Below are 144,179 nucleotides of genomic sequence, written 5' to 3' on the forward strand. Positions count from 1 at the left end.
AATAGCACACCAACCATATATCTTACAACCCTAGATGTATAATCCTGACCTTAAGCCTAGTATGGAACCTGTCTCCTTCACTAGGTGGAATAAAACAGGTGACCGATCCACCAGAATCAGCGACTTTGTTGGCGACAACAGAGTAATGTCATTAGCAGAAATCCAAAAAAAAATAGACTCCAACACAATCATAGATAAACCTCTCTCCAAATTGTACAAATTGCTAATTGCGGCTACCCCACAAAATAAAAAACCCTATTGTACAGCATGGGAGAAAGAACTAAACACATAAATCACACCCAGCTTATGGGATAGGATTTTCAAACTAGTCCATAAAGCATCAAGAGCAACAAGAACAAGGGAGGCAATGTATAAATTGGTCACTAGATGGCACTACACGCCAGCTTAATTACATAAAATGTATACTAATAGCTTCAATCTTTGTTGGCGCTGCAACCAACACGAGGGGACACACACCCACATATGATTAACCTGCCCAAAACGTAAACAGTATTGGAACAAGATAATAGAAACAATAAATGAGGTACCACAATTCTCTATCAAGATAGACAGCACTGCTATAATATTGTTACATGCAACACCAGAGAGAAACACTAACATTACTGATCCACTCACTATACATCTGCTAAAAGCCGCAAAGTCGCTGATTCTCCAAAAATGGAAATCACCTACCCCCCCCCCCACCTATAACGAGTGGTTAGCCAAGGTAGAAGATATAAGAAAACTCAAGGAGACATCTTTCTTAATACAAAACAATAGCCTGTATTATAGAAACATATGGTCACCTTGGACAGGTTACTTACAGAAGTTAAGCCATTAAGGGCACGCATAACAATTGGTTACTAGCACAACTTCACAATAATTTCTCCCCCACACCAAACGTAGACAAAAGTATACTATGAATAGTTCTAATAAGCCCACTGAAAAAAGAAATATTTGTAAGACTGCCCCCCCCCTTTCCTTCTGTATCCTCTTCCCCATTTATTGAAAATCAAAATAAAGAAAAAAGAAAGGCCAAAACGTCTGGACATTCTCCTTTAAGCCTGGTATCTGCTTGCTTGTACTACAGCTTACATTGTGCATAATTGGGTGGTATGTATTGATTTGTATTGCGTTTGTAATATTGTACAGAAGTGTAATATTTTTCCATATTTCTTATCAAGAGATTTGATTTGATAATACCATGTGTAAACTATTTCTTTTTGAGTGCAAGCCCAGTCTTTCCAGTCTTTGATATTCAGAATGCTTGCGACCTGGTGTATTTTGGACAAGGGGTCTTTCTGTAATTTGGATCATCATACACCATGTGTCAAACCCATCCTTAAAAAGGCTACGCTGGACCCATCCTGCCTTTCTAACTACCGTCCCGTCTCTCTCCTGCCTCAACCCTCTTAACTCCTGAAATGTCTTGTCTTTTCTTGTGTCGCTAACTTCCTCTGCACCCATAATCTGCTGGACCCTATGCAGTCTGGTTTTCGGCCTGCGCACTCCACCTTTCCTCTGCTTTTGATACTGTCGACCATTTTGCCCTTATGCAAATTCTCCATTCTCTGGTTATCCGGGATCAGGCAGCATCCTGGTTCTCTTCCTATCTCTCTAACCACTCCTTCTCAGTTGCTCTTGCTAACAAATCCTCTATTCCGGTTCCACTTAGTGTGGGGGTGCCTCAGGGCTCTTGGTCCTTTGCTGTTCTTCCTGTACACTCTCTCTTTAGGAGACCTTATTTCTTCTTTTGGTCTTAAATATCGCATATGCAGATGACATCCAGATATATTTAGACACCCCTGCACTAACCACTGATGTTCAAACCCAGATTGCTAACTGCCTCCTGGATGAACTGACGCCAGCTCAAACTTAACCTAGCTAAAACAGAGCTCATGGTCTTCCCGCCCTCCTCCTCCTTTCACCATTACTATTGATGGCATGACCATCAACCCTGTAAATTCTGCACGCTGCCTTGGGGTTATCTTTGACCAGTCCCTCTCCCTCTCTAACCATATTAATAACACTGCCAAAACCTGCCGTTTTTTCCTCCGCAATATTGATAGGTACACCCCTTTCTTTCACAAGTAACAGCTAAAACACTAATACATGCACTTATCCTTTCCCACTTAGATTACTGCAATCTCCTACTAACCGGCCTCCCAGACTCCCACCTCTCTCCCCTACAATCAATTTTAAACTCTGCTGCCAGGATCCTCCTGCTCTCTCCTAAGAGGGAACCTGTTCAGCCTCAATTATAGGATAGCTTACAAAATCCTTCTGCTAACATTCAAAGCCCTTCACTCCTCTGCTCCTCACTACATTTCTTCCCTGGTCTCCCTTCATGTTCATGGTCGTCTCCTCCGCTCCTCTCAGAGCCTCCATCTTTTTACACCATCCACACCCACTGCGCTCTCTCGTCTTAAACCTTTCCATCTTGCTGCTCCTTACCTCTGGAACTCTATCCCTGAATCTCTCCGTAGGGAAAACTCGCCTACTCTCTTTAAGAAAAAGCTCAGCGGTTACCTTCTGGAGCACTAAAACATTATTTTGCCCAGTCCTGCTCTTAAGTGCAAATGCCCATACCTGGTGCACTCTTACCTTCCAGTTTGTGCCTGTATGTAACCCAACCACTTAGATTGTAAGCTCTACGGGGCAGGGACCTCCTTCCTACTGTGTCTCATACTACATGGCACTTACAATAAATATATATATATATTTTTATTGTATTTATTTATTATATCACTTGTCCTCCCTGTGTGTAATTTTGTATTCTGTGAGATTGAACAGCGCTGCGTACCCTTGTGGCGCTTTATAAATAAAGTTATACATACATATGTTAAGTCTACTAAAAAAATCATTTCACCATTAAATAAAACCAATAGGATTGTTTTGTCTCCAATAAGGATTAATTATATCTTTGCTAGGATCGGGTTCAAGGTACTGTTTTATTACTACAGAGAAAAAGGAAATAATTTAAAAAAATGTATTCTATGGAAGATGACCTTCCCGTAATTTCAAGATTTCTGGATAATAGATCCCTGACCTGTAGGCATGGGACACAGATAACATTAATAACAGCCCTGTCACATAAGTATGGAATCTTTTTTCTCAAATATCACCTATTATTGTGTTATTTATAGTGCAACACATTTTTATAATTTAAACTCTCTACTTAAACAGCCCCCTCAGTTAAACAATTATAACTAGCTAATTTGGGGAAGGGCACTTTAAGCAATGTATCTGTTTTTAATAATGACACAAAACTATATAGGCCAATTAATTCCGTCCAGGATGTGGCATCCTTGTATGGAGATCTGGACAAATTGGTAGATTGGGCATCTAAGTGGCAGGTGAAACTGAGGTCTGATAAATGTAAGGCTATACACTCAAGATATATGATATATGTTCCGAATTACAGAAAGGCCATCTCCCATAGACTCCATTTTAAACAAATAATTCAATTTTTAGAAATTATTTCCTTTTTCTCTGTATCCAGAAGACCCCAGGTCCTGAGCATTCTAGATAACAGATCCCATACCTGGATGGATGAGTGCAGAGGACCTCTTGTTGCTGTCCATATGTATTTTGTGCTGACAGCCTCATTGCTTTTCTTTCCTTTTTTTTGCTATATATATTTATATATATATATTTTTTTTTTTACCACTTATGAGCCAGCAGTTGCTTTCACAGTGATTACAAAGATCAATAGTCTATTTTGTAATTTTTTATTAAGGTAACAATTTTAATTTTGTTAGATATTAATAACTACATGTACTAAGGCACTTAAAAAAGTGTGCACAGCATGGGAATATATAATACAGGAAGGAGTGTGGGAAATAAATTTGCTTGTACAATACAGTATAACATAAAATAGTAATTAGGCAATAATGCATAATATATACATATAAAAATCATAATACATTTTTAGAGTACACAATTGAAAACACATACAGTATACATATTATACAGTATACCTTAATATAGTACAGTATGCTTAAACAGTTGATTCTAATTATTTTATGTATTCGACCAGTGTACATATCAATTTATTTACAATTCACGTACAATACTCGCACATACGGAATAAAATCACAACTGCTAGATATATTCTCATCACAATTATAAAATATACATTATGCATCCAGCAGAAAACATTTTCTCAGTTACATCCCTGTATACATGGTTTAAGGCAAAAAAGTCAATGTATAGAAGAGTTTTAGCTTATAATTATGCCCAACCATCAAAGGTTCAAAATATGGCCTATGTATGCAATTTCTATACTATACAACATGAAAGCACAGCTTGCTATGTACACAGAATGTAGCTGAAGCCAGCTGCATGATTGACAGCTGCTACATTTATTCAAGAGACAGAACCAGCAGTGCAGAAAGACATAAAATGTAACGCTTTCAATGGCAAATTAATTTACAAATAATTTTAAAACCACTAACCATTGTATTTTGGAATGTTGCTTAGACTAACATTTTCTTTCAATGAAGACCCAATTTTTTTTTTTAAATTTTTTGGGGTTTAAATCCACTAACGAAAACTATGTATTACTTTAATTTACAGAATAACAGAAAAGTTATAGGTAAAAGATGTCTAAAAGCTGAAATAATAGAGAAACATCATCACATGTGTCAGTTAACATTTAAAGCAAACATTTGAAAGAAGTAGGATTTAGTCTGGTTATACTGGAGTGCTTTAATCAATATTTATACCTATTTCTTCAGCTGGCTGGCTGAATGCATGCATGTCACGTGTTGTATTTCAGCCGCAGGCTGTTTAGGCCTGAAGCAAGTTTTTATGTATTATCACCTCTGTATTCCTCTGTATACCATTGTTTTCCTTTAGCCATGTAAAGCACATAAATATAAGTGTGAGGCAGCTCTTTCAGTGGAAAGCAACTTTACATACTCTGCTGAACAAAGAACTATAAAATATCCCATCTGGTAAATTTGAGCTTGAGCTCCAAAAACCCAAGACTTATTTTACACAACTGTCCCAGTCTGATATTTCTTACTTATGTGGCATATTAGGCCCAATAGTTATAGTTCAGTGTGTGCAGTTTGATCCCTGTTTTTTTAACGCTATTTTGAAGGCTACAAGAATGTGGACATTTCCTTTCTGGTGACACTTCTACCCGAACAGCTTATAGATGCGCCCACTGAGCCAAACACATGATTAGGAATATTAATACCGGTATGGGACCTGTTTTCAGCAAATATGTAAGTACATGAAAATGCACAAATAAAAGGTAGAAAGCTAAAATAATGTTCAACAGCAAAGGTTATATACAATATATATGCATATTTTATGCAGTATCTGCAAGCTGGACATTTCTGAGTTGGGAGACTCCAACCTCAAGTAACAATTGCACTTCACATATCAATACTGGCATTAAAGAGAAAAATATACATCCCTTTAGCAGATATAAACTTATTGATTTTTTACAAAAACATACCAGATTCCAGATACTGAAGGAATCATGATAATTCCAACGAGCTTTTTCCCAAGATCCCTTATGATAAGAGTGCTTGCCAAAGTGGGTAGTGTACAGATTCTTTGGAAAGCAGAGCGACTTCAAGAAAACACCATTTAACTGGTGAGGGTGAGGTTGCATTACAGTATAACTCTGGGGGGGGGGGACTGTGGCAAAAAAAAAAAAAGGTTAAAACAGATGCACAGGGCAAATAGTCTGCATTGTCTCCTTTAATGTACTGACATTTTTTTAAAAATTAAATATTACTATTATATGATCATATACTAGGAAGCATATTTCTTTTATAAAATAAGACCCCTATAGCAGAGAGGAATGTGTACACTGAAATCATATATATTCCCCAGGACTACTGGATCTGTAGATATTTAGCTATGGCTAAAGATCCAATAAATCTTGAGATCAGTAAATATAGAGTCTTGAGCTCAGAATAAAAATTTTTAAGTGGAATGTAAATTTAAACAACCAGACACAAAATCTAAAATTATGGATAATATTAAGGGCCCCCATTAGCCTGGATCAAAGCCCTACTTAAGCCTTTAATAAAGAAAGTGTTTTGCTGGCTAGCCCAAAACACGGAGGTTTACCACTACCTGTGATGTCAGTGCTCCCCTATTGCTCCTTCTGCCATCACTCATCAGATGTGGGCATGGCAATCCCAAGTATATACATGTCACCAGAGCAGCAGATATTTAAATAATGATGGCTTGCTTATGACGGCTTATGTATCTAACATGTAATAATATTCAAATAATATTCAAAGATTTATAGTGATATAAAATGTTAAATGATTTATAAATCTGCTGCAACATTCCCTGGCCACTCTTACTATATAGTAGATAGTGATGTGGTGGCATTGTCAAGGAAAAAGGCTCCTGCCAAACATGGCAGATTTTCAGTCTGCAGATAAACACAGCCCAAGAATCAGCCCCTATGTTCCTAAAAGTTTATTGATGTGTCAACACATTGAGCCCCATAGTAACTGCTACTCAGAACTTGCAGCTAGCAACAATAACTAACAGTGCATAATGCTATATGGATATGAAGGACAGAGTGCAAAGCTGCAGGTAACTGTGAATATAGTTCAAATGGGATACTTAACACTTTAAAACTAAGAATATATACATTTCTGATAACATATCTCCCAACTAAAGACCAAAAGGGATTTACAGAAAACAATGGGATTTTGTTTTTATTACAGCCTGATCTGCACAGGTATGGGTGTGGTCTAATTTTATGGTTTGAAATGTTGGTACGCAATTGCAGAATAAAGCACAGTTAAGGTTAATCCCAGTATATATTAATATAAATGTAACTACCCTAAATTAATGGTAACACACTAATAGTGCAATTCATTTACATTCTGAATAAAAAAAAAAAAAAACCCTAGTATGTCAAACAAATATGGGAAAGCTAGTTTGCAGTCACATTCTTGCTCATTTGTATATATATATATATATATATATATATGTATATATATATATATATATATATATATATATATGCTTCATTATGCACCACTTAACCAATTACTGTATTTTATAGTATTTTATATTACTGTATTTTATGTGTGTTTGGCAAATAAAAGAACAGCTTACTTCAACGTAGCAATGAATTAAAGCTCACACACTTCTGGCTTTGTAAAAAACACATTTACCCAGTGGCATACATTTATAGGGCTGAGCCCCCCACAACGTATCTACAACACACTGTTTGCTCTGGGAAGTCAGTTTGCTCTAAGACTCAAAACATTAGGCTTTAAAAGCACCTAAGCCATAATAAAGACTTTAACATTTCAATAATTACCAATTTGTAATACTTATTTTTATTTTTTAAAGATCCACTACTGTTTGGGCGCATGCTTACAACTATTATGGCAGCCACGCTTTAACTGATGTAAGATACTGGGAAATACTGTTCATTGGCCGGCTATCAGAATGCTTCTGTCTTATGGGCAACATTTGACTATATGGTTTAAAAAAAAAACAAAAAAAAAAAAACATGAAAGATAAAAGTTTTTTTTTACTGAAGAATACCTAAACAATACTAATTTCACCAATGGTTTGACATAAATGATTTGCCTTTAACCAATTAGTGGTTGGTTAATAACAATTAAAATGAACTAAATAAGTGCTAGTTATTGTTTATTTTATTGTTGGACACTATTTGTTCCCATATCACAGCCTGCAATAAATTTTGAAACAATATATTAGTATGCGTATAAAAGAAATGTAATGTGACTTTAAAGCACCCAGCCAAGTAGACTCAAGAGAATATTGCATACTTTCATAACAAGATTTAGAAACCGGCATGCAAGCAGTATTCTTAAAATAACATAAAAGCGTGAGCTTTTTTCAATCAATTTATGATCAATTTAATAACTCTCAGTCAGGTTAAGGACTGTATACCTTCCTAAAAGGCATCTTCCGATGTTACATAAAAAACTGATCAGATTGTCAAGCATTTCCTGAAATCAATTTCAAAGAACAATAACCAAGTTTTACCAACATTCACCATTTTGAAGTTACTTGATACAAGTCACTATCAATATTGTTAGCATATTTTATCATGTGGATGGCTACAAGGCAACACTCTTTGCACCTCATAAGCTTTACACTTTAAAACATTTCCAACTTGATCTTAATTAAGGCCATAAGTCCTTGCTTAGGCACATATAAAGGGCTACCAGAGAATTGTAACTAAGGATTCTGGGTGCAGTCCTTTAAATGTTGAAGGCTTTTTAGACAATTACCATTTATAGAAAACTATTGCATTTTAAATTTGTTCAGTGGAAAACAATGCATTATAATGTACAGTCTACTTCTGAAAACAAACTGGTTTTAAGTTGGCCAAATGTTATTCACTTTCTGCTTCCTTAAATCAGCTGATTGTATGGAAAGACGCAAAATTGTTAGCAGGAATATAACACAGTATAGGCATACAATTGCAAGTCTATTTATAAGAAGGCTGGACAATACCAAAACTATGTAATCTTCTTATGGCAGCCATAGGGTCAGAAAGGGTAGGCAATGACATTCCATACTGAAGCTAGCAATGTTCTTGTAAAACTGGGCTGAATATTTTATAAGGCTTTCATAAAAATAGATTTGTCCTTATGATACATGATTGTCAGTTTAAGTTTTCCTTCATTCAAGCTTTCACGGAAATAACCATACAGAGCCATTCTGTGGTACGAAGAGGTTTTCCTACATCTCATCCTATATTATAAGAAAAGGCCCAGTGTTCAAAAGTTTGTGTCCATTGAATCCAGTGCAAAGTTGTATTTTGAAGTAGAATGTCCAAAGGATAATAAATTATATTCAGTGAAGATGGAACCATTATGGGCGATGAAATCTAAAGTGAAGAACAGGATGCAAATCTTGATTATTGTGTAAAGCACTAATGTTGCAGTCACTTATTAGGTTCTAACAGTGCCAAATCAAACTGATACAATATTATTGTCTACAAGAATTTGTACATTGTGCTTTATGTGTCAGGATAACCTGTGCAGTCACAATGTTTCAAAATGTGATACTATGGATTAAATAGCAAACAAGATTAAAATAAATTGTGACTGTAATAATCACAGCTTCCGCTTGCATGTAGCTACACAGAGTGGAGTGGAAGCAGAGATTTTCCTGAAAATGCCTGCTTCCCTGTTTTTGGGCTGATCTCTGCTTCCGCTCTGCTCTGTGTAGCTACACACAGGGAGAAGCTGTGATTGTCAATACAGAGCTATACAGAGAGGCAGAAAGGAGCAGATATGCTTCTCCCAGCCTGCAGAAAAAAACTGTCTGAGAGCAGTGTAAATCTGCCTTTTAATATCAAAGAACAATTAGGTATGCGGGAAAGTTTAACAATTAGGTTAGTAGAGTCTGTGGATGTTGCAAGATTTGGATTTGTTTAGGTATAACTTATTCTCTGTAAATCACTTTGGTGCAATAACAGTATGAAGGAGTGGTTAACTGGGGTAGTCATTAGAATTCCACGATAGGTGGAATGAAGTTTTTTTTTTTAATTAAATCATGTGAAAAACTTTTTCCATAAATAAATAAATTAACTTCCCTGTTGTAATGTGAGTAAAGAAACTGACCTTGTAAACTGTCGACTTTCTTCATGCACTTCCATCTCTGTACTTTTAAACTCATTAAGTTCTTTGCGTATTGCAGCCTATATAGAAAGAAGGTATAAAAAGTCATAAAAGGACACATAAGGATTTAACCTGTTATGGGCAAAGATTATTTTCTATTTTATTTCAATGTAATGTCATCCTAGGACGAATACTGAGCCACCACTCTGTACAGGACTATTGTATGTGCAGCCACATAAACAGATATAAGCTGTAAATGAGATAACTTGTAAAACGAATTTTACCATTAAAGGTTAAACACAAACCTATAAATACTAGTTGTGGAATTCCCTCCCCGAATCAGTCGTGCTGGCTGATACATTATATAACTTTAAGAAGGGGCTGGATGGATTCTTAGCAAGTGAGGGAATACAGCGTTATGGGAGATAGCTCTTGGTACAAGTTGATCCAGGGACTGGTCCGATTGCCATCTTGGAGTCAGGAAGGAATTTTTTCCCCTCTGCGGCAAATTAGAGAGGCTTCAGATGGGGTTCTTTGCCTTCCTCTGGATCAACTAGTAGTAGCAACTAGTAGCAGGTTATATATAGGCATTATGGTTGAACGTGATGGACGTATGTCTTTTTTCAACCCAACTTACTATGTTACAGATTATGTCAAAATATGTTGTGTTGGTCAGCACAAATATAGTTTTTATTTTAATTTTCAAAGGAAAATTTTAAGCACACAGAATCTTGTTATAGGAAGGAACAATATAGCCCCAGGCTCCCACCTTTTTATGAGAGTCTAAAAACTAAATCATTCCATACTATTATTACTATTATTGTTGTCATCTAGGAAACATGAGTTTTGTATAGACTGGTGCTACTTTCTTCATTGTGTATTCTGTAGCACAATAAATCTATTAAAAAAAAATTCATTTCCACTCACCCTTCCCAATAAATGAAAAAGAATAAAGCATTCCCTATTTTTCTCAGTATACAAATGCCAGTACTCAAACAAAAAGAGTGGATAGTGATGGTTTCTTTTTGAACTGTGTCCTTCTCCAAAGTCAATTTCTCAACTAAGTTAATGTGATACTGACATCATATAAAAGGCTTGCCCCTTTTTTGCCCTACTTAGATGCCTTTTTGCTTCAGGCCGAGAAAAGCAAATCTGCTTCCCTACGCTGGTCTGTGCACCTGCACTGAAAACTACAATATCCGCCTGAGTGCAGGCACACAGAGCAGAATGTAGGTTGGTCCAAAAATGCAGATTTCACATTTTTCAGGCTGACCTACACTCCCCTTAGGTGGATACTGTAGTTTTCAGTACAGACAGACAGAGCAGTGTAAGGAAGTGGATCTACTTCTCTTAGCTCAAAGGAAAAACATAGGGCTGAGAGAAGCAGAGCATCCGCTCCATGTGCCAAGGCCCTAAATGTTCACAATGGATATAACAAAAAGAAATGAAATGAAGGGATGATATTCTGTCAGGATAAAAGATTTGTTTCTCTCTGCCTAAAGGAAAAACGCAGAGCTGAGAGAAGTGGAGCATACACTCCGTGTGCCCAGGCCCTAAGGCTAGTGCCACACGAGGCTGATTCTCAGTCTGTAAAAAAAACGCAGGCCAACAATCAACCCCTACGCTGTCACCAGCTTTAATAAGCTGCACCCGGAAGCATGGTCTCCGCTTGGGTGCAGGCAGATGCAGCTGATATTGGCTGAAAATGCTAAATCTCTAGTTTTCAGTACAGACACACAGAGCAGTGTAGGGAAGCAGATCCACTTCTCTCATCCAGAAGGAAAAAAAACGCATACTCTCTGTGCCCAGGCTCTCATGGTAGGCTCTTTATAGGTAAAAATATAGTAACATCCTCTGCCCCTTTCCACTGCCAGCAGCTCTAGTTCTGTAAGAGAACACCAGATCTGCCACCAATTACCTATGGCTTTTAAAACAATGGCCCCTTCCTAATTCTGGCATAGAGCTTATGAACAGCATTCCTCTCCCCACTGATTCAGGGAAGAGGAGGAGCAGGGCTGCCCCAGAGGAAGCCCAAAGAATAACTGGGTACAGATAGGGGGCTCTGTTTATTGGCATAGGGCAGCCATGATGAGTTTATATTACCTTGGTTTCTCTTAAAGGACATGCAAAGCATACATCTGCCTACAATGTATATCAGTTAGGCACGTCTCTCCCACCCAAACAGCATCATTTGTACTGCATATATCCCCTCAGTTTGCTAGCACCATCACATTTTACTAAATATAAAACCATTCCATCAGATGTTGAACAAGAACATTTATGGGAATACTTTATCTTTAACATAGGTTGGCTAATCTATAAAGATGTTTTTGTCATACATAATACTGTGCCCTCTCCTACACCACTTGTAACAAATATCCAATGTCACTCCCTTTGCAGAATTCTCAAATCTCAATTTGAGAATTTTGCAAAGGGAGCAACACTGGAATTTTGAATGTGGCACAAAGTATGTGTGACACCAGGCACATGAAACATGAAAATTTTCCACCGTGCAGCTCTCTTTAACCCTTTGTTATCCTAATTTACATGTGTAAAGGATTCGGTTCGATATTCAGCCAAATCTTTGGCAAAGGATTCGGAGTTCAGATGAATCCGAAAAAAGTAGATTTGGTGCATCCCTACTAGTTATTAATGATTTTAATTACTAGTTATTAACAGTTAGGTACATCCTTGCCTTGTCAGCAGGGGTTAACCGGGCCCAGGGTTTATCAGCCCGGCGGTCATAGTCCAGAGAGTCAGTAACCTCTACATATTCATTGAAGCTCAAGATTCGTCTGGCCTGCAGTTCAGCAACTGAGGGCCTTAGGCTGAGCTGCAGAGGGAGACAAGTCATTAGAACAAACATAGAAATCTGATTCAAGCAAAGTTAGAGAGAAAGGACATGGAAGCATACAGTATTTGTTTTTAACAAAATTGGTTTGATAGCATTTTTTTTGTGATAACTCCACCTATTAACCACATACTCAGAAATTCTCATTTGCTTTAACAGGAGCAAGTTTTTAAATATTTTGATGCCACATATTTCTCCAAGAACTTGATTTTTAAAATAGTTACCATACTTGTTGTGTGACATAATACACTGTACAATACAAAGGAGTCTTATTCTGTGATTTTGCTGCTTTTATAATATTATAAACAGAACATATCAATTTTAAATGTATTTTTTCCTGAATAAATCATTTAGGGCACAGCTGATTGAATCCAAATAATATAACAAATCTAATTGTGCTGTTCTGTAGTGCTCTGCTAAGGATTACTCAGCCAAAGGCAGCAATATGACAGTTCCTGCTCATATACAGTACAAATACAAAGTTACAGTGAAGACTAGTCTTAGCTATGCCCTCGTACTTTGGGCCCTATTTCTTTATAGATGGCAGCTCCAGTACCATCATATGAATGTGTTAGCAACTGCCCACATACACAAGCGATGTCACGCAATTTGGAGTAAACTGATCGAAACTCAAAGCCAACTGTATCTAGGGTGATTTTGCATCTATGCACAATATGATGAAAATGCATTTAGTTACCAACGTAAGTATTTAGCAATGGACCGAGGGGACAATTAATTATAATTAAATTCCCTGTAGAAAGAAAAAATAAAATAATTTATACCTTTCTTGTAAGTCTTCGTTTCAGTTCTTTTCTTGCCTCCTGCTCTTCTTCTTCATTTTTTTCTAATCATAAACAAAAATATTAATCCTACTAGCATGATCCATGTTTTACTCCCTACCATTATTTACCAGTGCATGAAATAAAATAGCTAGTTGACATCTAGTTACTGTCATGCTTTGTGCGTCTAGTAAGAAACTGAATCCGAAAATCAAACTGTGGACAACTATCTCTGACAATTTTCTATTTCTGAATATGCAGCCCCTCCTTGTTCCTGTAAAGCACTAAATAGGTAAGCATAGGGGTGGCATCTGGTGCAGAGTGCACTATAACACTGGCACTGAACACACAACATTGGTTTGTTTCCCAGCTATGCAGTCTCATGAGGGCTCCACTGTAACTAACAAGAAATGAACAAAACAATTACAAAAGAGAAAAAATTACAAAAAACAACAACAAATATATAAAAGCACAATTTGCTTTTTCAGGGAGAAAGCATTCATTTAGTACTGGAGCAAGGGTGATAGGGATATTATAGATGCCAGGTGACAAAAAATTATTGAATATATATAGTATAGTACCTGTGGAAGTGGGATGAAATCTGCAGCAATAGTTCAGAGTTGGTGAGGTGCTTAGGTAAAGTTTACAGCCTGCAGATCCTTCTTATCAGTCTTTTTCTGCAGTGCCTTTTGTTTGTAATATCTCACCATCCCTGTCTGCATCTGTGTCTTGTTTGGTCAATTTTACTGTCTGTCAAAAGAGCTGTGCTCTGATTGGAGAAGCCCAAGAAGAAAGATCCAATCAGAGCACAACTGATTACAACAGAACCGGAGCTTGCAGGAATGCAAGAATATTTCCAGGGCAGTGCAGTTTTATTTTTAAGGTGCCAAGCAGGTTTGGGCGTAGCCTCCCCTAGCCTTATTGAAATTCAGCCTTTGTATTTGAACTGTGCTGGCCACATCAGCACAATGTTTAGTATTCATTGTGGGATGTCCGATAGGTAATTTTATGTAAATGCTAAACATTACTGCACCAACAGATTCTGGGGACTCACTAAATGCATTCACTTTAGCCAAATCACTTGTTTACGCCTATTTATGTCCAAATAGTTAAGAACACTGTCCAATATATTAGTCAACAATTTGCTACAAACTGTAAATGAAAGCAGAATATTTCCTATGTTCTCTAAAGGCTTCTATTTAAAAAATATTTGTTTCTAATATTTTCAAGTGTACTCACGCTTTAGAATGTTTCTTTGTTCCAGCTCTTCTGTTGTGGGCCTCTGGCTGAGTCTCCTGTTTTTAAGAAAAAAAATAAAAATAAATAAATAAATAATAATAATTTGCTCAATTATTATGTATTCTTTAGTTTTACTTTATTACACTCTTAAAGGGTAAATTCACCTCTATAATAACGTTGCAGGACCGATTTAATAAAGTTTGAATTTGTTAATCCTGATGGATTCCTATCAGTTTGATCAGTTTTCCATTTTCCCTGACTGTCAGGAAAATTTTCTTCAGTTAAAGTATTAGAGTTACATAGTAAATTAGGCTGAAAAAAGACGTCCAAGTTCAACCTTAATGCCTATATATAACCTGACTAACTGATCGAAATGTATCTGCTTCACAACTTCACAGCTCTCACAGTAAAAAACCCTTTCCGAATATTTAAACAGAACCTCCTTTCTTCTAATTCTTCTGTCAGTTAAAAGTTGGACACATTTATTAAAAGACATTCATTTGTCAGTTCCTTTAAAAGTGTTTGACTGCTTTAAACAGCTAGATACATTTATTTTCAGCTTTTAGTACTCAGCACTGATCTAATTTAGACAATTATTTTCCATGATGAATGATTCGCTCAAGGGAGCAAAATAAAAATTGTTAAATCTGAAATGATCCATATTCAATGTTTCATTAGGAGTTAAATATCTTAATCACTTAGAAAAATTACTGATCATTAAAAATAATAAATTAGTTCCTTGACATGATATATATTTTAAGCAATCAGTCTCCACTATATATTTTACATAGCTGGTGAATTATTGGCTTTCTTATTCTGTTTTTCTATAGCATGCAGTTTAAAATGTCCGTGGTTAACCCAAGCAACAAAAAAAAAAAAAAAATGACTATGAGGCTTCAATTTTATTTCTATTCTTGTGTATTTAATTCAATTTAGCATGGGAGATGAAGCCATTTCAGATTTTTTTTTTTTTAAAGTTTTTATTTATGCATTTTTCAATTTAACATAAAAGTAAAAGACAGCAAAAAATAAAGTAAAGAAGGGAGAGAGTAGAGAGAAGTAGGAAGGAAGAGGAAAAGAAACAGGCTGTAGAGCTGGGGAGATTGGAACCAGTTTGTTTTCGTTGTTATGGTATGCTGTCCATTAAGTTTTCTGGGGTTTCATGGAAGGTCATTCAGGGGCCCCATATTGCATAAAAATTTTTAGGACAACCCCGTGCAAGGTAGGTCAGTTTCTGGTTGGTAAGAGTGTTGTTGACTAGAGTTCTCCAGAACGGGAGGGTTGGGGAGGCTAAGGATTTACACTGTAGAAGAATGGCTTTTTTGACATAGTAGAGAAGCTGGAGTCTGGAGTGATGTTTAAGTCCCAGGTCCTCGGCCACTCCTAGTAGGCAAACAATTGCTGACAGAATCCGGGCAAAGCTTAAGGCATCAGAGATATAGTTGACGATTTCCTTCCAAAAGACCTGCACAGCTGGACAGTTCCAGAACACATGCATATGTGAGCCAGTTTCTCGGTCACATTTCATACAGGTATCTAGGGTGTGAGGAAACATCTTGGAAAGCCTGTGTGGCGTAAGGTATACCCAGTTTAGGAACTTCATTTGTATATACCCGTCCACTAATGATATTGTCAGGTCTGGAATTTGCTTTAAAGCATCTACCCACATTTCTTCAGTTAAGCTAGGGATGTCACGCATCTATTTCTCACATACTTTGGCCAAGGGGTCTGGGTTGGCCTGCCATATGATGATGTAATTCCAGGATAGGGGCTTGGTGAGGTTTTCCCTGTGTATGTATTTTTCCTGGGTGGTTTCTTTCAATTCTACCGGTCTGGTGGGAAATTGGGAGTGAAAAGCGTGTCTGAGTTGAAGGTAATTAAAGTGCATTTTTTGCAGGATTTGGTGACTTTCTCTAAGTGCTTGGAATTGTTTGATGTCTCCATTTGCTAGTATGTCTTGCAGGTGTTTAACCCCATAGGAAGCCCATTGGGTGATGTAGGGTAGTGAGGTAAAGTTGGGTAAGAAACAGTTGCCCCATAGTGGTGTCCAACGTGACCACACTTGTTGTGGGCCTTGGATGTGTTTGAGGGCCTTTTGAAAAGCAGTAATAACTGTGTGCATAGGGGTGGTGGTTGTGTAGTGTTGTGCGTTTCCTCTAAATGGTAGGTTTGCTAGAGCTTCGAGTGAACCCAAGATATTGGCTTTGAGTAGTGTGGATGTGTTATCCCAGGTAGTATAGTCTCATGTTGGGTAGGGCCAGGCCTCCCTGGGTGACAGGGGCTTGCAGGGTTTTTAAGCTTATGTGAGGGTGTTCTCCTGCCCATAGGAACCTTACGATCAGGGAGTCAATGCGTTTAAACCATTTGGCACGAGGAGGTACTGGCGAGTTATGAGATATATAAGAATTTTGAAATACCATTTTTAGTAGGTTAATTCTGCCCGGCAGGGTAAGGGTTAGCTGTGCCCATGTATCTATTTTGTTGGATAGGTTTTGGACTATAAGGGTCAGGTTTTCTACTTCAAATTTGGTATGCTACTTGTTAATGACCACCCCCAGGTATTGAAATGATTGTACCACTTGTAATTGTCCAATCTGCTTTACTTGGGGTGGGGAAGTGGATCTATTGGAAAGATTAGTGATTTTGTTTGGTTCATTCGTAGTCCTGAGTAGGTACCAAAAATCTGCTATTTCAGATTTTTCATAAATATAAAACACATTTTGTTGTTTTTTCACAAAAATCCAAATTTTAATAAACATGCACCTAAGTGTCTTATTGATAGATTATAAATAAAACGATGATGTTATACAGAGCGGAGCTCTTGGGCAGGGTAGAAAACCCAGCATTATTAAATGAGAATTATATGAATTTTCACTTGTTTAATGTTTTATTTTTCAGAGTAAAATAAAAAAAAAAGATTTGTGAGCATATATAAAATAAAATGCAATGAACAGAGTACCTCACTAGTTTTGTTCCAATCTGTTGCCACAGCTCCTGCCTCTCCTCTTCAGAGTTTCGTGGCAAAATGTTCTTTTCTTCCAGATCCTTTTTAGACGGCCTGTTTCCAAGTTTGATAGCAAGTGTATCTCTACGACGAATTTTACTTGCTAAAGTACCTGCAAAAAACAGCGGATTTCTAGGATCAAACTAATAGGACAACCTACGTACAAAACTTTCTTCAGTAATAGAGTAATTATGGAGCATAATGCTTCTCACTGGTGCTATCCTAGTGGTATTCCAAATGTCACAATCTGCTGTAGACGGCTTACTACTGACAAGGATGGGCTGTTATAGATCCTCTATTTCTATCAAAAGTTTTTCCTTTAATGGAAGTTTTGTATAAGGTAGTTGACAAATACTAGTTAAATAATGTTTGTTAAAAAAGGAAAGAAAGTCAAACTCTTAAATATTAAGCAGCATAAAGAATATTCCAATGTTAGGTCTACACACATGAACATTAATTGGTCTCATCTAAGTAAAAAAGATTAATGCATTACATTCATCTTTGTGCTGTACAAAAATGAGACAAAGATAAATCATTTCAGAACTTTTTCCACCTTTAATGTGGAAAAACTATAAACTGTACCAGTCAATTGAAAAACAAATTGAAATCTTTTAGGTGGAGGGAAGAAAACCAAAAAAACTAAAATAATAAGGTTGCGTAAGTGTGCACACCCTTAAACTAATACTTTGTTGAAGCACCTTTTGATTTTATTACAGCACTCAGTCTTTTTGGGTATGAGTATCAGCATGGCACATTTTGACTTTGCAAGATTTGCCCACTCTTCTTTGCAGAAACACTCCAAATCTGTCAGATTCCGAGGGCATCTACTGTGCACAGCCCTCTTCAGATCATTCCACAGATCGGATTCAGGTTTGGGCTCTGGCTGGGCCATTCCAAAACTTTAAAGGAGACATATTGGATAAATGGGAAAAATGCTAATTTTGTAGGCAATTATGAATAATATACGGTGCTGGTTTCACTTTGTGCTAAAAATTAACCCTATCTGTAACAATGGCCCCTTTATTGGAGCTCCCTATAGATTGTATCACTTCTCCGTCCAGTGTAAAATGGAGTGGGCGTGTCCTAACGGTCCCTGCCAGAAGCACAGTAGGAGGGGGGATAGCCAATCACAGCCCTGCACTCACACAAGCAAAGACAGGCTTCAGTTCCCTATCAGGTCAGCCTAGCTGTTGATTGGTTCCTATCCTACAGTGCAGTGTACGGAGGGCCGCCAGCTCATCCAGAGAATTCAGCCAGCAGGAAGTGGAACAGATGGGCGGGGCTAGTGGGCTTTTTGTGGAATTTCTCAATAAATCAGTCTGAAACACAACATTTTTAAGCACAATCGTTCTATATCTAGAGGAGTATAATTCACTGGTACATTCTTAATTTTTATAGGATATGTCTCCTTTAATCTTCTTCCGTTGAAGCCATTCCTTTGTTGATTTGGATGTATGCTTTGGGTCGTTGTCATGTTGAAAGATGAAGTTCCTCCTCATGTTCAGCTTTCTAGCAGAAGCCTGAAGGTTTTGTGCCAATATTGACTGATATTTGGAACTGTTCATAATTCCCTCTATCTTACCTAAGGCCCCAGTTCCAGCTGAAGAAAAACAACCCCAAAGCATCATGCTGCCACCACCATGCTTCACTGTGGGTATGGTGTTCTTTTGGTGATGTGCAGTACTGTTTTTGCACCAAACATATTTTTTGGAATTATGGCCAAAAAGTACAACCTTGGTTTCATCAGACCATAACACCTTTTCCCACATGCTTTTGGGAGACTTCAGATGTGTTTTTGCAAAATGTAGCCTGGCTTGGATGTTTTTCTTCGTAAGAAAAGGCTTTCATTTTGCCACTCTACCCCATAGCCCGGACATATGAAGAATACGGGAGATTGTTGTCACATGTACCACACAGCCAGTACTTGCCAGATATTCCTGCAGCTCCTTTAATGTTGCTATATGCCTCTTGGTAGCCTCCCTGACCAGTTTTTCTTCTCGTCTTTTCATCAATTTTGGAGGGACGTCCAGTTCTTGGTAATGTCACTGTTGTGCCATATTTTCTCCACTTGATGATGACTGTCACTGTGTTCCATGGTATATCTAATGCCTTGGAAATTCTTTTGTACCCTACTCCTGACTGATATCTTTTAACAATGAGATCCCTCTGATACTTTGGAAGCTCTCTGTGGACCATGGCTTTTGCTGTGGGATGCGACTAAAAAAATGTCAGGAAAGACCAACTACAGCAGCTGAACTTTATTTGGGGTTAATGAGAGGCACTTTAAATGAGGGAAAATAAGTATTAAACTCATCAACATTTTTCTCAGTAAATAGATTTCTAATAAGGCTATTGACATGAAATTTACACCAGATGTTGCTAATAACCAAAGTTAGCCACACACTCACAAAAACCAAAACAATCAAAACAAATAAATCCATAAATTAAGTTATGTGTAGTAAAGTGCAATAACACGGGAATAAGTATTGAACATGCTTACCGAAATGTATTTAGTAAGTAAGTTGAAAAAAGACATACGTCCATCACGTTCAACCATAATGCCTATATATAACCTGCCTAACTACTAGTTGATCCAGAGGAAGGCAAAAAACCCCACCTGAAGCCTCTCTAATTTGCCGCAGAGGGGAAAAAATTCCTTCCTGACTCCAAGATGGCAATCGGACCAGTTCCTGGATCAACTTGTACTAAGAGCTATCTCCCATAACCCTGTATTCCCTCACTTGCTAATAATCCATCCAGCCCCTTCTAAAAGCTATTTAATGTATCAGCCAGTACAACTGATTCGGGGAGGGAATTCCTCACAGTAAAAAATCCTTTCCGAATATTTAAACAGAACCTCCCTTCTTCTAAACGGAGTGGGTGCCCTCGTGTCCGTTGGAAGGACCTACTGGTAAATAAAACATTAGAAAGGTTATTATATGATCCCCTTATATATTTATACATAGTTATCATGTCACCCCTTAAGCACCTCTTCTCCAGCGTAAACAGACCCAACTTGGCCAGTCTTTCTTCATAACTGAGACTTTCCATACCCTTAACCAGTTGCCCTTCTCTGGACCCTTTCTAACTCAATCATGTCCCGTTTGAGCACTGGAGACCAGAACTGAACAGCATATTCTAGATGGGGCCTTACCAGCACTCTGTAAAGGGGAAGAATAACCCCCTCCTTCTGTGAATCTATACCCATTTTAATACAGGTCAAAACCTTGTTTGCCCTTGCAGCTGCTGCCTGGCATTGCTTGCTACAGCCAAGTTTATTATCTACAAGGACTCCAAGGTCCTTCTCCATTATGTATTTGCCTAGTGCAGTCCCATTAAGGGTATACGGGGCTTGCATATTTTTACATCCCAGGTGCATGACCTTACATTTATCCACATTAAATCTTATCTGCCACTTAGCCGCCCAGATTGCCAGTTGGCCAAGATCCTGCTGCAAGGATGCCACATCCTGGATAGAATTGACTGGTCTGCAGAGTTTTGTATCATCTGCAAACACTGATACATTACTTATAATACCCTCCCCTAAGTCATTAATGAACAAGTTAAACAAAGTGGACCCAGTACAGAACCCTGAGGGACCCCACTGAGAACCTTACTCCAAGTAGAGAATGTACCATTAACAACCACCCTCTGTACCCGATCCTGTAGCCAGTTTTCAATCCATGTGCAAATGACTTCACTAAGACAAATAGACCTTAGTTTAGAAAGCAGTCGTTTGTGGGGAATGGTATCAAATGCTTTGGCAAAATCCAAATAGATTATATCTACTGCATCCCCACTGTCCAGCTTCTTACTTACCTCATCATAAAAAGCAATTAAATTGGTCTGACATGACCTGTCCTTCATAAAGCCATGCTGATTACTGCTCATAATGCCATTCTCCAGTACATAATTAGTGGTGCTTGCAAAGCATCACTACTGTTATCTCACAGGCTTATTATTATTATTCTTCCATACAAAAGTTCGGCACGGAACTTGTCCCGCACCGTTTGTCATAGACCCATGAGTGAGGTGTCAAATCGTGCGGCCTATTCGGGAATGGGGTGCTATGTCTTTTCTAAGGGGTTGGCGGTTAATTGCCCCCCGCAGGGGGCAATTAACAGGGCCAAAAATCCCATTGACTTAACATTGAGGCCAACTTTGACGGATTGTAGCGCAGATAGGGAATTTTTTAGAAATGTGAAATTTACCACATTTGAAGAGGTTTGCAACCTGTGTCAGAAGATACCCCACACAAGGGTATAAGTTTTACCCCCGGGGCAAGAGAGGTCCCCAAATTTGCCCCATTGACTTATAATGGGGATTTTGGCAAATAACTAGTTTGTTGTAGACCCATGAATGAGGTGTCAAACCGTGCGGCCTATTCGGGAATGGGGTGCTATGCCTTTTCTGAGGGGTTGGAGGTTAATTGCCCCAGCAGGGGGCAATTAACCACCGTTTGTCGTAGACCCATGGATGAGGTGTCAAACCGTGCGGCTTATTCGGGAATGGGGTGCTATGCCTTTTCTGAGGGGTGGGCAGTTAATTGCCCCAGCAGGGGGCAATTAACGACCGTTTGTCGTAGACCCATGAATGAGGTGTCAACCATGCGGCTTATTCGGGATTGGGGTGCTATGCCTTTTCTGAGGGGTTGGAGGTTAATTGCCCCAGCAGGGGGCAATTAACCACCGTTTGTCATAGACCCATGAATGAGGTGTCAAACCGTGCGGCTTATTCGGGAATGGGGTGCTATGACTTTTCTGAGGGGTGGGCGGTTAAATGCCCCAGAAGGGGCAATTGTCACAGAGAACTGAAGGAAACATTGTAATATTGGGGCACGAGTTTTGCCACGGCAAGCACCACTCACATTTTCTTCAGGAAATGTACCTCTCTAGTTTTGTATGTGATCCCTTAACAAGCTTTCAAATAACTTGCCCACCACGGATGTCAAACTTACAGGCCTATAATTGCCAGGCTGAGATCTTACTCCCTTTTTAAATATAGGAATGACATTCGCCTTCTTCCAATCCCTAGGTACAATACCTGATGAAAGAGAGTCTGAAAATATCAGAAACAAGGGCCACTGTAATTCTGACCCTAGCTCTCTCAGTACCCTAGAGTGTATTCCATCTGGCCCAGGTGCCTTGTTTACATTTATCTTGTGTAACCCTTTAAGCACCATATCCTGTGTCAACCACTGTGTAGTTGGAGCTGAGGCAACAGTGCAGCTATTGGGTGGGACTTGGCACTCTGGCTCCTCTACTGTATACACAGAAGAAAAGAACTGGTTATGCACATCTGCCTTTTCTGTATCCGCTGTAACCATATTGTTACTATAACTCAATGGGGCCACACCCTCAACCTGCATCTTTTTACTATTAATATACTTAAAAAACTTTTTGGGGTTAGTCTTTGCCTCTGCCGCGATGCGCTCCTCATTTTCCATCTTTACCTTCCGGATTGCTGTTTTACAACACTTGTTATAGTGTTTATATTCATTAAACACAGCTACTGTCCCCTCTGACTTATATTTCTTAAAAGCTTTCCTTTTTTTTCCTATTAACTTCTTTACCTCAGTGTTAAGCCACATAAGAATCACCCTAACACTTTTTCTTATTAATGAAATAAATTGAGAACAGTAATGATTTAATATCATTTTAAATGACAACCATTTCTGCTCTGTGTTTTTTCTAATACTAGAATAATCGTAGAAAAGCCTTTGTTGTTAAACACAGCTTCAAGGCGCCTCCTGTATGGAGAAACCAGTCACATGCATTGCTCAGGTGTGCTTTTGGCCCAATTATCCACACAAACTGTCTTCAAATTTTAAAGGTTCTGGACGCCTCTTCTATGAAGTCTGATCTTCAGTTCATTCCATAAATTTTCACCTGGTCGTGAAATGACATTCTTTCGGTGCTCACTGGGACATTCAGAAGCTTAGAAATACGTCTGTAATCAATGCCATCATTATGTTTTGCAACAATAAGGTTGCGAAGGTCTTGAGAGAGCTCTTTGCTTTTACCTATCATGAAATCCTTCATGTGGACTAAAGCAGCTGAAATAAATTTGTACATATAGGGGCAAGATTGTTTTATATATATACTGACCGATTTCAGCAGGTTTCTTGGCTTTCCATGCCTTTTTGAACCTCCTTTTCTTCATGTGTTCAATACTTATTCCCTGTGTCATTCCACTTTACACACATAACTTAATGTATGGGCTTATTAGTTTTGATTTCTTTATGTGTGGATTACTTGGGTTGTTACCGACAATACTTATTCAATACTTATAATGAATAATGTACCCCCCTATAGTCACAAAGGGGTTCCGTGACCATATAAAAGCACAAGGCTGTATGTTGAGTGCTTTTATACAGGTCATAGAATGCTGAGGTGACTTCTAATATCCTCATATTTTGCAACAGGGAGTACTTGAAAGTTATTTTAATTGATGTTCGATAAGACTTTCTCTGTCTTGTCAAGGGAGCTCTCTTGACAAAGGCGTTTGACCCGAAACGTTGGGGTATTCTCTCATCCAGAGTATCTACCTTCATATATTGTTTTTCAGTTATTACACTGGGGTATGTATTAATTTGCTCTTTGATGGATATACAATGTTTAAAGTTTGATACTTTTTTCTGTATCATATTTAAATGAATAAAATGTTTTTTTTAATTATAAATACCTCCCTGGGGAAGTTTTTTCTGGTGTGCAAGGTTTTTTGTGGGGTTTTGTGGATGTATATAGTCCTCTTATGGGGGGATTATTAAAACCCTAGCACCTGGATACTTTATACTTTATTGTTTTTTTGTATATATATTTTTTTTGGCAAGGATATTCTAGCCAGGAGTGCCCTCCATTTCTCTTAATTATAATACCATAGCAGTACCTGGGCGTATGCTAGAAATGCACATGCACTTGTGTTTATTTGCAAAAATATTCTGTAGTGATAATATATCTCAGCTCTTTACTTCTGTCAGTACTTTTCATAAATCATTCTGTATAAAATAACTAAATACATTATGAAATAATAAAATACAGAATTTCTTTGTTTTAAAATCATCTTTTTAGACAGCAACCTGACTTTCAAATGTGTAACTTAAAAGGAATAAGTGCTTGCCCAAAGTATGAGTCTACTTGGTGTTTTAGTTGTAATCAGCATGTCTTACGGCTACTGTGTATATGCATATTTGGTCAATTGTTTGGCTACAATTGGTGTGCATGTTTTGTGCGCCATGTACTATATTGCAATGCCCATTTGCTTGTTTAATTATTACTACCGCATAATAATGAAGCATTTAAATCACATTCCCTTTTCATTGTTGGGATAAATAATCATTAGCTTACTCTCAGAGCTGTCATCGTCATCATCATCGTCCGTGTAGAGGATGGGCCCATCGGAGTCAGAGTCACTAGTCTGGCTCTCCTTGCCTTCACTGTCACCATCAGGATTGATAACAGTGTTAGAAGCGTCATCTATCGTATCCTGGCTTAGCAAGCTGGAGCTATCCTCTTGGCCTTCCAAAGGCTGAGACCTACGGTAAAAAGTAAATACATGGTGTCAGATTCATGCCCTATATTAAGTCACAAGTGGCCTACATTAAGCTTTTGAAGAAGATATATAAAGCCTATATAAAGCCTGTGTGGTACATGGCCTATTTTTACAAAATATTAAAATTATATAAGGTATGAAAATAAGACAATGAGAGATATTTCCAATTAAAGTGAAACCTTAATTTAATATAACCCAATTTTATGTTTTTTCTTATTTTACATTATAAATAAAGCAATTCCCCAATTTTACATTTTCCCAGACTTTACACCATTTGTTTCTGGTCCCCCCAAAAAAACATAAAATGGGGGTTTAAAGGAGAAGGAAAGTGATTTTGGCATTTTACTGCCAATAGATTTACCACATTAGTGCAAGCTAGAACGCAATGTTTATACGACAGAAAGCTTTACCACACCTTAGTAAACAGCACTAGAATGTCCCTTCATTTGTTTAAGATAGCAGCTGCCATTTCAGCTGGGTCTCTGTAGCATCCTGCTGCAGCCCTAGCCGTTGGTAGCATAGATCACACATTCTGATGGGTGGGAGAGTGAATAATTATGGGAAAGGGAAGCAGGAGAAGGGAGAGAAGAGAGAGCTGTGCAAACTCCGCCTTGGGAATTAAGGATTTTTCTGAGAGAGGAAGTCAGATACCAAAGTACATGTATACACAAAAGAAGACAAGAAATCCTGTGTTTCTTTTTAGAGGACTCTATGTCCTCTATGCAGCTTTTCTGTGAGTACTTATAGCTGTATTTACATAGACCTTTCTGATAAAGCTTACTTAGTTTTTACCTTTCCTTCTTTAACTGTAGATATATTGTTCAATCAATAGGACAAATGCATTTTTCTTTGTAGCTTGAAAATGCAACACCTTGTAAAATTCTGCCCCTTTTTCTTTTTTGTAACTTACATTTTTTATTGTTGTTTTTATGCATGATAGTTGTAACAGGCATTCAATAAGTCAATAGTGATAATGTAACAGTACATTTATGCTAATCAAATAAGTTGACCGTATCTCAGAGTACAGAACAGGCCTGTTGATTAACAGTTATCGTAGATCATTAATAGTGGATAATAAAATTAACAGTTGCAATTAGGAAAAAAAAGGAATTTAATTCTGCCCCTTTTTCATCTTCATATATTATAGTCTATTTTTGTGGATAGAAGTAAGACCACAAATGAATTTCAGAAGCAAACCTTTAAGATATGATATATTAATTCCACATGGAACTTTTAAATAGCAAAGATTAGAGAAAATGGAAGACAACTCACTTAGAACTCAGTTTATTTTAAATTCTTTTGTTGGGTTTGCTTTAGTTAAATATTATCTTCTATCCCAGGCTTCTGCCTCAGAATTTGGTTAGACAGCATATCTAGTTATCATTGTAATACCTCATAAAATTGGATGGGACCATGTTTCCAGTACAATTTGGTCTGTTTTGGCTTCTTAGATGGCTGTTATGTAATATATCATGGCTTAATGATTGCCAAAAGCAAAACAAACTTCTTAATGCAATATAAAATAAAAATTTTATTCTGGGTTGAGTTAAGCGGGATTGATCTTCGGAAAATAATGTAATTTTATAGAAAACTGGCAAAAGGTAACAGAGATTAAAAGACCCAAATATTTATACTTGATAAAGTACAGAACAAGAAAAGTATAGTAAAGAACAAGAATAAGAGTTTTCTCAACCTTCAGTAGCATCTTCACTTCACTTTCAGTATGATAAGAGAACATGCACTTGTTTTTACAGACAGTCCACGCACACACAGTCCACGCACACACAGTCCACAAGTTTACTAGACTACTTTATTATTTAATAGGACACGTTATTTCAAAGCTCATGGACAACCTTTATATTTTGATTACAGTACACACAATAGAATTCTCTGCCTGTCTTCATATCCTGAAATATGACGTCATTACCTGAATTCATTTTCTTCACTATCACTTGATATGCCCACAGTCTGTGGACTGGTTTTGCCCTCTTTTACAGTTAGCTCACTTATATCACAGATTATGACTGGCTGGTTGAAACTGCGGTCTTCCTGCTCTGGATTTGTTATGCTGCATGACACCATCACTTCATGTTTCAAAGCAGGAGATGTGGAATGTGGGCTTGTGTTTTCTTCGGATAATACTGTTTTTTTCTGGTTAACATCCGGCATTTCAGAGTCCAAGTGTTGAGATGACTGGTCTGTCCTTTCTGGGTTTTTTTGGCCTATAGATTGTGCTTTTGAGGATGTGGGTTGAGACCCTCCTTCTGTTGACACGGAGTTAGTTTTACTGGTTACTTTTTTGGCTCTGTGTGTCCCAGTTTTACTCTGCACTTGCTCCTTAGGTTTCAGTTGGGATAAGGAAGATGCTGTAGTTAAGGAAGAAGACTTGGTGGCAGCTGTTTTTTTGCTGTTTGTAGAAACAACTAAAGCAAGCCAAGAAGATGACAATATGTTTAATGAAAGTCAATTGCTTCACAAGAAAGACAACTTTTTTCACTATTTTAAAGACCCTAGGCAACTTAAATATTATGGGGCTGTAGACTACAGTAAATGTTGTGCTTACTGTCTTGTTGTATGCAGTAGATAAATGGTGTTAATTGAAGGACACCATAAGGGAAAAAAAAATTGACATATGTCTGATGTTTGCAAAAGACTACCTTTATGTTCCACAATGCTTTGGGAACAATATTCTATGGACAGATGAGACAAATAAAAAAAACATTGCATACATATATACACCAAACTGATAAAGCATGGTGGAGGAGGTATTATGGCTTGGGGTTTCTTTTTTTATCTCAAGTCCTGGACAGCTTGTTTTGCCATGGGTGACAATATGCCCTGTGTACCATTGTTCTGAGGAGGAATGTTCTAAACTTCCTCCTAAACATTGTTAAAGTTTGGTTAGCAGTATGGGTAATAATGCAGAAAGCCAGATAATACCAAAGAGTTCATAAAGTTTTTCTTGCATTGGTGCCTTTGTTGAAATGCTAATATACCACTGTGCTGCATTACCTTGAACTTTGTGCAAAAAAATTATGTTTTTAAAATTAAAGGGAGTGTGGTTATATGGAGACAATATATTTTTCAAAAATAATTGCCCAGTATATGTAAGAAAAAGTTAATGTATGAAATGCCTACACTGACATAGCAGTTAGTGAAGATCTAGTGAAAAGTCTATCAACATCTTTCAGCTGTCCTAAACAAATCTATATCAAGTTGTATATTCTAACTCCTAATATGAATTTTACAATAAGCTGTTACTTTTTATGTAAGTCACTCACCAGTGTCTTGGGTGCCAGGTCGGCTCGCTGTCTTGGGTGGTGGGGCCGAAAGTTGTTTAGTTATGCCCTTGGCTGTTTTTTTCTGGGGCAGATCATCTTTCTTCTGGCTTGGACTGTGAGCCGTACTTTTGGAAGATGCAGCTGTTTTTCTAGCTTTGAGCTCTGCTGATCCAGTTGTTTTATCATTGTGCTCTGTGGAGGAGTTAGTTGAAAAGGAGGTCTAGTTAGCACAATAAGAATTCCATATTAAGAGAGTTATTTGCTGCAGATGGGAACACAATACACATTCCTAGGGGTGCAAAACACAAGCATGCAACACTGCAGGCAACATCAGCGTAAAGCTACTTACCAAAGCTACGGGAAGTTGTTCGATTAGATGGCTTAGGAAGAACTGCCGGTGGCTGTTTATTAGATGCCGCTACAGTATGTTTTGCAGCTACATCAACTTTCTTATGGCTGCTAACAGCTGCTACAGTTTTAGGAGGAAAGTTAGGTTTTTTTTGTTTAGGCTGAGATGGAGCAGTGGTTGGCAGCATCTCTAGGCTGTTGTGAGGCCTCTCTATAAGGGAGAGAAGTTGACAGAGAGCCCTGATAACAAACGCATCCCACAAAGAACTAAACAGTGCAATCTGAGAGCAAATTAACTTTTTCAAAAGACAAATAAATGAACATACACAGAAAAATAAACAGAGTAATGGAGAATTTGGTAAAAGATATTCTTAACTAACAAGAAAATAATGGCTAATTTGATTGAATGACAGTTTAGTATCTATTCTTGTTTAATTCCCAAAATAGCTACTTCTCTAAATTCCCAAAATAAACTTTTCAATTTGTTTGGTATAGGAATATAACCTTTTATTATAATCTACCCTGTTCCATCTTAAGTAGAACTGAAACCTCCAACCCTACCATTTAATTACCTGAACCCCCAACACCATATTTGCTTGCATCACATATGCATAGTTTTAGGCTTCCTGGTAACAACTACTTACAAGAGAAAAAAATTAAAATACTCGATTGCCTATGAATTAATCGCCTTTTTGATGGAACCCTTAAAACAGATCTGGTGCAACCAATTGTTTTTTCAAAAGTAACATAGATACTTGGATGACATTAACCCATGTGCCATTAAAGTGTCACACCATCTAGAAACACTGTACACATGTTACTAAAAAGGCCAGTTAGCAAACATATTAGAAACCAAGAAATCAGTGTTTGAAACCAAGGAAAAAAACATAAGATAAAGTACTGTAGAAACATCAGGGTAGTGTTATAAAAACAATTATAAAACAACATTGTTAAATCCATTATTTAAAGAATAAGTAAACATTTTTTTAATCTCTAAAATTACTCTGTACACCCCCAGAATAACATACCTTTCTCCCTGCATCCAAATGTATTTTGTTTCTCTGTTATAAGTAGCTGAACTGTATCTCTTTCACTGACTTCCTTGTTTAGTGTGAAGCCCCTCCTCCTTTAGCTTTATAAGCATTCTTTCTCTCTCTGACAATGATGACCTCAAAGAGGTGCCTATTGAACATGTCTGACTGATTTTAATTGTAGCAGAAGCAGTGAGCATGCCCAGTGAGTAACTTTTTGAGATCTTTATAGGGAAAGGAAGGAGGGCTTAGAATAAATAAGGGAGCGGAGCTTCACACTAGACAAGGAAGTCAGTAAAAGAGATACGGTGCAGCTGAATGTAATAGAGAAAAATAAAAATCTGGGAGCAAGGACAAAGGCATGTTGTTTTGGGGGCTGTTAAGAGTAATTTTATGGGTTTTCAAAATAAAAGGTCTACTCATCTCTTAAATAATGAAAAAATATAGCACAGCTACTTTAGTTGCAGACAGCCGTTCTCTAAAGCTGAGTGACTGTGTCTCAGTGACCAGGTAAAGACAGCATTAGCCAGAGAAGCAAACAAAAGGCTAGTGGTAACTCTGAAGAAGTAGGAGACAGTGGAGCTGGGAGAAATTGTCCATGGGACAATGCCCCAAAAAGCTGGGACATTAATGTACACTTTGAGCTTGCCAAATGGCATGTTGGAGACACAGCAAACTTGAGAAAATAACTATCTGTTCTAATAAGACCAGAACTTTACTTTCTGGCCTACAAGGTTATGTAATAAAAGGTACAAAGTTTGCAACAGGTCATAGCAACCGATCAGCAGGTAACAATTACAACATACATACATGCAACATACTTTGCAACGCTATACAATTTCTCTTTGCTATTTTATTATATGTTGTTGTCAAAATTATGTAGTCAGTCTGTCAACCGCACTTTTTTTTTTTTTTTTTAGAACAGAAATCACTGGACATAAATTCAGGGCTCCAACCGCTCTATTCAGGTATACCTGAATCAGAACCAGTACTAATAAAACTCAAAATGAAAGCTCCTATAAGCTTCGATTTCCTTTCGTGTTGGTCATATTTTACCTGTAGGTTCTTGTGTTTTTTCTTCTAATAAAGGTGATTTCAAGGCTACTGTCCCATTTTCAGCTGCTGTTTTTTTTTCTCTAGGGGGTTCCTCACTGATTGGCACAGTGTGACCATTGGACGCTCCCACATTGACAGGAACATCGCTATCTAAAGAAGAAGTGTAGCATGTCATGCCATAGACAGAAATATATTCTCAAGTGTTATCTTCACTTGCAACATATACACTTGTATCAAGTCCTCACTGTTATTTGTCAGGGTGGACTGGTGGGGGGGGGGGGGGGTTTGGGGTTGTGGTGTTATCAACAGTAACTAACAAGAAAAAATGTTTAACAATATTCAAAAGGTATTGCTTCTATTTTTGCATGTTGTCGAAGAACAATTCAAAAACAACTTTTTACCACCAGCACTATAACTCACCAAAAAACTCACTTAGCTCACCAAAATCTGTATATTCAGTATTTTTAGATAGTTAGCCAGTCTAATTTTGCACACTGAAAAAAACATGTTTGGCAATGTGTATTTCCCAACAAGACTAAAAATGACCGTTGTGAGTTGTAGTCCAACAGTACACATCTATAACAGTAAGGTCTGCCTTATATACTAAACCACAACCTTCCTTTTTTTCTGTGTTGATGACCTTATTTAACCTGTCCTTGCACAGCGCTTCTTTGTCAAATAGGGGAGCCACAAGAAGGTTCAGGTACATCTGAGCACAAGATATTTAATTTATAGTTATTTGTTTATTTATTTGTTATTGGTACGCCCGTGGCTCTTCTCCTTGACTGGCTTTATAAGTTCTAGAGGAGTAAGACATTATAAACCCAAGAGTGCTCTTGTAAATTCAAGCTACTGAACTATAGCTCACAGAATTCTTGTCTTCAGCCTTTATGAAAAGCCTGTTTAAATGTATGGACATACATTTACTTACTAAATCTGAAACTTTTTGTGACATATTTCTTCTGCCAAGTATTTTCTATAAATCAGCTTAATCCTACAGTGCTTCTAAAGCCCAAGGATCTGGTGAAATTGAAAGCCAATATGTTCTGATGTCAAACACATCTAATCCCCTTTCATTCCTTGCTTGGGTGACTTAAAGGAACAGTAACACTAAAAAATGAAAGAGCTTTAAAGTTATAAAAATATAATACACTGTTGCCCTGCACTGGTAAAACTGGTGTGTTTGCTACAGTAACACTACTATAATTTATATAATAAGCTGCTTTGTAGCCATGGGGGCAGCCATTCAAGCTGGAAAAAAGGAGAAAAGGCACAGGTTACATAGCAGATAACAGATAAGCTCTGTAGAATACAATAGTGTTTTATCTGCTATCTACTATGTGCCTGTGCCTTTTCTCCTTTGAATGGCTGCCTCCATAGCAGCTTATTTATATAAATTATAGTAGACTTTCTAAAGTAAACACACAACTTTTACCAGTGCAGGGCAGCAGCACATTATTTGAGTTACTTTTATACACTTTCATTTTTTGGTGTTACTGTTCCTTTAAGGAGCTTTGCAAGTCAACATTTTTACCAAATTCACAAAATTTACCAAATAGGGCAATGGCACACACATTCTTTGTATACAATCTTCACCCTCACAACTCTCTAAACCATCTGTGATTTTTGTTGATTGGACATGCAGGTTGTGGAATGGGAGATATAATAATATGGTTGGCATTAAAGGAACAGTAACACTAAAAAATAAAAGAGCTTTAATGTAATAAAAATATAATGTACAGTTGCACTGCACTGGTAAAACTGGTGCGTTTGCTACAGTAACACTACTATAATTTATATAATAAGCTGCTGTGTAGCCATGGGGGCAGCCATTCAAGCTGGAAAAAAGGCTAAAAGGCACAGGTTACATAGCAGATAACAGATAAGTTCTGTAGAATACAATAGTGTTTTATCTGTTATCTGCTATGTGCTGTGCCTTTTCTCCTTTGAATGGCTGCCCCCATGGCTACACAGCAGCTTATTTATATAAATTATAGTAGACTTTCTGAAGTAAACACACAACTTTTACCAGTGCAGGGCAGCAGTACATTATATTTTAGTTAGTTTTATACACTTTCATTTTTTGGTGTTACTGTTCCTTTAAGAAATTTTAGTTCCAACTGCATACACTGTCAACATACCATATGTTTGCGTTTGTTTTACTTTTGGCTTTTGACATGAGCTTTATTCCTGGATTTTGTAGGAAGGTGCCTATACCTTGACACCCCCAGACTGGGATCTCTATATTTTTCCATGCTGTATAAGACAACACTGAAGGATGTTAGGCGTGTAGTAGCATTTACCTTAAGCCAGTATGTCCTCAATATTTAGGGGCCAATTATATTTCTCAGGCAAAGACAAGACTTCATACAACCTAAGAAAGGTTGTGCACATACCGCCTTATAATAAACAAGACCACTTCCTGAAGACCCATTAATTCTGTCTTTTCTGAGGTTCTTCAACTTCTGTGACCTGTCAGCAAGTGGTAAATCCATCCATTGTGGGAAGTTTGATGTTAACAGCTCAAACTGGACTTGGTGTGGACCTGGACAGTAGAATAGTTCTGGGAGTCTGAGCCTGAAAGAACTGGTGATAGAATGTGTCTTCTCACTTACCCTTCCTTCCATATGGTTAAACGCTTAATAAGCATTGAATATACTGATGACACCAAATATTGTGTTACAGAAATGTCTAGACAAGAGACCTGCACCGGAGTTTCAGCTATTTATCTATGTCAGGCTTTACTAGGAACACTACCTTGATCTGGTATCTCCTTTAGGACTCCTCTTCGTATTAGCTCTTCTCGACTCTGTCTCATAGATATCTTTCTTTCTAAAACTAAGCAAGAAAAAGAACAAGGCAATTAAAAGAGAGAAAATAGAAAAGACAGTGAAAAGACAGTGAATGTGCTTAAGTAGACTAGAATCAGAGCTCCAGATTACCAAATGACCCAATTATCTTTAGAACCCCATAACCACCAATGCATCCCCCGCCAGTCTGTTCGGTTGAATTGTATGCAGTGTGCCAATTGAAGCAGAGGAATCCTTAAGGTAATGGTAGCTCCAGAGAACCTTGTCAAAAGGAAATAGCACCTAAAGAATCAAGTGCAGGAAATGATACCATCCAGACTTGGAAGTGCAACTCTCTCTCGTGGCCACAATTGTGCTGGAAATATGGGGGAAAACACAAGCATTCTGGGAAGATAAATGGCATTTTACATTTTATATGTCACTGCAATTGCAGTTGTAAATGACCCATCAAGTTTTTTTGATATAGGTCCAAAAATAAAGTTTGCACTGTGAACAAATATTAAAGGAGAAGGAAAGGTAAAAACTAAGTAAGCTTCATCAGAAAGGCCTATTTAAAAACAGCCATAAACACTCACAGAAATGCTGCACTGAGTCCTCTGTGAAAAGATTTGTTGTCTCTGTTTTCCTGTGCCAGAGACACGCAGCTCTCTTCTCTCTCCTAATCCCCTCTCCCTCAAGAATGCTAATAACTCCCTCCTCCCCCCCCTTGGGAATGTGGATCTGAGCCAATCAGCAGGAAGCTTCCTTGTAGTCTTACAAACTGCACATGTACACAGGTCTTGGTCTCCGTGCAGCAGTGAGGCATTATTTTTTTCCTATGGGGCTTCTAATCATCTGAACGGGAGAAATATGGGGAGACTTAAGGGCACTATTGAGAGAACTGAAGGTATGCCTGCAGCTTGAGATTAACTCTTTATTAGCCTTTTAGCCTTTCCTTCTCCTTTAAGGAGCACATCAGCATAAAAGGACTAGTGCACATTAGTTTTGTTACAAAAAAAAAAAAAAAAAAACATTTTGGCAAGCAGTCATGATACTACTAGTAAAAGGTTCCATTCAAGTCTTTATACACAACAGTGGGTGAAATGTTGTGATTAACACTGAAGGATGAAAGCTACAGCTAGTTACATCCTCTGATAAAATCAGAGCTGTCCCACTCCTGTAGCAGAATAAAAGTGTTTCTAGGAGCTGCATCAAAATTCTGCGTGCTAAGATTATTTTTCTGAACAAAATTGTTGCTACAGTGAATTAGCAATCTATTAGCCCTAGTCCTCCCTCTTCAGTCAACCTCACCATAACCTTACTTCTTGTTCTGTTTGGTTACGCCAGTTTACAAACCTTTTAAAAAAAATTGCTGTAGTCAGTCCTCAGTCCAGAGATTAATATTCGCTCACTAGAAGTAGGGGGGGGTTCCCTCAAAAACAGGTTAACAAATGGTTCTAGAAGTTAAGAGTTGATGAACTATGGAATGTTAAGAGACAAATGTGCTGGCATTAGTTAAAAATGTCAGCTATTTTAGCCATTCCTTTGCTTGTTTAGTTCTGTTGTATTTGTATTGCCAGGCTTTTTACTGTCACTGATTAGTGCTCAGAGCTGTAAATAAACTGGCCCACAAGACCAGACTATGTGACATTTACAGTACTGCAGTAAAGTGAAAACAGCTGTTTATGCTTACCTTCTTTCATTAACATGGTAATATTGCTTGAAAAAAGGACATATCCATCGAGTTGAACCTTTTATGTCTCACTGAAACCTACCAAACTGCATAACATTTCTATAAAGGACTGTTTTACATATTGGTGCACTAAAAAAAATATTCTCAAAGGTATCCCAAGCTGTAACAACCATTTCTGTATAGCACACAGATATTGGACCTATTATCCATTCCATATCTGTAACTTCTGTAACTGTGTTTTCTGGTTAAGGGATCTTCATGTAATATGGAGCATTATAGCTTATGTAGTGATTCCCAACCAGTGGGTCATGAGCAACATGCTGCTCCCGGTGGCCTCAAAACAGGTGCTTATTTTTGAATTACTGGCTTGGAGGTAAGTTTTGGTTGCATTAAAACCAATGGCTACCAATTAGCAAAGGACAGCCCATATTTGGAACCCCAGGAACCTTTTTTATGCTTTTGTTGCTCCAGAACTTATTTTACATTTGAATGTGGCTCATGGGTAATAAAAAATAAAAATTAGGGACTTCTGCCTTAAGGATACTAAAAAATAAAAACGAACAATATGAATTGTTTTGCCATCAATGTATTTATACTAGCTTGGTTACCATCAAATACAAAGCAATAACTTTGCATTACAAAGAAAAAGTAAATCAGTCAGAACCAAAGAATTGTTTGTAGCAATAGGATATAGGGATGATAAGGCTTAAGATATTTTTAAATAAATAACTATCTTTCCAATTGCATATATGAGGCCTGCAGGACAATTTCGATGAACAAGTTGTAGTCCCACTGGATTCACCTTAGTCTATGAAGGCCAATATAAGACTTTCCAACATGCCTGACATGGATAAAGTTTGGTATCAGCAGGCTGCAATACATAAACTAAAAAACAAATGATATGTACCGCATCCACAAATAAAAAACACCAAACTCAAATTCATGGTCCACAATGAAAGCGTAAACTATTGGAGAATTTGGGCTTACCTACATTAACAAGGACCACCCCAAAACCATTGACATGTTGCAATAGGTAGAAAAGAACAGATAAGATAGCAAAGTGAAAGAATAGAATGGAACTACGTGACTCTACAGTAACAGATGTAAGCTGTTGTCAATACATGCTTTTTATTGCTATATTCAGTTTATTACCCCTCCCCCTTTTCCTTTCTGTACCCCACCAATACTTGAAAGCAAAAATAAAGAATATATTAAAAACAAAAAAAACCACCAAACTCACAAGTCATTTTTAAAAGGAAGCAAAGTGTTTTACTGTAGATTAAAAAATAATGGTCATCTTTAAAAAAAAAAAAAAAAAAAGCAAAACACCATTGCCACTCAGTTCCTCCCCTCCACTAATGTTTTATTTTTAATTTAGATTCCTTTAGGATATTAGTTAGAGCTACAGCACAGAGATAAATTCCTGACTTCTAGACTGCTTGCCCTGTGAATTTGAAATTACTTGCATGACAAATCCAAGGAGTTTATTTGGATGTCACTTTCAAGGTATCCAAGGTTGAATCATGAAAAACACCCACTCATGGCCCTGCAGCCAACCACTGGTTTAATAACACAGATATGGAATTAACCCTTTTACTGCCAACAACGTACGGGGCAACGATCGTCGCAGGGCCGACCCCCAAGCAGAACCAGCAGACGCAATTGCATCACGTCTGCTGCTTTGTCTTCAGTTCCTGCTTACCCCCTAAGCGCTGACCCACGGATGAGGACTGCAGCAGGAGGACCATGACTGCGATCCCTGCTTCAGGACAGGTAAGGTGGGGGTTTTTTTTGCACTTACACTCACTTACATACATTTACACACACAGAAGAAAATTTAGCAGTTTTTTTTTTTTGCACACTAATATACACACTTACACAACTGTCACACACCTTTTACACATGTACACACATCTATACACACTTATGTGCTATCTTCATTTTGGTGTCAGTACATACCACAGACTTTGGTATATCTATGCATATTGGGCATCAAACTGTTCAGTAGACCTTAGGTGTTTCTATTTGGGGTGATTTGCCTCTGTATGCAAGAAATTGTGCGAGATAAATGTGTACTTTCCAAAAATATATGGCTTTCTGGGGTGAGTGTACTTTTTTTTGTAGCATTATCCCACATAAAGGATGTAAATGTGTTGATTTAGCTGGAGCTGAAATGACAGATTATATGGGGGTATGTTCCCACTGGGGCCCTTACATGCCACATATTTGGGTAAACCTATACATATTGGGTATCAAACTGTTCAGTGGACCCCTGGTATTTTAAAATTTATGGTGTTTTATCTTGGTACCTAATGCTATGTGGGAGATAAGATGCTGCAAAGTGAAAGCTTTGAGGGGATTTTTGGAAATGTCATCAAAATTGTTATATTTAGAAAAGCTTTGCGGCTTGGTACTTTGTAGTAGAAAGACATAGGTTCGGGGGAATGTGTACTTTCCAAAAATATATGACTTGCTGGGGTGAGCGTACTTTATACTAGCTTTATCCCACATATAATTATGTAAATGTGTTGATTTTTCTGGAGCTGAAATGACAGAAATGATAGATCATATGGGGGTATGTTCACTTTGGGGCCCCTACATGCCACATACTTAGGTAAACCTACATATTGGGCATCAAACTGTTTAGTGGACCCCTGGCGTTCATATTTAGGGTGTTTTATTTGGTTACTTTATGACCTGTAGGAGATAAGATACTATAGACTGGAAGCTTTGAAGCAATTTTTTTTTATATTTCACAAATTGATAAAAACCAATATCTTTAGGAAAGCATTGCGACTTGATAGTTTGGAGTAGACAGACAATTCTGCCTACTCTGGATTCCCCAGAATCTGTTCCTTCCAGAAATGTACAATGTTCTGGGATAAACCTTCTGTTAGTGGAATTTTTGGCCTTGAAATCTAAAGTATGCAGCTTTCTGAAGCATTGCTTTGGAAATTTGGTAGTGTACTGCTGGGAGTTTTTGACATATACAGGTCCTTTTCAAAAAATTAGCATATTGTGATAAAGTTCATTATTTTCTGTAATGTACTGATAAACATTAGACTTTCATATATTTTAGATTCATTACACACAACTGAAGTAGTTCAAGCCTTTTCTTGTTTTAATATTGATGATTGTGGCATACAGCTCATGAAAACCCAAAATTCCTATCTCAAAAAATTAGCATATCATGAAAAGGTTCTCTAAACGAGCTATTAACCTAATCATCTGAATCAACAAATTAACTCTAAAAACCTGCAAAAGATTCCTGAGGCTTTTAAAAACTCCCAGCCTGGTTCATTACTCAAAACCGCAATCATGGGTAAGACTGCCGACCTGACTGCTGTCCAGAAGGCCATCATTGACACCCTCAAGCAAGAGGGTAAGACACAGAAAGAAATTTCTGAACAAATAGGCTGTTCCCAGAGTGCTGTATCAAGGCACCTCAGTGGGAAGTCTGTGGGAAGGAAAAAGTGTGGCAGAAAACGCTGCACAACGAGAAGAGGTGACTGGGCCCTGAGGAAGATTGTGGAGAAGGACCGATTCCTGACCTTGGGGGACCTGCGGAAGCAGTGGACTGAGTCTGGAGTAGAAACATCCAGAGCCACCGTGTACAGGCGCGTGCAGGAAATGGGCTACAGGTGCCGCATTCCCCAGGTCAAGCCACTTTTGAACCAGAAACAGCGGCAGAAGCGCCTGACCTGGGCTACAGAGAAGCAGCACTGGACTGTTGCTCAGTGGTCCAAAGTATGTCATTCGGAAATCAAGGTGCCAGAGTCTGGAGGAAGACTGGGGAGAGGGAAATACCAAAATGCCTGAAGTCCAGTGTCAAGTACCCACAGTCAGTGATGGTCTGGGGTGCCATGTCAGCTGCTGGTGTTGGTCCACTGTGTTTTATCAAGGGCAGGGTCAATGCAGCTAGCTATCAGGAGATTTTGGAGCACTTCATGCTTCCATCTGCTGAAAAGCTTTATGGAGATGAAGATTTCATTTTTCAGCACGACCTGGCACCTGCTCACAGTGCCAAAACCACTGGTAAATGGTTTACTGCCCATGGTATTACTGTGCTCAATTGGCCTGCCAACTCTCCTGACCTGAACCCCATAGAGAATCTGTGGGATATTGTGAAGAGAAAGTTGAGAGACACAAGACCCAACACTCTGGATGAGCTTAAGGCCGCTATTGAAGCATCCTGGGCCTCCATAACACCTGAGCAGTGCCACAGGCTGATTGCCTCCATGCCACGCCACATTGAAGCAGTCATTTCTGCAAAAGGATTCCCGACCAAGTATTGAATGCATAACTGAACATAATTATTTGAAGGTTGACTTTTTTTGTATTAAAAACACTTTTCTTTTATTGGGCGGATGAAATATGCTAATTTTTTGAGATAGGAATTTTGGGTTTTCATGAGCTGTATGCCACAATCATCAATATTAAAACAAGAAAAGGCTTGAACTACTTCAGTTGTGTGTAATGAATCTAAAATATATGAAAGTCTAATGTTTATCAGTACATTACAGAAAATAATGAACTTTATCACAATATGCTAATTTTTTGAAAAGGACCTGTACAAGTGAGACATCTTCATAAAACTATATATATTTGGTATTGGCGCATTGAGGAGACATGGGACTTTCCAAATGAGTTGTATTTCCGTGCATAAAATAATTTTTGTTTCTGGTATGTGTGTTAATATTATGGAAACATTTAGAAGCCTATATCTTGTTACAGAATTGGAATTACACCAAAATTCATATTTTGAAAGCTTAGGTTGTAAACTAAAAGTTCCCCACGAGGAAAGGCCCCTAAAGTGAAACAGTGCAAAATGTTCAAAAACTGTCTGGCAGCAGAAGTTCCGCTTTGACCAAAACGGCTGGCAGTGAAAGGGTTTAAGGAGAACTAGTTCAACTGAGAATCAGCAACCCATAAATAATGCATAAACAGTTAGGGTAGCTGACACTCTTGGCCTTCAAAAATCTGTTGAGCTGAAGCATGCCTAGCAGTATAAAACAGTATATAACTGCTAATATCTCAGTTAAAAAGATTAAATGAATTTATATTGGAAAAGTGCTCAGAGAAGCACTCAGTTCAAAACAATGTATTTCTTGTCTAGGTTCCCTTTAAATCAACAAATAATGTATATCAGTGCAGTGCAACTGGCGGCCTGCGACCCCCTCTGTGTGGCCCCCCACCTGTTTGGCTGCTTTGATGGCTTACCTTTGAGTAAGATTTAAATGGTATCAGTACTGAGATTAACTTGCCCCCTGCATGGTTCACACCTCAAATTCAGGCTGTAATCCCCCTGTATTGTTTAAAAATGTGATCCACTGTGTTGTTCACACCTTTTAATCCCTACATTGTTCACCCCCTGCACTGTTCACACCTCAGGCTCAGGCTGTAATCACCCACATTGTTCAATTGTTCACACCTGTAGGGGCAGTAGAAACCCATAAATAAACCCTGCACACTATAAAAAGAACATATGATGTGGTTCTGCAATTAGAAAGTTTTTAATATATAGATATTGTGCAGACTGTAGGAGCAGTGCCATCATTGTGTCAATGTATGCTGCTTTTGTGTGCCATACTCTGCCTACCCTATGCTGCCTGTGTGTGCGCCATACACACATTCAACATAGGGTAGGCAGAGTATGGCACACAGGCAGGGTACAGTGACACAATGCTGGCACTGCTCTTACAGTCAGTATAGCACACAGGCAGCTTAGGGAAGGCAGAGTATGGCACACACAGGCTAGGTAGGAAAGGCAGAGTATGGCAAGTTTTTGCAGTACTTCCACCACTAATATGGGTATGGTCATGTGATAACATGGGTGTGGTGTCAAGTGGGTGTGGTTTAAAAAAAGGGAGTGGTCAAAACTGGCTTCCATTATCGGCCCTCCACCATGTAGACCGGAAAAATTCCGGCCCTCTGTACCATAGAAGTCGGACAGCACTGATGTATATCATATTACAGGTATAGGATCAGTTATCTGGAAACACATTTTCCAGAAAGGTTCAAATTACAGCAAGGCCATCTCCCATAGACTCCATTTTAATTAAAAAAAAATATTTTTTTTAAAAATGATATGAATAAGTGCCTTGTACTTGAGCCCAGCTGAGATATAATCTTATTGGAGGCAAAACAGTCCTATTGGGTCTATTCAATGTTCAAATAATGTTCACATATTTTTTTGGTAGACAATGTAAGGTGATCAAAATTATAGAAAGACTTCTTCCAGAAAACCCCATGTCCCAAGCATTCTGGATAATAGATCCCATACCTGTACTATAATCTATAGTGTTGGCTTTGGGGGCATCTTTTGAATTCTTTTACAGATATAAAAAAAAAAAGCTGAAAATGTTTAGGTGGCAAACTTTTTATGGTTTGGGAAAAAAACACTATAGTGGAAATACACATATTAGTAAATATTTCCCTTCTACTTCTTTTGCCTGAAGCCACATCTGTGGCTCCCTCACTGAATACCTGACATGTTATAACTGTAATGAGAAGTAGTGCGAGATTAAAAGATACAAAAGATACAACTGCAGCAGTGTTTAAATATAGGACTATCTAATGACATATATAAAACAGTGTTTTGCATATGGACTGTTTTATGTGATATTTTTGTAGAGACCAGCAATTTTCAGTGGTATTATTTTTCTTTACATTCAGAGGCATCACTAGATTGTAAGCTGTACAGGGCAAGGACCTCCTTCCTACTGTATCTCATACATGAGGCACTTAATCTCTGTGTATTTATACTTATTTATTGTATTTATTATAACACTTGCCCTCCCTGTGTGTAATTGTGTATTCTGTAAGATTGTACAATGATACGTATCCTTGTAGCGCTTTATAAATGAAGTTATATGTACATACGTACATAATTGAATCTTGCCGAAAGATAATTTTGATCTCTTTAGATCTATTCAGGGCAAGATATTGGAACATGACTTCTAAAGGGGTAGGACAAAAGGATAAGGTTGAGCTGGTCATGCACAATGAGTTGTTAGCCTGCAGCTCGGTCTAGAAGAAGCTTATTCGACAATGTATGAGGCCAAAATAATAACCAACTACTCTCTACCGAGGAATGTCAATTTAGTCATTCGGACATAACTAAAAATCCCATCAGGTTAGAGCAGAATTGGCCTGTTGATGCAATCTTTTCTTGATCGATCTGCATAGGTACGTATTATTATCCGATCCTTGATTAATTACAGTGCAGGCCTTTGTAAAACAGAAGGCTGAAAGGCTATAGAAACTAACTAGAGAGGCAAGTTTAAGAACAAACTTCATGTTGGGTTGAAAAACGTTAAATCACTGAATGAAATCTGATCTGTTGTTGGCTCCAACCACAGTTATATAGTAAAAACCACTGTGCAAAGATTGGGGGCCCTGGATTTAATAGTGTCTGAATGGTAGCAATGTAAATTTCTCCACTGAAAGTCAACAAGTGACATCTGATTGGTGTTTGGTGGCTCCTCCCCCTTTTTCTAACCTGGAACTGCAGTTACCCAGTGACTAACTCTACAAAGTTCAGGGACCCTAGGATTAATAGTTAAAGAACAGCAGCAGTTTAAATTTAAACCAATAAAAGTCAATAGGTAAATTGTGACTGGTGGTTGGTGGGTGTACCCACTTTTTCTAACCTTGAGTCAAAGTCACCCAATGACAAACAGTGGGCACCCTGGCATAAATAGTGTGAGAATGACAGCATTTTAAATTCAAACCAATAAAATTCAATGGATGAAACCCGCTTTTCCTATTTTTGAACTGCAGTCCCCCAGTGACCAACTTTGCAACGTTTGGGGGCATAAAATTTGTGAGACTGACAGCATTTTACACTTCACCATTGAAAGTAAATAGATGAAATGTAATAGGCTGTTGCTGGCTCCGACCAAATTTTTATATCTTTGAACGGCAAATACCCAATAACTAACTTTGCAAAGTTTAACAACCCTGGAATTACTACTTAAATAATGGCATCAGTTTAAATATAAACCAATTAAATTTAAAGGGTGGAAATGGATTGGCTGTTGGTGGCCCCGCCCCCATTTGTTCTAACCCTGAATATGTAGTCAAACAGTGACTGACTGCAAAGTTTGGGAACCCTTACATAAATAGGGTGAAAAGGCAGCATTTTAAATTAAAACCAAAAAAATTCAATAGGTGAAGTCTGATTGGCTGTTGGTGGCTCCACCCACTCTTTAAAACCTAAAAATGCAGTCCCCTAGTGACCCTAGTGTTAACACTGTGAAAATGGCAGCTGTAAGGTCTGGGGCTGTTCTGCGAGCCCTAATATGCTGCAATAGAATGTAGGCAGTGAAAACAAACAGGTTGCTAGGCAAATCCATACAGAAAAATCGGGTGACAAGGTTATTCCTTAATTACTGTAACTGCTCCTGTGTAACACTACAGTCTACCCTGTGTTGATAAAGTCTAAGAATTGAATTATGCTTTGGATTATAGATCAGCTGTATGCGAACTTGACACAAAACCTCCATTTATGTAATATACCATTTTATTTCTCTTACTTGTAGCACCATCTCTTTAGCATAACCTGGGTTGCATACTAACTGCCCTAAACCTACAAATGGCTTGATATACCATGATCCAAGCAGCACTTGTATCTTAATTGATTCAAATGTGGCGTTGAACTATAACTCACTAGACAGTTTTAGAACAATTTATAGGTATGACTGGAATGAGGTTTTCAATAGATATGAATGGTGATTTGGGCACACAGACTTTCTTTTTGTGAAGCACTTTCATAAGTGCATTTTTTTGTGTATATTCAGTGAGTCATGTAGTCATGAATAAGCACAGAAAAAAAATCTGCTGCTGCACACTGGCTCCTGCTTCTTTGTGTAGAATACAATGGGAATCCATGCAGTGTATCTGTTATCTGCTATGTAACATTTTCTATCTTTTTTTTTTTTTTTTAATAGCTTCCCCCATGACTACACAGCAGCTTTGACTACTAATATCTTTTGCTGCCCTGTGCTGGTTGTGATATCTAAAAAATATATAGAAAAATCACCCGGAGAGCACACAAAGTAGCTAATTATGTCACCATTGTGTTTAATTGCAGGGATAGAGTCCAGCACTATATGTTTGCCTTGCTCAGGCAAATATACTGTGTATGCTCTCCAAGTGATTATTCTTCTAACAACTACCTCCAGTTCATCTGTGTGAAAGAGATCTCACCAATGTTTTTACTTTAACACTATTAAAATTAACCTTTGAATCAATAACTCACAGCTTCAATATTTATAATATCCTTATAAGAACATAAAAGAAGTGTGAATTTTCTGACCAAAATCTGCCCCGTGTGTGCAAGTGACAGGTAAATGCCATTCATGTCAGTTACTGCACACATGGGGTGGTAGACACAAGGCTGATAATACTTACACATCGGTCCAGTCAAAATTTAGTGAAGCAAAAAAAGTAGTAGTAGTTTAAATTGCACTTTTGTTATCTACTGTTGCCCTGCACTAGCATAAGTGTGACCTGGCCAAAGGCCTAAAATGTATTTATCTATGCAGCATGTAGATTTTAAACAGTAATTTAATATTCTCTCATATGTTTAACTTCCTTTAGTGCTGCCACAAGGATTTGCAAGGCCATATGTCCCCATTATTCTTGCTGTCACCTTTACCTAACTCAAGAAACAAACACTACACATGGGTCTTCTCTGAACATACATGTGCAATAAAAATAAAACTGCATGGCCAGACTACTCACCTGCTGAAGTCTCTATGAACTTCTCGCTAGCCTTCTTCTTTCTCCATTTCCATGGCTTAAAAATTTTACCTATAGAAGACAGTCTTCCTTTTCTTTTCAGAGGGGGTGTCTGGTTGCCTGAGTTTTGTGTGTCACAATTTGTAATGGAAGCTTTATCCAACCCATCAACTGTTGAAGAGAGAAAAAAATAACTACATTTTTCTACTACTCTACTGCTGCCATAAAGTAAAACAAAGAGAAAACATTTAAAAAATTCAGCTGCTCTTTAAAGGGCAGGAATAACAATATATATTTTTTTTGTTGCAAGGCCAATTGGTGCAGAGGTCAGAATGTTGATGGGTCCTTTTCAGCTACCCAAATAGAAGACCAGGGGTTTGATTTGCTTTGGTTTTCTAACTATTGAAATCTTATTGCAGATTGGTTGCCCTGGGCAACATCACCAGTAATGCTTCACTCCACTTTTTAATAGTGCCATTATTACTGAGTGTGTAATATGCTTTTTGTTTCCTCTATGACAGCTAATCTATGCCAGTTTAAGGCGCATCACTTTAATTTATAGTAAGCAGACACACAATATTTGGTGGTACAATTATTATGCAGATATGATCTGTGTTATGACTGCCCCTTTCAGTCACATTGTAAATCATTTTTTTCTAAAGCTGTCGAACAATCACTCAGTTTGTACCAATTCTACAGCATGGTGAGCAGCAATTAGAAAGAAAGCACTGTATGTGTCTCATGGCACTTAAGAATGTTTTATTATTATAGTATTTCAGCATACAGGAGAGCCAACAAACTGCTGAGCAGAAGGTAACAAAACTTGAAAGGACATGTCAACCCCAAATATAATTTTTTTGACTAATAAAATAAAACTTAAATCTAAGCAACTTTGCAATATACATTCAATACATATTTGTAATAGTGTTGAGTTATTTGTATATATAACTGCTATTTAAAGTAGTGTCTGTTTGTCCTTTTCTATTCCCTGCTTACTGTTTCTATTCCCCTGTTTACTTCAAACACTAGTCAGAAGTTTTATTAGGCATGGAGTAATTATATCTGTTAAAGGAAAAGGAAAGGTAAAAACTAAGTAAGCTTTATGAGAAAGGTCTATGTAAATACAGCCATAAGCACTCAAAGAAAAGCTGCACTGAGTCTTCTGTCAAAATAAACAGGATTTGTTGTCTCTGTTTTCCTGCACCAGAGTCTGGGCAGCTCTCTCCTCTCTCCTATTTCCCCTCCCTCAAGAATGCTAAGAACTCCCTTGCCCCACTTAGGAATGTGTGATCTGAGCCATACAGCAGGAAACTTCCTCATAGTCTTAAAACTGGCCATGTACAGCAGTCTTGGTGCAGGAGCATGGCATTATGGGAATATTCTTTACAGAGCTAAGCATTTTTTTTTTTTTTTTTTTTTTACTATGAGGCTTCCGATCATCTGAACAGGAGAAATATGGGGAGACTTAAAGGAGACATATTAGATAAATGGGGAAAACCTTCATTTTGTAGGCAATTATGAATAATATACGGTGCTGGTTTCCCTTTGGGCTAAACACTAATCCTATCTGTAACAATGGCCCCTTTATTGGAGCTCCCCGTAGATCATCTCGCTTCTCTGTCAGTGTGTGAAATGAGGGGTGGGTGTGTCCTAACGGTCCCTGCTAGAAGCACAGTAGGAGCGGGAGAGCCAATCACAGCCTTGCAGACACACAAGCACAGACAGGCTTCAGTTCCCTATCAGGTCAGGCTAGCTGCTGATTGGTTGCTATCCTACATTGCCTGTACTGAGGGCCACCGACCCCCCTGCACATCCAGAGAATTCAGCCAGCAGAAAGTGGAATAGATGGGTGGGGCTAGTGAGGTTTTGGTGGAATTTCTCAAAAAATCAGTTCGAAACACAACATTTTTAAGCACAATCCTTCAATATCTAGAGGAGTATAATTCACTGGCACATTCATAATTTTTATAGGATATGTTTCCTTTAAGGGCACTATTGAGAGAACTGAAGGTATGCCTGCAGCTTGAGATTTACGCTTTATTAGCTTTTCCTTCTTTTTTAAGGAAAGTGTAATTGAACAAAAAAAATGAGAACTAAGCTCAGATCAATTTCCTTTTTAAAACAGCAGAAGTTTTAACAACATTTATTTGGTAAAATTGAAAAACAACTATGCTGACATAAGTCAGTAAGGTAGAATATCCTTGGTAACCATTTCCTCGGAGATATCTCTTTGGTATTTCAGATGTAAGAAAACTGAAAGCAGAAGAAGAAGTAATGCCAAAAATACAGAAGCAAGGGTAAAAAACACCAGTAAAACAGCTGAGAAATAACTTCAGTAATACCAAGAGCAGAACTAACAACATGCTTCATAAATAAAAATCAAAATACCCTAATAAGAAACCAGTGTATGGCACATTCAAGATGCATGCTTACCCTCTATAAACACACTGCACTTGAAAATTGTGTACCAACTGCCTCTACAAATGATCACCTGGTCCTTTGGTGTTTCAGTGCAGACAGCAGACTCCTTGCAGGCCAAATCTCACACAAATAGATAAGAAAACACTCAGGAAGTACAAAAAGTAGTGTATGACTTTCCCCCCAGTTTTATTGCAGGGATGGAGTACTAAATGTTTTGGCCAAATCAGACAGCAATTCCTTACTTATTTCTAACAACTACCTCCAGTTAATCTGCTAGAAAATGATCTTCTGACCACTGTTTTAACCTTAAGGCTACAGACACACAAGGTGATTTGTCACATGATAAATCTTCACTACAAAGGTCGACTGATATCCTTTGTTTTTTTTGTCAACTGAAGTAGTGCCACATATGCTTTGCCACCAGAGATTTAATTTATTGCCAGTGAGACAGCATTATGGGGAGATTTGTTGTCCACAGTAGCAGATTAACAACAGGTGATAAATCTTCCCTTCTGCCATAAGGCTAAAAGTGGCCATACACGTACAATCTCCTAGGGGCTTGAATGAATATTGCTCCTTTAATTGCTTTTTGGCCATTAGATGAATTACAGTTATAATGAATTTTAATAATGTTTTACATTGTTTTTTAATATGCTTGTATTATACTTCCATTTGTGTATATAGCAGTCCACATCCCTTTAACTATAACCAGTGGGTGGTGGTTGGGGGAGGTGGAGCTAACGGGTGGTTACGAAATGTTTGGAGGTGGGGGTTTTGTTTTGTATATATGGGATGTATTGAAGTGAATTCATTAGTGGGGTTTGACATCGTGAACAAGGTCCTAGACCCGGACCGAAACATTGATGTTTGAGCTATGATGTAAGTTATTAATAAAGCTGATTGATCTACGCTGGAGTGCACATATATTTTGGAGAAATATATATATATATATATATATATATATAAAAAACATTTCTGTCAAACTTATTACTATTTCATTTATATAAAAATTCTCATACTAAAATTGTGTCTCTAAGCAATTGTGTCTCGAGCAAGATTTTTTTGTTACACAAGTAAATAAATTAATGATTGTCCACATGCTCAGAATATTGTGTCAGTATGAAGACCTTAAAGTCTCATCAGAATAAATGATCATTTATATGGCAATTAAACTAATTTTTGTGATATCTTAGCTATTGTTTGTTTTCATAATTGCCTTGCATTTCACTCATGCAAGAGCTGCCAACCCTCCCGATTATCCCAGGAGTTACCTGTTTTAAATGCGCATCCCCTGGTCTCCCGACACCCCCTTCCCAATATTTCATCTAATCCTAAATGTAAACCTTTAGAGGTTATACAGTAGCAAGTCGTGCTGCATTGCTTTGTTGTCAACATTAGCCATTGTTTACCATCTTGTACTATCCAGGATATAGCCAAGATGGAACAAAGGCTTTTTAATTCTATTGCATCTGAATGGTGCTGTTTATTACTTATATTTTTGACATTGTGATACGTGGCCACTGAGAAAATGCACACCAGCTGTGAAGTATTATGGTGGAGATTTGTGCTGTTCCGTTTTTTCTTACCATCTTTATATGACCACAAGAATTGCTGTCATGTTTATTCTTAAAAATATTTCCATAAAACAAACATGTTTTCTATCTATAGCATCCTTCCTTTACATTTTAGTAAAAAAAAAAAATATTTATATTTATATATATATATATATATAAATAAATATATATATATATATATATACAGAAAAGAACAGAGCACACCCTAATAGTAATCAAATGCCCCAGGTGCTTGCAAAAACCATGTATATAGCAAGACAATGAGCCGCACACGCAGGGACTTTTTTAGAAAACAAAAAATTTCTTTAATGAAAACGATCCAACGTTTCGAGCACCAACTGTGCTCTTCCTCAGGGACAAACCACATATAAATATATATATATACAAAAATAATAAAATGCTACACTGCAAATAAACGTAATATAGGGAAACAAGGCTATACCTAAAGAGACAAGCTTTGGCAGATTATAAATGGTGCAATTAAAAAAACCACCATAAACACTTGGATTATCCTGTTGCTATTTAAAGCAGATACATAGCATAAATTTTTACAATGCACTAAACCATGTAAAAACTGTAAAAAAGAAGTGCTTTTATTTTAATACCTTTGGGTTCAAATATGTCCATAACAGCTTGAAAACTGTGCTCTACCCAGACCTTATGCCAGCTTCAGACTTGAGTGGTTGTCTCTGCAGCTCTCATATAATGGCAGTTTTAGGAGGTAAAATGCTTTAAAAACATCTTTCTTTCTGCATTATTTCACATTTTGAGGGAGGATGAATATTATAACTGAATATGAACTTTATATAAAATGTCAACCCAAAATTAGTTTTTAAATAATAAAAAGGAAAAATTTAATTTTAACTTTCCAATATTTAATATTTACAATAGCTTTAAAGTTATTTGTAAAAAGCATTCTAAGTAATTCATCAGTGCTGCCATAAATTTCATGCAGGATATGGCATCCTTGCAATCTGGGTTGGCTAAGTAGCACATGAGATTCAATGTAGATAAATCTAAGTTAAGCAGCTAGGATGTCAAAATATGCAAGCCACTTACATACTTAATGGAAAGGGCAAACATGGTTTAGTGCTGTATTAAAAGACATAGATTTGTGGTAGGGGAGGGTCATTCCTACCCTTAAAGCACTGGTAAGGCCCAATCTAGAATATGCTGTAGGGGTTTGGTCTATAGTGCTTAAAGGTGATATTTGCGAAGTAGAGAGAGAGTCTAAAGAATAGCAACTAAGTTGCTAAAGGGTATGGAAAGTTTCAGTTTTGAAAACAGACTGGCAAAGTTGGGGTTGGTTACACTGTAAAAGATGCATTTAAGGGGAGATATGATAACTATGTAAAACAATATCAGGGGATCATATTATAATCTCTCTAATGCTTCATTTACCAGTAGGTCCTTACAGCAGACACAAGGGCAAAGTTTGATTAAAAGAAATGAGGTTCCATCTTAATGAGAAGGAAAGGCTAAGTCACTTGGGGGTGCCAAAATGCTAGGCACCCCCCAAGTGACTTAGATCGCTTACCTTTTACCCCGGGCTGGTGCCCCTGTACGGAGAGAACAGCACCAGCCCAGGGTAGCAGCGAGCGCTTCCTACTTCCTATTCGCTTGCGCGCGCGCATGCACAGTAGAGTGAAAAGCCGAACTTAAACAAGAAAGTCGGCTTTTCACTCTACTGGGCATGCGCCGGCCCACGGATTTCGCCAGCAGAAGAAAAAGGAAGGAGGAAGCGCTTCCTACAGGTACCCTGGGCTGGTGCTTTTTTCTCCTAACAGGGGCACCAGCCCAGGGTACAAGGTAAGCGATCTAAGTCACTTGGGGATGCCTAACATTTTGGCACCCCCAACTGACTTAGCCTTTCCTTCTCCTTTAATATTTGAAGAGGGTTTTTTTTTTTTTCCTAATTTCACAGCTGAGAAGCTGTGGAATTCTCTCCCTTAATCAATTGTACAGGCAGATACATAGACAGCTTCATATAGGGGCTGGATGCCTTTTTAGCATGCAAGGAAACCCAAGGCTACTGAAAATGAGTACTTAGTACAAAGTTGACCCAGAGACTGGTTTTACTGCCCATCTTGGAGTAAGTAATAATTAATGTAAATTGCAAAAGTGCTTATAAGAGCATTCAGAACAATTTTATATTCATTTATTTAAGGTTTACATTTCCTTAAAGTGCTGAAGTAGTCAAGCTACAAGCTTTAATTTCTTTGTTTAAGTGATTACCATTAACAAAACAAAACAATAATCAAAACATGGGATTATAAGTAATAGTCAGCATGACCTTATGAAGGATAAATCATGTCAGACAAATAGCTTTAATAGCTTTTTATGATGAATAAGTAGAAATAGTGAGGCCCCTTCTGACGAATTCAGCAGCTTACCTGCCTGGCTATGGGGCCCTCTGATGGGACAACTCGATCAATATCTGACTGAAAATCAGGCAGATGTCGATCATTCAGGTTTGTTTTTTTCCATCGGATTGAGGACCGCATTGGTTCACTGATGAGGTTCTCACCCCGACGGCCTGTATCCCTGTCATTGTGATATAATCATTTGGTCCTTGGGAGATATTAAATAGTTTTGGGAAAGGGATGGATTCCTTTTTGAAAACTGAGTAAATACAGTTACTTAAATTAACTCTTGGGAGTGAGAAAGCAGTTCTTGCCCCCTCTGAGGTGACTGGAGAGGTTGCAGAAGGGTTTTTTCGCCTTCCTCTGATTCAACCAGCAGTTAGGCAGGTTCTACTTAAAGGGAAACTATACCCCCAAACAATGTAGGTCTTTAAGAAAATATATTGCATAAACCAGCTCATATGTAAAACACCGCTTCATCTAAATAAACCATTTTCACATAAATATACTTTAGTAGTATGTGCTATGGGGTACTCCTAAACAGAAAACAAACAAACCAGGGCAAGCATACATGCTAGGCCACATCAGCCAATTAATGGACAGAACTTTTGTCTTTTGCTGCCCCATTTCCTCCTGTTACAGTTTGCGCTGCATTATTTCCTGTTTCCTGGTCATCTCTGAGGGAGCACACAGACCATCACAAAATTGTGGCTCAGGAGAAAGATGCAAAAGGGCAATATTTACAGATATATATATATATATATATATATATATATATTTCAGTTTGAAAAGATTTTTTAATAGGTAACATAACATAATATAAACTGTTGGTAAAGTGTTCATTTTGGGGGTATAGGTTTCCTTTAACTGAACTTGATGGACATGTCTTTTTTCAACCTCATCTACTATATTACTATGTTCATCTTTGTAATCCTGATCAACCTGCCAGTTTATTATGAACAGTATAAATAATGCATTTTTTTTTTTCTACAATCCAACTGTAGTTTTTACTTAATGGGAAATCTATATTTAAACTGTATCTCCTGTAGTTTCAATTAAGCCCTAAAATTCCAATATTTTCCATTATGCCTGCCAGTATTCTTTTTCTCTGAGATGAGTATGCTGTACAGTTTGTTACTCTCTTTTTCCATCAATAACTTACTGCAATCTGAGGAAGAATTTTCCGTTACCTGCAGCTGGTACCTAGTGACAAAAATACATTTATATTAAAGCTCAACTGGCCATACCTTTCCTCTGTGTGCTATTTCATTTATCCACACACTCCCCCACTGGCAAGTGTATGCCATATTATATTTTTATTTTATACAAAAATCAAATATTTAAAAATCATCAATAGCTAGAAGGCTATTGGCAGTTACAAGTCAAGTTAATATATCAATATACTAACCTAATATAATATACCTATATATAACTTTCAACACTGCACTCAAAAAGAAAAATCACCTTATTTATTGGGTTTTGTAATAAGACAATGGGTTTGCCCAGGAGCAGTAAACCATAGCAACCAAGAAGCAGAACACATCTACTGGTCACCTATTAAGGCTGATGCCACACGTGGTGTTTTTTACGCTGCGTTTTTTCTCAGCCTAAAAACGCCGCACAAGCCACACAGCCCCTGACCATGGCGTTTTTCAGCCTAGTACTGGTGACGTAGCAAATCCCGTTTCCATGGTGCTAATAGTGCAAAATAGTAAAAAACGCTGCGTATTTCAGCTAGGTCTGGCAGCTGCCTTTGTGTATACATAGGAATAGCTTGCTTTGCAAATACTGGCGTATTTCAGACAACGCTTGAAAAATCCGTGCTAAGGCGTTTTCTAGCATATTTCCGCATTGTGTGGTTTGCTTAGAGTCTTTTCAAGTTATTTCTATGGATGATGATATCGGGCGTTTTTCAGCCACTGAGAAAATTAGAAAATACGCAGCGTAAAAACGCCACGTGTGGCATCAGCCTTAAAAGCAAAAATCTTATTGATTGCGTTAAGTTACTGCACCTGGACAAACTTGGAGCTTCTAATTATATATAGGCAATACACTATTCATAGATACTGACACCAAAAATTTTACCTTTTCTTTTACAACATTGTCTTTGCATGCTATTTATAACTTTACCTTAGAAATATTTTTCTGATGCTTTAACATTATCTATCTGATCAACATGTTCCTCTATGAGAAGGCTGACATATTTGTGCAGGTGTAGTCTGTTAGCATTATAAGCTATAACTGACAGGTGGAGAAGGTACAGCCAGGTTGGCAAAACAGCCAGGTTTAGAAATTTCAAGTAACACTTGAGTAATAACTTACAAAAGCAGCCCTTATCAGTGAAAAACTATCAATATAACCTATAGGTAACATTTTATTATTTAATACTTTTAAGAGTAGTTTTTTAGTGTCAGTATCACTGACAGCCTTGCCAGAAAATGGAAAAATAAGGGTTAAGCAAACATCGGAAAAATCTCCACCCCCAGTGGGACCATATAACAATGGTGTAAAATGCAGGAAAACTTAAAATTAGGGCATGTAAGGCTGATGCCACACGCGGCGTAGGGCAGATTTTTTCGGCAAGCGTTTTTCCGCTTGCCGAAAAAATCAGCCCTACGCCGCGTGTCTTTGAGAAAGGCTGCGGATGCAGCCGAAACGTTAGATGTTGATTTGAATAAACACCTCAACATTTTCTATAAGACCTGTGAGTGCGGACTCTCTCTACAGCTACTCTAAATATTATATATATAATGGATCTTTTTCATTAAATATTTTTTTGTTTTCTAACAAAGTCCCTGTGTGTGCGGCTTATTGTCTTGATATATATATATATATATGCAAGCCACTATAGATATATATATATATATATACACTCTATATCTATAGTGGCTTGCAAAAGTATTCGGCCCCCTTTGAACTTTTCCACATTTTGTCACATTACAGCCACAAACATGAATCAATTTTATTGGAATTCCACGTGAAAGACCAATACGAAGTGGTGTACACGTGAGAAGTGGAACGAAAATCATACATGATTCCAAACATTTTTTACAAATAAATAACTGCAGTGGGGTGTGTGTAATTATTCAGCCCCTTTGGTCTGAGTGCAGTCAGTTGCCCATAGACATTGCCTGATGAGTGCTAATGACTAAATAGAGCGCACCTGTGTGTAATCTAATGTCAGTACAAATACAGCTGCTTTGTGACGGCCTCAGAGGTTGTCTAAGAGAATACTGGGAGCAACAACACCATGAAGTCCAAAGAACACACCAGACAGGTCAGGGATAAAGTTATTGAGAAATTTAAAGCAGGCTTAGGCTACAAAAAGATTTCCAAAGCCTTGAACATCCCACGGAGCACTGTTTAAGCGATCATTCAGAAATGGAAGGAGTATGGCACAACTGTAAACCTACCAAGACAAGGCCGTCCACCTAAACTCACAGGCTGAACAAGGAGAGCGCTGATCAGAGATGCAGCCAAGAGGCCCATGGTGACTCTGGACGAGCTGCAGAGATCTACAGCTCGGGTGGGGGAATTTGTCCATAGGACAACTATTAGTCGTGCACTGCACAAAGTTGGCCTTTATGGAAGAGTGGCAAGAAGAAAGCCATTGTTAACAGAAAACTATAAGAAGTCCTGTTTGCAGTTTGCCACAAGCCATGTGGGGGACACAGCAAACATGTGGAAGAAGGTGCTCTGGACAGATGAGGCCAAAATGCAAAACGCTATGTGTGGCGGAAAACTAACACTGCACATCACTCTAAACACACCATCCCCACTGTCAAATATGGTGGTGGCAGCATCATGCTCTGGGGGTGCTTCTCTTCAGCAGGGACAGGGAAGCTGCTCAGAGTTGATGGGAAGATGGATGGAGCCAAATACAGGGCAATCTTGGAAGAAAACCTCTTGGAGTCTGCAAAAGACTTCAGACTGGGGCGGAGGTTCACCTTCCAGCAGGACAACGACCCTAAACATGTGTTAGAATGGCCTAGTCAAAGTCCAGATCTAAATCCAATCGAGAATATGTGGCAAGATCTGAAAACTGCTGTTCACAAACGCTGTCCATCTAATCTGACTGAGCTGGAGCTGTTTTGCAAAGAAGAATGGGCAAGGATTTCAGTCTCTAGATGTGCAAAGCTGGTAGAGACATACCCTAAAAGACTGGCAGCTGTAATTGCAGCAAAAGGTGGTTCTACAAAATATTGACTCAGGGGGCTGAATAATTATGCACACCCCACTTTGCAGTTATTTATTTGTAAAAAATGTTTGGAATCATGTATGATTTTCGTTCCACTTCTCACGTGTACACCACTTTGTATTGGCCTTTCACGTGGAATTCCAATAAAATTGATTTATGTTTGTGGCTGTAATGTGACAAAATGTAGAAAAGTTCAAGGGGGCCGAATACTTTTGCAAGTCTCTCTCTCTCTCGTTGTTTTTTTTTTTTTTATTATTTCACTTTTTGTTCAATTCTCCAGTGTAGAATGTCAGCAGTTATCTGGTGGCTAGGGTTCAAATTACCTTAGCAGGTACCAACCAGGGAGTTGTATGAATAAGAGTCTGGAATATGAATTGAAAAGCACCAGATTAGAAAAATAATAAAAAGTAACAATAAAACTAAAGCCTCACGGAGAAATTGTTTTTTTGGCTACTGGGGCCAGTGACCCCCAACAGTTTGAAATTATCAGGAGAAGACCACAAATAATTAAAAATAATGAAAACCAACTAAAAAGTTGCTTAGAATTGGCCATTCTATAATATACAAAGGTTAACTTTAAGGAGAACCACCCCTTTAAGGCAACTACCTCAGTCACCTTGCCCATGAGAATGCTTTCCTTATTGTCACCTGACCACAAATACTTTTACCAGCCCAAAAAAATGGCTGCAGTATGGTGGAATTTAGCTTTAGCAATGTGTTGCAATGTTGTGGGTATTATGAAAATGTCACAGACAAGAGCAGGAAACATTATATAGTTATTAAGAAAGATATGAAAAAATAACTACAAAGTAATTCAAAGCAGGAAGAACAAGAAAATCAAGCAACTCAGTCAGCTAATTACAGTGAAAGACAAACCCTGAACAGAATTACTTACATTACCACAGTTCATTTCTCTTTACAATGTTATCCACAAGGCAAGATAACTTTCATCTTCACTGTTATTAAACAAATGTTTTTCCCCAAGTGCAAACTAGCCCCAGAAACAATTCAATGACAATATCATCTGCTTACTAAGAAAATCTTTATTTTCCTTTAATAAAAAGCGTTATGATCTACTGCCCAATTATTAATGATACAGGTGCAAATGCTGAGCTGCTGTATTAGTGTTGGTTGATAGCTGAAAGCCACAAGACCCAGTTACAATAGCAGTTCCTTAACATATGCGTTTTAAATTTGATTTTTATCTACTGTAAACCACCACAGTATCATTGCCCTCATAGTTTCACAACTACAAGATATCAAGTTTAATAGCTGTGCGGAGGAAATAGAAAACGCCATGCCCGATACACTGTCTGGACACTCTCCAGGCCTGGATTGCCCTTCCACTAAATCAGGGGTCCCCAACCTTTTTTTACTCATGAGCAACATTTAAATATAAAAAACAGTTGGGGAGCAACATAAGCAAGAAAATAGTTCCAAGGGGGTGCCAAAAAGGGCTGTGATTGGTTATTTGATAGTCCAATGTGGACTGACAGACTACAGGAGGTTCTGTTTGGCAGTACACATGGTTTTATGCCTCCAAGCCAGGAATTCAAAAATGGGCACCTGTTTTGAGGCTACGGTGAGCAACATCATAGGGGTTGATGAGCAACACGTTGCTCCCAAGCCACTGGTTGGGGATCACTGCACTAAATGGTACAAGGCCCACTATTGTGTTATCCTCTAAGCCAGTTATCAGTGGCTCGTGAGCAACATGTTGCTTACCAACCCTTTAGATGTTACTCCCAGTGGCCTCAAAGTAGGTGCTTATTTTTGAATTTCTGGTTAGGAGGCAAGCTTTGATCGCATAAAAACCCAAAGCAATTGCCAACAGAGCATTCTGTAGACTTCCAGTCAACATATGGGCTATCAAATCTGCAATTATAGGTCTGACAGGCACATCCAGGAACTTTAATCATGCTTGTGTTACTCTCCAAAACTTTTTCCATATGAAAGTAGATCACGGGTATAAAAGGTTGGGGATCCCAGCTACACAAACGAGCTTTCAGACACTTGCTATATGGCGTACATTACACTTAACCTCTTTATAACTGAATGCTACCACCCAATCTCCATATTGAATTGTGCACCCAATTTTTTGCCAAAATGTTAGCCAACAGGCTTAAACTAGTAGTAAGAGTAGTGGTTCACCCTGATCAAACTGGATTTATGCCACAGAATGCCACAGACATAAATCTTAGGCAGTTATTTAATAATTTATTACTAGTGGCCCCTGGGGAGCGATCGCTCAGGGGCCCCATAGAAAAAGTCAGGCACGTAGATTCTACGTGCCCGACTTTTTCTGCTCTCTCCCTCCCTTCCTGCGCTCCCCCTCTCCCCCCCCCCGCTTCCTGTGCCGGCTACTCACCACTGCAGCTGCTGTCCTGCATCTCCTGTCTCCCTCCTGCGATCTTCAGCTCCTTTGACCCCAGGTAAGTGCTACATACACACACATATTACACTAATACACACTTATACTCACACTTACACACAAACATACATTTTGGGGGGGGTTGGGGGGTTTCACACATTCAAAGCACTTACAGCACTCACACTTATCCAGAAAAGTGTGAAGGGAGCGCATATATAAAATGAAACAAAACAACTAATAGTGTAATAACGTTTTAAACCTTTGTTCAACTAACAAAGCCAATCACCGTATTGTGAATAATAAATATTAATATATCCACCACTGTGTGCAGTAACTCTAAAGGCTCACCGGAAGGCAATGTAATCAAGCTCTAGAGCGGGAGATTACATCGCCTTCCGGTGAGCCTTTAGAGTTACTGCACACAGTGGTGGATATATTAATATTTATTATTCACAATACGGTGATTGGCTTTGTTAGTTGAACAAAGGTTTAAAACGTTATTACACTATTAGTTTTGTTTCATTTTATATATGCGCTCCCTTCACACTTTTCTGGACACGTTTCAGACCCAGTCAAAGGGGTTATTTTCGTAAGAGGAGCAGCAGCATCACAGCCATTACAGCACTTCACTGGAACTTTATTTTGAGCGCTGAGGATTTGGATATTGTATATACCTTTGAGCACTCACACTTACTTGCACTCAAAACACATTTTGTCATGTGTACACACTCACTTACACACTTATGTAAATTTTTTTTTTTATTGCATCATTTTTATTCTTGCTGAAAAAAATGTTTTATTGCCATTGCAGATAGCGTATTCGCTAACCGCACTGCGCAATACCTTTTGTGTATTATTTTGGTGTTTTTAGTACATTTTCTGTGATTTTGGTGCATTTTTAGCCATTTTATTGCATTTTCAATTATGCATAGTTGTTGTTCGCTTGACTTTGTCTGTAAAACTAATTTGCCCGAGCCAGAATACTCAAACTGTGATTCTGACTGCAGATATCACTAGGGGAAAAAAAATGATTTTAGGTTTTTTTGGGGGGATTTTAGCGATTTTATTGCATTTTATATTGTTCTTTGTTACTTGTCTTGCACATGGACATTTTGTCTGCTGTATTTCAATTTGGCTTCCTCTGTACCCCACATAGTTTGGTAAATCTATGCATATTGGGCATTAAACTGTTCAGTAGACCCCTGGCATTCATATTTAGGGTGTTTTATGTTGGTACGTTATGAAATGTGGGCTACATAATGGGGCAAAATGCAAGCTTTGTAACAATTTTCAAAAATGTTATAAAAACCATTCTGTTTAGCATAGCTTTGTAGTTTGGTAGTTTGCAGTAGAAAGATGTATTTACCCATTTTTGTTTTGTCAGAATGTCTACTTTCAGAAAATGTATGGTTTTCTAGGGTCTCCGTACTGTTAGGGGGTCTTATGGCACATAATACACATACCGGGTGCAAAAACAGCACGAGCCGGAGCGTCATTCGTGAAAATTCATATGCACTATTTTCATTTGGGTGCCCCTCTACTCCGCATAGTTTGGTAAATCTATGCATATAGGGCATCAAACTGTTCAGTAGACCCCTAGTGTTCATATTTAGAGTGTTTTATGTTGATACGTTACAAATTGTGGGGGTACAAAATGAGGTAAAATGCAAGCTTTGTGACGATTTTCAGAAATGTCATAAAAACCATTCTGTTTAGCATAGCTTTGTAGTTTGGTAGTTTGCAGTAGAAAGATGTATTTACTAATTTTTGTTTTGTCAGAATGTGTACTTTCAGAAAATGTATGGTTTTCTAGGGTCTCCTTACTGTTAGGGGGTCTTATGGCACATAATACACATACCGGGTGCAAAAACTGCACGAGCCGGAGCGTCATATGTGAAAATTCATATGCACTATTTTTATTTGGGTGCCCCTGTACTCCGCATAGTTTGGTAAATCTATGCATATAGGGCATCAAACTGTTCAGTAGACCTCTGGTGGTATGTTCACATTGGGGCCCCTACATGCCACATACTTAGGTAAACCTATACATATTGGGCAGCAAACTATTCAGTGGACCCCTGGCGTTCATATTTAGGGTGTTTTATCTGGTTACTTTATGACTTGTAGGCGATAAGATACTATAGACAGGAAGCTTTGAAGCGATTTTTAAGAAATTCCACCATATTATGAAACTTAGGTTGTCCTGAAAAAAAACGATATATAGTTTTCCTGGGTAAACTAAAAGTCCCCCTGAGGAAAAGTGAAACAGTGCAAAATGTTCAAAAACTGTCTGGCAGTAGAAGTTCCACTTTGTTCACGGCTGGCAGTGAAAGGGTTAAATATCTGGTGCTTATTATTAACAGGGACTATAAAAATTTGATAAAGCAAACCTGACCCCGATAGTTAGAAAACTGTCCAGTAAAATTGCTATTTGGGCACAGTTACCCCTCTCTCTACCTGGTAGAATCAATCTCTTAAAAATGGTGTTCCTTCCAAAGTTTTTATATGCTTTCCTCAACTCTTCAATTACAACAGGCAGTTATATTTGAAGCTGACAGCTTAAAGGAAAACCAGGCTTGTCTGGTTCAAACTGGACAAGTGGCAACCCTGCTCCTAGCTTTTACTTCAAAGTCACTAACCTCAGATTTTAAGGCAATTAGGGATGCACCGAACCCAGTTTTTGTGGGTTTGGCTGAACCCCTGAATCCATTGTAAGGGATTCGGCCGAATACCGAACTGAATCTGAATCCTAATTAGCATATGCTGGTTGCTGGAATGGTTAAATTTCCACTTCCGTGTTCACGCTGTGAAATTTAACCCTTCAAATCCTAATTAGCATATGCTAATTAGGATTCGGTTCGGCCAGGACCATGGATTCGGCCGAATCTGAACCCTGTCGGAAAAGGCCGAATCCTGCCCGAATCCTGGATTCGGTGCATCCCTAAAGGCAGTATACATTTGATGAGGCCAATTACAAAAGACCTATTTGACAAACATTATCTGATTCTGTATAAAAACATCAGAACAGCTGCATTTCTAAATCTCTAGCAACTTTTCCAATTAAAGGAGAAGGAAAGGCACCGCACAGCACCAGCCCGGGGTACCATTAGCGAGCGCTTCCTTCCTCTGCAGCGAATTCCCTGAAAAGCTGACTTTCTTGTTAAAGTTCAGCTTGTTCAAGTTCAGCGCTCACAGCTACCCCGAGCAGATGCCGTTCTCTCTTAACAGGGGCACCAGCCGGGGTACAAGGTAAGCGATTTATGTCACTTGGGGGTGCCTAACAATTCGGCACCCCCAAGTGACTTTGGCTTTCTTTCTCCTTTAAGTCTTGCACAGCAGAGAAGTTTTTCTAGTAAACAAAAATAGCCATTTAATTTGCACCCCTGCAGAGTTAGTGTGGCAAGTATGCACAGCGTAATCAATAGATAGGAGAATCATAAAGTAATAAAAAGTCAATGTTCTGTGACTAGCATACAGATATTATAACAGAATACATATTTTTCTAGGAAGGATTAATGGTTACAAGAAAGCCTGTTGCTGAACTCCTTAATCCTTCCTAAGGGGGGAGGAAATTGTTTTAGTCTGAATGCTGCATATGAGAATGTAAAGAATGTGGTTGTTCATTAAAAAGAATTTCTAGCTCTACTTTTCAGCAGCATATCAACCTGTTAAAGAAACGGACTCTAGTCTAGTCTAGCATTACTGGAACAGAGAGGCTCAGAAGATTCGGCCAGGTTGGCATTGTAAATGTTAAATTTGTACTTTGCACCAAGTGTTAAACAAGCAAAGGCATATCAGTTATTGAAAGCCTTGCCTTTCTTGTAGTGTGATAAGAACCTTGCAAAGCTATTAAATTCCAATATTGTAAATTAATAAAAAAGTATTTATTTCAACCAAATAGTGTACTTGCATAATTACAAGAGATAAAAGAAACAGAATGAGGAAAATTAAGACATTGGGGTAATGACAGGTCTGCGACACGTCTAGTAATCATACCACAGACATTTGACCAGCAGATCCTACTGGTGTTTTGGTCATTACAGGCTGAACTGGTACTCGCTTTGCAACTTAAACAACATTACTCCTAAGCATATTAGAAGATGTTAGTATGTTAAAAAGGCATTGTTTACATCAGATGCAAAAGAACGCATTTGTCTATTTAGCAAAATTATTTTTACAATCCCAGCAGCATCTTTAAACCGTGCTTATAATATGCGCAGAGATGGTCTAAAACATGATATACCGTACTGCTGGTGCACTTTGGGGATGCAGCCCAAGAGCAACCAAGCATACAGATTCTAGGCAACACAAAATATCCCTCCCGCTATATTTAGAAAAGAGAACAGAGCTTCCCTTGCAGGTAAAATTCTTTATCTAAATGCTTCCATTCCCCCTATTTATAAAATTATGTGTGCCAAAAACACTATCCCCCATATGTAATAAAAAACACTACATCTGCCCAGGTGTAGTAAGCCATAGCAACTAATAAGACATTAGCAGGTTGACTAATAAATGCTTCAAGCTTATTTGGACCAGCAGCAAACAGCCAAAACAATATTATAAAAACCCTGTAATAAAATCAAAAAGAGCTGTAAAGCTAAATGGCTATTCCGGGAAACAGAAAGTGGTATTGATAATCATTATTAACAAGTATTTATAAAGTGCCAACATTTTTCACAGCTCTGTCAAATAATGTGTACCAAGCATACAAAATGCTCAACAGAGCAGATCTTTTTTTCATTAATTCTAAAGAAACTGATCAAACATTTAGCCATATTACCTTAACACAGCTTTACAACTGCTAGTACACAAAATATAAATTTTAAATATAAAAAAAAAATAAAGATTTGCGGGAAAATTTTGTCTTACATATTTCCCACAGTTACATCAACTATTACCAAAAGAGTATTTTCATGAATTTTGCTACATGCAGGAGAAGCAATTTCCCTTGGGTGACAAAGCATACTGTCTGCCATTGCAGGGCCAAATGATCTAATTAGCCTGGATTCTCCCGATATCCCCCCCGATATCCCCCACCTATGCTTGCCGACATCTTAAGGTGTATGGGCACCTTAAGTTATGTAGAATGTGGAAACAAGATTAAATGTGCCACATGCCTGCATTATATTAGTATACTAGCATACTAGCTCACTGAACACACAAAAGATTAGGTTAAATCAAGCTGGGAATGCAATAGTTGTTAAATGATTCTCACTTTATTACATTCAATAGCATCTTCTGTGTAGTAAAACAACTTTAATACACCAAACAGTGTCAAAAGGGAAAGGGAATGACAATGAACTGGAATACAGTGTAAAATAATAACAGCATTAATATTAAGCTATGGTGCATGTGACAGTAGGGTTGCCACTTGGTTTTGAACCAGACAATAAGGTCTTTACTAGTTCAAAGCTTTGAAAACCAGACAGTACTTTTCCCTGACTGATGAGGTGACCAGCCAATCTCATACTGCTGCATTATAGCTCCACCAGCCCCCAAAATTTCATAATCCCGCTCTCTCGTCGGCTTTCTTTCATCCCCCACCTGACCCCTCTCCAGACCTGCAGGAGAACAAAGATCCTATGACAGGTGCTACTGATACAATTACATTTAGGTGGTTCTATCTTAAATATAGCTTTTTGTGGAAACTGTTCATACATGTATTATTTGGCATATCAGAAAAGCTAACCTATCCTTTTCATAATTTACACTTTTGAAATATAATAAATACAGTGTTGTGCAAATTTCTGTTAAGTCTCACATAGTTCATTTTGGTAAAGCTGGTTGTACACATGCAGACAAAACCCTGCTCTTAAATTTTCTAGGCTACCGTAAAAATAAAAACCATGTAAAATGCATAAAAATGTACAACTGGAATACTTACAGTCCATAGAATTGATATGGACTGTGCAAAAATCATAAAATGTGGGAAAACGTAGAATGTTTCAAGAAAATTAAAATTGACAGGGGACTAATACATGTTTTAAAAACAGACAAAACTGGGTGTAAAATGTGTTGAACTCAACTTAATATCAACATAATATCAACAAAATGCACCAACTGAAATGCATCACAATTATAGGTGACTGCAAAAACAGTGTGAACAAGGTCACGTAAAACATTTTCACTGTAAAGGTATTTGCTGTAAGGTTTTGTTAAACTTTTGGGTTGTGTATGTTCAAGGAATGATCAAAACAGACCCTCATACTAAAGATATTGGTTGTTTTGTTGAGCAGTTTTATTTACATGCATTGGTAGCCAGCTGACCAATCTTTCTGCAAAGTATCTCCAAGATGTTGCTCTATATGTTAATGTGTAAACAATAGTCTTTTTAAAATATTTGTTATTTTTATTGCCTTAAGTTTTTTGTCCTGGAGCTCACAAATTAGTATTTAAGACATCGACAACTTGGCAAATCAGTAAGCTTTGATGATTTACCAGTAGCTTTAGGATGATGACAGACAAGATTAGTCACCCCGAGATTAATCTCCTCTATCGGTGGCGACCAATCTCCTTGAATGCTTTCCCTCTAGCAAAAATGTAAATCTCTGGTAGAAAAACACATGTGTCGCTTTGTCTTTCCGAAGTTGCCTCACAAGGTAGGAAAGGCGGTAAAATATGTTTTCCTACCGCCGATTTGTATCCTCACCAGTAGGAAGGTATTCAAGATTAGTGGACACTGCTAGATTAATCTCCTTGTGTGTCATCAGCCAAAGGAAAGCCAAAGAAAGGGGTAAATGAGAAGGAAACAAAATTACTCAAAGCAGCACTGGCAGGGCCCCTAATTGCACACAATAAGACAAAATCATCAGTAGAAAGGAAAGTACTTTGGCCTATTTGACTACAGAGCATAAAAACCTTGCATTGCCCTGAAAGAATCACCTACTCATCGCCTCATAGAGACAATAATGTAGATTACAGATTTCATTTTTTGGCTCTATACCTGCTAAACTAGAGCTTGGTATTTCTGACTACATATCCTTATTGAACTGACACACAGTATAAACCATAAAGGCATTTCTACAGGGATTACGTTTTACCTGCAACTTGCTTGTCAAATTTTAAAACTCCAAAAGGACTGCCCTTTTTATTGGCACCACTAGAATCACATGAAAGATGTTGGAATGCAGAAGCTACAAGGATCCACACTATAGCAAAAAGAAAAAGTTGTGCTGGTTGTTGGTTAAATTTAGTCCCTCTAGAGATGCCTATATTAAGTCATACCAAGTATTCTTAATGAATCCGATAAAAATGAGTGTAGGGCTGTCCAGACCATGAATGTCAGATTGTCATCAATACATTGCAATATAAGGACAAACAATGCCTATTTTTTAAAGGAGAGGGCTTAATAAACAAAACATGTCTTCATGTCATTATATCGATGTACTTGAATGCTGAGAATCTCTTGTTACTGTTTGAGTTTTGCAGTCACACCCTCATTGTACCCCTGCCTCATAATTTAGAAATGTTTAGCGGATTCTGCCCAGGTTTATATAATTTCACTTGTAATAGCACATTCTAAGGTTTGGTATATAATCTCACTGGTTACTATTTACTTGGCAACTACACCGGGACAGATGTACCCAGTACAGGTATAGGACCCGTTATCCAGAATGCTCGGGAGCAGGAGTATTCTGTATAAGGGGTCTTACCGTAATTTGGATCGCCATACCTTAAGTCTACTAAAAAAATCATTAAACCATTAATTAAACCCAATAGGATTGTTCTGCATCCAAAAAGGATTATTTATATCTTAGTTGGGATCAATTACAAGGCACTGTTATATTACTACAGAGAAACAGGAAATCAGTTTTAAAATTTTGAATTATTTGATTAAAATGAAGTCTATGGGAGACAGGCTTTCCGTAATTCAGAGCTTTCTGGATAATGGGTTTCCGGATAGGGAATCCCATACCTGTACAAGCACTTCTTGCTCCCAATAATAACATAAAAAAAGCAAACCCTGTAATTCAAAATGCATTAATAATCAAAAACATGTTATCTGGTGTTTGGCACTGTAAAGCACTCTAAAAAATGCATAATTGCACTGCTTGGAGTCCAAGGTCCTATAACTTTATGGTATGCATACAGAGGTGTCAACTTTCTTTTAGTGGTAACTGAGGCACAGCTGAAAACGTGACACGGAAACCGAATGTAAGGTGCCAATGGAAGTGAAGTCATAAGCATGCACATTTTGCTTTCTGAAGCCACTGAATGCTTCCTGCACATGTGCACACATTTCCATATTTTCATATCACGTCACTGAGTAATTAAAGGGCGTGTACACCCGCAAAAGAAGAAAATCGGCAGAATACTTAAAAATCAGAGAAATGGATGACGGGAGACTAGGGGAGGGCAACAAAATCGGGTACTGTGTTAAATAGGAAATGCCATCATTGCTTTCTCAGAAATTTACATTCTAGTCAATGAGAGGTTGCCAAGGGTTTGTGGGATACTTTCTGTTGGCTGTACAGTTCTCTGTGTGCTGTGCAAACAACCTAAGAGTAACAAAAGTGCATGTGCTTGGCCTTACCGTATGGCTTAACTTTTTATTTAACAATGCCTTTAATTAGTTAACTTGGCTGGCTCAGATTTGGGAGGGTTTGATTTCCTCTGGTTACTTCCAGCTTGCTGTTACAGACAGAGGTGAATAATTCCAGCGGAAACAGATGTTTGGCAAAAAAGTCATGTGTTTGGCCATTGCTCCTTCCTGTGAAACTACTTCAAATAAGTAAGAAAACAAAACAAAGAGAAGCAAATCCGTTTAATCCAAAAACAAGCAAACTAACACAGTAAAAAAGTATTTGGAAATCTATCTAGTTCATAACTGACAAGTATCCACCTGTACAGACAGAGTCTCGCTGTGCAGACACTGGGCTAGACTAATTTCTGTAAGTAAAACTTGTATTTAATTAAAACTATTTTAGTCTATCAGGAAAACTGAAGACTACCTGTAAGTTTTCTTTACTGTTCTTCATGTTGAATCTGGTACATTAGCAGAACATTATTTATCCCTTGTTCTTTTGGTCACAACAAAAATGTCCCACCTTGTGCTGAACTTTAAACCCTTTATAAACAGGCTTCCAGCTGCTGTGGACATTTTCTGAAACTGTGAACATTTTCCACCACTGTGAACATTTTCTGTACAGGTATGGGACCTGTTATTAAGAATGCTTGGGACCTGATGCTTTCCGGATAAGAGATCTTTCCGTAATTTGGATCTCCATTACTTAAGTATGCTAAAAATAATTTAAATATTGAAAAAACCCAATCAGCTTGTTTTGCCTCAAATAAGAATTGGACTGTTTTATTATTACAGAGAAAAAGGAAATCATTTTATAAAATTAAAATGATTTGCTTATAATGTAGTCTATAGGAGATGGCTTTTCCTTAATTCTGAACTTTCTGGATAATGGGTTTCCGGATAAGGGATCCCATACCTGTACCTTAATATAGAATATGTGCTGCATACCTGCAATCACCTAACCAATATATTTGAGTTTGGGGGAAAAAAGTTAACATGACTATTTTTGGAATAATGACAGAAAATTGTCCCATAAGAACTGATCCAAATTCCATTATCAGGCCTAGAAAAATACCCTCTGTGCACTGTCATATTATTGGCTTATTGAATTTAAACACAGAAAGCAGGTAAAATATCAGTTTCCTTAATCAAAATATTTATGGATTCTGGCAGAAAACGTCCATGAAAACAAAGGTTTTGGCCCTTATCAGTGTGATTCCAACACTTCCTTCACCCCTCCCTCCTGGACCACTGGGAACAGCAAGCTCTGTGAGACAGGAAGTACTCACTGTTAGTCACAACTTCAGCTGGGGCACCTCAGCAAGACAATTCATTTTTCATGACAGTGTAATAGGCCTTGGAACAGTGCAATACCTGAAGACCCAAAGTAATATCCACTGAATGGTACTTTACTGCATTTGTGATAAAATATCATGATATTAAAATGGTATATGCACACAGCTAGTAATGTTTTTGAATAAAGTTAAAGTAATGAAAATATTCATTATATATGGAATAACTTTAAAAAGAAAACTGAGCAATTTCCCTTTACGCACCCATGACTACTTAAAAAGTACATATAGGTACACATATCCGTCTAATATCTGAAAACCCATTACCCACAAAGTTGACAAATTTGCCGTTTGTACAGTCCATTTTAAGCAAGCAATTCCTATTTTGTAACTCTTTATTTCCTTTTTCTCTGTAATAACAGAGCGTTCTACTTGATAATAACTAAGCTAGTAAAATCTATGTTAGTAGCAAGAAATCCTGTTAGAGTTTTTTTTAATGTTTAAATGTTTCTTTAATGGTATCCCAATTAAAAGAAACACCCCTTATCTTGAAAACCTAAATATTCCGCATAATAGCTCCCATTCATATACAATCTGCCTGCCTTCCTAAACAAAACATATCATCTAGTGTGTTTTTTGTTGGAATTATTTAAATTGTAGCAAAATGTATTTATTCCACTCAATATTTCAGACTAAGACAAACTGCAAGATTTAAAGCCGCATCTTCTGTTGCATAGGTCATGTCCAAAATCCTGTTAATTTCCCTGATAAGGTGTACAGATGTACAGATTTAATCTGCCAGTTCAGCAACTTATTTGCTTGTGTATGGGCGCCCCCGACTGATATCTGGACAATTTTATGGCAGGATTGATTTTTCCACCAGATCAGAAATTGCATTGGCTTACTGATGTAGTCCTATTCCCATCACTGTTATTCAATTGTTGGCCCGAGGGCCAAATGATTGAATTACTCTGATACTGCCCACCTTAGGAAGGCATATCGGTGGAAACATCTGCTCGTTTGGCGACCTCATCCTGATGCTGTACTGACACAGGTTCATATAACTGCCAAACGCTGGTGGAACGCAACATGATGCACTGCAACTGTGTTCTGCATTTGCATGCTCCTGTGTCAGTACAGCCCTGTAAGAAAGAATAGATTAGGGGAACACAATTCGAAACACCTCTCTGTACAAGCCCTGTATCATGCTTGAGATCCTAACTGACTGCCCACCCCTCCACTTGAGGTGGAGTATGCACTATTAGGCTAATGCAACACTTAGCGTATTCTCGGCAAGCCAAAAAACGCTTGCGGAGAATATGCCCCTGCGCTTGAACAAAAACTTCTTTTACACATATACAGAGTCTTAAAGTACTCTGAAAGCATTTCCCATAAAGGAAAATAAATATTTTGAACACCTGCTAAGTAATGAAAATGTGTGCAATGGAACACAGGAACAGACGCAGCCCTTCCTTCCCTTTCTCGCTGTACTTAGAAGGGCGCATGTAAGCGCAGAATGCAGGTGGAACAACATGCTGCATTCCACCTGCTTTCGGTGCTTACATGCGTCTGTATTAGTACATCAAGATATGGAAGTAAGGGCTGTGTTTCGCCCTGCATTCCCCTGTGGTAGAATGCAGTAAAAAGGGAACACAGGGCAAACCGCGCATCTGAACGAGCCCTTAGAGTAAGATTCATGCCTGAGAACTGCATTAGCTTTAAATGAAATCTGGAGTGATACTAACTATGTCAATAAAAAAATAAGACAAGACAAACATCAATAGATGTTTTATTACCATGTTAAGTGGTGACCAATTAACATTTACTATTTCACAGTGCATGAATACAATACATCGAGAATGCAGCTCCAGTTATTTATAGCCTGAAAGTGGTCAATATAAATAGCTTGCAAACACAAAATAAAACAATTAAGCAACATTTCTCAGGAGGCTTGAAGTGTTTCAAACAATCTTATCTCTTATAGTCTCAGAAAAAAAAATATTTTAAAAATAAACCAAAATACTACAAATGGTGTTCATTTAAAAAGAGGGAGCAGAGTTCATACAAAATGGGCAGCCGAGTTCTTCATGGTTTGTCTGCAGAAAGGATACCAAATACAGCATCCTATTAAACACAGTTCAATTTTTGTCATATAGCGCAACAATGAAGGATGGAGGTACTGACAGCAGGAGGTAGAACTTTTTTTTTTACACTATGCTGATTTTAAACATTGGGGTATTTTTCCCTTTAATAAAGTAAGAAGGTGGTAAATTATACATTTTTCACTTTTTCAACCAGAAAAAAGCTGCAATTCCTGGTTCGAGTATCAAAGACTCCAGATTCTCTCCAGACAGTACAAGGTCTCTCTCTCTCAGCACATAGATGTCAGGCAAGAGGCTTTAGATGCACTCCAGTAATAGTGCGCTCTTTTGATTTAAAAAAATTTGGCATATATATTTAATATAAATTGACCGATACCTGCTTCAGCAAAGTATGTCAGCATAGATATGTCTGCTAGGGCACAATTACACCAAAACACAAGTAAAAATAAAGCACTGATTCACTTAAAGGACATGTAAACCTCACACACAAAAATTTAATCAGTGAACAGCCTCTTTGAAATCTTTCAATACCTGCCACACTGGTTGTGCTTAATAGTAAGGCTGCAACATCCCCTTAATCACTTAGTTTTCTTTCTTCTTCTGTAACCCACTCGGCCCCCTCCCTCAGGAATTTACTTTGGCTGTTGGCTTGTGTGCATGCTCAGTTGTTCTAAACTCAGATTACTAAACACGCCCCCCAGTCTAGCAGCCAGTGAAGATATGGCAATGCTGGTTCCCACAGAAACTCTGCTCTAGATGTCTGCTTCAATTTTTTTCTCCTGAGCTCAGCTTTACTATTACAGTGCTCAAACAAAGCAGAACTTTTATCAAAGACAGTTATTCCTGTGTGAGCCTGTATTCTTGATGAAATGTATGCTGAATAAGGGTGTGTGTGTGTGTATATGCTGTTTTCAGATTTAAATGTCTGATTATGTATTAGAGGAAAAATGTCCACCAGGTAAAAGCTGCTATTTGTTTTAGGAAAATGTGATGGTGCTAGCATATACGCAGTCCAGATAACGCCATTTGGGTGGGGGAGACCTGCTCAACTGATGTACATTGTAGGCAAATGTAAGCTTTACATGTCTTTTAACAAGCCACAGAAGTGTCAGCATAGTGTACTGTACAAAATACAGGATTAATATGTTCCAAACTTTGCTCTCTCTAGCTAGGCCACAATAAGAGTTTCTTTTTCTGACTGTTTTTTTTTCAAAAGCTACTTTGCAATATTCAAATGGGTTGCAAGTCAAATATATTTAATTAATTGTTTAGGCAGAATCCAGTTTTTGGGGGGGGCGTGGTATCTCTGAACCATTACACTTTGATAAAATACTTGCTTGTTTCTTTTGAGCTTTACACAAGTATTTTCCAAGTAGTTTGTACCAAAGCTTCAGAAATTGACTTCAGTTGGGAATACCACTGCTAGAGGTGAGAAATGCCAGCAACTAATTTTGGATCATCAGTAACCAGGTTTAATAAGATGGTACTGTGAAAAATGGGGGGAACCTAATTAACTTTTAAAACAACATTTTAAAAGCAAAACATGCACTCATAAAGGGAGTATAACTGCCTCTTGATGACACAGACTAGTGATTTGTGGGTTGACAAAAAGTTGACCTACACCCAACCAAACCCCTTCTGCTCCTTATTCGCACTCAGTCCTACCCGCCAAACATTCAGTATTAATAAACCTGCAACCTGACCCGTCCATCTCAGATTGTGACCCGAGGGGTGGGGCAAACAGGAGCGAGTCTACAAATATTGCCGTCTAGAGGTGGAAGCGGTTCATAGTAAGGTCTTGGGAGGGGTAAGCAGATGGTGAGGTTTGGGGACCTGTGAAAGACCCGCAGTTCTCACTAGTCTGCACCTTACTAATATGGCCTGAAGTATGTATGGACTAGATTGTAAGCTTGTATGTAAGGGAATTATGTCCATAAAGTTCTGTGCAAAATGCTGGCCTATAAAAATAAATAAAAAATTAAATGACCAAAAAGACAGAAGCATTTTTTGAATTAACCATAAATATAAGGCAATGCAGGCCCTGCGTAATCAGTTTCACTTAGTTTTATGTGATGTAAGGGAACATTGGCACAGTTAATAGATTATTTTGTTTAATATTGGTTCTAACTTCAGACAAATGTCTATGTTTCTTCTATGGTTTCTGCATTTTATGACCCAAATAATCCTTTTATTAGTCTTAAAGGAGAAAGAAAGGCAAAAACTAAGTAAGCTTTATCAGAAAGGTCTATGTAAATACAGCCATAAGCCCTCACAGAAACGCTGCACTGTGTGTTTAGTTGTGTCTGTAATTCCTGTGCCAGAGACACACAGCTTTCTGTTCTCTGCTCTTTCCTACTCCCCCCTCCCTCAAGAATGCTAAGAACTCACTCCCCCCCCCTTAGGAATGTGATCTGAGCCAATCAGCAAGAAGCTTCCTCATAGTCTTACTAACTGAGCATGTGCACTTGGTCTCTTCATTTGATTAAAATGAAGTCTATTGGAGATGGCCTTCCTGTAATTCAAAGCTTTCTTGATAATTGGTCTCTGGATAACAGATTCCATACCATTAACTTATAATTGTGTTACATACAGAGTTGCAAGCTATGTTTTAAAGATAATTATGAATCTTTTATTTTTTTTTTTACTTTTTTTAATGTTGTTAATTGTATAAATTTAAAAATTATTACCCGTCAGGTTCAGGAGATACAATATCAGAAAATGTAAGTTAAGTACTGCACTCACATTTTCTGGAATTTACTAACAAGGCTCATAGGTATTAACCTAATATTGTTTAGTGCCAGAAAACTGCTTCCTTCCTTTCAATATAACACCAAAAAAATACCAAATACCTAGTTAAGTTAACGTGCTGCCCTATATTTGCTGGAATGTTTGTCAGTAGTGCTCACAGAAAAATATCTGCTATATGTCAATGTCACAATCTGTGTTAGGACAGGAAATGTATTGAAATCTACTAGTGGAAAGTTTCGGAGGTTGCATTTACTGATTGAGCACCAAAAGGAAGTCCATACCACACATATGGCCCACATGCCTATACTTTTGCAAATATATCAAGCACAGAGGTAGAAATTATGCTTTCTTCTTTATTAGTTATTTGCTTTAGGATACGCATGCGATCAGTCTGTTTTATATTATGATGCTGCTCCCAAAAAAGCCACAACCCCAGTATTTTTAGCAGTTTCTGCCAAGGTAAAAAGAAAAAAATCAGAGAGAGACTGTCCTTACTTTCACTGGAGGAAGCACATTTTGCTAAGATGTAGCTGATGGTGCACAACATTTTATTCATTGTATTTTTTTGTATTTCAATCTGTGAGAAGTGCCCCAGAAAAATTTCTGCTGCCTCCATGTAACCAAGGTGTATAATGTTACATTTAAGAAGAGGCAGGTGGTTTCCTGGTTTCTTCACTGCCTGAAAATGGTATGCACCATCAACCTTAAACTTTTCAATGGTGTTGAAAGGTAGAGAAGAAAAGGTGAGAAGTTGAATTGAGAATATATAACCTCTAGAAATACACCAAATCCAGGATTCGGGCAAGATTTGTCCTTTATCTTTGGGATTCAGACGAATTCATGCCTCTGGCCGAACCAAACCCTTGAAATCATGTGACTTTTTGTCACATAAACAGGGAAGATGAAAATGTTTCACCACGCGCTTCACACATGGTTCTCTTTAACCCTTCCTTTGCACATGCAAATTAGGATTCAGAACTGGTTCAGTATTTGGCCGAATCTTTTGCCAAAAAGATTGTTGCAGTTCTAAATATCTCAAAATTTTGCATATATAATTTATTTACCAAAATCTCTGGTTTTTAAGTACCAACATATAAAATGATGTACCCTTTATTGTAAAACATAGGTGTAGCGGAAGTCACCATGGTGTTCCATGACCAGACTGAAGATTAAGGGCTTTAAAAGTTTATGGAACTCCAAGGTGATTTCTAGTATCCTAAAATACAGTATATCAAGTAACAGTGGCTTTTATTTTAAAACAAGCTACACTGAGAAAAAAAACAAACACACACAGAGAGACATGTATATATGCATTCAGGTCACAAGTACAAGAAGTTATCATAGAATGCACATTTCAACATTCCTTTCATAGTCATTTTACAGCAAATCCATACAGTGGTATTGCTACAGAGCTAAAACTGAAATAACTGGAGGAAACCAAGTACTGAACTCTCTCAAATCAGAGTATTTTACAATAAAAATAATGACAGCTCTACAGGTCAGTTTTCAAGCAAAGTGAATGTAAAGGACAAGGAAAGCCTAAAACAATGAGCATGGTAATTTGGGGTACAATTTAAAGGAAAAGTAACACCAAAAAATGTATATATTTCAAAGAAATTAAACTATAATGTACTGCTGCCCTGCACTGGTAAAAGTTTTGTGTTTGCTTCAGAAACATTACTAAAGTTTATATAAACCCTGGTGTGTAGCCATGGGGGCAGCCATTCAAAAGAAGAAAAGGCACAGGTTATATAGCAGCTAACAGATAAGCCCTGTAGAATACAACTGTGTCTTATCTGCTATGTAACCTGTGCCTTTTCTCCTTTTTTCCAGCTTGAATGGCTGCCCCCATGGCTACACAGCAGCTTATTTATATAAACTATAGTAGTGTTCCTGAAGCAAACACCCCAGTTTTACCAGTGCAGGGCCACAGTACATTATATTTCAATTTAGAGCTGGGCGGTATGACCAAAAATTTATATCACGGTATTTTTCAAAATTATATCGGTGTCACGGTATTTGACGGTATTTTTTTTTCCATGCATGATCTTGGGCAGCACAGGTACAGACACACGGGGGGGCACAGGTACAGACACACGGGGAGGCACAGGTCACTGCTAGAGGGAGATTTATAAGGAGAGGGTGAGACTCAGATGCCCCCCCAGGTATGTCTGGAAAGTATTACACAAATAAATAAGTAATACATGACAGCACATACTGATAGGCACAATAAGAGGGCCATAAAGAAGGATACTTATAATTTGTAATGTCGGGGGCTCTCAAAGCTCTTGTCCCCTTTCTTCCTATTCATTGCGCCGGTCTCAGCAGTAATGCCTCACACAGCTGCCAGCCAATTCCCGGGTTATGTAAGCACACGCTTCATGCCTCTGTGCCCCGCCCGCAGCTGCCCGACAGTTGCTATGGTAATGGGTGAAGCGCTGCCGGCGATCAAATTCCTCTCCCGCGCTCCATCAAAGCCCCAGCCCCAAGTACTTCCGCCTTCCGGCTCCTTAGCTTCAACTCCCGGGTTCTGATACACCGGTATTGGGGTATTTGCAAAATAAATATAATTTTTAAAAAAAACACCGGTATTCGGTATTAAAAGGTATACCGCCCAGTACTATTTCAATTACTTTAAAACACTTTCATTTTTTGGTGTTACTGTTCCTTTAAGAATGAGAAGCATTTTAAAGGCGAATTGGCAATATAGGGCCAGCATCACACAAAGATTTAAAATTTTCATTATTAAGTTCCACATTTAAGTGACCTCCTTAACAGCCAATTGTCAACAGAAACACCTACCAACCAATGCTACTAGACCCTAAACAAAAATGTGGTGTACAAAAATCGCAATCAGCCAGGACTGTGCATCATTCAGTTGGACATTTCAACGCATTATTATAATTTCTAGTGCAGGGAATCAATAGTCTTACAGTGATATCTACATTGATGATTATTATTAAAATTTATTTATAAAAGTGCCAACATATTCCGCAGCGCTGTACAATAAGTGGGTTTCATACATTGGACATACAGAGTAACATATAAAGCAACCAATAACCGATACAAGAGGTGAAGAGAGTCCTGCCCAAAAAAGCTTACAATCTACAAAGATCTATAGGCTAACCTTCATTTCCCATTAATAGCACTTCACCCAAAAACTAAAGTAGCTAAGTCCAACCAGGGGAAGCCAAATATATTTATATATGCAATATCAGCGTGACTTGTTTAGATTTACATTTACAGAGGCACTGGGCATGTTCTCATTGTATTCATTGTATAGTTCAGCATTTAAATAAACACAGATTACTCTACATTTTAGCCCATGACACCCATCTAATATTTATTACATACAAATGTCAAAGAAGGATGATGTCTGTTAGTCACATACGCAATTAAACCTAGATAGTGAATTTATTTTACACGAAAATGCCAACAAAAATTAGCAGTTTTTGTCATGGGGAGCACATGGGTTATACATATCACTTACTATACTATAACCCTGTGTTAGGACTTACATGGATTTGAACCTATTAAACTGTTATGCCATTACCTACTATTACAAGCAGAAAACAATGGCCTATATGACTGATGAACAATGAAATACAATATGACAAAGTGAATGATGGAAATGTATAAACCCGTTCAGCTTGCCGGTTCTTATTTGACAATACTGTACATATTAAAGGTTTACCTTTAAAATAAATGTTAGCATGTTATAGAAAGGCCAGTTTTAAGCAACATTTCAACTGGTCTTCATTATTTTTATTTATTTTTTTTATAGTTTTTAAAATATTTGCCTTCTTCAAACTCTTTCCAGCTTTCAAATGGGGGTCACTGACCCCAACAATCAAAAACTATTGCTCTGTAAGGCTACAATTGTATTATTATTGCTACTTTTTATATCTTATCTTTCTGTTTAGGCCCTCTCCTACTGATATATCAGTCTCTCATTCAAATCACTCCTTGGTTGCTAAGGTGTTTTGGGCCCTAGCAACCATATAACTACTACAATTCCAAACTGGAGAAATAAATAAATACACAAACACACACAAAAAATAAAGAATTAAAACCAATTGCAAATTATATATATATATAAAATATTAGTCTACACCATGCTAAACGTTAACTCAAAGGTAAACAACTCCTTTAGGACATTCAGATAGTATACCTACTGAAAAATGTTTATAATATGAAATGTTTACTTGCGGTCAACCAAAACACTAGCAAATATAAAAAAAAAAAAAAAATTAAGGATGTGGGGAAGGGATTTAAAATTATTCTATTCATTCTAAGAGTTTAAAAATGTATGTGTTCACTGTACTCTAACCTTAACATAACACTATTACAAATTTCTATTTGTAATTTGTACATTTGAACATATGGCAAACATTGTCTCCCCATATTTCACCCATTCAGAAGATCAGAAGCCAAACATGAAAAAAAAACACTGAGCTGGGTAGAGAAGATTCCCATAATGCAACGCTCCTTCAAGACTTGGCGACTTGTTACTGCAGGCGGCACATGCGCACACGGCAGAAGCGTCCGGTTGCCATGGAGACGCGTCGCCGAACTCTGTGACAAGCAGGTGGGGGAAGCGGGGGGGCAGGTGCTGTGAGAGGTAGAGGGTTTGTGGCAGGAGCGGGGAGCGGAGGGGGGCTGGCTTGTGCTTTTCAGCCCATACAGACACGCTGGACAAGATGGCGGCGCCATTCACTGAAACAAGTATGTAAATTCTATTATGTGTATCTCTGTAAATCTTTCATTAGGCAAGCCTGGAATATAGCGTTTTTACACAGCAATAGTAGTATTATTTAATAGTGTGCTTAATAGATTTTGACTTTCCTTCTCCTTTAAGCCACTGTGGAGGTCCTACTAGGTGCTGCCTTTAAAGTGACATATGCACTCCTACCCTTCTACCAGCTCAGGACAAAGCTTCAGATGACCAGGTATGGGATTAGTTATTTGGAAACCAGTTATCCAGAAAGCTCCAAATTACAGGAAGTGATCTCTCACACTTCATTTTAATCAATTCAATAAAATTTTTTAAACATGATTTCCCTTTTCTCTGTAATAATACTAAATTATGTAAAGACCCTCATCCAGATATCCCCAGGCCCTGAGCATTTTGGATAGCAGGTCCCAAACCTATACACTATGAATGCTTTATCCTCCAGATATATACTTTAGTATATGCATGAACATACTTTGCAGATAATATTATTCCTTTTTTAGGGGGACAGGGGGCTAACTTCCAGAAACAAGCCATACGAAAGGTGCCTAAAAGTGGCCATACACTGGTACATTTAAGCTGCCGATTCGGGTCCTTCTGACTGATGTAGCAGCTTATTTGCCTGTGTATGGGGCCTCCCCAATCAATAACTGGCCAGAAATCGACCAGATGTCGTTCAGGCAGGCTTGATTTTTCTGTTTGATTGAGGACTGTATCGACTCGTTGATGTAGTCCTTGCCCCAACTTTTTGTATCCCCTTCATTGTAACGCAATTCTTTGGCCCACCCAAGGTGGGCATATCAGGGGGGAAAGGTTTGCTCATTTGGCGACCTTGCCAAACAAGCCAATCTAACCATGTATGGCCACCTTTAAAAGTTTTACACCTAAATACTATAACTTTTACAATATAAACACTTACATCCTATCATGATTATAAAATCCTGTTGTCAAATATTGCGTGTATTGTACATATTACTTTACTGTGAAGACAACAAATACAGAGCAAACGTATAATTTTGTACTGTACATATATGTAACATAGGCCTCATTTATGCGACAGACTTTGCTGTATAACTCATTTTCAGATTCTTAATAAGATAAATGTGGTTTCAGAGCACTAAAACCAACTAGTTAAATTAAATTTAAATGTGCTTCTTCTTTCCACTGGGATCCCTAGGGAATGCCACTGTGTGAAGAACACTTAAAGCATGTGTAGTCATCACAATGTGTACATATATTATACTTCATATACACACACATTAATCATCCTATATACGCTTTATTGTACACAAAACATGTAAGTGTAAGAATTATCCATCTTTACCAACACACTATCTCAACAAAAACATGTGGAAAGCAACTCCTAGAAAGATGTCTTTATAGTATTTGCAGTACCTCAGGCAAACTATTTACTGTGAAGTATGAACACCTATAAAACCTCATATACTCATAAGTAAAAATGTTTAGGATAGTGTGCACATATTTCTGTTCTATTCTTTTCCCGCACAAAAGTCCTTCCATTGAGGCTTGGGAGTTTTACTCCCAAAGTCAATAGCGCCCAGCAGTCACACAAACCCACATTGCAAATACAGAGCCTTCGGCAGCCCGCACGCCTCCTACTCACCGCTGCTCCCTCGCTCAGACAAAGTTGAGACGGAGGTCTGGCCCATTTCTCAGGTTCCCACAGGGGCCTTATGTCCAGCAAAATCATGCGGCTCTCGGGCTGCCCCTACCCTGCTTTTCCATCACAAATAATTCCTTGTGTCTCATTTCTTCGCTGGGTTGGGCTGTCCTATTCCCCGAGAGTTGCAGCCAGATGCAGCCAGGGCTCCTATGTTCATAGCCAGTTGAATGCCTGTCATTCCTGAAGCAGATTGGTGTAGGTCACAGGTCACACACATACACACTCCCACCTCGGTCTCCCTCCTTGGACTGCCCCTTAGCTGGGCTTCCTTCACCAAGCCCAACGCCGGCAACTTTTGGTCTCTCTCTCTCTCTCTCTCTCGTTGCTTTTTGGTCCCGTGCTGTAGAGTAAGCTCCCCCTCCCTCTGTAGCATGTACTGAGTTCTTTCCTTCCGCTTCTCAAGCAGGCTGCAGTTGTTTAGATGAAAGCCCATAAGGCCTATTGTCCGTGTGTGTAGGCGCCCCCACAGTAACAAAGTATTGGCCGCTTTCCATTAGTCGTGGTCCCAGGTGTCATAGGTGGGTGACGAGACAATATAACATTTACTTGTCTCTTTTGTTACTAAGTGTAAAGCCTTATTGTCTAATTCTACAGAATAGCAAATCCTCATTAATATTTAAGACATTAAAAATGGCTTCAGTTGGTTTCTTTCACCTTCCTTTGGCTTAACTAGCAGTTGGCCACAAGCGCTAAACGATGCACATGTTTCTTTTTTCAACCTCATTTTCAAATACAAAAAGAGAGAATTTAGCTCTTTCCATTGAAGAAATCTTTTAATCCAAAACAGGTTCTTCAAGGTACCTAGCTTACCCAGATTTCTGTGTTTTGTTTGCCAAAACTTCAGTACCATGATCAAAGGCTCAGTAATGACCCATCAATCTTGGAGATGCAGTATAAAGTTCAGCATATAGTAAAAAGTTCAGTGTACAGTCAAAATCTAGCATCTGTAATGGGATGGGGGTGTATTAGTGCACACAGCATGGGTATTGTTCTTACACATCTGGGGAGGCGCCATTAATGGTGAATGATATACAGGTATGGGACCTGTTATCCAGAATCCTCTGTATGCAGGTTTTAGAGCAACATGCTACCATCCAGATTACTTTTTTTTAGAAAAGTCCTGCTTATTTCAGCAAGACAATACTAAACCACATTCTGCACATATTACAACAGCATGGCTCTGTAGTAAAAGAGTCTGGGTGCAAGAACATTTCACTTTAAAAACTACAACAATTGGTCTCCTGAGTTACCAAAACTTTACAGAGTGTTGTTAAGAGAACAGTTAACATGTTAACACAGTGGTAACCTGTCCCAACTATCTTGAAAACTGGATTGTACTTAAATGCCCATATAGTTTGGGCTATGTATAGCAGACTACAAGACCTATACAACTTAGGTTTAATAAAAACCGCATCCAGAATTAAAAATGCAGCAGAATGAAGCAACTATTGACAACCCTTTTACCTGAAAAAAGAGGGTCCTTTGGTTGTTTACAGTCAATCAAATATCACTTAATATTATTTACAACGTATCTGAGTAAATTGTTTACTTAATAGTTTTATTCCAGTATACTGAGCATATTGCACATTGGATATCTTTGAATCAAGTTATGATCATGCACCTTGGGCTCATTTTTTTATTATGAAAAATTATATTGGTTGTTTGAGTAGTTGGAATATGGTAACTTACAACACTGAATTGGAACTAATGTACCTTTATATGTTATCCACACTAGGGGGTCATGTGCATATAATAAAAAGTAGTGCAGACAAGGGAGTGGGTTAAACTAACTTTTCTTTTGGAAAACAGGTCAAGTAGGAATGCAGGGTGGCTACCGGGTTTTTTTTGCTCAAAGCTCTACATGTTAAAACAAAATGTTTGTAGCAAATATTAAAAAGACAATGGGAAATACTGCCCCTGCCAGGGATGAAGAGAGCCAATAGCAGAGGCATGTTTGACAATTTTATTCTTTAACCTTCAACAAGTAATAAGTGACAGTTATGTGCAAAACTGTTTCAAATAATGTTAATTACCTTGTTGGTTTCTGTTTCAAAATACATTGGGTTGAAAAGAAAAGACTAAAGTCCATCAAATTCAAACACTCCAAATGACCCCCAGTGCATTTGTATAACATTTCTATACAGACCCATTGATACACTTGCATGTACATATATATGTATATACACACATACCTATACTAAACTAATTGAAGATTCTGAGATCACTATAGCCTTGGGTATTATGCTTGTCCAAGAAATCATCTAAGCCCCTCTAAGGCATTATTAGAGTCTGCCATCACAACAACGCCCACGCAGAGTATCCCACAACTTTAGTGCCTTCTCTGTGAAAAACCATTTTTTGTCAACCCGCGCATCACTACTAGCAATATTCATTATGGACTGATGACAGTCTCTGGAGGGGAAGGAACTTTCTTCAAATATTTGCAGAAAAAGAAGAGGAATTATCAATTTTAAATTATAATATTTTATAAAGGGGACATATTTTTAAGATTGTGCCCATGGATAATTAATTACCTGAAATATAAGGAATGTATATATTTATTATAGCTTTCTAAGCAAGTATATTTTTTTGTAAAAAAAACTTGAAAATCGTTCATGTTCTGCCCATTTCTATATCTTCCAGTTTTACACTCTTTGCTAGTAAAGTGAGAGGTCATTGGCCACTGGGAGAGGATGGGGCGTGTAGATCTGGGAGGTGCTTTCCAGTGTTTCTTGCAGGTTTGGCAAACTGCTGTGCTTACAACCACCTGCCCTTATCGAACACTTAAAGGAGAAAGTAAGCTTTATCAGAAATGTCTATGTAAATACAGCCATAAGCACTCACAGAAACGCTGCTCTCACACTTTAATACAAACTCCGCAATATTGACTGGAGCCTGCACTGCCAGGTGGGCAAACAGCACCTTCAAATCTCTGAGCAACAAATAAAAAGTTAAAGTAAAGCATATTGTCCATTCATTTTTATCACCAAAATGTGCAAACAGGCCCGGATTTGTGGCGAGGCACAAATTTAGGGGCGGCATGCCACCCCGCCGCACCCAAATTTTGCTCCCATACGGAGCAATGGGGACTTCTCCCCACTGCTCTGTATGTGAGTTTAAATGTGGGCCCAGCGCAAATGCTAGGGTGGTGGCAAATGGGGGTGGCCTCGGGGCACCTGGATACGAAATCTGGCGCTGTGTGCAACAATAGTTAAACCCAAAACCAGCTGTGTAGTGCAGAATTAGAAGATTTCTTATACTGCTCGACTGTTAGTGGTGAGCTATCTTCATAAGACTTTTGAAGACACTGGTAATTATATTCAAAGAATTTAATAGGAATAGGACTGAAAAACATGTTTACAAAAAAGGAGACAAGAAATCATGTGTTTCTTTTAATAGAGGACTGAGTGCAACTTTTCTGCGAGTGCTTATACCTATATTTTCATAGACCTTTCTGATAAAGCTTACTTAGTACAAAAAGGGTATAAATCAAGAGTACTTTTTAAAGGCAATCTTAATTGAATAATTAACTAGAATGCCACTGTTGGATGTTTTTCTTAATAGTAATCACTCTATATCACCTTTCATCACAATCATTTCAACTTGCCTAATGTCACTGCATTTCAAATTTCCCTGCCCTGGGCAAGTGCATGCACAGAGGAATAATCTTAAACATTGCAACTGATGCATTCAGGGTAAAAAAAAACTTGAACTAAGTCCATCAAAGTCTATTACATAAGGGAAGTAATGTCACATGGTGCTAAATGGGGCTTAGATTCAGACCGCATTGCTAAAAAAAAATATAGTGGTTTAGGAAAGCAGTGTTAGACATATCCAAAATCATTATACTGACCTGCTATTTTTGATTCTCCTTTAAATATTCTATGTGATTCAAGATACATTTTTAATGTCTTCTCAATTTGTAGAGGCAATTAAGCAGTTAAATTTTATTCTGTCAAAACCTCTGAATGATTTAATATTTGTGAAAATTAAATTCTGGTGCAGAGGTTATGGGATCCGTTATCTGTAAACCTGTTATCCAGAAAGTTGCAAATTATGGGAAGGTCATCTCCCATAGACTCCATTATAAGCAACTATTTTTTTTTTTTTAGTAGAATTAAGATGTAGAGATCCAAATTACAGAAAGTTCCCTTATCCAGAAACCTCAGGTACAGAGCATTCTGGATAACAGGTCCCATACTGTACAAACAAAAAATGACAAGAACAAACTATGTTCTTCTGCTCCAAACTATCAAACTGTAAATCTTTGCTACATTTAAAAGATTTTATTTCTAAAAAATGGCTCATAAAACATGCATTTGGTTGCATGTTATCTGCACATGTCCTTAAGTACAAATCTAATACTCAATATGTATAGGGTTAAAAAATTATGTAGCATTATAAATGTGCAGTCTGCAGCAATCTGAATCAAGCAATTAAAATCTTTAAATCACAACTACAAGTTCATATTCACTTCCCAGAACTCCAAAAACTTTGCACGTAGTCTGCAAGATTTTATATAAAGGGAAACTTGTTTATGGGTGCCCACTGAGCAGCAAATAAAGCTTAATTGAAAACTGCAGTTGTAGTAGTGTGAACATGTATTGGATGCTGGCATTTATACTTTATATTAGGGACATCTAACTTAAAACCTCCAGCACTAAATCTTCAGGCATCCTTGAAGATGCAGTCCAACTAGTGGATTTTAAAATGCTTTGCCTTTTATAAAAGGTAGCGCTCTATTTAGGCTATATTTTATCTGGGCTTTGTTACCAATAAGGACACCTATTATAATGTATTTTTTGTATAATTATTGTGCAGATTCTTCAAAGAGGATCACAGGTCATACTTAACATGTGTGTCTAATAGGGATAAACAGAAAAAAGAAAAAAGCATTAAATAATATCCTTTCAAGAGTGAGAAGAAAGACTTTCTCATAAAATATTAATGCACCCACTTTCCATAGTGCAAAATCATAAAGACAGGGATAAGCACATTTCATAATGCTGTTCACTTTGATTCCTAGCTCCGGAAAATCCAAGGTTAACTTGGGACAATGAATTGTAAGCATTTAAAGGAGAGCCATCATTAAATGTATTTTCTAATTTGAATTAAAGCTGTTATATTGTTAATATATCCCATGATAGAGATAAAGGCAATCTAAGAATTTAAGAAGAAATATTAGTAGATATTAAAAATGCATATAATTTACCTACACTGTACTGTACAACTAAATAATATACAAAAGTATTTAAAAATTAGAATTTTAAACAATCTATCATTTCCTCATCTTTGCAACATAAGTAATTATACTACAGGTATTGGACCCCTTATCCGGAAACCCGTTATCCAGAAAGCTCCGAATTACGGAAAGCCTGTCTCCCATAGACTCCATTTTAATCAAATAATTCTGAATTTTAAAACTGATTTCCTTTTTCTCTGTAGTAATAAAACAGTACCTTGTAATTGATCCCAACTAATATATAATTAATCCTTATTGGATGCAAAACAATCCTATTGGGGTAAATTAATGTTTTATTGATTTTTTAGCAGACTTAAGGTATGGAGATCCAAATTACGGAAAGACCCCTTATCCGGAATACCCTTGGTCCCAAGCATTCTGGATAACGGGTCCTATACCTGTATTTAGTCCTAAAAGTCTACTGCACAACTAAAGGTGACAAATTTCCCAAAAATGCTTTCCCACTGGCAATAATATAAATTGCAGGTGGGCAAACATACACATTGCTTCATTTTCTGAAGTCACTTGAAGTTTCCTTGCAAAGCAACTTGGAGCAAATTTGGAAAGCCAAAGTGATAAATAAATTGTCACAAGATCTTCTGCCCACAGTAGCACAGATTCAACCGCAAGTGTACCATCACCCTTAAGAAGATGTAAATTTAGTACACGTACCTGTATTATTTTTTGTATTTCGAATACTATAGTACATGTTCCTGCAGAGAGCTGCATATTGGTTGGTAAGTACTGTGCATAGAAGTTTTCAAGTATAGAATGTTTTAAAAAAATATTGCCCTCTGAATTTTTATAAATTCATTGTCAGGGGGCTGAGGTATCAGAGTTGGGGCACCCACTACCTAATTATGAGGCTGAGTGTCTTGTAAATTTCTTATGACCTGTAAAAAATGAATACAAACTACAGCAGCTGACCCATCTATTATTTTTATCTAAGCATATACTATATATATTCCCTAACTACAGTGGTGTGAAAAACTATTTGCCCCCTTCCTGATTTCCTATTCTTTTGCATGTTTGTCACACTTAAATGTTTCTGCTCATCAAAAACCGTTAACTATTAGTCAAAGATAACATAATTGAACACAAAATGCAGTTTTTAAATGAAGGTTCACGTTATTAAGGGAGAAAAAAAACTCCAAATCTACATGGCCCCGTGTGAAAAAGTGATTGCCCCCCTTGTTAAAAAATAACTTAACTGTGGTTTATCAATTTCAATTTTCAATTTCAATATCAATTTCTGTAGTCACCCCCAGGCCTGATTACTGCCACACCTGTTTCAATCAAGAAATCACTTAAATAGGAGCTACCTGACACAGAGAAGTAGACCAAAAGCACCTCAAAAGCTAGACATCATGCCAAGATCCAAAGAAATTCAGGAACAAATGAGAACAAAAGTAATTGAGATCTATCAGTCTGGTAAAGGTTATAAAGCCATTTCTAAAGCTTTGGGACTCCAGCGAACCACAGTGAGAGCCATTATCCACAAATGGCAAAAACATGGAACAGTGGTGAACCTTCCCAGGAGTGGCCGGCCGACCAAAATTACTCCAAGAGCGCAGAGACAACTCATCCGAGAGGCCACAAAAGACCCCAGGACAACATCTAAAGAACTGCAGGCCTCACTTGCCTCAATTAAGGTCAGTGTTCACGACTCCACCATAAGAAAGAGACTGGGCAAAAACGGCCTGCATGGCAGATTTCCAAGGCGCAAACCACTTTTAAGCAAAAAGAACATTATGGCTCATCTCAATTTTGCTAAAAAACATCTCAATGATTGCCAAGACTTTTGGGAAAATAACTTGTGGACCGACGAGACAAAAGTTGAACTTTTTGGAAGGTGCGTGTCCCGTTACATCTGGCGTAAAAGTAACACAGCATTTCAGAAAAAGAACATCATACCAATAGTAAAATATGGTGGTGGTAGTGTGATGGTCTGGGGTTGTTTTGCTGCTTCAGGACCTGGAAGGCTTGCTGTGATAGATGGAACCATGAATTCTACTGTCTACCAAAAAATCCTGAAGGAGAATGTCCGGCCATCTGTTCGTCAACTCAAGCTGAAGCGATCTTGGGTGCTGCAGCAGGACAATGACCCAAAACACACCAGCAAATCCACCTCTGAATGGCTGAAGAAAAACAAAATGAAGACTTTGGAGTGGCCTAGTCAAAGTCCTGACCTGAATCCTACTGAGATGTTGTGGCATGACCTTAAAAAGGCAGTTCATGCTAGAAAACCCTCAAATAAAGCTGAATTACAACAATTCTGCAAAGATGAGTGGGCCAAAATTCCTCCAGAGCGCTGTAAAAGACTCGTTGCAAGTTATCGCAAACGCTTGATTGCAGTTATTGCTGCTAAGGGTGGCCCAACCAGTTATTAGGTTCAGGGGGCAATTACTTTTTCACACAGGGCCATGTAGGTTTGGATTTTTTTTCTCCCTAAATAATAAAAACCCTCATTTAAAAACTGCATTTTGTGTTTACTTGTGTTATCTTTGACTAATAGTTAAATGTGTTTGATGATCAGAAACATTTTGTGTGACAAACATGCAAAAGAATAAGAAATCAGGAAGGGGGCAAATAGTTTTTCACACCACTGTAAATTAGGCCCAACACACTGGCAAGAATTATGGCAGGTATATATATTTATTTTAGGGAGGCTGCAAGTGCCTGTCTCTCCCTCTGAGTTTGTCTGTGCAGAGAAGGGGAGGAGTACCCTCCCATGTGGGCAGACAGGCAGGAAGGCTGGCAGAGGCCTTGTCTTTTCCCCCTCCTCCCCCTTCCCTGCAATGCTCGTTCTTCCCCCTCTCTGCCCTGTTCAGGGTTGCCAGGTTGGTGGGTTTCTAGACAAATTGGCCTACTTTAAAATTTCAGTGGCGGGGTTTCAGAGTCCAAACCCGCCAATTAGCGATGTGCAGGTCGAAAAAAAAATTGACTTGCATCCGACCCTAACACACTCTCTAGCTACCCGCACCCGACCTGGCCTGCTGTGCAGAGTCCATAAACTGTTCCAGAAAATCTGCATTTTTCCCTTGCAACTCATTGCACCTGGTCATAACTAGTTCCAGAACAGCTGCATTTTTTCCCTTGCAACTTCCTGCACCTAATCATATACTGTTCCAGAACAGCTACATTTTGCCTTGCAATTCCCTTCATCTGATTCTATACTGTTCCAGAACAGCTGCATTTATTCCCTTTCAACTACCTGCACCTGATCATATATTTTTACATAACAGATTCATTTTTCCCTTGCAACTCCCTGCATCTGATCATATACTCTTCCAGAACAGCTGCATTTATTCCCTTGCAACTCCCTGCACCTGATCATCATCTGTTCCAGAACCTGATCATATATGAATGTGCAGAGACAGTGTATAATCCAGTGCAGGGTCTTTATATATTACCATCCCAAGGTAAGTAAAAGAGGTGACCTGTTGCAATTGGGGTCCATGCCACAGGTCTCTGATGCTCCCTCGATCTATGGGGAACACCAGAAACTTTGCCCGGTTAACCCTCAGGCCAGAGAAATCCCCAAACCCTGCTGTGACCACTGCTAAGAGTTCAAAAAGGGACTGTTTGGGATTGCCAGGTATACTAACATATCATCTGCATAAACTGAGATTTTTTCCTCCAATCTTTGTAGCCTGAGTCCTTTTATGTCTGGGTTGTTGCATAGTTTAATAGCAAGGGGCTCTATGGCTAAGGCAAATAAGAGAGGCCTAGTGCCCTGCTTCAGGGCAAACTTCTGCGAAAGCTCTGCAGTTACCAGTATCCTGGCACTTGGGGAGTGATACAGGGCCCTTACCCATATGATAAACTGGTCTCCCAACCCTTACCGTGCTAGAAGAGCCCAGAAGTAAGGCCAATCCACAGTGTGAAAAACTTTTTATTGTCTAGGGCTAAAACCAACCTTTTTTTCCCAGTGACATAATGGGTGGCCTTGCTAGGCAAAAAGCTAGTTTGATCAGGGTGGATCAGGCTTTGTATCACCTCTTTGAGTCTGTGGGCAAAAACCTTGACCAGTACTTAACCTTCGGAATTTAGAAGGAAGATCAGCCCATATGATTCACATCTCTCTAGAGGTTTCCCTTGCTTAAGAATCTAGGACAGTATTGTCCAACTGGCAGCCCGCGACCCCCCTCTGTGTGGCCCCCCACCTGTCTGGCTGCTTTGATGGCTTACCTTTGTGTAAGCTTTAAATTGTATCAGTACTGATCTCAACTGGCCCCATGCATGGTTATCATCTCAGATTCAGGCTGTAATTGACCCTGTATTGTTTAAACATGTAATCCCCTGTACTGTTCACACCTTCTAATCTCTGCATTGTTCACCCCCTGCAGTGTTCACACCTCAGCCTCAGGCTGTAATCACCCACATAGTTCCCCTGTTCACACCTCAGACATTGTATGTACTGGAACAACAACTATGCATAACTGAAAATGCAATAAAATGGCTAAAAATGCAATAAAATGACTAAAAATGCACCAAAATCACAGAAAATGTTATAAAAACACCAAAATAATACGCAAAAGGTATTGCGCAGTGCGGTTAGCGAATACGCTATCCGCAATGGCAATAAAACAATTTTTACAGGCTAGAATAAAAACGATGCAATAAAAAAATATTACAAAATTACATAAGTGTGTAAGTGAGTGTGTACACATGGCAAAATGTGTTTTGAGTGCATGTGTGTGAGTGTGCAAGTAAGTGTGAGTGCTGTAAGTGCTGTAATTGTGTGAAGCCCCCCAACCCCCCCCAAAATGTATGTGTGTGTGTGTAAGTGTGAGTATAAGTGTGTATTAGTGTATTATGTGTAATTGTGTGTGTATGTAGCACTAACCTGGGGTCAGCGGAGCTGAAGATCGCTGAAGATTGCAGGAGGAAGACAGGAGACACCAGGACAGCAGCTGCAGATGGTGAGTAGCCGACACAGGAAGCAGGGGGGCGGAGGGGGGAGCGCAGAAAGTAAGGGAGAGAGAAGAAAAAGTCGGACACGTAGAATCTACGTGCCCGACTTTTTCTATGGGGCCCCTGGGCGATCGCGCCCCAGGGGCCACTAGTAACCCCCTTCCGCTCGTTCCCTAGGGGGTCCTTTACTTTGCGATCGTTCTCTGCGCTCGGATGAAGCAGTGAGTGCAGAGAACGAGTGCAAAGTAAAGTAAACGTAGGAGCTACATCTTTGGCAGGGAAAGGGTTAAGAAGGGGTTGGATGGCTTTTTAGCAAGTGAGGGAATACAGGGTTATGGGATAAAGCTCTTAGTACAAGTTGATCCAGGGACTGGTCCGATTGCCATCTTGGAGTCAGGAAGGGATTTTTTCCCCCTCTGCGGCAAATTAGAGAGGCTTCAGATCGGGTTTTTTTTTACCTTCCTCTGGATCAACTAGCAGTTAGGCAGGTTATATATAGACATTATGGTTGAACTTGATGGACAGATGCCTTTTTTTGACGTAACTTACTATGTTACTATGTCCATTTATTATGTACAGTTTGACTCAGAACTTTTTTTTAAAAAAAACCATTTTTTCTAATTTATAGACCTATAGTTATGTCCATGATATTTCCCTTAAAATTCCAAAAAATTTTTGTGGTTTTCGTTAACTTACGCAAAAAAGTCGTATTTTTCGCAACGACTACGAACACTTCGTAATTCATTCAAGCTTTGGTATTGTGACTATCTTTTGGCCAGGTTGGATCTGTAGAGTGCCATTGAGTCCTTTGGAAGGCTTCCAAAATCATGCATTGAAGGTTTCAAAGACAGAAAGGTTTCCGTGCCGATTACGATAGTTCAGATCCAAAAATTTCGTGATTTTTGGATCGCAACCACAATATTTTCATATGACCAAGAAAATAATTTTCGTAACATTTTTGCACATCAGAAATTATTGTGGTTACTCCAAATTTTTTCCAATCGTGATCTTAACCACACAAAATCCGTGGCTTCATGAATGGGCCCCCTAGACTCTAACTACTAAACAGGGCACTTTCCCTCTCTGGCTACTGGTGCCCTATTTGGATTCCCAGCTAAAGCCCAAAAAATAAAATTTTGCAGAGTCACAGTACCTTCACAGAGTCCTTTTTATTTGGAGAAAAACCAGCAGCACTCCAGGTTATTCCACACATAGGCACAGACCTTGCCTCTCTTAGGCTAATGTCAGACGTCTGGCGTATATTTTCGGCAAGCCGAAAATCTCTTGCTGAAAATAGCACCGTATGCCTCCTACCTGTGCCTGCACCCGAATGAATGAAATACGCTCAGGTGCAGGCACATGTAGCCAATATCCCCCCAAAAACACGAGACTTCATATCATCGGCGGATATCAGCTAAAAAATGCCTCCTACCTGTGCCTGCTCCCGAAGAAATGAAATACGCTCGGGTGCAGGCACATGAGCCCGATAATCCTCCAAAAAACACGAGACTTCATATCCTCGGCAGATATCGGCTACATGTGCATGCACCCGAGTGTATTTCATTCAATTAGGTGCAGGCACGGGGAGGAGGCGTATGGTACTATTTTCAGCAAGCGATTTTTGGCTTGCCAAATATATACAAGTACGCCAGATGCGACGTCTGACATTAGCCTTAGGCTAATGCCAGACGAGGCGTAGGGCGGATATTTTCGGCAAGCGGAAATGCAATTGCTGAAAATTCCGCCCTACGCCTCCTAAATGTGCCTGCACCTGAATGAATGAGATACACTCGGGTGCAGGCACATGTAGCCGATATAAGCATAAAAACGCGAGACTTTGCAGTCAGCCAACTCACTCTCTCTAGCAGATCTAGCCTGCTAATTATTCACCAGGTGAGACTTCCTTGGGGAATTAACCCACTCAGGACCTCTATTCGTAAGAGAGTAGGAGATGAACCTCTCCCTTCAAACTCTTTTTCAGTTACCAGTTCACAGCTTAGCAATATGATTGTTAAGTAAGGGCAAACACAAACATGTTATTGTTTACATTACTAACTTAGCTTTGTTTAGTTTTGTTTGTGATAAATATTCAAAATGATTGGCTACAGGTTAATTTTATCACCACTTCAATATATTTTTTCAGATCATGACAGCATCCCTTTCAGTGTTAATGAACTACTTTATTAATAAGTAATAATGGAAGGCTGTATTGGTTTTAGTTCAAAGAAAGAAAAAATAAGGCAATAATCAAAATAATAAAAAAAAACAATTTTTGATTATGATTTGCTTCTATCTTTTCTAAGGAAAGTAACAGTAGTTTTTGAACATTAAAACATTATTTTATCATTTACCACATCAAAGGTTATGTGCAAGTTTTCAGTTTCTTCCCATAGAGTTTTTGGAGGAGTTTTTGGCGCTATTGGAGGAAAACTGGAATTTAAAAAAAGTCACATTCACAAAAGCCTTGATTCATTTCATGGATATTACAGTTTTGTGCACTTTGACGTTACCTGGTTTACTTGGAAGGGTTGAAGTTGATGGACTCTTTTTTCAGCCCTGTGTAACTATGTAACTATGTTATATTGTTGGTCCAGAACAGCACTTTAGTGAACCTGGAGTACCAAATTTCTAAATACAAAACTGGAATACAATTTATGAAGATGGTCAAAGAGGTGTCTGCTGCACGCGCTTGCTGCCTCTACTCAAAAGAAAATCAGACAAGTGCAGCAGGCTCCTCTTTGACTGTGCTCGCAGTGAAAGTAGAGCACAGAATAGAAAAGGGTGGAGTTTCACACAACTGTTTGTTGGTTTTCTGGCATCGACCAACATTTTATGCCAAATCCATGTTAACTCCACTTTTGTGAATTTCCACCTTAATAAGGGAAAGAGCCGTGCTTTTCTAAAATCAATGAACTGTGTTCTTTAGCCTGAGGCTCCAGCACATGTTTTGCCTTATTTGTTCTAAATGAGCTGTTAATAATACACCCTCTTGGCAGAATTAGTAATTAGCTTTTAAAAATGATGTCTAATAAAAAGATTTGGATAATTAGTTTAGCCCTTTCACTTAGCTAGGAAGATATGTGCAGAGCTAACTAATGGCTAAATCTTTTCACACTATGTTATCCTTTCTATCTGTCTGATTGTTAGCATGTGCACTGTTTGTAACTTTGATCAGGATCTCAGGAGAAATGCCTCTCATGTCTGTTTAGCTTTTGTTTCTAATTCTTTTACTGTTCAACCAAAACCTTATTTCAAGGTCATGTTTGTTTCTATTGAAAAAATTATTCTTGCGCAATTTCCCCAAATTCAGTTTTGCATAAAACCAGTTTAATTAATGGTGCTAACTTCAAAACAAACTCCTTTTCTCATTAATTTAAATCTGGCCCATTATTAAACTGGAATTAAAAAAAAATTTTGTGGATATAGCAGGATTGTACATTTTGGAGTTAAATTGTTGTAGTGAATCTGGTGCACCAAACTTCTATATACAAATCTGGAGTAAGATGTATGCCAAGTTGAAGTTGGTGTAAGTTTTTTGGAGTTATTTAAAGGGGAACTGAAGATGGTCAAAAGAAAAGGGGGCAGAGCTTCATGCTAGACCGGGAACTAGCTGAAATGAACTGCAGCTTTTAGCTTTTTATTAGCAACAACATGAAATTACAGGGAGAACTGTGTGTTATTCTGGGTAATATTTAGAGTAATTTCATTAAAGATACTTATGTCAAAATTAATTCCTTGTGCTCGGAGCCACTCAGTCCTTCCTGCCATCTGTTCCAAATAGGCCACTACTGTACCTACTGATGCAAGGGAACCCTGAAGCTACCACCACCTCCTGACCAGATGGCAGCTCCAGGGTTCTATTAGCACACTACATCAATTGCGGCAGCTGAGTTGCACCAAAGGAATAAGGCACACATGTCACTTGCACGCTGAACATTACAAATGACAATAGCGTCAATCAGGCATATTGCATTGCATTGCATCCATTCTATACTACAACTTCCTCTTTTATTATCTGCTAGGGTTTTGATAGCATGTATGTGTGTGTGTGTGTAAAAAAAAATAATATACACTACAACATCGGTGAATGTTTGCATTAATGACAGTTCCTTTTAAGGAGGCAAAATAAGCATAAATTAACACGTCCAAAAAATGGCTTATCATATCTATATACATAAGTATATGTGTTGTTCTAAAAGTATGTTGTCAAATTGCGTTTATTTGCAGTAGTAGATATTAGCTATTTCTTTAACATAAGCTAATCAGATACTAAAATATCCTGAAGCAGTATTGCCCAGTTGTCTTTCCATTTGCATTAGCAATTTACAGGCCTTAAGGGATTTCAAAAGGTTTGAGTGCTTGAGAGCAATGGGCAGTCTGTTCAGTACTTCAGTCTTCTTTTATAGTAATCCCATAACCCTAATGACATCAGGCCTACACTTTTGAGAGTAGCCTTGAAGCATTATTAGCCTTAAAGAGGCCTTTTTATCCCAGCTAGTGTCAGTCTTCAAAATAATATGAACTTTGTATTGTACTGACTGTCTCTTTCTATACTAAGCACTAACAGTGAAGGGTGTGCTGCATTTTTATTTTAAATGTTTTATGCCATGTTTTATAAAGCCACTCATAATATTTATTTTTGTCTGTAATAGGTTTTCCATTTTACAAGAATGTACACAATATAAATAAGAAATGGACCAAACAGTGCAACTGCAGTCTCTGCAACCGCTCCCTTTCCAAGTCTGGGAACAGGAGATTTACACAAAGGTGGATAAGGCAAAAGGGCCAGATGCACCCCTGGTTACAAAAGAGGAACAGTAGCCTCATAACCACCCCACATCTTGGGAATGTAACAAAGTGGCCCTAGTTTTGCTCTGGTATTAGATAACATCTTTTGCTACTTACTTAAAAAATATAACTATGTCTACACTAGTACAATGATTAATGTAGTACTTTTTTTTTAACTTAAATGTATTTCTTTATGGTTTTGGGGGTTAGAGATACTGGTGGACATGATTTATTTACAATTTCAGAGGATCCATGAGCCAAGGGGGTTTAAGGAAGGGAAAGGCAATTGGAAATGGTGTGGAGTGTGGAAGTTGAACTACATTTGAAAGCTGTTTTGGAATGCATCTGACCCTCCTCAGACAAACTACTGTTTGAGCTGTTCCCTTGTTGTGCAAACCTGGAACAACCTGATTGACAACACCAAATCCCCTACCACCCTGAATTTCTTGGTATATCTGCACATCTCACTAAAAAAGTATTAAAATACCAGAAGTACCTTTAAGTAAATTCTTCAATTCAAATACATATTATATGTACAAATAATTTACTTGTAAAATAAGAAAGACCTTAGAGGTGTTAGTGTTCTCTCTAGTGGCCAAAAGTGGTAACAACAATTAAAGCTCAGAAGAAAATCAATTAAGAACATTTTTTAAAATAACTGTTATTTTTTTAAAACTAACTCTGTATCTTTCTGAAAACCAGAATCCATAGTAAATAAATGCGTGCATGTAGACAATATAACACATTTTATTTTTATATTTCCTTCAATTAATACCAGATATTAATATTAATTGCATAGGAAAGACAGGCGCATAGCAACAATCAGGGACTTGATTTCATTAATGCGCCTGCAGTAGACTAATTAAAGCTATTGGAAACTGCATTGGGGTAAATTTGGCTAACTTTGCTAGTAAATGGGCCCCATTTTAAGGTGCCCATACACAGCCTAAATTTACAGTTATAGGAGTTACTGTCCATGAGAGTGTGAATAGCAACAAATCAGCAGTTCAGCTGTCCATACAGAAATTAATCCATTTGTTGGTGACCTCACCAAATGAGTAGATATTTACCTGATTTGGACACCCAAGTCCTGGACCATATCAGGCCGATCTGATTGTTTGCCCCACGGGGCATTGATCAGGCCCTAATATAGGCCCTGGATAAAGGATCTTTTCATGATTTGGATCTCCATAACTTGAATCTGAAAATCATTTAAATATTGAATAAACCCAACAGGATTGTTTTGCCTCCAATAAGGATTAATTATATCTTTGGATCAAGTACAAGGTACTGTTTTATTATAACAGAGAAAAAGGATATAATTTTTTATATTTGGACAAAGCGGAACTTCTACTGCCAGACAGTTTTTGAACATTTTGCACTGTATCACTTTAGGGGCCTTTCCTCCGGGGGACTTTTAGTTTACCCAGGAAAACTATATTTTGTTTTTTTCAGGACAACCTAAGCTTTTAAAATATGGTAGAATTGTTGTGTAATTCCAATTCTGTAACAAGATATAGGCTTCTAAATGTCTAAAAAATGAAAAAAAAATCATATTTTCCATAATATAAACACATGCACCAGAAACAAAAATTAGTTTATGCATGAAATTACAACTGATTTGGAAAGTCCAATGTCTCCTGAATGTGCCAATACCAAATATATATAGTTTTATGGAGATTTCTCACTTGTATAGGTTAAAAACTCCCAGCAGTACACTACCAAATTTCCAAAGCACTGCTTCAGAAAGCTGCATACTTTAGATTTCAAGGCCAAAAATTCCACTAAAAGAAGGTTTATCCCAGAGAATTATACATTTTTAAAAAGAACAGATTCTGAGGAATCCAGAATAGGCACAACTGTCTGTCTAACCAAATAATGTCTGTGTAACCAAATAAAACACCCTAAATATGAACGCCAGGGGTCCACTGACAGTTTGATGCCCAATATGTATAGGTTTAGCTAAGTATGTGGCATGTAGGGGCCCCAATGTGAACATACCACCATATGTACTGTCATTTCTGTCATTTCAGCTTCTGCAAAATCAACACATTTACATAATTTTATGTAGAATAAAGCTACAAAAAGTACGCTCACCCCAGAATGCCATATATTTGTGGAAAGTACACATTCCCCTGAATCTAAAATGGGTACCCATGTCTTTCTACTCCAAAGTGCCAAGCTGCAAAGCTTTCCTAAAGTTGGCAATTTTGAAAACATTTCCAAAAATCCTCTCAAAGCTTCCAGTTTGCAGCATCTTATCTCCCACATATCATTAGGTACCAAGATAAAACACCCTAAATATGAACACCAGGGGCCCACTGAACAGTATGATGCCCAATATGTATAGGTTTACCTAAGTATGTGGCATGTAGGGGCCCCAATGTGAACATACCCCCATATGTACTGTCATTTCTGTCATTTCAGCTCCTGCAAAATCAACACATTTACATCATTATATGTGGGATAACGCTAGTATAAAGTAAACTCATCCCACAAAGCCATATATTTTTGGGAAAAACACATTCCCCTGAATTCAAAATGGGTACCCATGTCTTTCTACTCCAAATTACCAAGCCGCAAAGCTTTTCTACAGTTGGCAATTTTGATGACATTTCCAAAAATCCCCTCAAAGCTTCCAATTTGCAGCATCTTATCTCCCACATAGCATTAGGTACCAAGATAAACCACCATAAATTTGAATGCCATGGGTCCACTGAACAATTTGATGCCCAATATGTATAGATTTACCTAAATATGTGGCATGTAGGGGCCCCAATGTGAACATACCCCCATATGATCTATCATTTCTGTTATTTCAGCTTCTGCAAAATCAACACATTTACATCATTTTGTGTGAGATAAAGCTAGTAAAAAGTACACTCACCCCAGAAAGTCATATATTTTTGGAAAGTACACATTCCCCCGAATCTAAAACGGGTACTTTTGTCTTTCTACTCCAAAGGACCAAGCCGCAAAGCTTTCCTAAATTTGCCAATTTTTATAACATTTCCAAAAATCCTGTCAAAGCTTCCAGTTTGCAGCATCTTATCTCCCACGTATCATTAGGTACCAAGATAAAACACCCTGAATTTGAATGCCAGTGGTCCACTGAACAGTTTGATGCCTAATATGTATAGGTTTACCTAAGTATGTGGCATGTAGGGGCCCCAATGTGATTATACCCCTTATGTACTGTCATTTCTGTCATTTTAGCTCCTGCAAAATCAACACATTTACATGCTTTATGTGGGATAATGCTACAAAAAAGTACGCTCACCACAGGAAGCTATATATTTTTGGAAAGTACACATTCCCCTGAATCTAAAATGGGTACCCATGTCTTTCTACTCCAAAATACCAAGCTGCAAAGCTTTCCCAAGTTTGACGATTTTTATGACATTTCCAAAAATCACCTCAAAACTTCCATATCGCAGCATCTTATTTTCTACAGGTCATTAGGTACCAAGATAAAACACCCTAAATATGAACCCCAGAGGTCTACTGAACAGTTTGATGCCCACTGTACATAGGTTTATCAAAGCACATAGCACTTAGAGACCTCAAAATATACCATGTGCACACTAATTTCATGGCTTACATTTACCTAATTCATAAACACATAGCAGTTTTATGAGGGGTAGAAGCTGCAGAAATGTAGGTAACCCCTAAAAGCAATATCTTTTTGTGGAAAGTACACATTCTGATAAATCCAACATGGGTAAAGAAGACTTTCTACGCCAAAGTACTAATTTGGAAAGCCTTCCTAAAGTTGATGGTTGTGCATAGGAATTTTCTCAGCTGCCAACTCAATTTCTGCAAAAAAAGCCCAATGACCGTGTATTATGTGCCGTAAGACACCCTAACTGTACAGAAAAACCCAGAAAACCATATATTTTTGGAAAGTACACGTTCAGAAAAATCCAACATGGGTAAAGAGTCCTTTCTATACCAAAGTACCAATCTGCAAAGCTTTCCTAAAGTTAGTCGTTTTTATGACATTTCAGAAAATCGTATAAAAATGTTGCGATTTGCTGCATTTACCTCACACAATTACTTGCATACAAAGGCAAATCACCCCAAATAGGAACACCTAAGGTCTACTGAACAGTTTGATGCCCAATATGCTTAGATATACCAAAGTCTGTGGTATGTACTGAACCCCAAACGAAAATAACGCTCATGCATGTCTCGCCTGCCAGCTCAGCTTTTGCACACAGAGCCCCCTGACAGCGATGTGCTGTAAGACCCCCTAACTATACACAGACCCCCAGAAAACCATATATTTTTGGAAAGTACACATTCTGACAAATCCAACAAGGGTAAAGAGTCCTTTCTGCACCAAAGTACCAATCTGCAAAGCTTTCCTAAAGTTAGTCGTTTTTATGACATTTCAGAAAATCGTATAAAAATGTTGCGATTTGCTGCATTTACCTCACACAATTACTTGCATACAAAGGCAAATCACCCCAAATAGGAACACCTAAGGGCTACTGAACAGTTTGATGCCCAATATGCATAGATAAACCAAAGTCTGTGGTATGTACTGACCCCAAAATGAAAATAGCGCATATGGATTTCTCGCCTGCCAACTCAGCTTTTGCACACAGAGCCCCCTGTCAGCGTATTTTGCATAACACCCCCCTAACCATACAGAGACCCCCAGAAACCCATATATTTTTGGAAAGTACACATTCTGAGGAATTCAAAATAGGTAAAGTTATTTTTCTACACTAAAGTACCGCATGGCAAAGCTATGCTAAAAACAGATTAGGAACAGTTATACAGGGATAAAAATGCAATAAAACCACAAAAATTGTGTAAATAGATGAAATAACCAAATAAGTCACACAACAGTGTAATTAGTGGTTAGAATAATAGATCCAATAGTCACACTGCCAAAATAAAATTTTTAGGGAAAAAACTAAAGACAAAGGGGTAAAAAAAAAAAAAAATTTTGTATACACAAAAAATTGTGTATACATGTGTGCACACATCTAAAATTTGTGTGATAGTGTGTAAGTGTGTATATAAGTGTGCTAAAGTGTGCTAGAGTGTGCAAAATCGGAAAAAAAACTAAATTGTGTGTAGATGTGTGTGTAAATGTGTGTAAATGCCTGTAAATGTGTGTAAGTGTGTGTATTAGGCAAATAAAGAGCACTTACCAGCAGAAGGTCTCAGGGATCACAGGCAGGCAGTCCTCTCTGCAGTCCTCACAGCACAGGAAGTGTGTGGGCGGAGCTAGGAGCAGGGGAACAAACAGTACAAGCAGCTGACGCATGCGATCGGTCTGCTGCTTGTAGCTAGGTCCTGCGATGCAATCGCATCGCTGGACCAACTTGCCAGCCCCCTTGGCTCGTTGCCGAGGGGGTTGGGGGCACAGCTGACTCTCTGCACCGGCGGCTTTTGTTACTGTTCCTTTAACCTACATCTTAATATTCTTTAAAAACTTTTTAAGGTTAGCCTCTGCCGCAATGCGTTCCTTATTTATTAGCACTTATATTGTAATGTCACCCACTGTGACCTAAAGCATTTATATTTGCTTATTTGTGTCTGTAAGTTACCCTCCCATATAGATTGTAAGCTCTACGGGGCAGGGACTTCCATCCTCTTGTGTCTTTGATTCTTAACTTATTGCAACTGTATCTTGTATTTATTTGTGCTTATTGTAATACTTTGTATGTATCTATTATAATACCCCTGTTTATATTAATGTATTCTACTGTACAGCGCTGCGTACATAAGTAGCGCTTTATAAATAAAGTTATACATACATACATATTCTATCTTTGCCTTCCAGATTGCTGTTGGTAAAGTGTTTATATTCATTAAATGTAGATTCTGTCCCCTTTGACTTATATTTCTTAAAAGCTTTCCTTTTTTTCCCTATTAACTTCTTTACCTCAGAATTAAGCCACAGGGTGATTCTTAACACTTCAACATTTACTTATTAATGGAATAACAGAACAGTAATAATTTAATATCATTTTAAATGACAACCATTTCTGCTCTGTGTTTTTAGCAGAAAACATAATGCCCCAATCTATGCTCTTAAGGAGCTAAAAGTTGCTTTTCTAAAATTCAGAGTCTTTGTTGCCCCAGTGTATATTTGTTTACTGCCCCAAACATCAAATGGAATAACATTATGGTCACTATTACTCACGGGTTGAACTACTTGCACATTTGCTATTCGTTCCGGGTCATTAGAGATCACTAGATCCTGTATAGCATGGTTCCTGGTTGGCTCTTCAACAACCTGTGAACAAGTTTATAAACTTGTTCCCATTTACTGTCCTGGCAGTACTATTGATCCAGTCAATATCAGGATAATTAAAATCCCCCATTATCATGATTATCACCTGCCCCAAACTAGCAGCCTTTTCTATTTACAACAGGAGCTGAGTCTCCTCCTCTCCGCTTACATTAGGGGGTCTATAGCATACCCCTACCATAAATTTAGTGGACTTTTTGCTATCTGTGAGAAGCTCAACCCATAAGGCTTCGGATCCCTCATTTACTACCATCACTTCCTCTTTAATATTTAATTGTGTTGAGTTGAAAACCCCAACATACTGTTCTTCGACTTTGGCTTATTCTGTCGCTTCTTATTATTATTATTCTTAGCGCCCCCCATTTTCTAAACGCTACTCCTCACAGTTTTAGGGGTACAACACCCAAACTCTCCACACTTCTTCGCCCTATAGTGGAGCAGGTTGCTTGTGCTTTTCTAAGCGACCTTGCCCCTCGTCTTTTTATGGCGCCGCTCCGAACACCCCAATTTTCCCATTCACTTTGACAGGGAAGATTTTCAAACTGCTTCCACACTTAAAGCTTTGAAGCTACAGCCCCCAAACTTGAATAACATAATAATGGGGTCACCCCGAATGAAACAGCGACATTTGTTGGATGATCCCAAAGTGGGAGGGGCCAACAACAGCCAACCAAATTTTACCCATTTACTTTTATGGGGAAATTGAAACTGCTGCCAATCTTACAGCTTTGAGGCTACCCTCCCCAAACTTGAATCACATAGTCATGGGGTCAGCCTGAATTAAAATATTTTGATTGCTGGATGCCCAAAAGTGGGCGGAGCTATGAACAGCCAATCAGATGTTACCTATTGACTTGGTGGAAATCCAACCTGCTGCCATTCTCACAGTAATAATGCCGGCGTCCCCAAACTTTGCAGAGTTAGGCACCAGATAAGAAAAAGTTTGCAGAGCCACCAACAGCCAGAGTTTACCTATTGACTTTTAATGGGGAAATTCAACCTGCTGCCATTCTCACAGAATTAACACCAGGGTCCCCAAACTTTTTACAGTTGGTCACGAGAGGACTGCAGTTTTGAAAAGGTGGGTGGAGCCACCAACAGCCAATCAGATTTCACCTATTGAATTTTATTGGTTTGATGCCAGGGTTCCCAAACTTTGCACATTCAGTCACTGGGAGACTTCGTACTCAAGGTTAGAAAAAGTGGGAGGGGCCGCCAAAAGTCAATCACATTTCTTTTATTGTTTTCAGTGAGGAAATTTTAACTGTTGCCATTCTCACATGTTTAATGTCAGGGTCCCCAAACTTTGCACAGTTTGTCACTGGGTGACTATGTTCCAAGTTTAGAAAAGTGGGCGGGGCCAACAGCCAATCAGATTTCACCTATAGACTTCATATGTTTAAATTTAAACTGCTGCCATTCTTTAAATATTAATACTAAGGTCCCCAAACTTTGCAGAGCTAGTCACCAGGTAACTGCTGTTCAGAGTTGGGAAAAGTGGGTTGAGCTACCAGCCACCAACAGCCAATCCATTTCCACCCATTAAATTTCATTGGTTTATATTTAACTGATGCCATTATTTAAGTATTAATTCCAGAGTTGTTCACATTTCACCTATTTACTTTCAATGGTGAAGTGTAATATGCTGTCAGTCTCACAATTTTTAAGTCCCCAAACTTTGCACAGTTGGTCACTGGGGGACTGCAGTTCAAACATAGGAAAAGCGGGTTGGGCCACTAACAGCCAATAAGATTCCATCCATTGAATTTTCTTGATTTAAATTTAAAATGCTGCCATTCTCACACTATTTATACCAGTGTGCCCACTTTTTATCACTGGGTGACTTCGACTCAAGGTTAGAAAAAGTGGGCACACCCACCAACCACCAATTACAATTTACCTATTGACTTTTATTGGTTTAAATTTAAACTGCTGCTGTTCTGTAACTATTAATCCTAGGGTCCCTAAACTTTGCAGAGTTAGTCACTGGGTAACTGCAGTTCCAGGTTAGAAAAAGTGGGCGGATCCACCAATCAGATGTCACTCGTTGACTTTTAGTGGGGAAATTTACATTGCTGCCATTCAGACACCATTAAAACCAGGGTCCCCAAACTTTGCACAGTGGTTTTACTATATAACTGTGGTCCAAGGTTAAAAACGTGGACGGAGCCAACAACAGATCAGATTTCATTCAGTGACTTCACGTTTTTCAACCCAACATGAAGTTTGTTCTCAAACTTCCCTTTCCTGCTTAATAAACAGACACACCCCTCCTCCATTTCTATTGCCCCGTCCCTCCAAAACAATGTATAAACTCCAATATTAAGTGCCCAGTCATGTGACTCCTTCAAGTTTCAGCAACACCAATCACATTATACTTCTGCTCCAATGCCAGTACCTCCAGCTCTCCCATTTTACCTGTCAGACTCCTTGCATTAGTAAACATACATTTAATACTACTACCAGCGTGAGAATTTTGTTTCCCTTGCTATGCCCACTACCTCATCTACCCTGTCAATTATGTGAATGATGTATAACCTTTGTAAAGTGCTCTGTAAGGAAACCTTCATCTGGAGTGAAAAACGTTTTTTTTTTGTTTTGTTTTTGTTTTTCACTGCAGATGAAGGTTTCTGTGTGAGACCGAAACGTTGAGTAATAAACCTATTTTTGCATTTACATTTTGCTCACAATTCTTTAAATCCTAGGAGTGCTGTCCTTGTTCCAGTGCATTTTTTTGTACTAGCACCCAGGTTTTGTTGCTGCAAATGGTGTGCACCCTATGGACTATTTATATATATATATATATATATATATATAGCAAGACAGTGAGCCGCACACGCAGGGACTTTGTTAAAAAACAAAAAATTTATTTAATGAAAAAATCCAACGTTTCGAGCACCAACTGTGCTCTTCCTCAGGGACAAACCAGACAAACTGGTTTGTCCCTGAGGAAGAGCACAGTTGGTGCTCGAAACGTTGGATTTTTTCATTAAATACATTTTTTGTTTTTTAACAAAGTCCCTGCGTGTGCGGCTCACTGTCTTGCTATATATTTGTTTTTTGCAAGCACCCTGGGCATTTGTGTACTAATAGGGTGTGCTCTGTTCTTTCCTGTGTGTATATATTTATATATATATTTATTTTAACATGGCACATGATTAGAACAGAAGTAAATATTGCATATTATACTTTATTTAAATAGTGTCAACATATCTGCAGCCCTTTATATACATTACATTACATTGCATGCATTCATACCATGCAATGTTATGGCATCCCTGCCACAGTGGAGAATTAAATCCCAATCACAAAGATACACAATATGCTCAATTAGCAGGAGCTAATTAACTTTGCTGTATTTTTTTGGAGTGCAGAAGGAAAGCAAGGGGAGAAAATACATACACACTGAACGCAGTACCCTGGCTAGAAAGCACCCCAGTACTGCAGGGCAGCAACGCTAACCACTAAGCCACTGAGCTGCCCTTTATCAGTATGTCAAATATAGAATCTGAACTTTAAAGAGCACTACCCAATTTTTTTCATATTGAAACAACGTTCCTATATACATTATACCTATATACATTAATTATATGTAATAGTGCAATAGTTGTTAAAATCACAATTAATGTACAGCTGTTATACTGTATTTCAACGGGAGCATAAAATATGTGCTTGTCTTCTCCATTGTAATGAAAGTTTGATTTTCTAAATGCAGATACAGCAGTGATCCCCAACCAGTGGCTCAGGAGCTACACGTTGCTCACCAGCCCCTTGGATGTTGCTCTCAGTGCCCCCAAACCAGGTAGTTATTTTTGAATTCCTGACTTGGTGACAAGTTATGGTTGAATAAAAACAAGATTCACTACCATATAAAGCCTCCTGTAAGCTGTTAGTGTGCATAGAGGCTACCTAGTAGCCAATCTTAGCCCTTTTTTGGCACCTCCATGAATTTTTATGTGTTGCTCTCCAAGTCTTTTTACATTTGACTGTGGCTCAGGAGTAAGAAAGGCTGGGGATCCCTGAGATACAGTCTCTAGATTCTGTGTATATGTACAGACTAAGACACAAGCATAAAGCATGGCAAACATTTTCTATTTTTGCTGTACTGGCAATGTGTAGGAAGAAGCGCTATCAGTTATAATTACAGACCTCAGGCAGCACATCTGACAGGGTAAGTCAAGCGAAGTGTGCTAAATAGTAAACACAGCTGTGTTCAGGAACAGGAAGGAACATTAGCTCTTGACCATGCTTGGCTATATCCTACTATGTTAACAGGTGCCACCTTTATAGATGTCCAACAAAACAGTATATAATGCAAAAAGATATGTTGTATATGCAAAAATATGTGTTTTGCTATTTGTTTAAAAAAAATTGCTTGTATCTACATGTGCAAATAGGTTCTTATTTACCATACACATGCACTCAAACTGCCTTGCGACAATGATTTTTTTATTGTTTTCAAAATCAGTAATAACAATAAGAAGAAACATGAATAAAATGTTATAAAATCAGAACAACATTAACCTGTTGTCACCCTGTCATATTAATACAATCAGGTATTGCTTTGTGGAACATTGTCCACACTCTGAGTTTGTCTGTTTTTCCAGGGGCCCCAGATTTGGTCATATTTGCCCAGCTTATCTTTTAGCATGTAAGTAATGTTTTTGTTAGCTGCGATCCACCATATTTTTCATTTTGACCATTTGTTGGTGGGGGCTAAGTAATTTCCACATTAGAGAAAAGGGCACACCTTGTTGCAGATTTGGATTACAAGTTTTTTATAAGGTATGTCCAGAAGGCGTCTGCCCAACAATGTTGACCATAGCTCTGATTCAATGTTATTGAAGTAGTTGTGAGATAAGAAAGAATATGTTGGATCAGGTTTGTTTTAGAGCTGAAAAATGGGGAAAGAAAAAAGTATGACCCACAGTGTTGCACCTCCCCCTCTTTCACATTGATAGCATACTTAATTACCCCGTTAAAACATAAACTTTGTTGAGATTACACAATCAAAAAAGGTAAAAATAAAGTGTGCTGAGCCAAGTTAGTAGAGTTAAAATTACATTAAAAATCACGGTTTGGGTGAGGACCAACTGAAAGTCAACCTGGTAAACCAGCAAATAACAAGCTACCTATATATTGTTAGCATAGCTTCTCTATGACAATTTATAAAGAATTTCTTCCTTAGGTGCCAAATTATTAAATTAATATAAGCCAACAGATGGCATGTGATAAATATTAGGTGCTTGCCAGGATTAGGTTATAGGCTGGGGTGGTTTAGTCTGTGGGAATATCTGAGTATCTACATGAATAACAAGATGTGCTTATATTGGTAATGGGCCACCCTAACTTTACTAACTTGGCTCAGCACACTTTATTTTTACCTTTATTGATTGTATGATCTCATTAAAGGTTACGTTTTAACTATCAATGTGAAAGAGGGGGAGGTGCAACACTGTGGGTTATACTTTTTTCTTTCCCCTTCTTTCTGAATCAATGGAAGGTGCTCCCTATCTTCAGTTTTTTTTGTTACAGCTGGGCAGGTCCACCAGTTATGCCAGTTATCAGCCACCGCACCGCAATTTCCTTATTTGTGCTGGGGATCTGTACCAACTGTAAAAGATTTTATAGATTTTCTCTTTAATGACAACATTTAAAGAAGTGCATACCATGCCGCCAAAAAGTTCAGTTCATTGTTCATTCATGAGAGATTCTACTATGTGTGACTCCCATTCCTGTTGGTATTTAGTTCTATCAGTTGTCCGGTCATGCCATACCAGGTCATAACTTTTGAGTTTATGCCATAGTCAGAGGTGATTTTTTCCCTCATTTTTAGGGGTGCGGTGCGGTTAGGGTATTGACCACTCTGATCTGGGTGGTGACAATCTTTGGGTAGCGGATATTGGTACTTTTTCAGGGTGTAGGGTTTTTTTTCACAGGGGTTGCTTAAGACCATTGGAAAACACATATTTTTGATGGTCATATGGTTATGTTATGGTTGGGGGTCACCAAAACATGAGGAACTTTATTAAAGGGTCGCAGCATTAGGAAGGTTGAGAACCACTGATGCAAAGGGTTTTAAGCATAAATTTATGTCTACATAGAATAACACAGGGTCTGTTTTACACTTGCAGTGTTACAATGATGGATAATGTAGACAATGTTGATAAACAGAGCACCAGTAGAGAGGTATTATTGTACTGACTGTAGCTTCTAAAGTGTTATTTTGTGATCTACGGCAAGTTGAGAGTGCTTTGTCAATATGCACTTCAAAATCAAAAGATTCATCACTAGCATTGATTGGGATAAAGAATCATCATACATTTTTTGACCATTGTTTTGAAAAAAAAAAGATTTCTTTGTTAATTTTTTTCCTTCAGAGGATTCTATAATTAGAGTAATCAGTATATTCAACCTAACACCCATGTAGACAGATCATTGGTAAATCTACCACACACAATAGTAGCCTGACCAGCCAAAACAAGCCCTAATCCAATCAGGCATGTCACTAGCACAGGAAGGAAGAGTCTTATAAAGGTTGCTTGTCATATATAACAATATTTATGATTTAAATATTGGCCAAACTCACTGATTATATCTGTCAATTAAAACTAGCTTTTGGGCTTTCTTCGTAAAAATAGATTATGTATGGTGCTGACTTATTTTGCGCTTTACAGAAATCAGTAATCTGTTTAATACTAAAAGGAAAATCAGAATCATATAACCTACAAGTATGTTACTGGATTGTGGGAAGAAGCAGGAACACCCAATAGAAACCCACACAAGTATGGGGAGAACAGACAAATTAATTTAGAGTGATCTGATCATAACGAAAAATAAGACTAATTATTATATAACCGTAATACTAAACACTGTGCCAGTGGGAGAGTAAACATGTCTGCATCCTGGCAACTCACTATTTGAAAACCAAAACAAAACATTATTTATTATTATGGAACAATAGAATTATATCAAACTGCTGACATGGTTAATTATATCAAATGGGTATACCAGAAATTATCAACACTGAACCTTCAGTTACTTGCCCTTTAAATCTAAACTTTAAATCTAAACTGAAAAATGTTTGCAAAAATAAAAATGTCCTCATGGTACATATATTTAAGTAAAGTAAGTAAGCATTTTACATCTTATAAGAGTGATGTCACATCTTTTATATTATTTTTTATAGTATTAACATTACTGCTTTAACGATACTATTACAACAACAAACATACAGTATATAGGTATACGTTTCTGTAGATGAGTGAAATATATTAAAATTATGACTTGTAACAATCAAAACATATGCGGTGGTTGGGGTAGGGGGAAGGCGAGATTATTTAGGCTTTAAGGCATGCTATGGTGCACATTTACTAAAGAGTGCAACTGAAAATTTGCAATATGAATGAAATTCCCACAACCTCTTCAATTTACTTAAAGCAGATTACAACACGTTCTGGCAAATTAACTTTGCAGTGACAGCCCAAGATTTAAAATAACTGGGCCCTAGGCCAGCCTCCACACACCAACCATCGGCCCCCACCCCTGTATGCATACACTAGACACCCTTCTTGCCTGCGCATGCACAATTGTTCCTCATTGGGTCCCGGAGCACTGGGGAATTGGCATGTGGGATATTTAAAAAGTCACAAAAAAACAAATGTGGCTGGGTGACATGCTGACTTTAAAATCACGCCACCCTAGGCTTGAGCTTTTTCTTCACCCTTCTTTCTCCTTTTAGTTCCTCTCTTATGGCAATTTCATTAATCTCTGCACTCATTTGTGGACCTAATGGGGCTAATTTGCTGAATAATGCTGAATTTGAAGAGGCCCTGTCAGGAAAAAAACATTTTTGTAAAATATCTTTATTATTTATATGTGCAGTTTTGCTGCAGACCAGGATCAGCACTGCTAAAAGTCTCTCTTCTCTGCTCTTTCCTCAGTCTTGGGAAGGGATCATAAACACTAACTTGCACTCTGCCCAAAACAGGAAATTGACACTGAACTAGTTACTGCCTTCCCTCTCCTGCTCAGGGCTGGAACTAGGGGTAGGCAGAAGAGGCAGCTGCCTAGGGCGCAATGATTAGGGGGCGCCAGGCAGAAGCCTCTCCTGCCTACCCATAGTCCTCCTCCTTTGTCATTGCTTGGCCCGCCCCTGCTTCATTTGAATTTCATTGATCGTATTGGCTGAATCTTGGCAGCCAATGGTATCAGATATGCAAATAAAGCAGGAGAGGGAAGGTATGCCCAGTTTAGTGTGAACTTTTTTTTTTCAGGTGCCTGCCAAGTCCTCTGAGAAATCCTCTACTGAGAGAGCAGATCATGGTAGGGCTGATCCTGGTCTGTAGCTTCAAAACAAAACATTTTAAATAATAAAGATGATTTATAAAAATGTTATTTTCACAAGGGGCTGTTCAAATTCAGACTGCTTTCTGACTGTTTTTAAAAGGTGAACATCACTTTTAATCTTTTGGTACCACAGTCTACAATCAGATTAATCTATGCAGTCCTGTCAGGAGACACCTGCATCCACACAAATGACACTAAAGTGGCCAATTTAACAGACCATATTGGGCCATGAATGACCATCTTAAGAATAGGGATTTGCTGCAGAAAAATTCTGACATTAATTAGCAACAACACAAATAATAGCCTGGCATAGGAACAGTAAAATATAATTTTAGCATGTGTTAATGAAAAGTCACTAGAAAATTTTTCTCTTCACTATATAGTTCAGAAAAAGAAATATTGAGGGCTTTCAAGATTCAATTTCATATTTTCATCAGGGCTAATATATTAAGAATGTTATATTTTGTACAAAGTAACAGACAAAGTTAACAGTTGTAGAATTTAAATGTTTATATCCTGCAGAATGGTTTTTTTGGGGACAAAAAGTATATAATTGCACGGAAGAGCAGTGGGGCCACCAAAGAAAAAAAATCTGTTGAATTATGACTTTTAAAAGTCAAAATTATGACCTTTAAACTATAATTATGACTTTTTAAAGAGTCAGATTTTCTTTTCTGTTTGTACAAAACCTGCTGTTAAAACTAAAAGTCATAATTATAAGTTTAAAAGTCATATGATAAAGATCACAAGTCAAAGTCGAAATTATGACTTTTAAACTCAAAATTATGACTTTAAAAAGTCGAAATCATGACTTTTAAAGTCATAATTATGACTTTTTAAAGAGTCAGAATCAGGAACCTCTTATTCTGTTTTGATGTGGCTGTCCTGGGTAAAATTTATTACATATATTATTGCATTAATTTATTAAAGATGTTTTCCTCCAAGTCAGATGTATTCCTTGTGAGTGTATCAATCCTCGGAAAATTCTTCCATGTTTTCTCTGCTTGTAAACCTTGCAGCACATTAAAAGCAAGCCACTTAGACTCAGATTCCTGCATTGAAATCCATTTTTTTAATCAGATTTTTTCATGCTTAATATTTAAATTTCACATGGGGCTAGCCATATTCTTCATTTCCCAGGGTGCCAAAGTCATGTGACTTGTGCGCTGATAAACTTCAGCCACTTTACTACTGCACTGCAAGTTGGAGTGATAGCAACCCCTTCCCTTACCCCCCCAGCAGCTGATCAGCAGAACAATGGGAAAGTAGCAAGATAGACGGTCGCTGACACCTGTATTGTTAAGGGTAGATATGATAACAGCACTCAATAGTAAAAAAATCCAAGTCTGGCTTGGGTCTCCTTCGTTTACATCGAGTAGGAGAAACCATAATGTGCCTGAAAGCAGTTCTAATGTGTAGTGCTCCTTCTGAAAGCTCAGAATCAGGCACAATGCACTGAGATGGCTGCCTATACACCAATATTACAACTAAAAAAAAAATAAATTTTGTGGTTCAAGAATAAAAATGTAAATGGTAGAGTGAATTATTTGCTATGTAAACAGTGTAATTTAGAAATAAAAAGTACACCATAAAATCACAACAGAATCCCTTTAAGCTTTGTATAGCTAGCTATGACGGCCACCCACAGTTTCATATGTGAAACAGTTACTATTTAGTGGGCTGGTGGGGCACTGTTTGGGCCTCTGTGTACTTAAAATGTCAGGGCCTATTTTGAATCTTGGTCCAGGTCTGCATAGGTGCTATATTACTCAGTGCAGTTGCCACTTACAAAAAAAAACTGTAGAAAATCAAATCTGTAAATGTATATAAGATGGCTTTGACATGATACACAACCTTTAATGAATATTTAATGATTCATCCCGGAAAAGCTTTTAAAAGAAAACATAAAACAGCTATCATGACAAGACTCCTCCTTGGTTTTTCTACAGCTTTATGTGACATACAGTAAGGAGGGATTGAAAGGCCTGTGCTTGTTGGCTCATCCAGTTATTTTATAATTTAAGGTCATCCGGCACCGTCTGAGCATGCAGATACATTTGTTTTCTCGCACAGTGCTTTCTTTTACAGCTATAGGCTTTGAGCATTTGCAGAGATTCACCATTGTTTATTAGCAACATTGGCTGAACGAATGCTGGAGAATTACCAATGCCTAAAAGCTTATTTGGCATAGGTATCCAATGTACTGATTTACTGTTCTTGACAGCCTCTAGAGAACATGGACCAAACATTTTAGAACTATGCAAAATGTACAAAATATATTGAGGCTAAAGCATGTGTGCTGGTCACTGTAATAAGGTTACAACACACACATGAAAAATAAGTGGTCCCACTAGCGAGTAGAATGCGATTGTGCAGTATTTAAGGTTCTTTTCATGTTTGGAAGCTATTAAGGTTTTAAGAGTTATGTTTATTTTATTTTCTACTAAAATAATTGAAAATACTTGCCACTAATTCATTTGATTTTTCTTTACCACTTTGGTACGTTCCTCCACCTTTTATATGTTGTATAATGAAAGTCCCTCCTGGTTTATCATGTTCGTAGTTTTAAAAATATACATTTATCTTTATATTGTGTGACCACAATACATGAAATGTGGAAAGGCATGCTTACTTTTCTGTATCTTTTTTTGATACTTATTTCTGAAAGTGGCAGAGGAGTATTGTTTTTTTTATAGTGTGGGCTGTGCAGTTGTGGAATTCCCTCCCTGAATCAGTTGTACTGGCAGATGCATTAGACAGCTTCAAGAAAGGGTTGGATGACTTTTTAGCAAGGGAACATATATAGGAGAGTTTTTTTCTGGTCAGCTAGAAAAAAAACCCAAAGGGTGTGGGTTTTTTTTTAACCTACATTATATTATATCACAATTACTATGTAATTCAAGTAAGTGAAAGCAGCAGCTGCTTTCAATTCCATTTTATATGTGAAATTTTATTCTTTTGCAAGAAGAAATGCAGACAGAAACTGTTGTAACACTACCTGACAAAGTATGCAAGTAGCCCTTTACACAGATCTTAGAACACAACAGTCAAAGGATAATACATACCTGTGATGAACATGCATTCTTCTTATTATCTATGGTTTTGTTATTCTATGTACTACACAGTGCAAAACAGTGAAAGTGAACTGGTTTTCATTTTAGGGTGAAGACACACAGAACATTGGAGACAAACATCTCTGGTTATGTTGCCCATAGCAACCAATCAGATCTTTGCTTGTGGTACCAAGTGAACAGCCAAATACATGGAAATCTATGCTATCTCCTATAATAGATTTAACAATAACTTTTCAACTTCTAAAACAGAACAGCAACAACCACAATATTTCCAACTATAAACTTGACAAATTGGATTGTGAGCACTTTTGCATTTGTTTTTGTAATATAGTTGTTATATTGTTAAATTATCGGTTTAGTATATACAGTATATTATAGGTACATGCTGTGCGTATTTCATTTTAATGCTTTCTTACTTATGCTGTGCACTTTGTAAAATGCTTTTGTTTTTGCTCTTGTGAGTCTAATAAATGTTATTCTCTACAATACTTTATTGTTCATATTCTATAACAATGCTGCCCAACGGGTGGCCCACGGCCCCCTTGTGTGGAATTTAATCTGTCTGGCTGCTTTGACACTTTACCTTGTAAAATGGTATCAGTAATGAGATTAACACAGATTAAATGGCCCCTGCATTGTTCACACCTGTAAAGACAATGTGCCATTTTTGTGTAACAGTATACATTGTTAATCTTGGAGTGGTCAAAATCAGTTTGTGTAGTCTTGGGTTACCCCCTTTTCTGCCTGCTCTGCTCTACCCTGTGTGCACCATACTCTGCCTGCCCCATGCTTCCTGGGTGCTAAACTTTGTCTGCCCGATGGTCTACTTGTGTGCCCTACGCTGCCTGCCCCATGCTCTTTGTGTGTGCCATACTCTGCCTGCCCCTTGCTCCCTGTGTGTCCCATACTCTGACTGCCCCATTCTGCCTGTGTGTGGCATACCCTGCCTGCCCTATGCTTCCTGTGTGTGCCATACTCTGCCTGCCCTATGCTGCCTGTGTGTCATACTCTGCCTGACCTATGCTGCCTGTGTGTGCCATACTCTGCCTGCCCTATGCTGCCTGTGTGTGTCATACTCTGCCTGCCCCTTGCTCCCTGTGTGTGTCATACTCTACCTGCCCCATGCTGCCTGTGTGTGGCATACCCTGCCTGGCCTATGTTCCCTGTGTGTGCCATACTCTGCCTGCCCCTTGCTCTCTGTGTGTGCCATACTATGCCTAACCCATGCTCCCTGTGTGTGCCATACCCTCCCTGTGTGTGCCATATTCTGCCTGCCCCATGCTCCCTGTGTGTGTCATACCCTGCCTGGCCTATGGTCCCTGTGTGTGCCATACCCTCCCTGTGTGTGCCATATTCTGCCTGCCCCATGCTCCCTGTGTGTGTCATACCCTGCCTGGCCTATGGTCCCTGTGTGTGCCATACCCTGCATGCCCTTTGCTGACTGTGGGAGTTGAACCTGGCAGGGGTTGAATCTCAGAGTTTGTAAGCAAAAACAAAAAAGATTTTACCTTTAAATATTTTGCATTTAGTGCTTCAATTAAATTAACATTTAGGGGTATATTTATCATGCTGTGAAAAAAGTGGAGTAAAACATCACCGGTGATGTTGCTCATAGCATGCAATCAGATGCTTTGCTTTCATTTTCTGACTGTTTAAATCTAATTGCTGATTGGTTGCCCTGCGCAGCATCACCAGTAATGTTTCACTCCACTTTTTACACAGCATGATAACTATACCCCTAAATGTTTCAGGAATGAGGTGCACTAAAGCCTGTGCAAAACTTCCCGTTGAGAATTTTAAATCTTATGCCTCATACATGTGTCTTGTTTAGAAATCTGTGGTAACGCTGCTTATATCAGAGCCATAAAACTGCTCTCCAACATCTGTAATTAATCCATAAGTAATTTCTGCAATCATCAGGGTTTTGTTTTTCAGCTCTTTCAATGGACCCATATGGAAAAACTTCTCATAGTTCATAAGCCATTGTTTGCTCCACAATAATCTCTTCTTTTTTTCTTTTTGTGCTGATATTAGTAAAACAATAGCAAGTGCAGCGCTCTGCTTTGAATCTATAAATGAAGGTATAGCATGGATCGTTTGTTGTTCGTTGGTAAAGGAACTTTAGGCCACAAACTGTCCACCAATGACGATTGTTACATTGCTTCTGTTTCTTGTATATACTGTTTCTACCACAGGTTTATATGGATTTGTACATAGATCTAAAATCTTTTTGTATCTTTTGAAAAGGCCATTATGACATCTTTTCATATAATCATTCTCTGTATATGGCGACCTTTAATAGGTGACTTGTAACTTGTAGGTGATTGGTCAAATGTAATTGCTGATTGGTTGCACATTACCAGTGATGTTTGCCTTTATAAATACACCCCTCTTCGTGTTACTGTGTGTTTGTAAGGGAACTGTGTGTAAGAAGATCTGACAAACTCTGTGTGTGACAAAGAGTATAAATGAACTTACAATATATGTATAGAAAGCTGTGTATGTATGTGATTAACAGGTTCATCCTACCAAGTGCCTATGCCTAAAGAGTAATAAATGTGTAATTATAATTCTGGCAAGCTGTAACATCCTGCCTGGATTTGAACCAGGAAACCACTGTGTGCTGTGCAGTTTCCTTGCCGCTCACCTATTTGAGCAGGACTGCTGGGTTTGTGGTTCACTTCAATAATGTCCTTAGTTATCCAGGCAGGAATGATGGCTACAGGTGCTCTCTATTTACCAACACCTGTTTTGAATCTTTAATTATCTAGCCTTTAAATCCCTTCCTCACAGTTTCTCCCACGCCCGTTATCATAGTTCCTAGGTGCGCATATTGTCCTGTCTGTCTGCATCTGACCCCTGCCTGTATTCTGACTTTTTGCCTGTTTGACTCTGCTTCTGGATCCTGATTCTGTACTGGGCTACCGTTCTGGTTTTAACCTAGCCTGCTTGACTCTGATTCTTGTAAGCTCCCTCGGTCCTCCCGTAACTATCTGGTTCCCTTGCTCACTTAGAACCTTTGCCCTGATCCTCTCACTTTATGACCTGGCGGCACCCGAGTAGCAGAGGGCTCCTCCCGAACCCAAAGGTGTCTGTTATAGGCAGAAGTGTGAGCTGTGACTGAGACCTTGGCAATTGTTCTGGGTTTTGGGATACCAATCATGACACAAGCTTTCGAAAGTCCAAAAAGTCAAATTTTAAAACTGGAGAGCAGGCACTCTTGACCATACCTAGGCTGGGGGTTTCACAAAAAAAAATCTTTAGTGTTACTTGTATTACTGACATTTATGAAATAATGCAGGACTATATAGAAATCAAAATAATATTTTAAACTGCATGTTGTTTGGTCTATTACCTCCATCCTATGAATGCACAGCTGAATACAGTTAAGCTGGCCATACAATGCTAGATCCTCTTGTTTAGAGAGTTCACTAAACAAAACCTAAGACATAAGTATCATCTGGTGAAGAAATGGGCTAATATGACCCACTAAGCTTGGCACCAAAATTACAATAGTGACAAAATGCCAAAATGGGGGCCTGATACCCATGCCCATTCACTGGGGGAAGGGAAATATGAGGAGTGCTGTGACACCTAGGAAAGCAGTTGCCTGCTGCACCTCTGTGCCTGAAGCCTAGAGGTGGGGTAGGTAATATATGATTGACAGCTGAGAATTCTAAATGAGTTTATAACATGTGTTGATGAGTAAAAAAATAATTTTGGTTCGTGTTTCATTTGAAAAGGACTTCTATTCATCTTTTTGTATATGGTGACATGAACCCCTCTAGAGAAAAAGTCATGTGATTTTTTGGATTCGGATTCGGTTTGGCCAGGAACGTGAATTCGGCCGACTCCCAATCCTGCTGAAAAAGGCAAATCTTGGCCAAAACGAATCCTGGATTTGGTGCATCCCTACCAAATGCACACAGAGGACAGACCTCCCTGAAGGGTCCATTTAATTCTTTAATTTACTTTGTCAAATCTTAAACTGGTAAGATACAGATTGTACGATTGTAGAGCTCTTTTATTGAGAAACTGGTATTATAACACCATCACAGTGCATTTGCCCTTCAAGACACTGATGCAGCAAGATGCTTCCTGGCAGTGCTTATTATGTCTCATTCAATGAGAAATATCACCAGCTTTCACTAGTCAGAGCTTCCATCTGGTGCTTTCCAGGCACCTGAGTGCATTAGAACTGATAACCAGTTATAATTTAACTATTTCCTGGTACAGCTCTCTAAACATAGGAACATAAATACATTTAAGATAAAAATGAAATATTACCAGTTTAACATTGCTCAACATATAGCTGACCAACAGGCAATACAGAATTCGCTTGTTAGTTTTAATAAAAGGGATTGATTTGTCTTGTATGAAAACATTTTAGTTTTTTCCCATCAGATTAGATGTATTACAGAGCTTTCCCAGCCAATTAAAAAATTTGGGGTGGAGTTAGACAACTTGGCACAGTTACAGCTCTGTAAATGCAATGCTTATGTATAGACCCCAGGGTTGAATCTGCCCAGTGGCTCTATAGACTTATTTGTATAACATTATCAATTCAATATAGTCCAGCCTACAAATATATATATATCATTTTTGTGTGCTATCCAAACACAAATATGGATTTCACAAACAAAAATTACTACTCTAATGGTATAGATTTACTATATTCATTTATTTTGATATGATGTATTATAGGTGAATGAATCAGTATTAATAAATGCTGTCATAAAGTAAAGCTAAACTGCAATTGCATTCATAGGAGTTTTTCAGCCTTTTTTATGTATAGTAAATTTCTTTGTAGCAGGAAGTAGATTTTGGGGCAGATTTACCAGATTGGTAAATTCAGATTGGAAATATTGAAGAGTTCACTGCAGGTTTACTATCAATTCAAATTACAATACTTTTACAGTAATTCAAAAATATTTGTCAAACAGTTGAAAAAATCACGTAATCATTATGGACTGATCTCATCAATCTATAAAGATGTTTGATAAATTTCTGTGAATTTCCGAGTTTTGTCATTGGTGGATTTGTTGCAAAACTGGCACATTTGGTGCGGAAAAATGCACATAATTGTTGCAGTTTTTTCGCCGTTTCGCTAATTTTTTGCCGAAGCAAAACGGGACAGATTCGCTCATCACTAAGGCAATATGGACACAGGACACAGGACAACCTGTTATACGTAATGAAGAATATTGCAACAGGAAATGCAATTTTTTTTATTTGGGTCCCTGTACAGTCCCCCCTGCACCCTTGCAAGTTGCAGAAAATCACTCCCCTCAGCCTCTTATTCTCAAGCAGGGGCTTGTGCAGTGGAAACCTCTCTCATTCTGGCTTTGGCTGTTGATTTTGTAGAGCACAGCAATGTTGATGTTGTTCGGGATGTAGCAGGGGCTACAGTACCGGGACCCAAATAGTTAAACTGGAAGCTGGGGGTTAAGTTTACTTTAAAAAGAATACTTCTGATTTATGTATGTAGTACACAAATTGAATAATACACTGTGCATCCTTCTGGATTAGAAGTGTCTTTCCAACTCTAGCTGGCAAAAATCTAACAAGTATGTAGCCCCAAATGCCAGTGGCTTCCCACATAACACCTTCTGTAAGAACAAGCAGCAGGATATGTATTTAACCACACAGCATTTATGGTTCACTAGTGATATATATACATATATATATATATATATTTCAATTTGCTTCACCGAAAAATTTGCAGAACTATGGAAAAATTTGCGGAATGGCAAAACATCCGCAAAAAGCGGCGACTGCGCGACTTTTTTGATGTGATGTATTTGAAGTGATTGTGACTTTTTTTGAGGTGACTGCAACTTTTTTGACTTCACGACTTTGTCCTTACTCGCCGAATTTTTCCAGCACCAATTCTTGCAGGCGTTTAATAAAAAATCCGCCAATGGCGAAACACAGAATTTCACAGCAAATCCATGCCTGCCGAAAAATTTCCCCAATCACTATGGCTCACCAGTTTAAAATCAAATATCTTTTTGGCTACTGTGGGAGGTCTTGTACCTTTGTACAGACCACAGAGCTCTCATAACTTAATATTGTTGATCATTGTTAATACAACACAAAAGAAAGTAACTAAGTAACACTTGGCTTGAGGTGTCTCATCTGTGTGGAGGTAGGTGAGCCTTTGGTACTTCTGTTGACCTGCTGCCTGGATGATTTGATTACCAGCTCCCATAACCATTTTATCACTGATGTAGACAATGTATATTTGTGTTTATATATAATTTAACATTTTAATGACTATTGAGTGTTCTTTGGAAAATGCAGCCTATACCATTCCTAAGTTTGTGTGGCTGCAACTTGGCTTTGTCTACAGAAGAGCTTGCAAATGACCTTGAAAACCTTGAGATGTCCTAGGTTTCCTTTAATCTTACAGAAGACAGCAAAAACATATTTATAGTGCACCGCAGTAAAAATACTAACTGGCTTGTGACCTCATTTATTAGGGAAGGTGAAAGGATGCTTGCAGGACTTGTTATTCCTTATCACTGATGTCAGACCTGCAACCTTTTAGCTGATGATCTACAACCCAGTTGGAATTAACTCTCAAATAACAATAGTAACTGTGCACATGCCCTTCTTGCAGTATATTTGGAACTTATAGATGAGTTTACATTTATTGTTACAATAAAAGAGCATTATCACCATTGTTGGATAATGCTGCAGTTGTGTAGCTGGGAGTTGAGACATCTCAGCAGTAAGGCTGTAACAATATAAAAAAGAGTAACCATATTAAGGCTCAGAGCCATAATGTTTTTATACAGGCCATGTAACCTTGTTGCGACTTTAGTGTTGTATGCTAATATTGTATTTTATTAAGGGGGTCATTTTTAATAACTATTTTTGTAATAACATACATTTCTGGTGACATACTGCATTACTAAGCACTTTTTAAAGGTAAACATTTTACAAGTTAAGCATGGCTTTTTTGTATTATCAAATTATTAATTAACATGTTCTAACAACATAAATGACTCTTGTTTATTTTTGCATTATTATTTACTTTGTGAAAGTATTATATTTATAGCACATAGTGTATTTTTATCATCTCTGCAAAACACCCGCACCCTACCATGGGTTACTTCCAATCTGGCATATTAGGGGAGGGCTATAAGTCAATCTGCATGGTAGTTATTGCCTAAAGTTAATGATAGTGTCAAAGGGATCCACAGTGGATAGTGAGAATTTTGATCCAAACTACTGCTAATACAGAGAGCAGCAAAGTCAGGGAATAGCACAGACCTCAGAATAATTTCTGGATAGGCATGTACTGAAGCAGACTAGTACATATCTTCCTGGACAGTAACCTATGTAGCCATATCCAACAGCTTAACTATACCCAAAATTTACTTTAAATTAAAATTACAAAAACATTTCCAACATTTTCTTTTTTCAGTTTGCAGATGGCTGGTTTCCACACTCAGCATTTTTCCAGATAGCTGACATACAGTCACAATGATTTCTTCCCATATAATAACAAATTAGCAGAAATAAGGAGAGTTTCAGTGTCATGTATCCAGATGCTGTAAGAATAGCAGGGAATAGCCTCCAGCTGGCTTTGATTTCACACCTGCCAAGCACATTTCCTATTTCGGATCTAACGCTGACAGTTTCAGCTGACAGTATAGCAACTTCATGGACACAAGACTGTTTCTTTTTAACACCATTATATTTTAAAGTGCAAAGCAAGAAGATGTCATATTTCCCTAGACCCAGTTCAGTTATGCCTAATTCCAGGCCAGCTGTCAGATCTGCAGTATGATAACAGTTATGACACAACAAAAATGAAAAGACCAGAATAAAGCAAAATCAAGTAATTTCCTATCAGATGAATCTGCAGAGCAATGTTTGTCAGGCTACAAGCAGCAATTAGAAAAATTAGAACATGCCTAATTATTAGATTGCTGCACTTTAGTTGTTTGAATTTACAAGTCATGGTAATGTTATGTTTGTTAATGTATGGCTACTAAAGAAACAAAAGGGTAATATAGAAATAGAATATTATTAGCATATAGAAAACAGTACTGTATACTGCCCTCTGATTTGCTCTATATACATACATCATATATATGTGTATATATAATTTTTCAGAAAACTCAGCCTGGGCACCAAACACCCCTGCATGCAAAAGTCTAAAAATAGCATAACCGTCTAATTCAACAACATGACAGAAGCCAAGCTGCTCTGGCAGAGAAACATCTATACAATAACATAACAGCTTTGAAAAGAATTAAAACTGCTAGAATTATAAGAGATTCAAACAAGAAATGCTGCATTATTTGAAAGGATGTGACACCTTTTTCTGTGCTTACCAGTGCTGTCCATCTGTGATTTTCAAGTATCCCACTGTGCAGCTAGGCTGTTCCTTGCCTGTATCTCCTTAATGGGGCTAACTGGCCTTCCTTTGGGCAGTGCACACACTTATTTCCTTTACAGCAGCAGCTGCAGCAGCAGACACAACATCAGAAAATCAGATCTCCAAGGATGACAAAACAGCCATTAGATCCATTACAGGCTGATTAAGGCAGAAAGAAGCTATTGAGTTGGTACTTGAAGCCCTATGGAATCAGATCTATTCTGAGCAAGTAAAGGAGGGGAGGGGAACTTAAAAGATTCAGCTTTCCAATCCTCACTATCAAATAGAAGTCGATGCTAAACATAGGTATCCAAAGGATCAAACCAAAGAGCTTAGTGGTCTGAGGAAGAAAAAATAAGCACAACCATTCTCTGCCTGTTAATCTGTAAAATGAGACACCAATTTGCAGCTTTGCTGCTTAGGAAGAATACTGGGCACAAAGCAGAGCAAACGTGACACAGTCCTACACTAAACCATTTAGCCCATTTCCAATCTACACATATAAAGTAAGTCATACAGTTAATATTACCAGGAGCAAGTATTCTTTAAAGAAACAGTGGCACTGAAACACTGAGCTCATGTGGGAGGGTAGATGTGTATAAACAATTTCATTATTTAAGTCTATGGTTCACAGTGTGGTCAAAGGGCCAGAAATAAAAGATAGATATATATTATCTACATTCACATATTATACCATTTTGCTCAGCATCTAATAAGCAAGTTCATTTTTTTAACTCAAGCTTCATTTGCATAATAGGACAAAAATGACATACAAAGGCAATTATTGCATGATAGTGGGAAAACATAGACATTGTATACAAATAACAAAATAATATCTATAGGGAATATAACAGAAAACTGAACTGTGGGGAGATAAAGAATAGAAAAGAAGTGGTAGCTGCTACTGTATATGGTAGTGGTATCAAAGCAATTTGGGTTCATGATTAGAACTGGCTCTGAATGTTGTTTTTCCAATTACTTGCAATAAGCATAGTGCCTTCACTGAATATGTGGAATATTCATTTTTTAGTCATTTTTGTATATTTGACGGGTTTATTTGTAAGAGGGCTATTTCGGGAGTGCAGCAAAAAGCTTGATGTTGTAACTGTGAATTAATTTGCAAATATCTCTTTCCAAAAGGTTGATACTGGCAAAGGACATCTATAAAGAAGTTTAGTATGAGTTTTAATGCAGTTGGTGCATTGAGTAACAACTCCGGGTGCAATAAGAGCACTTTGCCATTGTTCAATGGTGAATGTTTGTTTAGTAACAGTCCAAGAGGAGACCTCTTCCACTCCATCCTTGTTTGCATAGATGTTCCAAGAGTGTTAGGAATTGTGAAGTTTTACAACTTTTGTTTAGGGAACTGAGCCAATGTGTTGTATACAGATTGTATATAGATGTACTTGTCTGCTGGTTGGGGGTATACTTTTTGGTTAGTCTCTCAGAGGTTTTAAGGGATTTTACTGAGTATTAGGCACCAAGTGTCCAGATCCTCTTATCTATCCATCATGAGATATGTGGATAACTCTGGTCAAGGCCGAGAGAGGTATTATGTGTGAATGGCTTCTTCTTAGAAGCCACTCTGTACCACATTTGTATTACATGGGCGATTGCATTCAGTAGGTTTGTAAGTGAGGGCCTGCTATATTTGGAAAGCCAGAAGTAATGAGTAAGTTGGTTCTGTTCCGCCATACCATTTTCATGATCTGGCCATTTTCTATAACTCATAGGGGCACACATTCATATAGCGGTTTCTAAAATGAATAAATAATAGTGATGGGTACATTTTTTTCCAGGCATGAATTCACAGCGAAATTCCACATTTCACCATCGGCAATTTTTTTTTTTTGCGAAATGGCTGCAAAAAAAGGGCTTGGACAATTTGCAAATTCTTCAGCAAAGCGAAACAGGACAGATTTGCTCATCGCTAATAATAAACCCTGACATTTGGGATTCCCAGCCCACTTGAGGTTCTTAGATATTGTGCTCTCTGGAATTTTAACCTTGGAAAGCTTATTTTGCCATATAAAATTGTTCATTATTTTTTGGAGAGGCCAAAGAATTTGGGATGGCAGTGGGATTTGCAGAAACCTGTAAAGATTATAGGATTTTAAGCAATGCATTAATTTTGACAATACTACCAAGTCATAATATTGTTCCTCTTTGACATTTGGCACAGTTTTGTGGTATTGCTTTTAGCAGTGGTTGGTAGTTCAGGCAGTATATTTGATCAGGGTCTTTGGGGGGTTTAAAACCTTGTATAATCGCTTTGTGTGTTAACCAGGAAACTTGTGGATCTATCACGGACAAGGTGTTTTTAGAATAGTATTATTGTTTAAGTTTCTCTGCTATGGATTGTTTGGTATGTCTGCCTAAGGGCAAAGGTCCTGCAGGAGGAAACTACACGCGACTTCGGAAGAACAAAGCAACTAGGGATGCACAGAATCCCAGATTTCGTTCGGAATTCTGTCCCAATCCAGCAATTTTTTGAAGTATTTGGTTTTGGCTGATTCCTTGCTCTGTGCCAAACCAAATTCTATTATTCCGGCGCGTCCAATGGCGCGAGGCGCACTTGATGATGTAAGTTTTGCCACCCACATCATTTCCGCTCTGCTCTTCACTGCGACTCTGATTGCCTAGCGCCTTCTGACTTTTAGCACACCCACGGCCTCCATCCTATTTATCTGCAGCCTCCACTTGGATAATCTATTTTTACTAACTTTTGACTTTCAGTGCCTCAAACAGTATAATGTGAAGGCAAGGTTGGTAAGGGAAAAAAATATTCTTCTAACTTTGTCAAATCAATCATACTAGGAAGTATAGACTAATCAAAAATGAGATGCCATTACTGCTGACTCTGAGCAGGAAAAGTAGGTGTACCATACAGTATGTACATGAACACTCATGAGTACCATTTTTTTTTCTGTGGCAGCCCCATCAAGTAATATATTACTTTTTTTTGGGTTCAAAGTGTTGATGGAGGAGGCAGCCTGGTGGTCTGGAGAGTGACACTGACAGTCTGAGACTGAGACTTTTTTTTGTCACCCGCAGAGTTTAACAGCAAGTGCTGCTAATGGAAAAAAATCTCAAAAACAATTTTACAAAAACAGGGGGTTATTCAACGAAAGCAAAATGTAGTATTTGCTCTGTAGATTTATTTTGAGGTGGTAAGTAGGTAAAACAGTATACCACATCACCACTGTTAAAACATGCAAGCAACAATTTAATGTGTTAACAAAACCAAAACAACAGTGGGCCTCTGATAACCCTCATGCAGTTAAAATTCACATTGGTATTGGTAAGATGATGGTAGTAGATTTGCAGCCTAAAGGTGCCCATACACCTTCAGATCCGCTCACTTGGTGATGTCGCCAAGCGAGCGGATCTTCTCCAAATATCCCCCACCTACAGGTGGGCGATATCGGGAGAATCCAGGCTAATTCGATCATTTGACCCTGGGGCCAAACGATCGATTTATAACAACGGGTCCCCGATCCGACTAGATTTTTTAACCTGCCCGATCAATATCTGGCTGATTTCAGGCCCATACACGGGCCGATTAGCTGCCGAATCAGTCTAAGGGACCGATATCGGCAGCTAGAAACGGCCCGTGTATGGGGACCTTTACTCAGTTGTTGAGGATGCTGGATTTACTGAACTGGTGAATATCCTAGAACAAAAAAAAGTACAAAATTTCATCCCGTCATTTTTTCTCTGACAAAATAATAACTGACATATGATAAAGTAATAAAGCAAGTTAAAAGTAAAGCTTTTAATACCAGACACACTGGCAAGCAAATTGCGGATTCTGTACAACAAACAATGAGAACATGGGACATTCACACAGGAAAATGCCATATTATTGTTTGTGATAATGCAGCTGGTTAAAGCTATGTCTGAAGCTCAGCTTCCTAGCATTGGATGTATCCATGACAGTGTAAATCAGGGGTCCCCAACCGCCGGGCCGCGGACCAGTTCCGGGCCGTGGACAGCAGGGCAGTGGGCCGCAGCGCACCCCCCCTCCCCAGCGCGTCGCATGTATTACGCGGCGCGCCCCGCCCCCCTTGGTCCGTGGGAAAAAAAATTTGCCTCCTACCGGGCCGTGCTGCTGAAAAGGTTGGGAAGCCCTGGTGTAAATGATATGATAGCCGTATGCAGAAAAACAGTTGGTGATTTTAAACACTCATCAAGTGCAAAAGGAAGATTTACTGAGTTGCAGTCAGTTTACAGTTTATTCAAAATGTTGATGTTAGATGGAATTCTTCTTACCTGACGCTGCAGAGAATGATAGAACAAAAACATCCAGTTACTTGTATATTTCAGAGACAGACAACATGTATCATATTCATGCACAGCATTGGACTCTCATGGAAACTGTTATAGGTATACTTCAGCCATTTGAGGAATTGACGAGAGATAAGTGCTGCAAATGATTGTATATCCATTATCTCACCAGCAGTGACAATGCTAAAGCGTTACATAAGCACTGATGTAGCAGATGATGGTATCAAGCATATGAAAAATCTTTTGCTATCATCCATTCAGTCAAGGTTCCATGGTCTATGAGAGACTAGTCTCTTAGTTGTTGCTACATCATTAGATCCCAGATATAAAGCAAAACTTTGGACAGCAGAAACACGAAGGTATAGAGCAAAATGATTAGTTCAAGAGGCTGTTGCAACTGTACTTAATGCTGATCCAGTCTTAACAATTGAATACTTAATAGTGATGATAGTGGTGGTACTCCTCCTAATAGCCATGATGATAAAAATTCTAAGCAGGGTAAATCACCAGGTAGAAAAAAAAGGTCCATCACCATCAAAAAAAAGTTCAAGGGCATTTGGAATAATTGGAAGGAAGTGTTTGGAAACAAAAATAATCAATCTATGCCCACTAATACAGTTGAAAAGGAAATAAATGCTTTCTACCTAGATCCAAACATTGTTTGCTCAGAAGATCTGATCCCCTGCACCCCACCACCTTCCCACACCCCCAACACCTGTACGACCCCCACCCCCGAGCGCATCTAAATTAAACTTACCTGAAACACATCGGGGGAGGGAGACCGGTGGATCAGTGGAACACCCTACAGGGATTGGGTCTGGACCCACCAGGTTTTTTCCTGGTGCTCCAATGGCCCAATCCAATGCTGTAAGTGTCTGTGACTAGAATAGTATTATTAGTATTTAATTATTATTTAACTCAGAATGGCATGTACAGTCTATGAATTCTGGACTTTTTGGATAGTGTTGTCTAACATTGATTCAACATGTCTTGTTCAACTCCTCAATCAATAAAAAAGCAGCAGTACCACATCACACAAATTGCTTTTTTATTTTTGAAATTATAGCATAATAAAAAATGAAATCAATTTCAGTTAGTCACATACATTCTTATTCTTTTGGCGATTTTCTACTCAATAGGATTCGAGATTTGGTTCGCGATTCGGGCAAATCCTCTATGAAGGATCAGGATTCAGTGCATCCCTAAACACAGCATGTATGCCTTTCCCCTGGCAATTTACTTTATTGCTGGTGGAAAGGCATCTTGGAGAGTTTAGTCACCTGTGGTAGCTGAGATTTAACCGTGGGCCCTGAGGGCCCTCAGCCTTAAGCAGCAAGAATACATTAAGCCTCCAGGTAAACACTGGCACATTTGGAGAAAGGCTTGGCTCTTTTCACTCTATTGTGAAACCCATGGGACAACATGTGAGGCACAAAACAGGGCATTAAGGCAGGTTTATCAAAATGTGAGTTTAGAGCGTAAAACATAAAGACTTGTTCTAGACCCATGTTCTATTCATTCCTATGGGATTTTTAGAAATGTATTTATCAATGGTTGCAAGAAAGAACTCACCATTTGATAAACACACTTTTAAAAATCCCATAGAAATAAATATGTATGTAAATTTACAATGGCTAAGAACAGGGAACATAGTAATAATTCTCAAATCTACAAACTAAAAAGCATCCCCATTTTTACTTTCGGATCAATTGCAACAGTCAGTCAGTCTCTCTTCTCCTTCTCCTAACTTCTTATACCATTGCAACACTGTTGGTAGTTCTCCTCCAGCCAAGACTCCTTTTTCCCACAGTGGCTTACATGTATTATGAAAAACAGAACTGCAAAAAAGAATAACAAGTGTACAAGACATTGTGGAAACTTGATGGAATTTTGGCTGAAGATGTCTTATAAATAGTTTCTAGGGTCTGGCAAATTATGAAGGCAATAGCAAAACACAGACAGAAACTGATTTGTGTAATAATTTTATTGACAACTTTAAAATCAATGAAAAGTTTTAATCAATAAGTCTTGGAAAGTGGATTAAAATGATTTCTTTTATTAAGCAAAGAAAATATGCTGCATTCTTCACCTCAATGGGCAAAAGCAAGCCCCTTAGTGCTCATTCTGTGAGCACTTATGCCCCCTGTGCCCTCTGCACTGAGTGCCAGCTGAAAAATCTGGCACTCAGTAAAGAGAGCAGCACCAAAGCACGCCTCTTAGTGCTCAATCTGGAGCACTTATGCCCTCTCTGCCCTCTACACTAAACACACTAAACATACTGCACTAAACAAAAAATATTATCCTGTTTCTGCCTTCTGGCAAATGTATTGCTTATTTTCTCAGGATTAAAGGGGTTACAAAAATATCTTTATTCAGATATAACACTGACAAAATGACTGCTTATATTCCTTCTACATCAAGGTTGGGAAATCACTATCACCCACTATTAGTTCTAATATCCCATTTTGATTCAGCATTTTGCATGCAACCTGTCTTCTCTGCACATCTGCATCAATAAATCTGAAAACTTGCCAGTTTTTACCGGCAACACTCTTAATTTGCTTTATAAGTAATTGGTTTCTGGGGACATTGGAAAGTTTTCACTTTCATTTGCATTAATAGGTTCCCACCCACCTATATTTAGAGCAATCATATGTATGTATGCTGGGGCACTAAGCCACAAATGTTTCAAGTTATGTACAGTGGCCACTGCTTATCTCTACTAAAACCTTTTGCCCTAGAAAGATCATCCCAGATATAGATGTCTAATCACTTTCCCTCTGAAAAAGTGAGACTTGAATTGTGGTATTTGCATGTGTCTATGCACAGAAAATGAAAATGTGACTAATTTGTCTGTACCCTCCAAGTCAAGCATGTAAAAACAAAAAAAATGGGTTATACAAGGATTTGAGCCTTTAAGGGGCTAGGTGCAAAAGATGATGCTGTATCTGGGGTCCTCCATCCAGGGCAAAGGCTTTCCTCCACATTCTCTGGTTAAGTGGCTCCTGATACAATTAGCCATTGGACATGAATGTGATTGGCACCTTAGATTGTCAGCTCCACAGGGACAGAGATGAATAATCTCTGTAAAGCATTACATTATCCATATCAATACAGGTAATAATCATTTTCAATACAACCCTATGGCACACAAGGCTTTTTGTCTGCCTTGGTCAAAACTCCCTTTCAGTCTACAGTTTCTGTTCAAACAAGTGTAATGGCCTACCTGTGACAGACACTAGTATCTTTAGGGATTGTTAAGGAATGCTAAACAATGTCATTTTAGATGGTTATTTTTTTCATTAGGTACTTATTATAAATGAATCCTACCTTGAATAGTAACCTTTTGCACTGTGAGTTTATATGCAAAGGTGTAAAAGCAAAAAGTTGCTGGAGGCCCAGAAATATAAAGGGCCCTATGTGCCATTTCAATATGGCAGCCTGGCACGGCTTTAAACATGTATGTGGTCAGTAAATTCTAGCTGTAACACTGCCCATATGATGTTGCCTTGCAACTATACTAGTGTTGACATGAGCAATGTTTTGTGCTGCACAATATTTTATTAGGCTGATGGCACTCATGTTTGTTTGATCAAGTTGCATCTCTTTGGGGGGAGTCACATCAATTAAAAGTTCTTTACCAACAGCTGCTTTCTATTTTGTTCAATGCAAAAACATACTATAACATAGCTTATAGAACGTTTCCCATTACAGCTACAGACTTAAGAGCTTCCTCAGTAGTTTGACTTTTGCTTTCTTGAGTGATATCCACCATTAATCTGTGCTGTATGTGAACATGGCAAAAAATTGTAAACAGATCTGCAGTTTGCCAAAAAGCATGTGAGTTTTAGATTTCTGTGTTAAACCAGAAACCTTTAGCCTAATGCCACACAAGACTATTGAGAATAACAGAGAGAGAAACAGTAGATCCACTCCCATCGGCTCGATGCTGTAACTGCACTGACCAGCACGGCATCAACCTGTGTGCAGACACAGAGCAGATTTAGGCGTGAAAATGTATTCTTTTGTATTTCGATGATGACATCCTTTTTGATGATGACATCAAAAACACAATTACAATGTACAAATGCACAAAGAATATTTGCATTATGCTCCTTGTTTCTATGATCAGCCCTTGGATAAAGACAAGAATCTGAATGCTAACACACAGGTGTTTTACCACACAGTTTCATTTGCATCCCCTACAGCCTGCATTCAAACAATAAAGCCTAACAACTGGCTTTAAATCTATGGTATTTGTTTCCTGTCACAGATGAAAGAATGAACAGTAATTTTCATTCTAACTAACTCTTTTATGGGATTATGTAGCACACGTACAGAGCATAGCAGGACAAATCTGCAATAGCATGCAAAGTATTATGAAGGAAGATCACTATAAAAGTCAATTTTGATGTGCCTTGATGATTCAGATAACCTTACTACCAAATCTAACTGTGGCTTTCAGCTTACTTTAACTGTGTTAAAGTGCCTTACCAGCAATTTAATCTAGCCGCTTAGAAGGATTTTAATAGCACTGCATAAACATTAGTACTTTGATCATTATTAAAAGTTATGGGCAATGGCACACAATACACTTCATTCTTCTCCAGTGCAGGTGACATGTTTGAAAATAAGTTTGCCTTGGTGCTAGTGTGATATGTTTTTGGTAAACAATTTAAGTCATGTGCTAGAAAATGAAAGGGAAGGCAACTTTCTGGGTTTACGAGATTAAAATGTTTTACCACCTGCGATTTAAACTGACACCAATACTAAGATATTTTCTGACCTTTTGTCCCCTGTGCTGAAAGTGATTAAGCATGGGTAACAAAATGTACCATATGCCATTGCCATAAACCACTACATTCATAGGCAATACTTTTAAATGGAATTAAAGCCAAAAATATAATTTTGCATAATTAATGCAAATGTGATTTTAAGAATCTTTCCAATATACACGAATCTGAAAAGTATTAGTGATTTTAGTTATTTATAAGTGCAATGACCAATTGAAATTCACTTCATGTATTAATGACAATATAGCAGTTAGCTTCCCTCCAGCTAATTCCCACAATGCCTTGCATGTTCTGTGATTAACTAACATGTAAAGAATAAGAATCACAGAAATGGCCAAAGCATTGTGGGAACACATTGTGGGAATGTGGGAGTCATGGCTGGAAGGGAGCTAATTTTCATAAACATAAACAAAAATTTTACCTATGAAAAAACTGAATACAGGAAATAATTCAAGCTTTAGTAGGCCTACTTCTTAGGTGAAATTATTATAATGCAACAGCTTTGGGAGAGGGGTTTATTGTATCGTGACTGCAACCTAAGTTGCAGTGGAGTCTAAGGGGTCTCCATAGCCACAAAAAATAGTAGCAGCCACCCCTAAGGTATTTCATTCAGAAATATTTTTAACATCCTTCCTGGTTGGTATATGCATATGGGTAGGAAAGCTGATATAAAATATTATGTGAGTGGGTTATAAATTCATTGATATATCATGTCACATGCCAAGATAAAAGGTTTTAAGAAAATTGTTAAGGACTAGAATATGCCCAAGTCAGGGCAAAAGGACCCTTTGAATGAGGATTAACCAGATGAGGGGTAGATCCTTCATATAGGTCCCAGTGAAATAACTATAGGGGTGACAGGTTCTGTGGGAGGAGGTGGATGCAGCAAAAGGCCCAGTAAATACAAACCATCACGCATGTTCTGCAATTCCCTCCCTTTCCACTGACATCATGCCATATTAAATTGTAGGGCAGGGGGGTGTGACATGTATCGCTGTGGGTGGCAAAAGTTTTAGGGATCAATGTAGGTGCTCCAGAAACACCAGGTATTGAGGGCAATTTAGTAAGCAGCTTTGGCTTTTCTGAGGAGTATAAATAGGGTACAGGTGTTTTCTTTTTCCCTACAGCTGGAACCTATATGTGAGTATTGTAAGTTGTAAGCTACTGTGTATGGTGCTGTTACTGAAATATACTATGGCATCTGTACTGCTGTTAATATATAACTTAATTTATATAATTCATTTGGTTAGAGCCATTTACAGCCCGAGTTATTTTTACATCACATTGAGCATACACACCTTTCGAACACTATTTTCCATTAATTTGTCTTTATTTCTGATACTCCATCAAAAATGTTTTCAATTGCTCTTCATTTTTTTGATCATTTTTTGAAGATTAAAGTTCAAAGTTCCATTTTTTTGCCTCTCATGTTTCCCAGGTGTAGCTCATTGAGAGGGTTGCCAACTCTTTAAACTGTTCAGACCCAATAAATAAATTACAAGGTCCAAGTGCGAAGTTTCTTCAGTCCTCACAAAGTAGGTTACCAGTATACAAGCTCTCTATTATGCTGAGGGATTATCTGTGTGCTGGTAATCTAATCATCTGCCGTACATGGACCAAACACTTATAATTTATTAATTTAACCCTTTAAGTGCCACAAAATGTAGAATCTATATTCTGTGGATAAAAGGACTGAAGTGCCACAGATCGTAGATCGACACTTTCAGGTTTGGGAGTGGAGGAGCGCTTTTAAAGCCACTCCATTACTCCAAGCTTGTTTCCCAGCCCCTAGGCAATGAGGTGAGGAATGAGTGGCCCCTGGGGTGCAATCACCCAGGGGCTTCATAGAAAATGGCAGGTATGTGGATACTATGTGACTATCCTTTCCTGGTCTTCCCACTCACCCTATCCAAAGATGAAGAGGGTCCTCCTGTTCTTGTTTCAGTAGTTACAAAAAAATTACTACATTTAGCTTAACTTTGCTGTTTGGTGCAAAGACATATTTACCCATTTTGCATTCAGTAGAATGTGTATTTTCTGAAAATACAAGAGGGTTGATTCACTAAAGTGCATTAAAACATGCGCTATTTATAGTATGCGGTAAAAATTTTATCGCGTCAAAAAAAGCATATCGCTAAAAGCATACTTGCGTTAATTTAGACGCGATGCTGCTTGCGTTATTTAAGTCGCAAAGACTATTTTTGTGTGGTATTTGACGGAACGCGTGCTAATCAACGCATCGCACACAAATAGTCGCCGCATGCGAAAAAATGCACACCATATTAGCCATACACGGCATTACTTTCGGAAAACTACTTTTATGAAAATGACCATTTCCCTGCAAACTGGAGGCTGCATCACTCGCAATATGCAACTTAACGCATGCGTTAATACTTTAGCGAATTGCACTTATTTTTGCGGCAATTTTAACACAAAAAAACGTGCAATAAAACTTATCAACCTTTAGTGAATCAACCCTAAGGTTTTCAAAAATACACCGCCTGATTTATATGCCATGAAATATTTATGCACTAACTTTATGCACAATGGGCATGAAACTGCTTAGTGAATCCTTGGCTTTCATATTTAGGATGTTTTTTCTTGGTACCTAATGCCACATGGTAGGTACTTGAAAGTGGAAGCTTTGAGGCTATTTTTAGGTATTTCATCAAAACCACCAAATGGTGCATTGCGCTTCCATAGTTTGGAGCTTGAATTCACCCCAATGTGCACTTTCCAAAAATCTATGGTTGAAAGATGCTTGATAGTGGAAGCTTTGAGGAGATTTTTTAGAATTTTCATAATTATTTATGGAAACTGCTAAATTCAGAAAAAGCATTGTTGTTATTATTGTTGTTGGTATTTAGGAGTAGAAAGACCCATTTAGGATTCGGCAGAATGTGTACTTTTCAAAAATATATGGTTTCCTGGGTTAAACCTAATGTTCCAGGATTTTTGGCCTTGGAACCTAATTTACTGCTGGGAGTTGTTGATATACAGAAGTCAGCATTCTCCATAAAACTATACATATCTGGTATTGGCATATATTTATACACAAAAACTCAGATTTGAAAAGCTCAGCTTCTCCTGAAAAAAATAGTATATAGTTTTCTATCTTAACTAACCCCCCCCCCGCCCCTAAAATCAAAGTACAAACTGTTTAAAAGACTTCTGGTACTGAGCGGAGCGGAAATGGAAAATCCTGCAGGCACTGAAAGGGTTACACTCCCTATTTGCCCTGTTTATAAATATAACAAAAAACAACAGGCAAAAAGTATGTTCAGCACAAGCTCTATCCATTGTACTTATGTTGAACAAGGTTGTATAATGTCTCTTTAACACCTTTATGGAGTATTATATACAATTTTTATATCATTTTTGCCATTCTGCTCAAATTCACAAAATTACCTCCACATTCATTGATGTTACTAACAAAACATAATTTTCATGTAGGGTAATTTTATACTAACTGACTTTTCTTTCCCATTCAATAACTTATATAATTTATTAGAGCATATTATTTAAAGATCTAGTTTTGAAAGGGCCAGTAATAGTTTGTCCAGGCTAGTCTTTGAAAAAGCTCCACATGTAAGGGAGCGAAACGCACGACTGATGTGCATTTTTAGGTGCGGGGGTGGATAACTGTGGAGTGATGGAGATGTAAAACGGGGGGGGGGGGTGCTGGAACACTCAATCAGAAAGGGAGGTGTATTGCATGCTCTGAGTTAGTAGCGTCTGAAAGAAGCACCTTGGCCACTCTTAACCCTCTAAACTGTAATGGGACATGATACTATGTTTCCCTTCTGAGATAAGAGGGCCACAGTTGTTGCGAATGTATTAAGGATGTATTAAGCATTTTGATACTCTCCAGCTGGGTGTTGAAGTGTGGAGAGCTGGATACTTATCTTACAATTTAAGTTGCAACACTGTGCCGCATCAGTTTGAGTGAATCGGAGGTAGTCTATAAACACCTTACAGTCAGTGTTAACATCGTGTCCCACCTTACACTATTTTTAATTGGGGCTTTATTCTAGAAGTATATATTGTCTTTTTACTTAATACAAATAAAGGAAGTGAAGTCTAATGGGGAACATCTGTTAGGGTGTTTCCTTATTCGTTTCTTTTGTAATGGTTTGTCCAGTGCCTGGAAGTAAAATATTAGTTTCCACTAAAATATTAGTTTATTAGTTTCCACTATTTACTATAAAACCTAATAATTCTTATTTTCAATGGATTTTTTGTTTTTTGTACATAATGGTAAGTAAAGTAACAATCCATGTTTGTGAGAAAGCAATCCGGTGTTTTTTTTTATAATAGTTAAATGTTTTTCAACATAGCTTTGAGAAATGGTGTTCAAAATCACAGAAAGACCTGTTATCCCAAAGATTCCATACCTGTATCCTTTGTGGTTCTTTCACATGAGTGCAGTTTTAGGAATTATTATTCAAAGCCTGCCTTTCAAATAATTTATCCTATATTTATCTTCTTCAGTGATTACAGAACATTTAAAGCTATATATTTGCTTCAACGATTAAAGAACATTTAAGTGACTAACCTTAATTCAGCAGAGATGGAAGCACACAATTACATGTTCCCCTTAAGACCCCGCTGTGATACAGTTTTTAAGATCTCAGCAGAGCAAGCTAAATGTTAGGAGGTTGGCATGCAGTGGGTGTAAATGCTATCAGCAGGAAATTCATACCCAAGTGTCAGAATAACTGGTCATCACAGCGTTAAAGAAATGCAAACAATTGCTTGCATTCTGAACCCATGTGTGTACTTTGTTCAAATCTATATAAAGACATTTCAGTCTCACAGGAAAACAACATACAATAAGGTTTGCATATACAAAGCCTAGCAGTTGACAATTATCATGTGGCTTTTAATATAATTCATTATGCAGGCAGTTGCAGAACACTGGCTTAAAAAAAATGAATATTTCTACTTTATTACTAAATACCTTTTATTTTATATATTTTTGATTTATACTTAGTCATAGCAAATTAGTTACTTGATCATTTAATTGCTTTTAAAAATTGAAGGTCACCAACATCTTCGCCCATTATGTAATGGCCTTCCGCTATTCTCATAATGTACACACTAATGTACGTGCATTAAATGTTGGGATAACAACTAAACATATTAAAGCACAAGTCTACATGCTCAACACTTTTATACAGGTCTGTATACGTCTAGTGCCTTTTAATACCCTTGTATTTTAAATTAAGGGGTATAGTATGACTTACAGTACAAAAGCCTCAATAAGACATATGAAAACATGTAACTAGGTACTAATAATTTATGGTATTCCAAAACACTATTTACAGCAATGTATTTTAAAGCTTATTCATGCATTTGTGCATTACATTATAAGTTATATTAAATGTTGATTGTAACTGTTTCACTTTGTAAGATATATATTTAGGGCCTATTTATCATGCTGTGTAAAATTATTTATGCCAGAAAAATTGCGTTAAAAGTGGTGTATTTTTACGAGGAAAACATTTTTTTACCCAGCTGCTGCTTATTTCACCAGAATTTAATGGTGAAATGTATACATTAATAAAATGCAGTTTTTACACACAGATGCCTGGAAATCAGAGGTGATATGTGGTGTATTTGGTCACTTTTTTTCACAGAATTATAAATAGCCTCCTAAATTTTATGTGCTGTCCCTTCATTCCACTTGTCCACAATAGGTTATCCACCAGCTCTTGTCTTACACAGTGAATTACCATTGCTTCTGTCAGTAATTAAAGTAAATATGGCGTAATTTGCATCAATTAGCAAACAGGAAAGTTTTAATATAAGCACTGCAAGGGAATAAAAAAAAGTCTAAAAGACCATGGATTGTAGTTTCTTCACGTCACAATTAGTAGTACTGCCTATGTCTTTAAAAATGCTCATCAGTGACTGATACCAAGTACTAACCAGATCCAGCAACAAATAAAACTAATAAAATTAGATAATGAAAATGTAAATAACCATATTCTGTTTTTGTTTAAAACTCACTCTAGGACAACTTTGGCCATTATTCCGGTCTGCGAATCAACTGGGATAAATCAATCCTTTGTCCTGTAGATCCGCTCCAACCACAACCCGTAGTACCCAATATACCTCTAAAGTGGGCCAACCAATTTAAATATTTGGGGGTCTGGATAACTGTGGATTCTAGTAAATACATCTCACTCAACCTAGACCCCTTACTTTTAGATCTTAAAACCCGACTGGCACAATGGTCCAAACTACCACTCTCACTCTGGGGTCGCATAAATATAATAAAAATGATATACCTTCCCAAATTTCTATACATACTACATAACGCCCCGGTCTTTATCCCTAAAACTTTTTTTAAGAAGCTCAATCAGATTATCCTACCGTTTGTCTGGAATAATCGGCCCCCTAGAATGGCCTGGACAAAACTTTGCGCTCCCCCAACCGAAGGAGGCCTAGCCCTCCCTCACTTTTACTATTACTACTTAGCCGCACAGATACACTACTTACACTGGTGTTTTATTCATGACCCTTATAATCCAAATATGCAGCTTCAGGCAACAATACTAGGCTCACTGGAAGGTCTAAGTAATTTCCCATATCGACACCTTAAAGACACAGGCCCATTGCCAACAACTTTAACTACCCCGTATAAAGCTTGGACCATAGCACTCACACTACTCAAACACCCGCCACCCTTACTTACGCCTAGGCTACCTCTCTGGGGCAACCAATACCTACCACAACTTAGGTCACTACACAACTTCATATACTGGCCTCGTCACAATATCAAATACCTGGGAGATCTAACAGAACACGCAACCTTCCCAACATACACACAGATCCGAGAGAAAGCTCAACAACCTGCTCTCCCCTTTTACAAATACTTGCAACTGCGGTCAGCGTTCAGGGACCAATTTGACACCCTCACCCCCCAGCTCACCTCCTTAACAGTGGAGGTAACCCTTCATTCCAACAACCCAGCAAAGCTCACTTCAAATCTTTACCACAACTTACTCTCAGTAGGCCCCAAACCCTTTAATTCTGCACAAATATGGTGGACCTCTCAAATACCAACACTTACCCAAGATGACTGGGAAGAGGCAACAGACTCTATGTATAACTGTCTCATTTCAACTAAAGACAGATTAGTACAGTATAAAACCTTTCATCACCTGTATATCACACCATTAAGGTTGCGCCAGATGGGCCGTACCCCAACAGATAAGTGCCCAAGATGTGCTAACTTCTTTCATATGATCTGGTCATGTCCCCACATTGCTAAGTTCTGGTCAAAAGTCATTAAATATTTATCAAATAACCTAGCCTTCCCCACTGTGACTGCACCTGAAACCTGCTTGCTAGGAGTCCTAGACAGTATAATTGCCCAAAATAGCTCCCGGATACGATACAGAATACTGTTGTTCTATGCAAAAAAAACAGTCGCTATGCATTGGATGGGCCCTACCCTGCCCACCATTACAGCCTGGAAGAACCTAGTGAACGCGGTTGCCCCTCTGTATAAACTTACATATGAAATTAGGGGCGCACCTGACGAATTTAACAAAGTCTGGGGCCCTTGGTGTGATCTAGAGGGTAATTGAGTGATTCTGCTCCCAGTCACAAAGTAAGCACCCCAATGTCTTCCCACCTTGTTCTGCCACACCCTGAACACGTAGTTTAGTAGGGTGATGGACCCAAGATCCTGTAACTACTTCCAGATATACACACACACTCTGTAATGTCATACCTATCCATTCAATGCTAGTAATAATGATAAAGGTAGACCTGGAAAAGAAAGACTAACGTGTCTCCTCTATTGCATTGTTAAATGTGTTATTTTGTGTTTTGTTTGTATGAAAAGTTAATAAAATACACCTTTCAAAAAACTCACTCTAACAAAAATGTGATAAACTGACAATATCCCATTACATGAGCATGCATCAGGATCTTATTTAATAGACAATACAAACAACATATGGCCACCTCACAAGGTTACAACTGAAAAAAACCTTAATGTATCCAACATCTTTCCCTGCCAGCCCCTTATATCATTTATGTCCATATGTTAAAAAAAATTAAAATGATAGTTTAAAAAATTCTTTAAGCCACTGGTGAAATTCAGCACCCCGTGTGTTGAACAAATTTCAATGATGCTACAAGCCCATGGAGGGTTAGTGTTAACTTTTGCAGTGACTGTAGGTTGTTGAGGTTGTATAATATACAGAACTCAAGAATGACCTATGAAATAAATAAGCATTGGGCCATTTTTGAACTATGATACCTTCCAATGGTGGGAAAGTGGGTGGGGCTTCAGGCCGTGGGCATGGGTGGGAATAACGGAGTGTGACCTGAACAGATCAGGTGTTGGGCCTACATTCCTACATTGTTCACGCTTTTGCTTTCCAAATGCTCAGAAGTACGATTCACCATTTTTATTGCAGTGTTACCTTGGCCTTTTCTTTTTGCAAAGATTTTGGCCAAGCTTAAACTCTGAAAACTGAAAGAGGTTGAGGTATTTGCAGTGTTAGATTTGCACAACACTGAACTTTAGACAAAAATCAGCAAATTGGTGTGTTAAAGCACAATGCCACAGTACCACTGGATTGACTGAACACTGCACAGCAATTCAAGGAGATTTCTTTGTAAAATTAAACTGTCTTTATTTGCATTATTGGCACAAACCAGTGTTTTGATAAAGGGTCACTGTGCACCAAGAGCTTGATAAAGAGTCAATGTGGTCAATGTGGACCTGAAACATTGCTGTTGTGGGTCTGTACCAATACTGCAAAATAAGGCATTTTAATTATACTAAGAAATGTCCTCGGAGTGCTGGGAATGGTCTCATTTATAAAAAGTCTGACTCCTAGTTTCTAGTATTGAGGAAAAAGGATGTAAAATGACCTAACCTAAGGCCTGATCTAAATCCAACTGAGTAACTCTGACACAATTTAAAAAATATGGCACAAACAAGTTATCTAACCCATATAATCTGTAGAAAATGGATCTAAATAACTCAGTATGCAAAGCTAGTGAAACCTCAATTTTGCATACACTGATTTTAAGTTTTCCCTCATTTTACACGTTTTTTGTAGCCCCACCAATATACAATGTATAATGCATTTCCCTGATTTTACATTTTCCTGGATTTTACACCATTTGTTCTGGTCCCCTAAAAAACGCAAAATATGCGTTATATATATAGTGTAAAGTTCAGGGCATAAGGGATCGCCAATGCACTAAGGCCACACCACAGCAGTAGAATAAATTTCCATTTATTTCTGGATCACACTCAAATAAGCTTTATCTTCAGCAGGTACAACAACAACTTAAATATAGTCTTTCTTCAGCATAAAGTAACAGCAGCTTCAGGTATAACAACACAGAAAAACAATTGGTTTTCCCACTCAGGGTTTAAGCTCACCTAGAGTTGCAAGCTATTTGATCCTCCAACAGGAGAGATGTTTTCACACTCTTTCTAGTGCAGTCCTCACATGCACATACCAACCCCCATACTGAACTCCCAGGGCTCTCTTATTTCCTGCACTGCTGCAGTAATTAGCCCTGCTGTGCACCTTAAACAGGACCTGAATAAAGGGAAAATATACCTGTCATCCAGGTCACCCACCCCTGAAGTCCTGTACAATATATATATTGACTTCTACATAAACCTGCAAGCTATTAGATGCCAAAGTTTTACATTTGAGTGTTCTGATGAATAGTTGTTATTCCCAGTACCATCAGCTTCATTTTGTAAAATGTTAGTCCATTCTCTGTAAGATTAACATCTTTGAACAGTTTAAACATTTCTATGTAGTTAGTCACAAGGCTTTTTTTAAATATAACTTCCTGTTATCAGTAGCAGCTTTGACACCATGATACACAGTGTAATTAAAAAAAAAAACACTTCTCTTACAATAACAAAACATAAACAACTGCCTTAACCCTTTTACTGCCAACGACGTACGGCATACGTCGTTGCAGTAAAAGGCTGTATCTGCCAACAACGTGCGCTCTACGTTATTTGGCAGATAAAGATACTCTCTGCAGAAGCGGCATTTGCCGCTTCTGCAGAGAGCTTTTAGCTATGACAGCCCCCTGGGCAACGAGCCAGGGGGGCTGTCATGTCGCAGGGCTGACCTCCAAGCAGCAGACATGATCGCATCACGTCTGCTGCTTGGTACCACTTCCTGCTTCCCCACCAGCACTGGCCACTGGTTCCTGTGACATGGAGGACAGGACTGCAGCACCAGGGACGAGGCAAGCTTCAAGACAGGTAAGGGTGATTTTTTTTTTTTGCATTTATACACACTTACACTAACTTACACACACTTACATACATTTACACACACATACAGCACACAACGTTGCAGTTTTCTGTATGCAAGAAATTGTGTGAGATAAATGCGGCAAATTGTAACATTTTTAGGCGAGTTTCTAAAATGTCATAAAAATCGGGAAACAGGAAAGCTCTGCGGCTTGGTACTTTGGAGTAAAAAGAAATGTGTACCCATTATAGATTTGGGGGAATGTGTACTTTCCAAAAATGTATGACTTTCTGGGGTGAGTGTACTTTTTTTTTGTAGCATTATCCCACATAAAGGATGTAAATGTGTTGATTTTACAGGAGCTAAAATAACAGATCATGTGGGGGTATGTTCCCATTGGGGCCCCTACATGCCACATATTTGGGTAAACCTATACATATTGGGCATCAAACTGTTCAGTGGACCCCTGGCGTTCAATTTTAGGGTGTTTTATCTTGGTACCTAATGCTATGTGGGAGATAAGATGCTGCAAAGTGGAAGGGGATTTTTGGAAATGTCATAAAAATTGCTACATTTAGAAAAGCTTTGCGGCTTGGTACTTTGGAGTAGAAAGACATGGGTATCCATTTTAGATTCAGGAGAATGTGTACTTTCCAAAAATATATGGCTTTATTTCACATATAATGATGTAAATGTGTTGATTTTGCTGGAGCTGAAATGACAGAAATGCTAGATCATATGGGGGTATATTCACATTGGGGCCCCTACATGCTACATACTTAGGTAAACCTATACATATTGGGCATCAAACTGTTAAGTGAAGCCCTGGCGTTCATATTTAGGGTGTTTTATTTGGTTACTTTATGACCTATAGGAGATAAGATACTATAGACTGGAAGCTTTGAAGCGATTTTTTAAAATATTTCACAAATTTTGATATAAACCAATAACTTTTGGATAGTTTGGAGTAGACAGACAATTGTGCCTACTCTGGATTCCCCAGAATCTCTTCTTTCCAGAAATGTGTAATTTTCTGGGATAAACCTTCTGTTAGTGGAGATTTTGGCCTTGAAATCTAAAGTATGCAGCTTTCTGAAGCAGTGCTTTGGAAATTTGGTAGTGTACTGCTGGGAGTTTTTGACCTATACAAGTGAGAAATCTCCATAAAACTATATATATTTGGTATTGGCACCTTCAGGAGACATGGGACTTTCCAAATCAGTTGTATTGTTTTGCATAAAATAATTTTTGTTTCTGGTATGTGTGTTTATATTATGGAAAATATGATTTTTTTTTAAAATGTTTAGACATTTAGAAGCCTATATCTTGTTACAGAATAGGAATTACACCAAAATTACCATATTTTGAAAGCTTAGGTTGTCCTGAAAAAAATGATATATAGTTTTCCTGGGTAAACTAAAAGTCGCCCCAAGGAAAGGCCCCTAAAGTGAAACAGTGCAAAATGTTCAAAAACTGTCTGGCAGTAGAAGTTCCGCTTTGTCCAAAATGGCTGGCAGTGAAAGGGTTAAAAGGGAAAGAGGCTCTATTAGCTTCCGCATCTGCCATTTGACAAAACAACCTGACTAGTGTTTCCTGGTTGTAAACATTAGACCATGAAAGAGAAATGCAATGGGACTTTAATCATGCAAAGCAGCATCTAAAAGCATCTCATTTCTTGAAGATCTATTAGCTTTAAAAGTATATTGATCTTTTGTAAAGCTCAGAAGAATGCCATTAAAATTTACATTAAAACAATGATGGATAGCAATTGATTTTTTGACTACCCCCTCATGCTTTTTTGCAAGCCCCTTAGTAATACACGCATTCAAAGATAATCATACATGCACACACTGGACTAGAAAAGAGTTGAAAATAAATATGACTTGACTAATTTTTCCTAACTGTAAAAACAAGCAGCTAAAACCATTACACAACAAAAATGAAACAAATTAATTGAAAAAACACACCAACCCTGAAAACACCCACAATGCAGAATCCAAGGAACTGTACATTGTTACACCACCATAGAATAGCCACAATTTGTTCTCATAAAAATATTATAGGAGAAAAAATATAACATAAGTGTTTTTTTTTTCCAGTGTCCACCATTAACATAATAACTCTCACAACACTGAAGGCAAAACTACATTGAGGTGATGTGTGGCTGGAAGCTGGCTAGCCAAGCCAAAAATTACCATTTGTTAACTGGAATTCTTAAAGCACTAGTTATTAGGTATTATAAAACCCTGAAGAACCATTCTCCCATGTTTCTACATGTGTTTCTTTCCACACTCCAAATGCATACAGACAGGTTAATTGGGTACTGACAAAACTGGCCCTAGTTAAGGGGCAGGGGTGATAATGTGAGAGGAGGCAGTAATAGTGTAAATGGGTGGTCCATCAGCATATTCTGGATAGTTCAGGGAATAGAAGGGGTGAGCGGGCAGGCCAGGGTCACAAAAAAAGGGTACATCACTGTTAAATCTTTAATACCAGTCCCAGTCCTGGCAAGTGTTTTCCTGGGTAGGCTTGAAAAATGCTAGCTGGATGGCAACCCTACCCCTAGCGCTTGTAAATGTGTGGGACTTGAATGATGTATACTCGCTGTAATGCACTTCAGAATATGTGTTGCCACCATATAAATGGAGGGTTAAAAATAAATAATACTAATAAATAAGAAACCACAAATTCAAGATATACCAGATCACATGAGGTAGGTAAGTGGTAATTTAGAATGTAGCGTGCAAGATGCAAAAACAAACACAAAAAAAGACATTAATCTGCCTTTTTTGGCAAATTACGTTTTGCATTGTATAAATTGCCGCAGGCCCCTGAAAAGGTATTATTAATAAGGTGCATGTCAGTTGCATGCAAGTAAGAGCAAAACAAAAAGAGCGTAGCGCCTGCACCTAACCTGCCCCTTCTCTAACATCATTATCAGAGGAGGGCCAATGGAGCACATGCACATGAAATGGCACGAAGAGGTCCAGGCTGGTGAGGACAACTGGTTGTCTGACCAGCAGGGAAACCACAGGTCCTGTGGGTTTTGGCCAACCTGCGCAGGACTTGTGGGTCCTCCATAAAACACCCGTAAGAAACACATTGACAAGCCAGGTTTCTATTTCAAGGCTTTTTGGGGTTTTTGTGCACTGTACTTCGCACCTTTGGCATTATTTAGAAACATGGAAACCTCCAGGAGCACAGTATTTGCTTTGGTCTTGGCACTTATGGGCCAGTTTCCCAAACAAGTACATTATTACAAAGTTGAGAAATTCAAAAACAGGGAGAATTGTAACCCAGCAGTTTAATTCAATAACATGTTTTAGGTTTCATTTTGTCCTTCAACAAACAGTAAAAACAAAACAAAACCTGTGATTTGTATTAAAGTAAACACAAATTTGGGGGGAGCTAAATATTAACAATAAAAAATAATTATAAGGGAAAAGGTCTGCAGTTTTTTGAACAATTCAATTAAACTAAGTTCAATGCACCAGTAGAGAGTTCCCTCCCACTGCAGACAGCTATATTTATAGGGGGCTATATTTTTTTTTAAAAAGACTATTGTTTTCCCAAACCGGAGTGTGGCTATATTAGCATCTCTGGTTGGGGAAGCAATTTTAGGGTGATAATTGATAGGTGCCCTTTAACAAGTTGGACAGCACTACACTAGCATATGACATATATTAATAGACACGTGTTCTTTTTATTCAGGGCATGAGTGTTTTCTTACTGGAAATCTGTTTAGCAATACTGCCATCATCAGCTTACAAAAGGCATTTTTTGTACAAAGAAACTGGTAGCTGACACTCTATAGCAAATGGTGTGCACATTTAAATACAGTTTCCCAAAATAAAGCTTGTTTTGCTATGTCATTAGTCCCCTGTTAGTATACATATACTAATCATTCTTTTTCTGGCTATTTCTCTTAGTCTTTTTCATGAATGTTCCTTTTAGCAAAAGCCAGTAAAAATTAACGCAAGACAGTTCCCTAGATCCTAAGTAGATTTCCTTTCCTATAGCACAGTTCAATGTTCCAGTGTATAATAATTCAGAGACACTTTAATGTGATTATCTACCCTTTGATTGCATTTTCAATAGCCCATTATGAGTTATTTCTACTAAAATATAACTCCCAGGAAAATTAAATAGAAATTCTGTGCAACGTGACACCCAATTTGTCACACAGACAAAATATACCAAGGTAGAATCCCTCTTTCAGTTAACCACTTATTTGTATTAGTAGCATTTTTATTATTCCCTGTAAAATTATGATTTCTTTTCTGAATTTCTTACCTTTTCAAATCTAATTACACGTGTATACACAGGTATGCATGTTCTAGGGCTTAATCTGTTTCTACATATGCAAGGCTGACTGAACCATACTTAAATTCTCATTAGTGAAGTTGTGAAGTCAGTCCACACAACCATGGAAACAATTTGCAAAATTCTGAAAAATTTTGTAAACCATAAAGGAATACTGTCATGGGAAAACCTGTTTTTTTCAAAAGGCATCAGTTAATAGAACTTCTCCAGCAGAATCCTGCATTGAAATCAGATTTAATTTTGAAATATTCACATGGGACTAGCCATTGTCTTGTCTTAAACCTTTCTATCTCGCTGCTCCTTACCTCTGGAACTCCATCCCTGAATCCCTCCGTAGGGAACACTCACCCACTCTCTTTAAGAAAAAACTCAGCTGTTACCTTCTAAAACATTATTTTGCCTAGTCCTGCGCTTAAGGGCAAATGCCCATACCTGGTGCACTCTTACCTTCCAGTTTGTGCCTGTATGTTACCCAACCACTCAGATTGTAAGCTCTACGGGGCAGGGACC

General features: G+C 38.1%; 1 protein-coding gene across 3 annotated transcripts; it reads right to left on the bottom strand.

The window, feature by feature from the left end:
* Positions 1-3,715: 3,715 nt before the first annotated feature.
* phactr2 (phosphatase and actin regulator 2) lies at positions 3,716-120,198 on the bottom strand. 3 transcript variants are annotated; one of them, XM_031902023.1, is made up of 14 exons: positions 119,961-120,198; positions 44,966-45,133; positions 33,494-33,574; positions 30,737-30,886; positions 28,651-28,860; positions 28,302-28,493; positions 26,948-27,443; positions 24,816-25,003; positions 17,425-17,581; positions 14,466-14,521; positions 13,230-13,291; positions 12,292-12,429; positions 9,600-9,676; positions 3,716-8,860 (listed from the first exon to the last, which is right to left on the bottom strand). In XM_031902023.1, exons 1-14 carry the CDS (start codon positions 119,971-119,973, stop codon positions 8,845-8,847), a joined length of 2,004 nt encoding a protein of 667 aa, XP_031757883.1. In that variant the 5' UTR covers positions 119,974-120,198; the 3' UTR covers positions 3,716-8,844. The 3 variants fall into 3 exon arrangements, with proteins under 3 accessions (XP_031757883.1, XP_004914665.1, XP_002937266.2); XM_004914608.4 differs by lacking the exon at positions 119,961-120,198 and adding an exon at positions 78,912-79,422; XM_002937220.5 differs by lacking the exons at positions 28,651-28,860; positions 119,961-120,198 and adding an exon at positions 78,912-79,414.
* Between the last annotated feature and the right edge of the window lie 23,981 nt (positions 120,199-144,179).

Source organism: Xenopus tropicalis, chromosome 5, assembly GCF_000004195.4.
Source record: "Xenopus tropicalis strain Nigerian chromosome 5, UCB_Xtro_10.0, whole genome shotgun sequence".
Lineage (NCBI taxonomy): Eukaryota > Metazoa > Chordata > Amphibia > Anura > Pipidae > Xenopus > Xenopus tropicalis.

Excerpts from the sequence above, each read along its gene's own strand:
- phactr2 (XM_004914608.4), bottom strand. The coding sequence starts at position 78,957 with ATGGGCCAGACCTCCGTCTCAACTTTGTCTGAGCGAGGGAGCAGCG. Across the intron at positions 30,887-33,493 it reads AAAGGAGATACCAGATCAAG|ATAGCGATGTTCCTGTCAAT; the intron begins GTAGTGTTCCTA and ends CTTCTTCTTTAG. Across the intron at positions 28,861-30,736 it reads AAAAACACAAGAACCTACAG|AGAGGCCTCACAACAGCCTA; the intron begins GTAAAATATGAC and ends TCTCCCTTATAG.